Genomic DNA, 128,810 nt, shown 5'->3' on the forward strand with positions numbered 1-128,810 from the left:
ATTGAGTTCGGACAAGGTCTCCAGTTCAAACCTGGATGTGATCATTCTTTTTGCTGCTTGCTATGTGCAAAGATCATCAGCACTCCTCATAGTGATGCAAGCCCTGCTCATCCTGATTGCCTCAAATGAGGTGTTCAGTGCACTTGTCTGGCCAGCAAGAGTTTGCTTTTTGGAATACTGGTCTGTGGAGCAACTGATAGGGAATTCAGAAGTTCATGCAGAGGAGCTTGCAAGGACATCCAGTCTCTGAACTGCCCCCTTTTGGCGGAAGAATAGCACTCCAGAGCATCTGAATCAAATTCTTTGTCAGGGAACTCTAGGCCCAAAGGACAAGGATGGCAAGCTAAAAGAATCCAGGCAAAGGGGCAGGAATAAAGGGGAAGACAGGGATCTGCTGGCAGAGGCCAAGGGATGTCAAAATCAAGGACAAAGACGAACGTGCCGTCAAGGACAAAACACGAGGTCAAGCGCAACAAAGTCAAAGACAGATTCGAAGTTGTACAGAAAGAAAGCAACAAACACAGACCATTCATACATTCATGGAGGGGACAGAAGCCAGACAGATAATCAAGTCGACGCAACAACAAGAGACAAACCAGACAAGGAGGAAGCCAGGTTGAGTCAATGGCCATTGAGAGTTTGGAAAAGGCAGTGGGCAAAATGGCAGACAAATCAGGAGCAAAGACTCACAAATCCAAGATCCATGAATGCATGTGCCGCGCGCATGACAAGCGCTGGTTGAACACGTGAACCTGAAAAACCCAATAGTTTGATCTGAGGGCTGGGATGCGGAAGATGTGTGAAATAGGGGGGGTTGACTTGCGTTTGTTGCGACCCCAACTTGCCCCTCTGGCAACGAGCTCTATCCCACGGAACCGCAAGGAACATAAGGCGCCATGAGAATTGTATGCAAGCCCGCTACGCCCTCGCTCATTGACCAACAACCCAGTGTGCAGGTCACCGCGAATTTGCAGCAAGATTCACTGACTGGCCACTAGGCAACCAGTCTGGCCTGGGGAGTTCAGCCTGGCTTCGTACGTACAGTCAAATCGCACCGTGAAGCCTTCAGAAGCAATTCAGTGTGATTACGCTCTGAAATGATTGTACAGAACCAAGCTTGAAAACCTCCCTGCAAGGTTTGCACCACCCACGAACAAAGCCCTGACCCACTCGTCCTCGCTCGCCTGACGCCTTTATCGACTATGTCCGAGTCCCAAACTCACGGAGACCAAGTTGCCGACCTCAAGGCGCAAGTCAACGACTATCGCCAGCAACTGGATGAACTCCGTCAGCAACTCGCCACCCTCCAAGCCAATCCTGTGGAGGAGAGCAAGATCACGCCCCCGCATGCGATTCAAGGTGAGATTGGCTTGGAGGGTGGCGAGTTGCTGACGGAGTTCATCCAGTTGCTGGCAATAGTCGTTGACTTGAGCAGTGAGTTCGGCAACTTGCGCTTCGGGAGTTTGAGATTCGGACATGGTCGATAACGGCGTCAGGCGAGCGAGGATGAGTGGGTCGGAGGCGGCAATAGAGCGGCGAGGTGACGAAGTTGCGGTCAGGAAGGACTGACGATCGGAGGCGTCGCAAGTCGAAACGGGACGATAGGACCGGAGGGTCAAAAGACGGTGGCGGTTGAAAGAAGAAGAGGAGGACGAGTTGGTTGAGGAGAGCGAAGTGAGAGTAGAGTCGGTCGAGGTAGATTCTACTTCAACCTCGTCGGGGTCGTTCGACGAAAGAGTGGGGGAAGGAGGAGCGGTAATGGTGATGGAGCTGCTGGGTGACAAACTCAGACTAGGGGCGCTCAAGAGGGGGGGAGGGGCCCAAAAGAGGAAAAACTTGCTCGACTGTTATGATAAAAAAGTGCAAGGCGCGCCAAGATCCGCTGGTGGTAGGCGAGGATCGATTGGGCGACTAGCGATAAGGCGATGGGGAGACTCGTCAGGGACACCAAGCCGTGAACAGTGATCCGAGACTTGCATTCCGAGAGTCCTGAAGCAGAGAAACCTCGAGAGAGATTCTTCCTTCGATGGACTTACATACGAAAAGCGAGAACGGAGATAATCGGAGATGACCAAATAATGCTTGAGAACATGCAGGGGTTTGAACCTCAGACCTTGTCTATCATGCAATCAGTGCAAGGTTTGCACCACTCATGAACAAAGCCCTGACTCATTGTACCAAAAGGAACCAGTTTGAACTCCCTCCGCGCTAGTTTCTCCCAAGCCTACCATCACCCTCGACAGCGGAGCAAGCCATGCCATGTGCGGCGACCGGTCGCTCCTCTCCGATTTTCGATCCTGCTCGCCTTCGACCGTGGGGGGAATCACGAGCAAAACCGGCCTCAGGGTCACAGGCGTGGGATCGCTCACCATTCGGCTCAAGAGCGGAGAAACTGTGCGGGTCAACAAGGTACTCTTCGTCCCTGGGATTTCGAGAAACCTCCTCTCAACCTCCCAACTCTTTGATCTTCACTCGATCACAACGAAGTTTGAGGATTCGGCGACCCTTACTCGCAACGGGACAGTCATCGCCACCGGCTCCAGAGTTGAAAACAACCTTTACCAACCGATGGGGTGCTTATTCCTCCCATCTCAGGTGCGTCTGCTCTCTCCATCTTCGAGCCCCTGAATGTCGACCAACTTGGACATCGCCCTCAGCGACCTGATGGAGAGGTGCGCAAGACGGCGGTGCCAGGTGGTCAACCCAGGTTTGGAAATGCTCGAAGCGAGGAGAGCAGACGCATCTGAGATGGGAGGAATGAGCACCCCATCGAGTTGGTACAGGTTGTTTTCAACTCTGGAGCCGGTGGCGATGACTGTCCCGTTGCGAGTAAGGGTCGCCGAATCCTCAAACTTCGTTGTGATCGAGTGAAGATCAAAGAGTTGGGAGGTTGAGAGGAGGTTTCTCGAAATCCCAGGGACGAAGAGTACCTTGTTGACCCGCACAGTTTCTCCGCTCTTGAGCCGAATGGTGAGCGATCCCACGCCTGTGACCCTGAGGCCGGTTTTGCTCGTGATTCCCCCCACGGTCGAAGGCGAGCAGGATCGAAAATCGGAGAGGAGCGACCGGTCGCCGCACATGGCATGTATCAAACAGGAGTTTATATGTGTGATATTGTGATCGGATAAGATGCGCACTGGCGATGGATTAACAACAGCCCGACTTGGAGGGCATGCAAGGACAACTGTGGGAAGTCTGAATCCTTGCACTCCCTCTGTTTCCTGCAGGCAAGCCCAAAAGTACTGCTTCTGGAAAAGATGAAGACATACCTGGATAGTAGAACCAGAGTAGACAAGAGCGACCAAGCAGGAAAGCTGTCTTCTGCCAGGGGTACATGACTTCGGCTATGATAGGGGTACCTTGTCTGCTGTCGGGCATTTCTTGCCTCCTTTTCATAGTATTGCGCTCTCTTCCTCGCTTGTCGTCTGAACAGTGTCCCAATGCAAACACCCGCCAGCTCACTGTTTTCGTTTTGGCCGTAGCAAGACAAGGTGTGAGTTTTGCTCAGATAAGGTGCACTTTCCATCAGGCCACAGCTCAAGCCTAGTTCTTTTAGAGTAGGAGGTAGAGGATCCAGTCTGAGGGATATCTGTCTGAAGTAAGATGCGGCATGGAAGAGAGTATTGAGAAAGAGCGCAATATTGTATTGTAGATAAACAAAAGGCATCTTTGGCCACCAAGCAGCAGATCTTTCTACTTTGCGTAGTTGTTGCCGTAGACAGCTGCTGCACCCCCCATTGCGGTTGCCGCTGACTGCTCACCAAGGCTTCTGGCTGACGGCGGAACCAAATGACCAGGAAGAGAGACAGACCACACTGCACTGACACACTGCATTTGGCAAAAAGGGGGCACCTAGCCCTGGACATATCCGACAAGGATGCGAAGTCGTACAGAAGAGGGAAGCTCGAGGGGCATGATACGACGAGAGAGCGTCCGAGCGTAACCTCAGAGTTTTCTCTGAGCGTGTCGGTATGAGGGCACGGCAGTGACGATTATATTGCTATGTTTTGATCGATAGACATACAAGCTCGGTTGATCTAGTTGGTTATGATGCAGACCTAATACTCTCACAAGTTCAGTCTGATGTCGGCGGTTCGATCCCGCCACTGAGCAGTTCATCTTTTGCAACTTTTTGCGTCGTTGCCGTCCTGTCTGCCGGCAGATTCCTCAACCAGCGCTTGTTTTCACCTCGACCGTGGTACTCTGAGAAAGCGCGAGCACGTCCAAGGAGCGTGTCGATCTTTTCAGGATGTCATCGCCCTCAAATAGACGTCTGATGTCGCCCGATGTTACCGCTGCCCGCGCTGCTCTATTTTAGCTGCAAGCAGTTCTCGACGCCGTGAGGACGAAGGAGGATGTCGAAAAAGAAAAGGGTTGTCCTTGTCCTGCTGCAAAAAGATGATCACATCCAGGTTTGAACTGGAGACCTTGTCCGAACTCGATGTTAAGGACACGTGATGACCAACTACACCATGCGACCGTGCTTCATGTCGGCACAGCTAAAAATGCAATACATAGCCAAAAAGGCTAAGCTTTCGCCCCGAATCGCTGTGGATTTCCCAGCCGATCTCGCATCTTGATGAGATCCGTATGCCCAGCTGGAGACAGCTCACATTAGCTCACAGTAGGATACTTGGCGGGACCATAGCCTCATGGCCTTGGGAAGCACAGGAAGATCCCGGTTAGAATACCCGGCACTCTGTCACACCTGAAGATAGTCGGGTGCACGATCTGGCTCTGCCTCATTCGACCTTACGGCTGAGACTGACACAAAACGTGGTAACCAGGCTTCGACAAAAAGAGAGATCTGCCCCCACACAGGATCGAACTATGGACCTTTCGCTTACTAGGCGAACGCTCTGCCACTGAGCCATAGGGGCTGATGCACGGGCCTTGCCATATTAACAAATATGATCCACTTTGTCGGCTAGCCGACCATCCATCGGGTTCAGCTCATCACTCTGAGCGCAGCCATGGTCTAGATTCTCGAAAGAACGTATGCTTACCGCAAAAAGGAGAGCGAATGGTTGACCTGTGAACACCGCCAGGGGTAGCGGAGAAAGAGAGCAAAAATCTGACCCGCGGTCATCGAAGAAGAACGACCGGCACTCACAGGCTCTGCCACGCGCGTGACCGCACGTCATGATCAACATGCGATTCAGTGCCAAAAAGGTAACGACCAGAGCAGGATTTGAACCTGCGCTCTGAAACAGAAACAGATGAGAAGCGTCGAGATTCTAGTCTGTCGCCTTAACCGCTCGGCCATCTGGTCAAGAAAAGCATGTCTACAATGGGCAAATTGGGGAATAGATAAAGACAACACAAGCTAGCCACATTCCAATCCTTCTTGTCCGACGCTCGCCCTCCGCGGGTGCGGCTTATTGATGCTCCTGAGAGCCGACGATCTTGGCAGAGAACAGCTGGTGCTGGGCAAGCGGGATCTGAAGACCTTCGGATCGCGTCTTGCGATATCGCTCCGGTAGATTCACTTGTTATAAATACCTGCACCAATCCCCCTTGCCTCCAACTCCTCCACCGCGACAAGTCTTGACAACACGCTCGCCACAATGCCTAACCCCGCCATTACCAACCTTATGGTCTCCCTCGGCGCGATGCAGGTACGATTGTTCCGTGGCATTCTCGACCGATTCAGCCACATTCGGACCGGTCCACACGCACGCCCGGTCCCTCACGCTTCGGCGCTGTTGAGCGTATTGACATACGGAACGCTGCAGCATCTGGCACAGGCGACCTGTGTATCGCCAAGAAGGCAGGCAGCTTGCGCGTTCGATGTGAATGTAGGAAGATTGCTGAAGACGTGGACATGAGGATTCGTGCACATGCTGTCTCAGCCTGACCCGGCGGCCGAGCGTATTTGCATTGTCGTACACCACCTTTCACCCGAGCAGAGAACATACGAGACTGACGATGTGGTGTTACCTTTGCTTCTCGCATGTTCCCCTCGTGTTCCACCCCGCCATAACGCCGATATTACGCTACTCCTGACCGGCCCATCCACCTACATCATCGTCTGCCAACGATGCTGTTCATCAATTAGATCGCGCGCAAGATCGATTTCGAGGATCCTCAAGTGCTCATCTACGTCCGATGCCTCTACGTCGGCGCGCAGCTTCTCTCGCTCGGAGTCTACTACTACGCCACTCTCAAAGTGAGTAAGAATGTGTCAATACGGCGAGAGTCCCCGCGTTCTGACGCGAAAATGCGCCTCGGCCAACAGATTAAACAGAAGAATGACCTCAAGGTCCTCAAGTACACCGAGCCCGCGAAGCCGATGGTCAGTACTCACTGTTCTGCCCTCCCTTGCATCTCCGAGGAGTATAGCTGATCATTTTGTATACTTGGAGTGATAGTCTGGAGATGGACCGACCACCGTCACTACGACTGTCCGCGACTACGACTTGTCCCAGGCCTCGTCGGCCGTTCGATCCGTCCTTGTCGGTTGTGCATTCGTGAGTCAAGTATTGACTGGATCTTCTTCACAAGTTACGAGTCGATTGAGGATATCTTGATGGGACAAATAGATGGCGTTCATGCATCTCTACATGAAGTACACTCAGCCGCTCTTCATCCAGGGCATCATGCCTCTCAAGTCCCTCTTTGATGCCAAGGTACGCTCGCGTCTCGTTCTTCTGCTAGTCTCGTTGAGCCTCGACTGACTCACACGATTTACGTTGCGCAGATCCTCAAAATCCACCTTTTCGGCCAGGAAGCGACTGGCGACCTCAAGCGTCCCTTCGAGGCACCTGCAGGAATGTTCGGAACCCCCGCCGCTTCCACCGCGGAGACTGAGACGCCCGCAGTTGAGGCCAAGAAGGAGGCCAAGAAAGACAAGTAGACCCGCCAGAATTCAAGCGATCCCATGCATTTGTAGCACTCGTGACATCCTGTGCTCAACAAATCGCATGGTTTATGGAAATGCATCTCAGGGTAGTCTCGACGCAATCACCTGTGTCGCTCTCGGTCTCAAAGCTTGCAGACAAAGTTGTCCTTGCTCTGCCGCCGAAGCTGTCGACTGCCTACTCGCTTTCGTATTCGAAGCCATACTCATCGTCTCCGCCCTCTCCTACCTCTTCAACCTCGCCTCCATTCTCTGGATCCTCCACTGCCACGGTCATTGTTTCGTCGTTCGCCTGGCTTTTTGTCTCGGTAAACCGCACGGGATCCGACCCACGGTCAGAATGCTTTGTGGGCCTGTCTGCCTCTATGCGGTTGTCTTCCTGTGCAGTTGGCGCAATTGCCTCCTCGATCATCGGTCTGTTCTCGTATTGGTTTTCTTCGGCTTCCTCCTCCTCGCTGTCCACGTCAAGCACCAGGTTTTGCTTTGCCCTGAGGGCGCTCGCTCGTGTCGGCCGGGGATTCCTCGCCGGCACGCCCGACTTGATTGTTGGGCCGATAACGCGCAAAGTCGCTCGTTGGCTTGAGTCGGAATGTTCCTCTAGAGCAGCGGCATGGTCATCGATTGCGGAAGGGCGCGTTATTCGACTCTGTCTCGAAATACGGGCACTGCGTTTGCGAGGTGGTGGGCGATCATCGTCACCGTCAGGTAATTCCGAAGATAGCTGCGATGAAGAGTCTGTTGACGTTCGACGCAAAGCTCGCTTGTGGGTCTTCGTACGAGCAATTTTGGGTTTCTCGGAACTGTTGATTGTCGTAGTAGGCGAATGAGAAGCAGAAGCGTTCGCTCGAGGCTACACCCCACAGTTCTCGTGTCAGCCTATCTCACCTTTTCGTTTGTAGTCGCAAAAGAGACTTACGGTTCCAACTGCACTCGCAGTTGTACTCGTGCCCGTCGCTCCTTCTCCTACGATGCCGCTCTCAACATCCTTGAATTGTCCTTGTAGCCTCTGACGAATCCTCAAACCGATAATGAGCTTCTTCCAGCGTTTCATGACCCTGTCTTGCTGCTGCGCTAGAGATTTCTCCAGAGCCTGCTCTTCTAGGTTCGAGATTGCCTGCGATAGTGAATTCACTCAGGGGTCAATGCGATGCGCGATGGAGACGAAACGTGAAAGGCTGCACACCTGACGGAGCGTCTCCGCATGTTCGGCAGCGACGACGATACCGCTCATCGTCGGGTTGGCGCGTCTCTGCCTAAACTCGAAGCCGATCTGTCCATATCGCGCAAGGCATGAGTGAAGCGCTCGTCCTCAGAGAGCATAAAAATGGCGGTGAACTGACGATGGCTTCGGCAAAGTCTATCTGTAGCATTTTGGCGCATCTGACTGCAAGCTTTGAGGGTAGATGAACTGCACCTTCTGGCAGCATGGAAGGAACGAAGAGGTCTATGTTGCCGAACGAATTTTTAGGGACCTTGCCCTGTAGCAAGCAGGAGAATATGGGGTCAGCGCAGGCATTAGGAGAACAAGTAGAGCCTTTGCCAAACTTGCATCAACGACAGGTTCAGGTAGGTAAATCTCAGTCTGATCTTCACTGAAGAGAGGTTGATCATCCACTTCGCCGCCGTCAAGTTTGATTAGCTCCTCTCTCCGTTTCGAGTTGATGGTCACGGCGCGCCCTTTGACAAACTTGCGGGGGATCGCCCCTTCCACGATGCTTCTTCCGATGCGATACCAATTCTCAGTGGACTTTACGACCAGAACGGCGGAGCGAGCAAAGACGGGCGTGGTCGACTTGAACAGTCCGAGCGGTTTCGTCCCCGGAATCAAAGCTTCATCTCGATGCAGATGTTGTTCGAGAACATAGCTAGCCAAGACAGGAGAGGTAGATCAGTTTCGAGATCGTCTGAACGACTGTAGTCTGATCGACTGCTCACTTGGGATGGTTCTTGAAACCGCCGAACGACGTCGGGAACGGCTCGTTCCTCGAACGATTCCACAGCTCTTCCTCCTCGACCTTGTCGCGGTTCTGGTGATAGGGGATGACCGTGTAAGCTGTTGATATTGTTAGAGCTTCTTTCATCCGCGCACTCACGAGCTGATATTTTCGCTGCCAAGGCTCGAGAACTGTACCAAACCAGTCTTTGCCACCGTTGTCCTTCTTGGCTTTCGTACTGGTAGGGACGCGCAATTTAACTGTCGAATTGTTGTAGGACTTTGCGTAGCGCGGAGTTACATCGTGAGCAGATCCATCTGCAGACATCGAGGCCAACGGTCAATCTGCAGTGCGCGAAATCCGTCACAGAGGAGAGAGCGAGTGCGCACCTTCCTCAAACCCTACCACGTAGACGAGCGCGTTTCCGGCTCCCTTGGCCTTGCCCACGGGTTCCATTTTGGTCTTGCACCGCACAAGCTTCCTCGTCGGGTCGAGCGGGATCCATTCTTTCAGATAGCGGGAGTACGCCTCTGGCCATTGCGTTGGTGGAGAGAGCAGATCTTCTGGTTCTGGAAGGCGGTGACGATGATCAGACCATGAGCCGGCGCGAACTTCTCGGATGCAGATACGTACCCGGCGAAGGAGACTTCATGAGCATCCTCTCCTTCTTCCATCCGGCGAGATTCTTCTGATTCGACGAGTTTTTGCGCAAGTTGGGCTTTGGGATCTTGTAGTTGAGCTTCCCTCGACCATCCTGCCATCCGCTGTCATCGCTGTCTGATTCGCTCGAGGTTGTAGACCCCACCTCGATCGTCTCGATCGGGATCCCCTTGCCTTTCCTCGATGTCCCATTCGTGTTCCTCTTCCCCTTTGCCCTCAATCCCGTCGTATTTCTCGCAATTTTACCGGCGGCTTCGGCCTTGCTGAGTCCCGAAGCGCTGTCGCTCCTCCACTCCATTCCTTGAAGGCTGACGACCAGCCTTGCGGGAATATCGAGGCCTCTCAGTAGGGCGACAAACAGTTGAGCGGAGAGATCCTTCGAGCCTCTCAAGTCGGCTGCGGCCGTATACAGCGAGGCGATCGAGCTGACTGGCTCCCAACTTGCGGAAGAAGATTGGAAGGGTCGAAATAGACGCGCCGAGGTCTTTTGCGATGTCTTTCTCGATTGAGACGCGAGTCGTTTCTTCCTTTGCTCGGGAGTGAGTTGCTCCTCCTCTTCCCATGGGAACCGAGAGAATGCCGAGAGCCCTCCAGTGTCTTTCGCTTTCCCTTTCGCTTCTCTTCTCCGCAGAGCGTCCAGTTCTCTGTCCCAACTCTTGAGCTCGGTCTCGACATCCTGGATCGCTTTGCGCTTGAGCTCGCGACCTGCTGCAACGTCGAACTCCTGGTACCACCAGGATACGAGGTCTTTGAGGCATGCTTCAAACAGCCTCGAGCGGTCTCGCGGGTTGGGGTATTTCTCTCGAGTGATCGATACGAGTGACGCATGGAGGTGTGGTGGGAGCTGAGAGACGAGACGCGCCTGTGTGCGACCAAGGAGAGTTAGAATCGAGCGCTTTCGTGCCGAGGCGAAAGCGCTTAATTACCTGGAGCTCGCTGTCATTGAGCCAGTTGTTCCTGACCATGCCCATCGCTAGCAGCGTCATGACATGGACCTTGTGTCGCTCCTGTCGTAGCTGCCGCTCCTGAGGAGTCAGAGCAGTCGAAGCCCTGACAGAGATTCGACGCGGTCAACGGTTGACATCGCGTGCGCTCGACTCGAATTTGCAAAAGCTCACTTTTTCTTGCCTGGACCGGTGTGCTTGTCTCCAACCCTGCCTATCACGATCTCGAGGGCCTTGTGCGACCCGGCTGTCGTCGAGGGGTCGCCGTCGGTGGCTTCGACCCGGTGCCCCTGTTGCTCGTCTTGGTTCTGCGGGATGTCTACCTCGTCCCAAGCCTCTTCCTCTTCCGAATCATCTCCAGCAGCTCCTTCTCGACCGTTCGAATCGACCGAGCCCGTCCTGTGGTGCCTGTCATGCTTGTGCTTGTCTTCGAACGGGAGTTGGAATCGCGGCGTCGAATTAAGCTGCTGGATCGCTGGCGAAGGCGGCCCGAGTCGTGACACAAAGTCAGAATCTTCTGAAGCCGACGCGGTCGAGTAGCGGGGCATGTGCGTGCATAGATTGGAGAGAAAGGATCAGGCGCGCTTTCAACTCGCTGACATCACTCGAGGCTTCATCTGCTCCGCACTTCGCGTCCTTCGCTCCGCGGCATGAGCACGCATGGCAGGACATCGCCTTTCGAACGCAGCTCGATATCGTCACGCGCATCGGTGTCGCGTCCCCGAACGCCTTCGCTCGAACGCATCGCTCAGTTGAACGCGCCGAGAATCACGAGGCAACCTTCATCCGCGTCGTCCCTCCCTCAAGAGCAGGTAGCGGAGGCATCCGAAGCAGACGACCGACGCGCGGTCTCTCCACTCCCGTCGTTCCCGCTCACGCGTCCGACTTCGAGCTTGTCCCTCTTGAATCACTACGCGTCTCCGCTGCCATCCGCGACCAGAGCAGGCGACAATGGTCCGGTCATCACCCGCGTTCAGTCAATCATGGGAGAGCCGCCCGTACTCGGTCCTCGCGCGGAACGACCCGTTTCCCCGCCAACAACTACAGGCGCGCGGCCGAGCGTAATGGCGCGACAGGCCAGTCAATCCTCTCGCAGGCGGTACGACAGCGACTCGGACGCAGAGGAGATCGTCAGATCCCGCAGAGCGCCCTCTCCCGCTCACATGCGAGAACCTACGAGCGAGTCGACCACCGCGTCGTCGTTCAGGACGCACAACTCGACCGCCTGGAACGGCGGCTTCACTCCGAAAGCGAGTCAGGATCCCTTGATCGTCCATGCGCAGCGCCCGGAACTGCCTGCCGTCAACCGGATCGAGCCCGTCAATCCCTCACCCATCGCCACATCGACAATGTTGCCATCCACAGGCGCAGCTGCAGTCGCTCACCAGCCTGAGCAATCGCAGTCGACCGTGATACCCATCGCGACTCCATTCACAAAGATCCCAGGGACCCCGATCCGCGCGCCAAACTCGAACAAGCCGCTCAAGCGATACTCCCTACACGCGGGCTCGAATCGCTTCTGTCTCGACGGTCTCTGCCTCACCTCGGGCGACAATCTCTTGCCGTTTCTCGCGAGTACCTGCGTCGCCGTCGTCCTCCCCGCTTTGTGGCTCGCCTTTGTCGGGCAGGCCCTGTGGACCAACGAGCACGGCGGTCTCGGGAACGGCGGGAAAGGCGTCGTGATCGTGTTTGCGTACCTGATTCTCGTCATGTGGTCGAGTATGGTATGTCGTCGACATTCTGGTTCCCCTCGCTCGCTCATTCCCCCCACGTTTAGCTAACATGTGCCACCTCAGTTGAAAGCCTCGTTATCGGACCCCGGGATCCTGCCCCGCAACTTGGATCCCACACCGCAGCGTAAGTACGTCGAATCGGATGTCGTCGATCCGGTGACAGGCGAGAAGAGCGCGGGCAAGTTCGTTGCCGAACTCAAGTACCTGAGGGTTGGAGCTGGGGTTGTCGGTTCGAAATGTGAGGGGTTTCCTCCTTGCTCGACTTCCAACTAAGCCATCAAGCTGAGACACGGCGACGTGTTCAGGGTGCGAGACGTGCGAGATTTACCGACCACCTAGAACGAGCCACTGCCGTTTGTGCGACAACTGCGTCGAGTTGACGGATCATCATGTAAGCCTTGTTCGTGTTCTCTGCGAGTGAGGGATTGAACTAATATCTCCTGATGCGCAACAGTGCGCTTTTCTCAACAATGCGAGTCTACAGTTGCTGGCTGTCGACTTCGGTACCTACTGACGATGCGCTTTTGGAGAAACAGTGCATCGGTCGACGCAACTATTTCCCATTCTTGTGCTTCCTCGCGTCGGCAAACATCCTGCTCGTCTACTCGATCGCGTTCACGGCGTACTACATCTCGCTCACTCGGTCGTCCGCGACCCGCTGGGACTCGATCGGAGCGTACATTCTACTCGCGCTGCTCGTCGGATTCGCAGTCCCCGTTGCAGGACTGGGCTTGTACCACGCGAGACTGGTGTGGAAGAACCGCACTACCATTGAAATGGTGAGTCCACTCTGCTCTCCCCACGTGGAAAGACTCGTGTCGCGTATCTGATCAAGCCGTACAACCGGGATCTAAATCAGTTGCGACCGAAATCGTCACGAGGAGGTCTCAATCCCTCGAACGGAGAGGCTCTATCGAACTTGTTTGAGCTGTCCTCGCCTTCGAAGAACTGCCTCAACATCTGGTGTAGGCCGGGACTTGAAGTCGGCGGCAGAGCAGGTTGGAGGCAGCTCGCGCAGAGAGATGCGAGATCCGGAGCCGAGATTAGGGTCGATGCGGACGAGCTCGACCCGCGGAAGCACGAGAGTCGCTCCCACCGCTGAACTGTGATTATACCCATGAGCATACACTTGATACCTGTTATTCTTTGCTAGTATACCCCTCAGTACTATTTGCTGCCATGTCCTGCATTTCGAGTTTTCTTGCAAGTGTATTCAATCGAGAAATCTATCTAAATAGGTCATATCAGTATTCTTGAAGCCCCACGTCCAGCATACCGCTTCCGTTCTCACAAGGTCGCTCTCCCACGCTCCGACTGCATGCCTCTCCCTCAAGCACTATCGTCCATATTCCTCCCTTCGAATTCGATCTACGCTTCCATTGACCAAGACGCGCGAACCGGTTCATCGCGACTCGGAGGAACGTCGGGGTTCGGCACGGAGCACACCTCGCCCGGCAGTCCCAACGAGACCGAGTTCGCGCCTGATTCGCAAACAGCGATCAATCCTTTCGTCTCTGCGACCCCTGTCGTCCGAGATTCGACGCGACTCCCCAGTGAGAATGCAGACTCGCTCGACTCTCGCTCACCTCCTCTTCTCGATGCGGTTCCTCCCACGACCCACGAACGACTCGATACCGATCAAGACGATAGCAACCCGTTTCATGAACAGCATGCCGAGAGATCGTCAGAAGGTCGGGGATCTACGACTCGAGCAGGTCGCTCAACGAGACCCCTTTCGCCCGAGCATCACAGCCTGATGGGTCTGCTAGGAGGCACAGCATATCATCCTCGGAGTATTGCCGCGGATCCGATGACAGATCAACCTTTGACAACCCGTACCGACTCCCAACAGAGGGGAAACGTGCACAGTCAGGACGAGGCGGGACACGGTTTCGGGATTCACAGGCAAGAGTCGTAAGCGAACAAAACCTCCGATTTGACTTGGGGAACTCTGAAGCTGATCCCAATTCCGGGCCCAGTCTGGTCGATTCAGCTTTACGAGACTCTCTGCCTCTCTCGCCATCAGTCTTTTCGCCAAATCTTGCGACTTTTGACAGTCGCGCGGATCAGAAACATGAGGTGAATGATCTCGAGGATGGATCGGAAGGAGAGGGAGACGAGGAAGAAGAGGAAGAAGAGGATGACGATGCAGCCCCTCCCGACTTCACGACCCGCATGCCACTACTCTCTTCAACTCTGCGGTCACCGCAACCAGCACCAACACGGCGAGTGAGGCCTTTGCGTCCGGCGGCATCGGCCTCAATCTCGCCCAGCTCAGGTACCAGGCGTAATCCTTCGAACGGAGGCATTTTGGGCCATTCCCCTTCGCCGCGAGGACGCAATCAGATGTACTCGATGTCGGCACGCGAGAGGGCTCTGTGGAGGTGGGTCAACGTCGAAGACCTCGACAAGTTCCTCGAGGAAGCGTACCGTTACTACCTTGGCAAAGGCGTATGGACGATCGGGCTCGAACGGGTTTTGAACCTGTTGACGGTCGGGTGGGTGATAGGCTTCTCGACCTTCCTGATCGGCTGCGTCGATTATCCAAAACTATGGCGTGCAGATCGGCTGTCAGATGCAGTCGTGCCCAAGTGTGTCAGTCGGTGAGTTCGACATGACTCCCTCTTCTCAACTTTCAAGTGTATGTCCTGATTTACGTGCATTGTGTTTACAGGCTTTCTGGGTTCACATCGCTACTCTTCATCCTGTTTGTCGGTTTTTATGCATGGAGGGTGGCCGAATTTGGCCTTGAAGTTCGGAGCCTGTGGCAGATGCACGAGTTCTACACAGAATTGCTCGAGATTCCCGAGGTGAGTTAAAATGGTCTCCTTTAGAAACTTTGGCGTGTATGAAGCTGAAAGCCTTGCAATCTCGCAGGACGACATCCAGACGATTCCGTGGCACGCAATTGTGACGCGCCTGGCTCATCTACGCGAATCGCATCCTTCCTCGCTTTCGTCTCGGCAACAGTCTCGGGACGAGCCCTTGGACGCCCACTCGGTCGCAAATCGGATCATGCGTTCTCAGAACTACCTGATTGCCCTTCTGAACGCTCCGTCTGTCCTCAACTTCTCCCTGCCCTTGCCCAACATCAAGCTCGTCAAACGCTTCATTGGTCAAGATGGAAGGTTCGGGCAAGGCTGGTTGACGAAAGCCCTCGAATGGAACCTGAATTGGACCGTGCTCGGCTTTGTCTTTGACGAGCGGGGGATCGTCAGAGAAGCTCTTCTGAGCGAGAGGAAGCGGGCAGAACTTGCTCAAGCGTGAGTGCTCAAAACAGTTCTCATGTCAAGAGCTATCTGACGTGGGCTGTGTTCTCTCGTTAGACTCAAGAATCGTTTCATCCTCGTCGGCTTGCTCAATGCCCTCTTTGCACCCTTCATCGTCGTCTACCTACTCATCTACTCCTTCTTCCGCTATTTCGAGGTATGCGACGATTATGCTGGCAAAATCACCTTGAGCTGAATCTTTGTCTCCCGTTGTCAGGAATACCACAAGAATCCCTCGACGATCTCGTCCCGCCAATTTACTCCACTCGCAATTTACAAATTCCGCTCTTTCAACGAGCTCGAGCACGAGTTCTCACTGCGACTCTCGACAGTACGACCTCTAGCAAATCTGTACCTCTCGTCGTATCCTCGCGCCAAGACTGCGCTTGTCTCGCGCTTTGTCGCGTTTCTTGCGGGATCGTTCGCTGCGGTACTCATCCTCTTCTCGATCATCGATCCCGACGCTTTCCTGCACTTCGAGGTCACGCCGGGCAGAACCGTCCTTTTCTGGATCGGTATTCTCGGAGGTGTCGTTGCCGTTGCACGCGGAATGACTCCAGCTCAGGATGGAGAGGCAGTCAGGGCAAGGCTCGACCCAGGCGAGATCATGGCAGAAATCGTCGAACTGTCGCGCTATTGTCCGGAAGAATGGCAAGGCAGACTCCATGCCTACGCTGTCAGTGTTGCATCATACGGATAGAAACTCATTGAAGCAAAGCTGAGCATGCTCGATTTCAACAGGTTCACCAATCTTTCGCTCCGTTGTTCCCGCCGAAACCTGTGCTGTTCGCCCAGGAACTCCTCTCGGTTCTCCTTACTCCCCTCGTTCTACTCTTCACCCTTCCCAATTGTGCGACCGATATCGTCGATTTCTTTCGCGAGTTCACAGTCGAGGTCGAAGGACTTGGCAGAGTGTGCAGTTTTGCTGTCAGTTCTTCCCCGTCTACCTCGCAAAATGATCATGTCGTTGAGCTTGGCCCTCACTCGTATTCGCAGTTGTTTGATTTCAAGAGCCATGGAGCCCGCAAGGTAAGATTCCGTAACGCCGTTGGCTCCAACGAAATTTTCACGAGAAGGCTGACCTAGCTTGAATATCCCCACAGGCTACAAGCACGAATACTGCTCCCCCGAAAGGCGCGACACACGTCCGTCAAACTTCTGCAAGGTCAGCCACGGCCAAGTTGCGCAATATGGAGAGCAAGATGGAAAAGAGTTTTTTGAACTTTGCAGCAGTGAGTATCTGGGCTCAATTCGTGATGGTGGCTACTCAGACAGCTGAATCCGCTCCTATGTACCTCGTCAGTCGAATCCAGAGTGGCAGCCTCGCGATGAAGCGCAGTCGTTATATCTCTCGCAGATGCTGTCGGAGCAACCTCTGACATCCGCAATCCATCTCCCGCATCAGCAACACGCAACTTCGTCAACACATCACCTCCACCTGCGGTCACCGCCACCGTCGCGCGCGCAGTCTCAGGCGAGATCGAATCGTCTCCCGCGATTCTCGATGCTCAACTCGATTGGCCCGATGGCAGATGATGGGTCATCTGCACTCGCGGTTCGGCATCGCCGGGCTGCCGAAAAGGCGGAGCTGTACGATCGAGCATTCCAACGTAGCGCGCTCCTCGCGTCGTCCAACCTGTCAGGATACAGGAGACGCAACGGCAACCGGGTAGGAGGTCGGGAAGGGATTTCGGAGCAAGACGAGGTCGGAGGGATCCTCGAGGAAGAATCCAAGCTCGATGGAGAATCGTTCGTCGCTCCAACAGAGGAATTGCCATACGGCAATCTCGCCGCGTCAGAACCCGACGCCAGCGCTGGCCGAAACCAGCCCGTGCCGACTAGCAATCTTGCAGCTCTCGTCGGCGAATTGTACAGACGCTGAATTACCTTGTTGCCGTATCAAACAATTTACGAGCTTGTGCATTTGAGCGAGAGCGATCGCGCAGGCTCGAACATGTTACGAAGAAAAGAAAAAAAGTTGAACGATGTCGTAACGAGGTGTGCGATGTTTGCATGCTCGCAAGGGGATCGCTGAGCTACGCAGGTGACAACAGCATATTAGAAGGAACTGTATATCTTGAAAATGGAGATGACGGTAATAGTCAGACGACAAAGAGATTCGAGATGAGCCAGACGTTGCCTGACTACGTCTCTAGTCAAACATCCCGAACGGCACGCTACGATCCTTCTCTGAGCGATGGAGCAACTTCCCGCTCAGATTACTCAGGCGATCTCGTTCGCGCTGAACCCGGATCCGTCGATTCCTCAAGAACAGCGACATCAGGCATACTCGTTCTTGCAGCAGGTCAAAGACGCCAGCGGTGAGACCTGGCAAGCATGTTGGCAACTCTTCCTCAATGGGCGAGATCAGGGCCAGGTAGGAGGCAATGGGTTGGGCAAAGAAGAGCGGATGTTTGCGGTGCAGGTCGTTGCCGAAGCGTGAGTCTCGCTGCTTCCCTTCGACATGCTTACTAGAGACGGCACATTCCTGCACACACCGGAAAGAGCGCGAGTGGAGAAACTGGTCCTACGGTGTATTGGCAGTGATCTCGACGCGAGAAGAGTTCAGCGAACGAGACTCAGTCCATCGTGGGAAACCGCTGCGCCAATTTCGCTGCCCAGCAACGTCAACCCATGTACTACATAAGGTCGAGGCAGTCAAAGGAACGGGCGGAAGGAGACGAGACTAGACGGAAATGATGCATTCAAAAGGCTTTGCTTCATTGTACTGATTCGCTCAAGCTCGATGTGACACAGATTGCCCTCCATGTCTCCAGAAGCACTCGCAATGCTGCAAGAATCCCTCTTCGACTATTTCCGGAGCGAATACGTTGCAGGACCTGCAGAAAATGGCGTAGCATGTAAGTTTTTTGCGAATCCTTCTTCAGCTCTACCGATGGCTCGCTGACGCTGGATTCTTACCTTTCAGTCCTCAAGAACGCGACCGCCAATCTCGCGGCACAAATCTTCGTCTACACCTACCCTGTGATCGCACCGACATTCCTTTCTGAACTTCTTTCCCTCTTGCGCACATATGCCCCTTCCGTTTCGACTCCGTCACCTCTCTCGCTCAATCCACAAACGACCGATCTCCTACTACGACTCTTGCACGAAATCTCGCTCGAGATTGGAGACGCGCAACTCCGGCTGAACAAGGCACCGGCTCGCCTCGCGAAGGACACAGAATTGCGAGACGCAATCCGGGAGCGGGACGCGGCAGCAGTTGCAGGAACGGTTTGGGAAGTCATTTCAGAAGCTCTCGAGGGAGTCGAGCGGGATCAGCAAGGAGATGGCTCGATCGGACTGTCTGGCAAGACTGCCCGCGATGTTGGCGAGATGGCGGTTCGCGTTGCAGGCGACTATGTTTGTCAGTCTATTCGTCCTCTCCTCATTGTACCAGTCCTTGGGCTAACACGGATTTTGGTTCACAATCACAGCCTGGATCGATATCAACCTGATGGTCACTCCGGAAACCATCTCGCTGCTACTTCGCGCGCTTAACCTTCAATCGCCTTCGTGCCTGTCAATTCGAACAGCGACAGCCGACACCCTCATCGAGACGGTCCTGAAAGGAATGCCAGCTCCGGACAAGTTGAAACTGTTCGAAGTTCTCGACGTCGCCACAGTACTGCACGCTCTCAAAGATGCTGGGCGAGAAGGCGGCCGAACAGAGGCGACTGAGGAGGAGGAGATGTTCCGTGAGAAGCTTGCGAAACTGTTGAACGGTGTGGGGACTGAACTCTGCAAGATGCTCGACGAGGTGAGTCAACCCTTTACATAGGCAGTCGTTCGCCGGGCTGACCTTTCTTCGGCCTCATTTGCAGTCTTCCACCCCCGATGATGCCAAAGCGCTCGCGACGGCTTCCTTGACCCCTCTACTACCGCTCCTGATTCTGTTCTTGTCTGACGCCCACACCGCCACCTCACTCAATTTGCATCCATTCGCATCGCAACTTCTCTCGCTCTACAAGAAGCAAAAACGTGTGGCAGGCGCAGGGCAGAACATGGCCGATCCGACAATGACAACCGAAAAGCGAGCCTTCCTGGAAGAGCTTCTCAAGAGTGCAGTGAGCAAAATGGCCTACGAGGCCGACACTGAGTGGGAGATGGCAATTGTGGGAGAAGAAGACGAGGATCAGCTATTGTTTGAAGAGCTGAGAAAGGTACGTCTCTCTCAGTTTTCCTAGCGCATCGTCTCGCCGCTTACTCTCGTTCACGCTCGAGCAGTCACTGCGAACAATCGGTGATGGCATCGCTTGGATCGACCCGGAATTGTATGCTTCAGCCGTTCGATCGATTGTTGGAGAAACCCTGGACGCGTTCGAGGCATCGTCTGCGAATGTTCCTTGGCAGCGGGTCGAATTGGCGCTCGCGCTCCTCTACGGGTTCGGTCAGTAAACTTGGTATCCTCTCCCACCGAATGCACACTGATGGCGGGCAGAGATTGTTCAGGTCAAGCGATTTCTGGTCAAGGCACCGCATCCTTCGTGATTGTGCCTCAAGAAGAACTTGCGCGGGCAAAACGGGAAACCGGATACACCGTTCAATTCAACCAGTTCCCGCTCTCACCCCTCGGCGAGCTCATGCTCAGGGCCTGCCGATCAAAAGTCATGACACACGATCATCCGGCAGTCAACTTGATGTTCTTCGAAATCGCGGTCAGGTATTCCGAATTCTTCAAGCTATGTCCAGAGTTCATTCCCGAGATTCTTCCAAACTTCCTCGACCAACAGTGAGTTGCTCAAGCCTGAACATGATACCAGGACATGCGACTGACTCCAAGAGGCACCCACAGCGGCCTGCATCAATCCGATGCCGCGGTCCAGGCACGGATGTGCTACCTGTTCAGTCGTTTCATTTACCAAGCCAGGACGATTCTTCAGAGTCAGGTGTCTGGAGACTTGATCAGAAACATCTTGTCAGGCATGCAGGTGAGCCCCGTGGATTTCCGTCTTGCACATGCCTCGAAGTACTGACCCGGTTCGAATCAGGATCTTCTCGCCATCACCGCCGAACTTCCCGACTCTGAACCTCCTTCGGAAGCCGTTCTCACCAAAGCTGCCGCTAGTTCTGGTCTTTTTGAATCTCAACTCTATGTGTTCGAGACGGTCGGTATCCTCATTTCGATCCTCAACCAAGTCCCGCGCGAGCAAGTGGTTTTGCTCGATGCTGTTCTCGACCCTCTTCTGTCCCAATTGGAGCAGTCGGTTCGGCCCTCGGCCAGCTCGCCGGAGGATCTCAACGCCGTACTCAAGGCGCATCACCTGATCATGGCGATTGGCAACGTGGCGAAAGGTTTCCCTGATCTGAGCGCCCGACAACCTACAGCGCAGGGCGATTGGGTTCAGGGCTTCAGGAAGGCGACCGAGGCTGTTTTGGCGAGTGCCAAGATCATGGCTGGCTTTGTTGCCATCCGAGATGCTGTCAGCCCGTCTCTTCCATATCGCATCGCAATTTTCCAGAAAGACTGACAGCAAGTGCGTTCCTCCTCACAGGCTCGATTCGCCTTCAACCGCATTGTCGCAACCACCGGACAAGCCGTCCTTGATCTGATCCCGACTCTCATTGACTGCTTGATCGGCCAGATCACCTTTCCGGAATTGGCAGAGCTGCTGTCTTTCCTCGGCTTGCTCGTGGCCAAGTACAAAGTAAGGAACTTCTCTTGTGCGCCTTTCACTAACTCTGTGACTCACATTCATACATGCTTCAGAGTCACTTCACCACGATCCTCGACACTCTCCTTCTGCCTGTCTTCAATCGTGTCTTCCACTTCCTTCAGCTACCGATTGCCGGCACGGATGACCAAGTGCAACAATCGACGCTGAAGCGAGCTTATTTCAACTTTATCATCGTCATCTGCGGCGCCAACTTGCAGGAAGTATTCTACTCTGAGAGTACGTCGTTCGCGATGCTGTTAATATTTGTTGATTGCTGTCATCTTACGCTCCAGTCTCTTTTGTGTGTCGCAGAGAACCAACCTCACCTTCAATCTGTGCTGCAGTCGATTGCGCACTACATCTCGACCAACTCTCTCGCCCAAGATCAGCGCTACGGTTTCGGAGTTCTCGTCAAACTTGTCCAGCTCTGGGTTGACCCGCTGCCGCTTCCAGTAAACCCAAAAGTTCCAATCGTGCCGAGTCCGGTACCTGGCTTCGAAAGGTTCATCTACGAGAACGTCGTCGGAATGTGCTTCGAGATCCCCCTCAGACCAGAGTTTGATTTCTCGGACGCACAATCCTTCCAGGTCTGTCATCGCTTTTCCCTTGTGTGCTCTGATGGATCACGACTGAGCCGAGGCTGCGTGAATGAACAGGTTGTGGCAGAAATCGCGGTGCTGCTCAAAGCGCTGCAACAGAAGCGACCCGCTGAATTCCAATCCTTCCTCGAAACTTCATTCTTCCCGAGTATCAATTGCCCACCTGAAAAGTCTCAGCCCTTGGTGACGGCGATAAGGGAAGCTCCCGAGTACGTTGCGCTTCCTCGCTCTTCGCTGCTGCTTAAAGGAAACTGACCGAGGCGTCTGTGCTACAGCGGCAAGCAGCTGAAAAAGTATCTCGGCGACTGGCTCAAAAACTCTCGGGGCTGATCGATCGGCTTTGACCGCTTCCTTGTTTTCCTACCCTCGCACTACCCACTCGTACAACGCTATCTGAAGCCGACCTTCTTGCTACATTGCACATTATCATTCCCCCTCTCGCATTCGACGCATCTTGACCCCCTGTGGACCACGAAAACGCCCCGACGCTTACCCAGACGGGGCCAGATAAACCACCTTACGAATACCACCCTCCTTCACTCTCTGCTGTTTTCTGGACGCGAATAGTAGCCCTGTCACAGCAATCTAAAATTGCATGCCGGATCCTGTGCGTCCATGTCGGTACTTGAGAATTTGTGATATCCGCGCAAGCGCTCCAAGATGGATTCCTTCGGTTCTGCGTTCCAGGAACCGAGGTCTACGACGCAATGGATGGCTAGTAAAGAAGAAAATCGTTGCGTGCGAAAACGCTGAGTAAAGGAAGCAATGTAAGCGGCAATAAGCGGAAAGAGTTGATTACTGAGTCTGCGCGCCATTGAATATTCTCGGTATCATCTTCCAGGTACCACGCGTCTGCGTCTGTCTCGATCCAGTCCACAAACCATCACCATGTCGTCCGGTCCATACCTGTCGCACTTGCTCGATCGCCTAACGGGCGACCTCGAGTTCCTCTCTGCGCAGCAGCTGCTTTCAACTGCGGACTTGCAGCTCATCCGGGCCAAACTCGATGCGATTCCTCGCGGTCAAGCAGCAGACCCATCCAGCAGTGTCGTGAATGGTATGCAGGCGCTCCAACTGCAGCAGCCACAGTCGCACAATGCGAACGGGGTTCCGAACTCGTCAGGGGGGCAGTGTAAAGCTATCTGGGCTTACCAGAAGAGTCAAGTAAGTTGCGATCGTCTTGACACACGTGCAGCAGCTCGGATCTTTGCGAGGAATTAGAAGCGTCGCGCGGCGCGCAACGGGCAGCCCAAATGGAGCGACGCATAGCATGCACCGCCCTCGCATGCGCATACAGCACTCAAGGTGCCTTTTCCAAGTGACGGGGAAGCTCAGTATCGTCAGTCTCGATTGGCTTCAGTCGGAATAGTATTCGACTTGTAGCACACCGGGCCCTGCGCTTGCTACAGCCTCACGTCCAGCAGAAGTGGTATTGACCTCTGCTCTGCTCTGCCTCGACCTCAGCCGGACGATCTCAGTTTCCAACCGGGCGACATCATCGAGATAGTCGAGGAAGTCAACGCAGATTGGTGGAAAGGCTCGCTCAGTAAGTTACCCACATCCTGACGGCGCAGCTCGTCTCGCTTGGACCTGGAACTGACCCATGTTGTTTGTTGATGATTAGATGGACAGACTGGATTGTTCCCTGCAAACGTGAGCTTTCTTTGCCTCATCGAACGTAGTCCAGGATTGACCTGACTGTTGGCGTAATCAGCATGTTGAGCGGATTCAGGAGGGCCATGCTGCTCGGGCGCCTCCGCCTCCTCCACCTTCAGCTCATCCGCAGAACGGTTCACCCTACTCTGTCGGATACCCTCACTCCCATTCGGTGAGTTCGTCATGGTTCACGCTGCCTGGCGCTTTCCCTAGCTTGACGCAGTTTTTTCGCCTTGGGATCTCGCTATACTTGATGTGGATGTAGGGATCCACGTTCACTCCGCCTCCACCGCCATCTCATTATGGTGCGCCTCCGCCGCACCAACCTCAGTACGCGTATCAACAACCGCAGTACTATGCGCAGAACCCGGGAGAGAAGCAACCGTACCAACCGTACACCCCGGTTCCAGGACCGGTCGTCTCGTCAGCCCCGCCTGTCACCGAGGAAGAGAAGAAGAAGAAATTTCCAGGAGGCAAATTTGGCAAACAGATGGGCACCGCCGTTGCAGGCGGTATGGGTTTCGGAATCGGCTCGGCAGTTACCGTACGTTTGACGATTCTAGATTTCGAGTTTTCTCGCGGCATTCCAAGCTGACCTGTCTTAACGGCTCTCGACAGTCGAACGCAATCAATGCCATCTTCTAAGGCTCATCATATCTCATGAAACTTTTTCTCTTTGGTTAGACAGGCAGTGGCTGGTCGGAGGGTTCATGTCATTTCTATTTCGCACATTGCTTTTTTGGGTTCTGTTTTTTCCTTGCAAGAGAAAAGAAATCTATTTTCTTACTTGTCCTTCTTGCCGAGCTTGTTTCCAACTTTGCTTCGCACATGGTGATCCGGGATCCAATCCTGATCCAAAAGCTTGTCCCCGTCTTTGACCGCTTCGGCTGAATCCCGAATCTCGTCGTCTTTCGCGACCACGTTCGGTCTCGGTGGTCGTTGAGATTTCCCTTGCTTGTTCTTCTTCGAAGGAACAACTGGGCCGAGGAGGTACGATTTGTAGACGAGGTATCCAATCGAACCGAAGAAGACGGACAGGATCAGGTAGAGCGAGATGCTGCCCAAGCGGGAATCAAGGTCAATGGCCTGAAAACCATTTTCAGGAATGGAAGAGAGAGAGAAGGATTGAGCCCTCACAGCTCGAGATCGAACCAAGAACCGGGGATTTCAATGACATCTACAGTACCTTCGTACGCGAGGTAGGTCCACTTTTTGCGCCCCTGTTAGGATCACAAAAGTCGTCAGTTTCAGTAGAAGAATTTGGGGATTACAGGGAAGCTTACCGCATCGAGTACGTCCACGTAGACGCGAAGACCGACTTCTCCGATCCTGTTCTCTGAATGGAATCGGTACGGGATGAGCGGGGATTTCGCACGCGGGGGTAGGTCGACCGCGAGCGGGAAATTGGTCGTCTGAAACCAGGACCGACAAGTATCAGTTTCTCCTCATGTCGCGAGTTTTACCAAAGTGTAGGCTTGAGGGCATACCTGTCGCAAAGGACGTTCTTTGCCTGAAGCTTCGTAGTATTGGCCATGAACCGAGACGATTTTGACGGGGTCGGAAGAGTGCGAAGTGACGCGGAGGTTCAACAAGTTGTTCGAGACACCGTTCGTGACCCCTACCCCAATGCAAGTGATCTCGAATCAGCCAAACAGGCAAACAAACGAGTAGACGTTTGTCGCATGTCGTCGCCGCTTTCGCGATGTCATGCAAAAGAGATTACTCACGTCCAAAGGGGTTCTTTTCTGGGAACTTGGCTACGACATCGAGATCTGGTTTGCCCAGGACTGGAGCTGCGAACGCGGTCGAGATCGCAAAGGTTGAAGCGAGCAGAACATCTGGCCATCCTCCCACCACGCGTCGATTAGCTGATGCGTACCCATGCCGACTCGGAAAGAAAGTCAAGTACTCAGTAGAGAGAATCGCATGGTGTGCAGCACTGCAAGCTGACTGGCAATCGAGGTGGAGGAGCGCAACACGCGCTGCACGTGTCGACTTGTCGTTATGTTTCCGCTCGCTCTCTCTCTCTCTCTCTTCGCATAGCCTAGCCCCGATATTTCGCATCGCATCAGACCCAGTGTATCTCGGACCCGTCTCTGAGAGGTCAGGCATGAATCCACGGCGCTGTCCTGAAAACCGCAGCAGTGCAGTTTTGAAGCGTGATCACGGCGAGGCTTGCATAGCAGGCTACGATGGGTGTAGACCGCGTCGTGCACACAGGGGACAGTCCAGCAATATCGGACGTGGGAGCGAAAGGGAGTAGACGTTCAAAGTGTAGAGAGAGGCGGTGAATCGAACCTCGTTCTCTCGCTCACTTCAACCACCTTCGCAAACATGTCGGGAGCTGCTGCAGCTGGAGCATACTCGAATGCGGGCAAGCGCAAGCCGCTCGACTCGCGCATCCCGTCCCTCATCTCCAAGTGAGTCGTCGCCTTGATCTCGAGACTTTTTTCTACATCGCTGCACGCCGGCTCTCGGCACCCGCCACTCGTGCACTATGCTGAATCTCTTGTTACACGCTGCAGCTCGCTACTGACCGGACACCGATCGTTCTTCCTGATGGTGGGAGACCGAGCGAAAAGTCACGCTCAAATCGTCAATTTGCACTTCCTGCTGAGCCAATCGATCGCTGGTCTCGCAAACCCTACCGATGGTGAGATTATACCCTCCCTCGAGGCGTACCTTGCCGCGCTGGCGACGCCTGGTTGAGCCATTGGCTGATGGTTCAAGGACGGTCGCTTGCGAAACAGCCCAGAAGAAGAACCCGCGGCCGAACGTGCTGTGGTGCTACAAGAAGGACTTGGGATTCACTTCGAACCGAAAGAAGCGAGAGAGCAAAGTCAAGAAGGAAGTCAAACGCGGAGATCGAGATGTCGGAGAAATGGATCCGTTCGAGCTGTTTGTCAGTGTCACCGATGTCCGATACACGTAAGTGACCTCGTCCATACTTTCCATACCTTCAAGGAGATCCTGTACTGAAAATCACGCGCTGCCCCAATCGCAGGTACTACAAGGACACCCACAAGATTCTCGGACAAACGTTCAACATGCTCATTTTGCAAGATTTCGAAGCCATCACGCCCAACTTGTTGGCGAGGACGATCGAAACGGTCGAAGGAGGTGGAATCGTCGTGTGCTTGTTGCAGGGAATGAAGAGTCTGCGCGATCTCTACGGAATGACGATGGCAAGTCTATCTATCGCCTGTTCTCGATCTCTGTCAACCCGGTGCACAACTCGTCTCTAACCTGACACTGCTCCTCACAGGACGTCCACTCGCGATACCGATCTTCTGTGGCCGCCGATATTGCCCCCGTCGCCCGCTTCAACGAGCGATTCCTCCTGTCTCTCGGCTCGAACCCGTCCTGCCTGGTGGTCGACGACGAGCTCAACGTCCTGCCGATCTCTGCCGGCAAGGACATCGTACCGATCGATCCTGACCTTGGAGTTGGAGTCGCCAAGTCGTCGGGCAAGGGCAAGCGGAGGGAGCTCGAGGGAGAAGCAGAGCTGAAAGCGCTCAAGGATTCGCTCAAGGACACGAAGGGTATTGGCGAAGTCGTCGCGGAGGCGCGCACGCTCGATCAAGCCAAGTCGATTTTGACCTTCACGGATGCGATCACTTCAAAGTCGCTTTCGCAAACGGTCTCGCTCACCGCCGGACGTGGACGTGGAAAGTCGGCAGCACTCGGTCTCTCGATCGCCCTGGCCGTCCTTCATTCGTACTCGAACATCTTTGTCACCTCGCCTTCGCCCGAGAACTTGAAGACCCTCTTCGAATTCATCTTCAAGGGTTTCGACAAGCTCGGCTGGGAGGAACACTTGGACTATGACATTGTGCAGAGTACAAACCCAGAGTGGAAAGGCGCCGTCGTTCGGGTCAATATCTTCCGCCAACATCGCCAAACTATTCAGGTGAGTCGTACATGCTCGCTGTTGCAAACTCAGACTGATCCGAAGAACCCGTGATCAGTACATTCAACCTCAAGACTACCACGTCCTCGGTCAAGCCGAGTTGGTTGTCATCGATGAAGCCGCTGCAATCCCTCTCCCCCTCGTCCGATCTCTCCTCGGCCCTTACCTCGTCTTCATGGCATCGACGATCAACGGTTACGAGGGTACTGGTCGGTCTCTCTCGCTCAAGCTCCTGCAGCAACTTCGAGAGATGTCGCGACCTTCTTCCGCGCTCGCCGTCAACAACACCAACGCTGGGGACGGTGAGGGCAACAAAGCATCGGGCGGATCTTCCTCGTCTCTCGCTGTCGTGCGATCGCTCAAGGAGATCAAGCTGTCGACCCCGATTCGATACGCGCCGGGCGATCAGATTGAGAAATGGCTCAATTCTCTCCTCTGCCTCGACGCGACCCTGGCGGTCCCGTCAAAGAAGACTCTGCAGGGTTGTCCCCACCCTTCCAACTGCGAACTGTTCTATGTCAACCGCGACACTCTCTTCAGCTACCACCCAGCTTCCGAGGTCTTCCTGCAGAGGATGATGAGTCTCTACGTTGCCAGTCACTACAAGAACTCGCCCAACGACCTTCAGTTGATGAGTGATGCACCTGGTCACCATCTCTTTGTCTTGTTGCCTCCCTTGAAAGAGGGCGACAATACCCTTCCGGACCCTCTCGTTGTTCTTCAGGTAAGCGGTCCAGGGTCTCGCTTGATTCCTCCCGTCCTACAAATGATCTGATCAAGCTCTCCTCGCAAAACAGGTTGCTCTCGAGGGAAACATTTCGAAGCAATCCGTACTTGACAATCTGTCGCGAGGGAAGATGGCCGGTGGCGACTTGATCCCTTGGACCATCTCGCAGCAGTACCAGGACGATGACTTTGCTTCGCTTTCGGGCGCGAGGATTGTCCGGGTCGCCGTTCACCCGGATTACGCAAAGGTAAAGCTGCTTCCTTCTCGTCGGAAAGTTTACCATTCGCTTACCAAGATTTGCGAAACTCTAGATGGGTTACGGTAGTCGAGCTATCTCGGCGCTCAACGAGTTTTACTCGGGAGAATTGCTCAACCTCGACGAGGTCGCCGCCGAGCTCGAAGTCGAGACTTTTGAGGATGTTGCAAAAACTGAAAAGGTGAGTCGAGTTCACCTTTTCCGGCCACAACTGATTCCAACGCTGACATGCATGGTGTACTCCGCAAGAATGCTTCGCTTTCTACCGACCGAATCGGAATTCGTGATGCATCCAAAATGCCTCCTCTCCTGCAACGGCTCTCTGAGCGTGCGCCTGAGAAGCTCGACTACTTGGGAGTCTCGTACGGAGTCACTCCTCAGCTCTTCAAGTTCTGGAAGCGGGGCGGCTTCGTACCCCTCTACATGCGCCAAACGACGAACGACTTGACCGGAGAACACTCGTGCGTCATGATTCGTGGACTCAACAAGAACATGGAGGAGACGAGGCGCTGGTTGGGTGATTTCGCAGTCGGTAAGGATACCCACGTTGCTCCTATCTCTGCGCCGAACCTAGTCGAGCTCATCGTCTTGAACCGATTCGTCAGATTTCCGAAAACGCTTCATCTCTCTGCTTTCCTTCAAGTTCCGCGAGTTTGGCTCGATTGCTGCTCTCACAATGCTCGAGGCAGCGAACGCAGGCGAGGGTGCTGGAAAGTCGCGAGGTGAGCATTCCAGACCAGACGAGATCGGGCGCCTCAACAGATGAGAGACTTATGGTTTTTGGTTTCCTGCTTTGTCAGAGCTCGTCTCGACCGACGTTCGAGACCTCTTCTCGCCTTTCGACCTCAAGCGTCTCGACTCGTATGCGAACAACATGCTCGACTACCACGTCATTCTCGACTTGCTGCCCACTCTCGCCGCACTCTACTTTGCCAAACGGTTCCCGGCGGACATCAAGCTCTCGGGAGTACAAAGTTCGATCTTGCTCGCGCTTGGTCTCCAACGCAAGTCGGTCGAAGATATCGAGGTACGCATATGCTCGTCTAGAAAGACTCGTGCACGATCTGTCCTCTCTTTCGATGAAGCTAACCTGTCCTTCTTGCTCCAAACCAGTCTGAACTGCAACTGCCAGTCGCACAGACGCTCGCTCTGTTCGTCAAGACGATCCGCAAGCTTACCAAATCGATCCAAGAGATCCTCAAGGCCGACGTCGGCAGGACTCTTCCGACCGAAGCTCAGGTTTCGGCTTCGCGTCTCCTGACCAACGCTGCGAACGACTTGAACGACGCGGGTGCAAGTGGTGTCGCCACGAAGGCCACGAGTCGGGATGCGATCGCGAAGGAACTCGAGCAAGAGGGTAACGAAGTTTTGAAGCAATTGAGGGAAGAGCAAAGGGAAGTGTTGGATAGCTTGGACCTCAAGCAGTGAGTGAGACTCCACCCTCCTTTTCCCCCTTTGCCTTGAATTGGGTTCTTTCCACTTCGGGACCTTGATGACTGAAACTGTTTGTACTGTGGCTTCGGCAGATATGCAGTCGGAGGATCGAAAGATGAATGGGCAGCGGCAGAGGCCCAGGTCGCGTCCAAAATGAACGGTGGCAAGGCCGGCGCTTCTTCAGTAGTCAGTGTCAAGAACCCAAATTCGACCAAAGGCAACAAACGCAAAGGACCGATCGCCGAGGACGAAGGAGCAAAGGGGAAGAAAGACAAGAAGGACAAGAAGCGTAGGAAGAACTGAGTTACGGGGGGAATTAGGAGCATTGGTTTTCTGATCTTGTTGTCAATGTAATCTCGCTTCATGTTTACATTTCCCTGTCTCTCCAGATCGGGCGAAACGACGATCAGAGAGACGCGCAGCGTTGCAAAAATGTGTGGTAAGAAGATTTGCCGAGATAGTATAAAGTGGAAGCAAGGTTGGAACCATCGACCAGGATGGTAAGAGACATGGTCTCAAGCAGACGCGTACGAAGCTCCGAGGGGTAAGAGACTCCCTTGGTCAGTCACAAAGGTGTTGACGAAATCGCCTACAATTTGCAACATTTCACCTGATTCAGCTCAAAATTCTCCTTCGAATCGTGGGGAAGAGGAGAAATGGGAACGAGACGAACCGAATGCTGCGTATCTCTCGATCCAAGGTTGGGCGTTCATCCAAGGCTGTTGACCGAAATCATTCTGTCAATAGTCTCTTCCTTTCAGGGAACGATAGAGCATGCAAAGTTTTGGAACTCACGACCATTTCGGCATGAAACGCTTCTTTCTGTTGGTCAGTTCCCGAATTGAACCCGTACTCGGTGAGCCAGATTGGGAGTCCAAATTGGTTGTGCGCGTCCGTGAGATAGTTTTTGAAGTAAGCAGTGTTGGTCGGCTTTGTCACGAGGGTCATACAATACGTCAACCTTATCAGGATACCTCGATGTGAACATGCGACGTCTAACTCACCGAGTCATACCTACAGAGCATGCGATACGATCAACTTGAGGGATCAGCGAGAGATCGGGTTGAAAGAGACTGACCAGTGTAGAGCGATTGCATCCACCGTGAGCTGCTGCGCTTTGACCCCAGCCATGAAGTTTGCCAAGTACGTGAGCCCCATAGGAGCGCCTGCAAAACATGTCCAAAGCTGATTGCAGCAGACGTCAAAAGCCCGACCAAGGTAAAGGAGTTATCTCACCTCCATTCGTGACGGCCGGTGAGACGAGTTTGAGCGGTTGGGACCCGTGTGCGAGCGGTTCCATGTGATCTTTCCAGCCTTGAATACAGGTCGTGATGTTGATGTCTGCTTGTCCTGGCAAGTCAGGTTCATTGAACCTGTCGCATACGCTCTGCGTCAGCTCGGTTCGGCAAAGGGTAATAAGGAAATTTCGGTACCCAAGAACATGGGTCAATTTTCCTGGTTGATTGCGCCAAGAGTCGACGTCCTTGATCCAAGGTCCAACGTGTTCTGGGTCCGGCTTCCACAACATGGGTACGAATTGGACACCATTGGGCATCTTTGGGGAATCGCTCGCAGGTTCAAACAGGTGCGAGTTCCAGTTGTACGCCCAGGTGACATTCGAGGTAGTTGAAGGAGCGAATGGCTTGAGGTCGACGAGATGTTCAAACCCGAGTCCTTTCCTTTGAGACGACCGGGACGAAGCGGAAAAAGTCGGTTTGGGAGTCGCGACAGCGGTAGAAGATTTGATCAAAACAGGCGACACAGTCGAGGACTTGCTTCCCAAACTTGTTGTCTTGGCGACGGTCGTCGATGAAGGACGAGTTCTCGTACGAAACAATTGTCGTTCGAGATGTTCAACCTCAGACTTGTACTTGTGTTCCCTCTTTTCAAACACCTTGCGTTTCTCGGTTCTGCCGAACTTTTTCGCACGTACGACCATTCGATGAGTTTTGGCGAGAAGCCATTCAGTATGTGACAGTTGTTGAGCCAAGTCTGATGAGGAAGAATCGGAACCCGAGGTCGCGTAGGATGGAAGAGGTAGAGACGCGAGGGTGAGCACGAACGTGACCAGTGATACGAGTTGCATCGTTGTTCACACTCTGTGACCGAGTAGTGTGTGTATGATTTGGGGGGAAACGAGGGTTCGTGCCGAATGAAAAAGTGGGGGAAAGGAAACGAAGGTGAATGCGACGAGGAAGCCAGTTCCTGTATGTCGACCGAGAGCTGCGCGTCGAACCTGGTGAAACGAACGCGGCAATTACGAGGGAAGAGAGAACCGCAGAGAGAGTGAGAGTGAGAGAGACAGAGAAACAAACAAGCGACGGACAGACGCATGCGCAGCACGAACGGGACGGACGCTCAGATTCGGGCTTCAGGAGCCCGCTCGTCTGTCCGAATGTGCGGCTCAGATCGACGCCTGTACACCATGTACAAGGTTACCTCGTGGACCAGCGTGGAGAAAGAGAGCTTCCAAAACAGTTCTCTCGGGGTTTCTGCGCGCGCAAGATGGTTCCTAGCGATAACGACGTCGACTCGTTGCAACAAGAGTATCTGAACCGAAAACCCCCGAAACTTCGAGACCAACAAGGTATTTCCCGAACCGCTTTGACCAAGGTCTTTTTTGTTTGTTTAGGCGATGAGGGTCGAGGCGGTGGCCGAGTCGTACTTGAACGAAGGAGGAAGTTGCGACTTGGTCTTGTAGTAACGCGCGAGACGGTGGATCCTCGACTCGATGAGAATCATGCGGAACTTGGAGTCCTTGTCGTGACGGTTGCGCTCGAGGTGCTTGCGGACCTGGATAGCCTTCTTGACTGTGAAATAGGTAGAGCCGAGGTCAGTATCGAGAGCGCTCGTTCAGAATGTGCGTTGCACTCACTCAAGCAGTAAAGGTCCTCTTGAGACGTGCAATAGATCAGGAGGTCAGCTACTGTCGCTAATGAATTCGCGGTATGAGATGGAGGCAAACGGACCAGGGATCTGGGGAGCGAGACCGTTGGTCTTGAGGATCCTGAGGATCTTGTTACCGGTGACCGACTTGACTTGGGCAACACCGTGCGAGTCACGGAGGACGACACCGATCTGCGAAGGGGTCAAACCCTTGCGAGCGAGCTTGAAGATGTGCTCCTTGACCTCCTCGGGGGAGACCTTGAGCCATCTGGGAGCAGATCGCTTGTAGGGGAGAGCCGAACCGGCAATACCCTTGTGGGGGTTGTGCATGCGTCCCATCTTGAATTGAAAGGTTGTCGGGGGATGCTGTGAACAGGGGAGCAAGTTACAGAAAGGATGGCACAGCTCGGTCAATTGTCTGGGTAGGCAGAGCGGCAAGTGAGAAAGAGAAGACTTACAGCCTGTAAGAGATGCAGTTGCAGTGATAGGCAAGGGGCAGCCGTCAGCACGAGAACCAATGCGACTCCCTTCAACCTCGAAGAAGCCCATCGGACGGGCGCTGCTGTGGAAAGAACAGAGACATGCCTTGAAGAAAGAGGACGAGTTGGCGGCTAGGTACTGTTTCGACAAGGGGAGAGGTCAGGCTACGAGGCAGGGAGAGAGAGGTTGATCGACGAGATCTCGGAGAAGAGAGACGAACAACCTGTGAGAGAGGCGCGCGAACAGGAGGGCGGCAAGTCAGCACGAGTTGAGCAGCAGCAGCGCGAGAAGATTGTGCGGGCTCGACTTACCGGGGTCTTTGCTGCACGAGAGGAAAGAACGCGGGAAAAAGAAGAGGGAGCGAGGCGGCAACGGTGCAAAACTCGCCTCGCAAGTCGAAAAAAGCTGGGACACGCTCGCCCAGGCGAGGCGCGCCTTCTCTCTCCTCTTTTTTCCCTCGTCTCAGTCGTCGCGTAAGTCTCTCAGGCCTACCCGTCCACCCCGCCAACCTACAGCGTACGCCCTCCGACTCGCGCCCCGTCTGCTCGCCCCCGGCCACCCCCGATCGAGGGTCGACAAAGTTTCGGGCAACTTCCACACCCGCTAAAAACCACCACCACCACCTCGGGCGAGCGGGAACAGGGTGCACAGAGACACAGAATGGGGTCAAAGCAGGCATGGGCTAGGCAGCGCGGGGGCTAGATGGGCAGGACGAGCGAGAACGCGAGCGACTGAGATTCGCCCGTTAAATTCAACGCCTGTGAGCCAAACCCGCCGTGACTGACCCCGCTCGCTCGTTCATCCCTGCAGCATGAAATTGTGCTTTGCCAACCCTGCCACCGGGCAGCAAAAGACCATTGAGATCGATGACGAGCGCAAGACGTGAGTCTCTTCACTAAGTCGCACCTCTCGCGCGACCCAGTCCCGCTGACCCCGAGGTTGCACGCGACAGTCGCATCTTCTACGAGAAGCGTATGGCTCAGGAGGTTGCCGCCGACGCTCTCGGAGACGAGTTCAAGGGCTACGTCTTGAGGATCACTGGTGGTAACGACGTTCGTCCATCCTGCCTCGCTCGCTGTCGCGCATCGAGCACGCGCTGACCCCGCTCGTTGTTCATCTCTCTCGCTCCGCCCGCTGTCGACACCCTGTACTCGACGCCGCGATGTGCATCTTCGACGCCTCTCCACCTGCTCTCGTCCTTTCGCGACTACAATCGATTCGCCCCCTTCAACAGAAGCAAGGTTTCCCTCTCAAGCAGGGTGTCCTTGTTCCCCACCGTGTCAAGCTCCTCCTCTCCAAGGGCCACTCTTGCTACCGCCCTCGCCGCACCGGTGAGCGCAAGCGCAAGTCGGTCCGCGGTTGCATTGTCGGTTCCGATGTCCGCGCCCTCCACCTTGTTGTCGTCAAGCAGGGAGAGAACGACATCCCCGGCTTGACCGACGAGGTCCTCCCCAAGCGCCTCGGTCCCAAGCGTGCGACCAAGATCCGCCGCTTCTTCAACCTCGACAAGTCTGACGACGTTCGCAAGTTCGTCATCCGTCGCGAGGTCGTCCCCAAGAAGGAGGGAGCCAAGCCCTACACCAAGGCGTAAGCGAAAGCCATTCTCTCTCTCTTGTCCTTTTTGCTCATGACTACGTTTGCTCTCTCGGGGAAACAGTCCCAAGATCCAGCGCCTCGTCACCCCCGAGCGTCTCCAACGCCGCCGCCACCTCCGCTCGCTCAAGCGCAGAAAGACTGAGCAACAGAAGGTCCAGATTGAGGAGTACAAGGGTGTCGTTGCTAAGCGTCTCGCCGAGAAGAAGGAGGTTGTCAAGGCTGCCAAGGCCAAGAAGACGTAAGTTTTTGCCTGCCGTTTCATTGTACTCGAAGCGATGATTTTGCTCACGCGAGGGTTTTCTTTTCTCATCTACAGCGCCGCTCGCAAGGCTTCCGCTTAAAATGTCTCTTTCGGGATCTTTTGTTCACGGACAAGTAGGACTTTCAATGGCAATGACGATTTGATGTTGAAAGTTGTACGCGACGAACATGCGAGTTAGTGACAACTCCTTCAATAGCTGGAGCGCGTTCAAAGGCAAAGAGACAGACGGGAGCAGTCTGTTGCATCGCTCAATGATATTGCGAGGCTGCAAAATCGCACGAAAGCTCCGGAACTGCGGCGAAGTGAACCGCACGCGCCCCCTCTCCCGGCATTTGACCGCGGTGGGCGTATGCTTGTCAGTCAACATCTTGTACGAATCTTTGTACCATCATGCCGCCTGATCGACCTCGGAGGTCAAGTTATGCATCGGTCGGAAGCTATTCGAGCTTCTTCCGTCGTTCGAGCGCGAGCGTCAGTAGTGCATCTCCCTCGACCTCGTCCTCCTCCTCCCTTTCGTCTGCTGCTCCTTCTCCGCCTGCATCGTTCAATCCGGCAGTCCAGCGACCAGTGTTGACGACTTCCGAACGCGAACAACCAGTGACTCGAGCTGTTGACGATGCTGAAGCGTCCGCTCGTGTTGAAGAATCGCTCGAAGCCCTCTACTTGTCAGCCGCAAACGTTGGTTCAAACTCGTTGCGTTCAGTCTCGATCGAAGCAAGACTTCGGATCCAAGCCGAGATCCGCAGGATTGGGTTCACGCCTTCACTCAGGTTGTGGTGGCTCGAACGGTCAGCTCGCGACAAAGACTTTACCCTATCCGCTCCGCCGTTTTTTCTTCTTCTCTTTCTTGAAGCGCTGAGTACAGTGTTTGTGTTCTTTTCTTGCTCAGCCAGAGGGCAGACAAGAAACGAAACCGCCTTGGAACCGAATTCACCTCGAACAATTTGCAGTCCTCGGTCAATCCCGTCTTTGTGCACTCTGCGAAATTGACGACGGAGCCCGCACAGCACGCGTCTCCGACCCGTGCTAGCACGATCGAGAGCTGCTCCGTTTTCAACTCGAGCACAGATGAACCCGATTACTTGGCTACCTCTAATTTGCCACCTTCAACTTTCCCGCCCGAATACCCTCTTTCGCTCGGAAACACCAACACGATTCGGCGCTACACACGCGATATTGCTGATTCCGGAACGTCTCGCTTTCTCTTCTCAAACGAGATCGAGCGAGCGTCGCTCGAGCCTCCGACGATTGAATTGCCCGCTTTGACCCTTGTTGTAGCCGACTGGGCACGACGCAAATGCGTGGACCCTACTCAGCTTACATGCGCCTATTCACCTGCTTCCGACTGTATCACTTTCACTACTCAACATCTTGATGTAAGTATAGGGAATCTGCTTCGTAATTCTCTCTCTCGCAGAGTCTGAACTTTCTTTCGGTCGAAAGTCATTGTACACTATTCATCTTCCAGTCGACTCGATCCACACTGTCGTCCTGTTTCATTCACTGGGTCAATCTCGCAGCGTCCTACTCTTGATCCGAGATCCATTTCGCGACGATCCTCCAAATTTCACTCGTTCGAATTCAACTACACCTCTAGAATCTGAATCGATCTTTGATTTCACTCCAAACCGAGTCGCTTCGACCTCTCCCAGTTTTACAATCGAACTCGATGGAACTTCTCTCATTCCTCCTCTACTTGACAAGATCGACAAACTTTCACCTACGCTCTCTCTCGAAACGAAGTTCTTTGTTGGACCTTTCGATCCTCTTCAAATACGTTTGGAAGACCTTGCGACCAAACTCGTTCTACAACAACCACAACAACAACAACATTCGAAACTGGATTCTCGAATGGATGTTCAAGCTCAAGCTGCTTGTATGAGGAAGGAACTTCGATTCAAAATCGCTAGGCAAAAAACGGTATTGTGGGCGAGACAATGGTGTACATGATTTGTGTTCTTCACAAGTCCGTACAAAGCTTGAGTTCCTTTCTGCGTAGATACAGAGCCGCTTGATGTAGACATCCCATTCATTGCACAAAAAAAGAGAGTCATTTGTCGGTTGTCTTTTCACGGTTTGATTACCCCTCGAAGAGCTTCTCGCTTAATTGAAAGAACAGTCTAATGAGAGATTCTGGTTGATTGTATATAGGTTGCAAAGGATCTATTCAAAAGAGAAGTACATGATTTTCTTCTCCGAACCCGAGGAAGGAGCACAACCCAAAATGAGAAAACAAACGAGAAGGACGCAAAGAAAACCAGATTAAAATGAATGAGAGTGTTCTCCAACGTGGGAGAGTATGGTGAGTGTAGAGGAGAGAAATGCGAAACAAGAAACACAGGAGAGAGAGAAGCGCCAAGAACGCTCGAGCAAGTATGTGGAGATGCGGGATCAAGCCTCGTTAGCACGCTTTTGCTCCTGGACAGACTCGTCGTCCATAGCTCGACCAGCAACGTCTTCTCCCTCGACGGCGTTGTGAGCCTTGGTACTATTGCGGGAAAGAGCAAATGCGTCAGTTAATCATGCAGCGACATGCATCCCACGGCATGGACAGAATGACGTACAGCTGAATGTTGTGGATACCGAGAGCGAGGAGAGGGGGAATGACAGCGATGGCAGTCGCCGCAATCAAGAGGATCTGGAGAAGCGATGCCAAGCCATTAGCATATACGAGTGAGGATGGCTAGCTCGAACAAGGCTCGCTTACCTTCATGACGTAGTCGTACGCTCCAATCACACCTTCGTAGATGGGCGAACCCTTGGGGTAGGACGCCGCGGTGGTCTGTGAAGAAATAGCGACAAGTCAGAAGCAACCCTTGAATGTGATTGAGACTGCAACTTACGATCGAGCCAAAGATCAAGGTGATGTTGGCTTCGGGGAGAAGACCGACGAGGCGCTTGTTGAGCTCCTCGGGCATGTGTTGCTTCCAAATTGCCGAAGCGATGGCAGTGCCGACAGCGTTACCGATTTCGGCCAACAGGAGGATGAAAGCCGTCACGGTCGCGACGGTCGAGTGAGGCACACTCGCTTGGGCCTGTCACGATTCATCAAGGGGTACCAAGTCAGTCTCGCGCATGTACCACAATCTGACGGCGGGAAAGGACGCACGAGAAGTTGACTGGAACCGGCAGCGATACCACCTCCAAGTCCCTGGAAGACTTGGCAGAGGACGAGTCCGGCAGTCGATCCGTGCGCACCCTTGGTCTTGATCATGGCTCCGAGCGCGATCAAACGAACGCAGAGACCGCAGACGAGGAGCCACTGGAGACATCGCGGTATTATCAGCGTTTTGAACCATGTGACACGATAGCGTGCGTGAACAAACCTTGGTGCGGTGGAAGTAGAGTTGGTAGAAACCAGCGAGAATGGCTCCGAGGGTGAGAGCGAGCGTTTGCGTGTCTGACGAGGGCGTACGAATGTCAGTAAAGCATACGCCACAAGAACCAGAAAGGTTTTCAGCTCACAAGCAAAGTATCCTTGGTCGGCAACTGACCATCCACGGGTGACTGGTTTTCGTTTGTTTCCCTCTCTAGTCAGCATCGGCAGACGACGAAATGCAGGTACGCAGGAGACATACCATTGATGAAACTGTACTGGTAGGTGTACTGCAAGTCTGCAGATCATGAATCCGAATCGAGTCAGTCGTGCGAGCGAAACGGAGCCTGCAACGGACAGAACGTACAGAACGAGACAAAGTCGAAGAAGCCGATGAGACCGCAAGCCAAGATGGTCCACGACTTGAAGAATTGGAAGGGGAAGAGAGGCTTCTTGGCCGCGAAGCGCTCGTACGCGATGAACGAGAGCAGGATCACTCCACCGAACACGAACAAGATGATGACCTTGTAACTGTTCCAGTCGAGCGTCGATCGGTTGACGAGGGTGAGCGGCAGGAGGAGACACGCCCAGCCGGCACCGAAGAGGATGAGTCCGAGGGCATCAAAGTCGACGAGGTGGTCGCGAGTTCGCTCGAGGAACGAGCGACCATCAAGAGAGTTGCCGCGCGCGGCAGTTCCACCGTTCTTCTCGACGAGGTCAGTCGAGTCGAGTCCGAGCTTGCTGGCACGGTGCTGGGCCCAGAAGAGGGTGCCGACGATCGGCGAAAGCACGACCGGGATGAGGATGATGAACTGTGCCAAACGCCAACAGTAAGCCCGTCAGGTCCCAAGGTGTACGTAGCGAATGCATTCAATTTTTACCATTCCGTAACCCCAGTGCCAGTTGGAAGTTTCGAGAACACCCTGAGCGATGTTGGACGAGACAAAGGCACTGTCGAAGCGAAGCATTGATCAGCGAGGGATATCATTTTGACCAAGGTCAAGGACAGAACAAACTTGATGAAGAACCAGATGCTGGTCAACGACGAGATGAGTCCACGCCATCGGAGGTTGGTGCAATCGGCAATGACCTGCGCGGTACGAGATGGTCAGGGTCTCTGAGCGAGCATATAGGTCTGCTGGGAAGACTCACGATCTGGATGAGAATCTGGAGCGAGGCGTAACCAAAGTAGTAGATGATGGCACCGGCAGCGTAGGTGTGGATGTTCTTGCAAGCGGCGATGATGATGAAACCGAGGCAGTAGAAGAAGGCCGAAGCGCAGAAGGCCTCGGCACGACCCACGACGTCGGCGAACTTGGCAGCGAACGGCTTGGTCACGGCGAGGATGATAGCCTGGGCCGTACCTGGAAATGGGTACAATGCTCAGGACCATGATCCACCAGCAAGGGGTCGCGGGCAAGGAGGGACCCACCAATAGCTCCGATAAGACTATGTGCCGAGAAGTCCGAGGTGGCATACGATTGATACTGATAAGTCGTAGTACCTTCGAGAGACTGTTTCGACAGCTGAATATGAGCTTGCTGTCACTGGAACCCACACGAGGGAATCAAGCTCACGTAGATGTAGGAAGCAAGTGCGACTCCAACAAAAAGCGCAATCTTTGAGTTGCGGCCCCTGAATATCGAGGCGAACAAGCCCAGTCAGCGGCGGCGCACGCATCCTCAAGCGGGCAGGACTCACCAGACGCGTTGAGCGTTCTCAACTTTGAGGGTACCGGGAGTGTATCGAGGAGGTGGAGCATCGATCTCGGACTGCCAGTTTAGCCGGAACAAGCCGAGTCGGCGAGAGAGATACGACGCAGACGGTGACGAGCAGAAGCGCAGACAGGAAGAGGACAGATAAGAGCCGAGGAGGAGGTCAGCTATCGCACACGAAGAGTGACTAGTGCCAACAGATAGCACTAGCGCGAGCGAGAGTTTGCCAAGCGGGTGAGGGGCAAAAATCGGAAGAATGCGAAAACCCACATGGCGCTGCGTCTCACGCGGTGTAGACTCGAAGTCCTCCGATGTCTTGTACTCTTGCGATGAGCTTGACATGCTGAGCGACGATGATCAACAGCAGCGAGGGCGCAGGAGAGGTGTGCGAGGCAGAAACAGAAGAGAGAAAAAAATCGATGGATTAGATGCGGGCGCCCTCGAATCGAATCTGATTCTGATCGGCTGCGTCGCCGTCCCTCCCCGGCTTCCAAGACTCTCGGCATCTGATTCTTGACCCCTTCCCCGAGCTCGATCACTTTCTCTGCTCGGCTCGAATCGCAATCAATTGACTTCGTCCCTGCTTGACTCTGTAAGTAGTACGACTTCACGCTTGACGATCATGGGAGATCCTCTTGCGGGCAAGCTGTCTGTCTGCATCAACCAGCGAGCACATTTCCGAAAAAATCCACCTCGACCGACGTAAATATGGAACGTCTATTACCGTCGCTGGGCAAACAGCAGCGTTCAACCTCTAGGATGTCGCACAACCAGTCGAGCGTGCAGTATACCGGTCCGCACCGGCACCATTGCCAGTCGCATTTACAGCTGGCTCTTGCCAAACCGGTGCACGTTCATGCATGAGCTGAGTCTACAACCGTCCAACTCAGAGTCGCAGACAGTACAGTACAGCACAGTACAAATCGAGAGTCGAAACGAAGTGGCGTGCGGGGCCTCGAATGAGTCGTCGGGACAAGATTTCCGTCAATAGGACTCGGGTCGGAGATCCCGAAGCGACCTTGCCGTGTTGACAACTTGAGGGGTACGGGACTCGCGAGACTCGAGAGGGTCTGAACTATGTTTAGGATGCGAGCATACTCGGCTCCCGAGCTCGAGAATGCGGGTTTCTACACTGCAGGTGATCGCAGTGGCGGGATACGACTTCGGAAACACAGCACCAATGCCTGAGTCTTGCAATGATGTAGAAACTTAGTCGTCTTTTAGCAGAGGCTCAGCAGTCTCGACGTGCAAGCTGGATTCCGGGCATGTTGTATCCCCGATGGCGCTCTTCCCTTCACTCTGTCTTTGTTCAGGTATAGTCTACCTCCCGCTGTTCTAGCGATCGCCTGTATTCGGAAACAATTCGCTAGAGCGAGCACAATGAGAACCCCGATGGACACGAACGAGCCAAGTCCAACTTGAAACCTAGCTAGCCTTGACGATTTGGATCAAAGTTGCAGTCTCGAGCGCTTGTTGTAGGAAGAAGCAGATCGTGAGCCGGATGAGCTATTGAATCGGTAGTACTAGTGTCGTCAGGTCGTGAGGTGTAGAAACTGATTCATCGCATTGACAATTGTCAAGCGGGAGGGCGATAGCGGATCCCAGAACAAGCGCCTCTTATTCGGAAGCAGTATATGTCATAGTTACGGCTGTTCCTTGGTGGGAGAGCAATATCGCCGGAGATAGAGAAGAGTGAAGAAGGGAGAATGATCGATATCGACTTCATCGCTTGACCTCATCATCTGCTCGGTCTCGTCTGATCATGGCATTCAAGTACCCTGGGTCGTCAGCTAGGAAGCCTATTGTGCCGCCCCCGATCCCTCCATCGAAGCTGCCGCAAAACATCGCGCCGACTCCACTCTCGAAAGGCATCCAGTTCACCGCCTTCACGCTCGCTGCTGGTGAGCACAGTCTGTCTGCTACTGTGCATTGAGCGAGCTCTCACTGATTGGAACCTCCGCTGGAACAGGATTGACGGCCTACGCCGTGTTGCTGTACGACTTTGGCGAGCGAGAGCATGTCTTTATGCCTGTACGACCTATCTCATCCTCGCATTGAGAGTAAGAAACCCGATCAAAGCTCGATGACTGACTTGTAGTTGGAATGCGCGCTCATTCGACAGGTGCGGCGGTGGTTTGATGCCAACACTCGTTCGTTCTTTACCCTGTCTGAGCGCGAGCGGCAAGTCCTCAACCCGACCCAAAAGACTGCCGTACCCGATCGACGTACTCCGATCGAGTTCTTCAAGGAGAACCCTCCAGCACTCGGTACGAAAGAAGTCGTCGACGAGAAAAAGGTTTGAGGCTGCATACGGCAGCCAGAATCAACAGCGTGCATCCTCGAGATTGCGCGCGACGATGTTTCACCAGAAGGTGCGAGCTTGAGCCCATTGCAACCATCTCCTGAAATCCTATCGTAGCTGACTCGCGCTATTCTGCTATTATCCTTTTTTTTCTTTTCTATCTCGCCTTCCCCTCATCCTTGAACCGTCGCTGCGCATCAGGCTTGGCAGTGTATCGTCGAGATGTGGCGCTATTCACACATCGCTTGTTGTATTGTACTGCTTGGCAAAATATCAATCGCACCTTTTCGCAAATCGAAATCCGTCTCGATCACGTGTGCCTGACCGCCCTGAGAAGATGCGACTTTTCCGGTCTTCACTTCGCGGTAGGGATACTGGCGATTGCAATAAAGCCAGAGATCATTGCTCTGATCAGGTTAACAAGCCTCGTAGAAGAAATATGGGCTCGAGAAAGTTGAGACATGCGCAACCGCTCAGCCGTACCCCGGAAACGTGAGATCGGTGGAAGACTTTTCTCGCTGTCTCTCCACAAATTCGTTCGTTCGTTCATTCGTCTTCCGACAGATAACGAGAAGCCATGTGAGTGGCAATCGGACCGTAGAAGCCATGCGCAAGCGGTACAAGAGACTGACGTTGAACGCTGTGCGCTTGTCCCTATTGCCGGTGATTGTTTGTTGCGATCGACACGAGTAGCAGCAAGGGTTCCGCTCGCATTCAGTCCACTCCCGACAACCGATACGGTCCACTCGAACTCCTCGTACCCAAAGGCAACCATGACGACGGGCGAGAAAGATTACTCGCGATCAACTTCGCTCGAGAAGGACTCGGCGCCATCTCCACCGCTCGAGAGTAGCACCGCGGAGGATGGATCGAGCCTCGCCAACAGCGATGATGCGATCTTGGCACGCATGGGATACAAGCAAGAGTTCAAACGCGAGTTCACCAACCTGTCGGTGAGTCTCGGCTGCCAACCCTCGTTCCTTTCGGGCAAAATGTGGGAACAGTGGGACCCGCTCCACCGCGTTCGGCTTGAATCAGCAATGACTCGCACGCTCGCCTGCACGCTCCCGAGGCAAGATGCACGTAACTGACATACTTGTACTCGTCGGATCCGATGAGACAGACCATCTCGTTCGCATTCAGTATCATGGGAGGCAAGCCAACAATGCGTTTCTCCCGCACCAGACCCGCGATACTGACTCAGACTCACTCCTTCAGTCGCATCGTCCGTCGTGACGACATTCAGCACGCCCTTCTCCCTCGGCGGTCCTGCTTCAGTCGTCTGGTGTTGGTTCCTGGTCAGTTCTTCTGCGTTCTTTGATCGAGACTTTACCCTAAGCAAATATTAAAACTGTCCGTAGGGAACATTCATGTGCTTCTGCCTGGGCACTTCGATTGCCGGTGAGTCGCTGCACACCCACATGTTTCGCATTACGAGTGGCTGACCCTCTTCCTGAGCAGAAATCGTTTCCGTTGGTCATTACTCCCTCGGGTCAACACAATAAGCTTCTCAAAATTGACACTTGCTTTACTTAGGCATACCCTACGAACGGAGGTCTCTACTCGGCGTCCGCTTACCTGGTGCCGAAAAAATACCGAGCGATTACGGGCTGGTACGATCCAAGCGCCGTATCAGACTACCGCGCTCTCCACTGAATATTGTTTGCGCTTGCAGGTCTGTCGGCTGGCTGAATCTCATGGGTCAGGTCGCTGGTGTCGCTTCGACTGCATTCGGTTTGGCCCAGATGATCCTCGCTGCCGTATGTCTCCCAGTCTCGCTGCCACTCTCAACTGCTCAATTGCTGAATTTGTATCGGGGTAAACAGGTCTCACTCTCAACCGAGACTCACGCTGAACCGTTTGTCGCAAACGCTTGGCAAACTTACCTCGTCTTCCTCGGCATCTTGCTCATTCAGGGTGTCCTCAACGTGAGCACTGACTCCTCTTTACCCAGAGATCGAAAAGATCGCTAACGACCTATCGAGAGAACAGTCTTTGGGCACCAAGTACTTGGCCAAGATCACACAGACTTTCGTTTTCTTCAACCTCGGAACCGTCCTTGCCGTTATCATCACCCTCTTGGTCAAGACCGATGTCAAGAACTCGGCCTCGTACACGTTCACAAAGAACATCAACGGTTCTGGCTGGAACTCGCAGGGCTTGACGTTCCTGCTCGGTCTCCTCTCTGTCGTGAGTCTGCTTTCTCTCGATAGGGAAACGTTTCAAACGCACGCAGCTGAACCGACTGCTTTGGTCAATCAGCAATGGACCATGACCGACTACGATGCGACTGCCCACATCAGTGAAGAGGTCAAGCGTGCACAAATCGCTGCTCCGACCGCCATCTTCGTCGCAGTCATCGGCACTGGAATCGTTGGATGGTGAGATCCAGTCTACATTCCAAGCTCCCCAACACCTGCTGATACAGTCATTTGCTGTGTCGAACAGGGTCTACAACATTGTCTACGTTTTGTGCTCGGGAGACATGGCCGAAACTAAAAACTTCGGTGTTTCGGGTTACCCTCCCGCTCAAATCATTTGGCAGGTACGACTCGTTGCCTATCAGCTCTCTGTGTCTCTTGCATTTCTGCTCACACCTCACGTACAGAATGTCGGTCCTACGGGCTTCTACATCCTCTGGGCATTCATCTGCTTCGTTGCGTTCCAAGTCGTCACGACCGCCACCCAGGCCAACGCACGTTCGTTCCACGCTTTCTCTCGCGACCACGGACTGCCCGACCGAGGATTCTTCACCCGAATGAGCAAGAACAAGATCCCCGTCAACGCAGTCTGGCTTGTCATCTTCATCTCGGGTGAGCACAAGACTCGACCCTATTCCCAAGCAAGGGGTGTTTCGCTGACCATCTGCACATTCTCCGTCAGCTCTCATGGGTCTCCTTGTCTTTGCTTCAATTGTCGCCGTCTATGCAATCTTCGCCCTCGCCGCAATGGGAATGGACTCGTCTTACATCATCCCTATCGCTTGCAAGATGATCTATCAAGACCACCCTGGTCCGTCTAGTCTCGTACTCCCGGCGCGATCACATACGAGTTTGCTGATTTTGAACTTGCCTGTCCTCGATTTGTACAGAGGTTCAATTCAAGCCTGGACCTTTCCACCTCGGCCGTGGACCTCTCAGTTGGATCGTCAACGGAATTGCCGTATCATGGACCACTTTCGTCGTCATCATTCTCGCACTGCCTACGATCCGACCCGTCGATGCCGAAAACATGAACTGTCAGCCCCCTTTCTTCTCCGCTCGACGCTGTTCATACTCACAAAGTTGCTGACTTTTCTTTCTCGCTCGGGTTGTAGACGCATCGGCGGTGACCGGTGGAATCATGCTTCTTTCCTTTATCTGGTTCTTTGCCGGAGGTCGCAAACACTACACTGGACCTCGCAACGTGCTGCACGACGAGCAGGTTCAGAAAATCGCTGCGACTGGTGACGAGCTTGTCGATTCCGGCAAGGACTAAAAAGCAAAAACAACAACAAACAACCCTGTTGGTTGCATGCTTTCTCAGAACTTGCTTTGTTTTTCAACAAACTTTCCCCATCTTTGGCTTTTTTTTCTCGAGAGCTTTTCAACCCGTTCCTTTTCCTTAGGACCTTGTTTCAATGTGCTGTTACTTTATCATATCATTCGTCGTCGTAGTTAGTTGCTCGTCGTTTCTAGGAGCTGTACAACCACCCCCACACACAAAAACATGTTTATAAAATCTATCCACTCTTGCTCTACTCTCGCGAATCTTGCGACTTTCGAACCGAAACCTTGAGATTGAGACAGGAGCAGAATTTCAGGTGTTTGGGTACAGCTTCTCTAGTCGGGTTCCGCAAAAAAACGTATGAGGATCGACAGGGGAGAAGAAGAGGGAAAAAAGAATCAAGAGGTTTATTCGTGTATCGGGGTATCAGTGCGAATGCCGTTTATGAGGGTATCATAGGGAAAGGTATAGAGGATAGGATAGAGTTGAATAGAGAGGAAAAGAGGTTAAAGGGAGGGAGTAACCCCGTGCGACCGCGAGGTGAAAAACGAATTATTCTACATCGATTCGCGCTCGCAGAACGGGGAGGACTTCGTTCCCTTTATCCTGTTGACTAGCCTTCGACGTTTGTGGTCGTGGGAGGTCTAGGGTTTTGGGTGAGACAAGAGGCACGAGTAGGACTCGTCGGGGGGTTGGAACGACTGTCAGGGTGGCGGGATGGGCATGCCAGCCGAGGAGGCGGGCGAGTGTTCAGGTTTGGTGGCGTCTTGTGACTGATCAAATTCGTCGATGAGAGCTTGTCCTGCAGCAGGTTCAACCTCGGTTCCTGTTTCGAGTGAACCGTCCAATTGAGTCAAAAAGGAGAATTGCAGAAGAAGCATGAACAAGCGAGTATGACTGACCATCGCGGCTGACTTTGATCTCCCGATTGCCGTTGAAGCTATTGCGGATGTGTCGAGTTCGCACAAAGGGCAGTCGGGTGCTGTAGCAGGTTTACCAGTGTCAGAATTTGCGGAATCTCTGACGACATCAGACTGCAAGCTTACACCTTGATCCATTCGACCGCGAAGGGAGTTCCCCAAGTCGAACTCGATCCTGATCGAGCGGGCTTACGGCTGTCAATCAGGCGGACACTGGTCAGCTCGGTCGCATAGGAGCAAGAAGGGTAGTTGCTGATTTACCCATCATCGTGATCCGTTCTGACGACTTCTTCTTCGCCTGTCAGCGTGTCGATGCGCCTGATGGCGTCTCGGAGAGTGCCCGGTGGTACTTCCTCATTCGCGGCGCGGTTTTTCTTGGCTGCCGTACCAGAATCGTACGTCGCAGCTTTACGTGCTGCTTCGGCGACTTCGGGCGGCAGGTGCAGGTTCCTCGCCGTGACGAACGCCATGAGCTCCTGTTCGAGGGCCATTTCTTGTCGAGCCTCGGCATTGATCTCACTGGGTAATTTGATCGGATAGGAACCTCCATGACGATGTTCGGCCTCCCGATTCGATAGAGGCGCGGTTGAAGGGGACAGACTCGCAGGCGAAGCTTGTGTGAGGCGATGTTCGGAAGGCGTCAAGAGGATGGTTCCGGAAGACGGGAACGAGTTAGGCTCAGCGTCCTCGGCGTCCTCTTGTATCGTCTGCGACGGGATCGAAAGCGACGTCGACGAGACTGACGAGTCTCCGGCCGAGATCGGTCCCGAAGAGCCCCATGACGGACGGGAACCTTTGCCCGACGCGACCGAGGCGATAGGACCGCTCATTCGCGCGTATCCGTACCACTCGCCACTGCCGTTCGCGCTGAAGACGAGGTAGACATCTTTGGCAGTGCGGAAAGCTTGCTGAAGCACAGGCTGATTGGGTTCGTGGTAACATTAGCTTCGGGCACTTTTGCCGAGTAGCGTCGAAAAAATTGCCCACCTCGTTGTGAGGCTGTGTCGCCCACAATCCGCTCTCAACGGACAGTTTCAGATCAGCTTCGTCGTGACTCCTGTTCGGTACAGAAGTAGACCAGAGTCAGTCCTGTCTTGCACGATATGGCCAGATCCTGATTACGCACTTCATGATGAACCAGCGCTTCTCGAAATGCTTGGCGAAGAAGCTACTGTTGGTACTGGTAGTGCCGGCGGATACGCTGCTCGAACTTTCCCGACGTTTCTCGAAAGCTTTCGTAGCAGAAGATTTGGGCTCGGAACCTTGCTCGTCGATCTTGAGCCGAAGGATCTGTTCGGCTTCGTTCATACGTTCGCGCTGCAACTTGACGAAAGCTTTGTGAATGCCGCCAACGCGCTGCGCACCAACACCGGTTTTCGATTCGTCCTCCTCTTTGCGAACTCGGCAGAGTAAGGTCTTGCAGCGAGGATCGTTCGGGCGAAGAGACAAGCCGTTCGCAACCGTGATAGCGTGACGAAGGTGTATTTCCGAGACGTAATTCACAAAAGCACCTGTGAACGAGATAGCGCAGCGAAACCAAAGCGAGCAAGCAGGCAGTCAGCGGCTTGTAGGTCCCAAGCGCGCAACAGAGCCACCGGAAAGAGCAGAAGCATACAGTTTGATCGAGCAATGAGATGAATCGATTCGACGCCGGGTGTGTCGAGATCAATGTTGTCAGACGAGATGATCCCCATTGCGTGTGGCGAGGGCCTTGTCACGAAGAACTGCCAGAGTTCAGAATGCGAAGCATCGGAAGGCACGTTACCGACCCTATTGGGGCAGATTTAGGGCGGTCAGCGATCAGCTCGAAGTGACAACACGAGGGGGAAGACGCACCAGAGTGCGAAAGGTGAATGGGCTGGAGGTTTCGGGAGGTTGCCCTTCTTGGGTGCTACTCGACCCTTTGGATCCCGCGTAGCCCGCGCGGGCTTTGCTCCTTGTGCACGTGCAGCTTCGCGGAGGCGAGTCGAGGCTAGCATTCCGCGAGACACTTCCTTCGGCGGCGAGTATACCTTTGGGATTGACGTGCTCTGCGGAGATACTGTTTTCGGAGGGAGCGGAACACTGGCACCAGGCCGAGGCGGAATGGCGGGAGGGGGCCGGAAAGGTCGATAAGCATTCGGAGTGAATTGCGCCACGTGATTGCTGCCAGAGTTGTGCGTCTGTAATCCCGACTGATTCACTGGCTGTGGTCGGCGATTGTCGCGCGTGTGTTGTTGCGACGCCGGCCACGCTTGTGGATACGGGGTGTAGGGCTGATAAGGATAACTGGGGACGAGGGTCTGTTGCGAAGCTTGCCGCCAGCTGGGCTCTTCATGCCGAGCAATGTAGCTCATTTGGTTTGCACCAACGTGCTCTGCTGTATGCCCAATATGCGCCAGCACCGGAGCAGATGAGATCGGGTATGCTATCTGATTCTGGTGCCGTCCCACGCCCGAGTACCCTGGAACGTCCGTGTATGCGTTCGAAGGTGCTTGTGCGTTTGGTAGTGGAGCGTAGTGGCTACGTTGGGCAGGTGCCGCGAAGTAGACTGGCTGGTAAGGATGTGGAGGCGACGCCGGATGGCTCAGAGGCTCATTGTAATGTTGCGCAGCAGGGTAAGGCGGCGCGTCATGCACATAACCAGAGAGCATACCCTGAGGGCTGCCAACATCGGGGCAAGCTTCAGGCGAGGTGTCATTCGCGAATGGAATGCCACCTTCGAGCGGACCTGGATAGCTCGAGGGTGTCGTCACAGCACTGGCGTATTGCTGGTACCAGAGCGAGGACGACGAGGAGTATGGTGAACCGGTCGAGTACCCTGCCGACTGGTCCGAGATCTGCGAGACCTGCGAGATCTGAGAAGGGTGTCGCGGTTGTCCGGCAAGAAACGGCGGCTTCGCCGTAGGGTGTTCGGGCCCTGATCGGCCATGCCCGGTTCCTCCGCCTTGCGGCGAGCTATACGGGTATGTCGGATGATACCCCTGACGCAACGAGTTGAGGCTCAGCGGATAGTTTGTCCCGTCCGAGGAGGCCGTGGGCGAGATAGAGTGCCATCCCTGGGGCGGAGTGATGCGATGATGTTGGTGACTTGGCTGCGTGGGATTGTATGGACGAGAGGAGGGGCGTCGAGTAATTGGCGGTTCGTGCGACCGAGGCGGTTCCGAGGACTGATTCACCGAAAGTCAGCCCACGGACGCCAGGACCTGGAGCAGAAGCGAGACTTACGAGCGAATTGTTCCTGCTCACAGACGGTTGCGACGAGCTGTCTCCCCGCTGAGAAGCTGCAGACTCGGTAGGCGAGGTCCGGATCCGCTCGACCGCGGTTAGATCGGTCGACGCCCTGGAATGCGTCCCTGTGATACCGGTTCCGAAGAGTCAGCTCTGCCACTCTAGACAGTCTCAGTTGAGAACAATGCACTTGCCTGGAGTCCGTTCACCCTCTCTCGCCTCGGCGGGTTCACCGCCATCCTTGAGCGTGAGAGCCTTCTGCAAGAGCTCGGCGACCCCGTTGCTGGACAGTGGCGGCGGAGACGGCTTCGCGGTAGACAGGCCTTCGTCGAGCGGTGGGGTCGAGCCTTTCTCGTCGGGAGCAGATGCGACCAGGTCCACCACAGATCGGACGATCGAGGTCGACATCTGGTCTTTCGGCGCGGGCAACACGGCTAGAGGGGCCTCGAGAGGCCCGGTAGCGCTCATGCGAGATCGCACGAGGCGCCGAGGCGGAGAAGTCGTGCGCGCGGCGGAGGGCGAGGCTGTCGAGCGGTCACGACCGAGATCAAGTCAGTTCGGTCTCTGGCGCGAAGTAGCCACCAGCACCTGGCATGCCAGCGAAAGGCGAGGCGTACCCCGCAGTTGAGAAGGCGAGCAGGCCCAGGCGAGTCGGCAGCGACGTGCGGGTTCGAACAGGGGAGAAAAAGTTCCTGCGGGCGGAGAACGGCCGGTGTGAGGCGAAAACTTTTGGCTATTCGCTACGATGCTGTCAGTCTCGAGCGAGGAGACCAGGACGTGCAGCCGCTTGTGCGGACGGGCGCAAGATGATCGCAGCGCTCCTGCCGAGACCGCCTGCGGAGAGTCTGCTTGAACATCCTTCTCGAAGCAGGCGATCGTCATTGATGTCGTCACTCGCGCTTGTCCCTCCGCCTGTTCGATGTGCTTTGCGCTGCAGATCCCGGACGTCGACGCACCTTCTCCGCACTCCCGTCGATCGCTCTTCGCTCGCATGCGCGCCGAAAAATCGGCACGCATTTCAGCTTCGTCTACTTTTGTCGGCTTCCACTCCTCCAATCGCTACACTGTGGTGTCGCAGTGAACCGTCTCCAAGGCAGACATCCTAGAGCTAGCTGTACTTTCCAAAATCACACCCTCTGGTAGTCTTTGCCCATCCCGACGTCGCAAAGGGCGAAGAATGTCGAATCTAGATTCTGTAAGAGCGAGCCGGGTCCCTGCGCACCTATGAGTTCTTTTCAGTTCGCTGGGCTCGCCCGAAGATCGGCGTAGTCGCAATGAAATCTTATTGTCTGCCCGACCCAGCATTTCTGATCAAACTTGGAGCGTCCCGGATTTTTCTCCAACCCGGAAGCCGAAGCGAATAAAGCATGACACGCACATATCGGCATCACTTTTGTATCCGAATGGATCTGCAATCCAGTTCTGCGCGCCCAAAGTGACGACACCGAGAGAGATCCAGACTGCTTTCCAGCTCCGAGGAGCGCGCTTGGACGTCAGTCTCAAGCGTCACAATCCGCCAGAAGGAGTTGTCGTCAGCTTTCTCTTGAGCGCTATCGTGGGTGTGCCACACGCCTAGAATACTGCGGTCACTTCTCAATTTCATCTCTATTCGATTGCAGATACGACATCAGGGATATGGATGAGGCCCTCCTCGACCGAAAAATATATTGTATACATATTGAGGCGTCCGAACCAGCGTCCAGCACTGCTTCGGATCGTCTCCGACAGTGATAACATGTCTATGTGTTGTTCCAAGGAGCGACCATGCCTTGAGCTTCGTAATATTGGTGCAAGATCCCCGCGGTGTAACCCGAATAAGTAGATTGGGGCGTCCCGATAGTTTCGACTCCCCTGGCTGCAATCTACACGTGAAAGTCCTCGACATCGAGATTAGTGGCATTGCTCAGAAAGTGTGAACGAGTCAAAAGGCAACGAACCTCGGCTTCGAGGAAGGGGTACAGGAACTTGGCCATCTCGGATCGGTCAAAGTCACTGATCCATTCCGCCTCTGTGCCCGCCGCCAACCGCGCCAGCGCCGGTACAGCACTGTCACTGACTCCAGGAGTTGCCTCCGTAAAGTCGGACAAGACGAATGCACAGGGGAACCAATCGAAAAAGAGTCGGAGCGAAGGTTCGGTAGTAGGAGATCGAGCATCGGTTGCTATGTACAGGGGAGTGTTGAGTCGAGAGAGCACTTTGTCATTCGCGGGCCACAGCGCTTTGCGACAGTGGAGTGAGGTCGAAAGCGGTTGCGAAGGTTGACCCTTACGAGCTCGAGGCTCGAGCTGGCGGCGAGAGAAGCCTTGTATCGGGTTAACGATCTCGATGAACGACTCCTCGACGTCGTCTTGCCAGAGTGCGGGGGTTGTGGCGGATGTAGGGTTGCGGCGAACGGTCCTAGCGTTCTTGTCCGCCGATTCGGCGATCATGCGATCAATCTCCCTCGCTTTGATACCGAGCACGTTGTGGGTGAGCTTGCGGAAGATTGACACCATGTTCTGGCGCGCATTTTTCTGTAGAGCGGGCGAGAGGGAAAGGAGTCAGTACTTGCGTTCGCGGATCGAGTTTGGCGCAAAGAACAACTCGCATAAAATATGCTGGCTCTCTCTTGACTTCCTGTTCGTGCGTGCACGGCGACATAACTTCCAAGACGCTCCTTGACCGCATCACTGATTGCATCGAGCCCTTCGTTTTCAATCACGACACCATTGAAAGTCTTCTCGTAATCGCGCTGGTTCTCCTCGTTGGCGAGGTTGAGCCTCGAGCCACTGAAGAGACTTCCGAACTGCAAGAGGCGTTTCTGCGCGATCGGGCCTTCGAGGAGGTCGTCGAGGTCGATTCGAGACTGAAACAGTCCCAGCTGAGTTGGCGTTTGTCTCGAATCGTAGATCTGGTAGGATCGACGCTCCTCGTCGGCAAAAACATGAACATCCTCTGGCGAGAGTCCGAGTCCGCCGTGTTCGAGCTCGAGTTGGAACCAGCTGTGAGACGAGTTCCACCTATCGACGAGTTGGCGATCTTTGAACAGTTGGGGATTGATCAACCAGCTCCAACCGACATAGGTCCACTTGTGCGGGTCATCGCATTCTTTCCGTTCGGCAATCAGATGCGAGTTGGTCGAGCGCGCGACTGGCAGGTCTGGGTGTTGACCGGCTTTGCATTCCTCCGAGAATACGACTTTGTCTGTGAGGTCTGTGCCAGCGCCCCACGGAATAGCATTGCCGAGTCGAGCCGGCGGGAGGAGCAACGTGCGGTTGAGCAATTTGGCAAGCACGAGCGCGTTGACCAGGGATTTTCGCTCTGCAATTTCGTGATCCATCAGTTTGATGGTACTCTGTGGTCCAGGAATCATTGACTCACGATTATGGAAACCAGAATGATTCTCAAACGAGAGGTACTTTATACTGGGATCTCTGGATGGAGGCCTATCAAACGGTCGTACGTTCATGGTCTGTACCGACGTACTCTGTTGTACTGCATCTTGCTCGATAGTCTCCGCTGGCTTTGCATCTGCGAATGGTATCCGTTCTCCTTGCGCTGGTTCCTCTGCAATATCGAGATTGTCTTTGGTCGATTCTGGACGGTCGACAGGCACGATGTCTTCTTCATCTGTGCCGTTCCAACCCCATCCGAGATGCATTTTCGTGACGCCAAGACTCTGCCGCTGAGCCCATTCTCTCCATTCGAGTAGACGCGAGTTTCGGGTCCCGTCTTGACTGTCGATTTCGGCAGTTTCGTGGTCCCAGAATCCTACAGAGAGGATCACGATCCCCACGAGTGCCAAACAAATCGAGAGGTGCGTCCTTCTCCGCTTCGTTGTAGACGACGAGAACGACTTGCTGCGAGTTGACGAGGCACGAATCGCTGTATTCGCTGATTCGTACGCGTGGGATTGCGGTAGTAGTGGTTGTGCAGCGGGTTCGAGGATCTGACTTGAGGATCTGGTATCCGTGCGGGCTTGGACGCGCGACGAGGTAGGTGGTGACATCTCGGATTCGATTGTAAGGAAAGCGAGCGACGAGTCGGAGGTGAGATCTCACCACCCCTCGGAAGGGGGGAAACAAGACAAGAGTCGGATGATGGTGAGAGGTTGCGAGTGAGGCGTAAAGAGAGCAGACAATGCATGCATAATTGAACATAATGTTTTTGATCAAACGTTGAGAGACGCGTCAACGACGCGTCTGATCGCGACGGTTTCGACCACAACCACGCAGACGCTTCAGCTTGACACCAATGATTCCAACTGCTGAAGACCTGCGTGCATTCGCCATAGCCGTGCCGCTCGCGCCTCGAGAAGATAAGAGAACCGTGCGAAGAACGCGCTGCGCATGCGGCTGCGGAGTCTTCTCGCTCTTTTTCTGGAAGATACCGCAACGGCGAGGATCACAGATAACCCCGAACCATCCAACGCAGAAGGAAGCACGCGAATGGGCATTGAAAACTCGATGATTTTCTTGGTAATTGCACAAGTGTAGTTCGGACAGTGGAGGCGAATACAGGGTGGCCTTGAGAGTAAGACTTGTCGAGGACTGAAGTTTGTGGTTCGGGAAAGGCGAAAAAACGGAGAGACGTAACCATGCGAAAGGAAGCGAGTGTCTACTTAAGTGGCGGCAGAGAACTTTTTGCGAAGTTTGGGGATCACGTAACGGAGCGAACGGAGGATACCGGCTGAAAGGATCCCTTTCAGAGACTGGTTGAAGGTCGGACGAGCGACGATCTGACCGATGCCTGGCAGGACCGGAGGTGGTGCATGAGCGGGAACTTGATCTCGAGATCAGACGTCGAGAGGGAACTCACTCTTCGAGACTATCGCTTGGAATTCTTCATCTGCAACGATGCGCTCCCACAGTTTCTGCTGGTCGAGGTCGATCCGACCTTCCTCGTCTTTCGCCGCGTAAGCTTCGGCCGTCTTGTCCGGGCTGCCGACCAACTTGGCCTTGCTCAACGCAATCGCTCCTTCGAGGTTCCATTTCCGTTCGTAGTGACCGAGCAGCTTGTCCCGGAGTCCCTTCGGTAGCCGACTGGCCGTGCTCGCCCGCACGCTGTTGCTCAGGTCCTGCCGTATCAACTTGACCCCTTCCCCATCTTCTCCAATCGTGTGGACGCTCTTCCAGAAACTCTTGAGCAGACCTCCGTACAAAGACCGGAACGCTGGCAGTTGGGCTGCGACAATGTTGCGCACTTTGTGGGGGTTCTCGCCGACCTTCATGCGGAAGTCGCCCTGGTACGACAAGCCGGCGATCGTCTCGAACAGTTGAACCTCGGTAAAGGATTCCGGCAGGAGGAGGAGCGAGGTTCTCAGTGCCGAAGCGAGGTTGACCTGGTTCGCGAGTCGTACTCGAGCGTCGTCTGACAAGATTTTGACCTGTTTTCCCTCGTCATGGTCTGGCTCAGTCTACCGGACCTTTGTTACAACGAAGACGTCCACGTACAGGTTTCTGAGTCCTACCACTGATGTAGAGAGTCTCCCAGTCGAGCATGTCTCGACACAGCGCGTCGACCGAGATGCAGCCGTACTTGACCGTCTATTCGATACAACGTACCAAGTCAGGGCAGAGCGATCTGAGGTCAAGGTTGGAAAGAGCGCACCTTGCCATTGACATCCACCTCGACATTGAACCAGACTTCGGCACCCAACCCTTTCTCTTGCAGCCACGACACGACATTCGATCCGAGCAGTCGCATCAGTCCAGAGTAGTGTTCCGGATGTTGCTGCATGTTGATTGCGTGCCAATGCGAAGGATGCGAGACGGCAAACACGAAATCAAGCAGCGGTTTGTCCTAACCGTAACAACGTGATTGGAACTCGTCAGCTTCCTTCCGACTCGTACAATGCAATTGACCGTTGTGTAGGTTGGCAACTCACATCGGCGGCGTACCCTTTCTGTCGAAAGACGCCCGAGCCGTACGCGAATGCGAACCGGACGGGTGCTTTGAACGCGTGCAGCACGTCTTGGAGGTCTCGTTGAACCTCTGACGGTACTTCGATGATCTGGTTCCTGCCAAACGAAGGGGGCAACTCGGTGACCGACGTGATGCGCCGTTTCGTGACCCGGGCTTGATCAGGTGGGGGTGAGATCGGGTTCGGGCCGGGTGTACGAGACGGGGTCGACGATGAAAAGTCGGAAGCTGGTTCGAGCCGTCTGCGAGCGGCCGGGGTCAGGTTGTGCGGCGGAGGGTCGGATGCAGAAGGCTGCGAGGAACGAGGTTCCGCCTCGAGCAGCGCAAAGCGAGTCGAGTGAAACGAAGCGGCTTGCCGGGCCGAGAATGGAGAAAACGCCGCCGGAATGCGGCTGGTGGAAGTCGAGGCTAGTCGCAGCATTGCGTGTCGAGACGGATCTGGCAAAAGGTCGGTTCAGGGAGAGGCAGGCTGGAGGAAGTTTGCGGCGGATGCACCAGCAGAATTGCGTCAGTTGGGTACAGCTTTCTCCGAGGACACGCCATGCCATCGAGATCCGCCTCCTGATCGCGATGCACCTCGCCGGCTCGTCAAGCGGGTGCGACTGCGCGCCGGGAATTCGGGGGTCCGAAATGTTCGAAGGAGGGGGAACAGACACCGGTCCCACCATCCATGGTTTGGTCTGGAACTCACTGAGGATCTAGTCGAGCTTGGTTGGAGTGTCTGTGTGCTGGTGAACGATTCGTAGACGTGGACTGAGAGGCAGCAGAGAGTCCGACTAGAAGGCGGTGAATCATCCGGCTCGACTTCTGGCTGACGCTCAAAAGTGCTTTGCATTTCGCTGTAGACCTTCTGATAGCAACTTGAACGTATAGGCTCTACAGATGAAAATCAGTTTCAAAGTTCTTTCTTTCTCCGCGGTGAAAGTCTGAAATCCGAGCAGGACGAGGTGTAGGTCGAGGCCTCCCCTGAGCCGCCCAGCCACTTTCCTGATCCGGGTCGGCTCCTCTTGTCTCGCTCCGTTCTTTCAAAGTCTCTCCCCGCCCCTTCGTCAGCGCTTGTTCTCGGCTCAGAATTCGCTCATTGCTTGCTCCTGCGTTTCTTTTCGCTCTACTTCCGCGCTTCCTGCTGCTCGCCGGTTCGACCCACATACTGCTTGCGTCAATCTCTGCTTCTGTGTGTCCAGCCGGAGCTGCCTGAGATTTCTAGACTGTACGTTGTCGATGCCCCGATCCTAGCAACCCAATATGAGGCTTACATACCCTGACTGTAGATTGCGCACAGCATGAGTAGTGGACTTCATCGTCGCACGTCGTCCGCGGCTCTGCACTACTCGAGCCTTCCCGGGAACGAAGGCCAGGACATCTCGCTGTTCACGTCGTCCAACTCTCGACAACCACCGCGAGCTGCGAGCGTTTCTCACCATTCGGCCGTACCCGTTACCGGTTCAGGAGAGGATGAGCTCGAAGAGAAGGACGGACTGTTGGCGTCAGGTCCGCGTCGTGCTTCGCATGCCTCGACTCGAACAAAGACTCGGGAACGCTCGAAATGCAGGATCCTGTTCCTGTTCATGGTTGTGAGCAGTACAGCGTTGATCCTGTATGCCGTCGTAGCGGGATGGGTACAGAAACGGGACGTCGAGCGCGTTTGGGGCGACTGGAAAACCTGGACTTCGAAGCAAGAAGAGACCTGGGCTGGTTCAACCAACAAGAACACGAGCGAGATCGCGTCTCTGTCGAAATTGAACTCGTCAGCCTCGAACAGCATCGAGAGTCTCCTCTCTGCGAAAGCCCGGCCGCTCGCATCTTCCGTTTCCTCGCTCGCGAGTCGCCCGTCACTCTCGTCATCTTCGAAACTTCGTCCTTCCACTTTGCACCGCAACATGACGTACGGATCGTTCTCTCCCTCCCGCATGAAGGCCATTACCGAACTCGCGGATGCTGGCAATCTCTCCTCGTACCGCTGGCACGACACGCTTCCATCTTTGAAAACCAAATCGTCCTATTTCTCGCAGTCTAAACAGAATGGTCGGCTGATCGTCGTCGGTAAGTCGCCAGGATACGTCTCCTCCGTTGTCAGGCGAAACACCTAGCTGATCCGCTTGGGACAGGTGATTTGCATGGAACTCACCGTTCGCTGTTCCGCTTGCTGTATCGCATCTCGTACACTCCGTCGCATGACACTCTTGTCCACACGGGTGACATTCTTTCGAAATCGACACTCGACAACTCGCTCACGACGATCGCACTATTGCGCAAACTTGGCGCGAAAGGAGTTCGAGGCAATCACGATCAGAAAGTTCTCGAATGGAGGAACTGGATGAACGAACTTGGACCGCTCAATCAAACCGCTGCCGCGCCTGCAGACGATCTTGACGAGTCCGCTACTTATGGCGGTGCAGCCAAAGGCAAGACTGCGAAGCTACTGCAAGCACCTGTTGGCGATTACAGGAGCAAACGAGGATCCTGGGATACCCAGCGGGATGCGAGGAGCGCTAAACTCCGGGCACCTCAGCCGAGAAAAGAAAAACGGGATTGGCTGCACGACTGGCTGTCTTCGAATGCAGAATCGCCAGAAGCAAACGACGATAATCTAGAAGAACTCGAAGACTATGAAGACAACGCTGAAACTACTGCACCTGCCTACGAAGAAGATGATTACTTTTCGACTACATCATCGGCAACAACTTCCAGTGCACGAGTCAAGGCTACCGATCGGAGAAGACCTTTCGGACAGCGCCCTCAGGCATCCTCGTCAGACTCGTTCTCGGCTGCCTCGACACGGGTCGCTTCTGCAGTCCCGTCTGGATACCCGTCCAAGTCAAAACTCTCGTCCTCCACGAACACGACTCTGCTCGGTCCGCTTTATGGTCACCTTGATCCGAATCTCGGACATGCCCAACGTAGTCGACTCGGGATCAAGGTTCCAACGGGCTGGGAATGGGGCTCGGAGCATTTCGAAATTGCGCGACACTTGCAAGCGGAGGACGTCGCATACCTCGAGAGTCTGCCTCTGACCCTCTGGATTGAAGAACTCAACAGCTTTGTCGTTCACGCTGGAATGGGTGAGTGTCCTAATCGTAGGCAGTTTTTTGTCGCCCTGTACTGATCGGTTTCGACTTTGGACAGTTCCTTGGACCGACACACCCGAATCCTCCTTCTCGTCCCTTTCCTCCTCTCTCGCCCGATCGACGCTTGAATCGACTTCTTCGTCCCTTTTCGTGCCCGCCGCTTCGACCGCCAAGTCGCTTGAATCGACTTTGCGAGGCTCGCTCCTATTGAACCCGCAGAACACGGATCCTTTCACCCTTTTGAACTTGCGCACGCTCTCGCTCGTACATCCCGCTTCACACTCGGGACAACATTCGAACGTGAAAGGCCCAGCGACGGAATGGCAAGTGAGCAGCAAATCTCGCAAAGCTGGCAAAAATAGTCAACCCTGGTGGAGCGTGTGGGAGAACGGCATGCAAGAATTCGAACAAGGTGTTGCCGAACCGGGACAAACGGTCGGAATCGTGTACGGACACTGGGCGAGTCAAGGGTTGCAAGTTCAGAACCATTCGATCGGACTCGACTCGGGATGCGTGTACGGTCGTCAACTGTCGGCACTCGTACTCGAGCTCTCGTCAAACTCGTCTCCTCTTTCTCCACTCGCGAGCGCAACTTCAGTCGCGTCCAAAGATCGCAAGGTTACTCCGTCATCGTTGTCACGATCCCCCCAAGCGACCGGTTCTGTTGCAGTGACGAACGTTCGACCGAGCCTCCTTGCGGGTCAGAATCGACTGGACCGCATCACAAAAGGCGCTGCGAGCCCGCGCACCTCGACTTTAACTGCCTCGACCTCGACTGCTACAGGATCTTCAAAATCTAGTGACTATGAGGAGGAAGAAGACGATGAGGCAGAGACGAAGCCTTGGTGGAAACCGTGGAAACGATCGGGAGAAGAAGATTCCGAAGGAGACGAGGAAGCCGATTTCCAGAACAATGAAGACAGCGGCGTCGAATTGGAGAAACGAGCACCACCGCAGTTCAGACCACTTGGAGGACTCGACGAGTCGAGGTTGCGTTCGGCGGCACTTGCGGACGAGGACGAGGATGAACTCAAAGACAGTTCCCAAGCTTCAATTACGTCGTCTTCTTCGTCGTCGTCGGCGACGACCGTTGCAAGGAATCGCAAACAGTATGGCCACAAAATGACGACAGCTTCCTCAGCCGCTTCATCTTCTGCCTCGTCTCTCAATTCTACTGCGCATTCGCTTCCTACGTCGAGACCCTCGAAACTCCGTCCTGAATCGTTCTCGGGAATCAAGAACGATCAAGTACAAGATCAAGATGACGAGCAAGATATCAACGAACTGCCAATCTTGGAAGAAGAAGCACAAAACGAAGCCGCCGACGATGACGAGGAGAAGGATCCGGAAGATTTGTTCTCTGCGAAAGAGTTTACGTACGAACCTCTCGGTCAGGAACGTAACAAGGTTTGGATCGTCAGTGTCGACTGCGCGGTCGAGGTCGAAATGGATACCGAATGAAACCCGTTCTCCTCTATCTCTATATACCCGCTTTCCCTTGGAAAGTTGCCCCATCGCCTCGTCGTTCTTCGCTACTTGTACTCTTCCTAGTACATAATCAGCATGTATAAGGATCGATGCTCGGCGCTTGTATCCCTCTCATTTTAGATTTGTAGCATACTTTGTTTATCCCCGTCGTCTATTGGAAGCCCTCATTCACTCTATGAGACGAGCGATTTCTCGAGTCTGCGAATAAGGAACACCATCTCAAGTCTAGATTCTCCTCTACTTGCGAAAACGACGATTTGAATGCAGTGTTGCGGGGGTTTTTTTTTTCTGCATCAAGGTTTCCCCCTCTACGCAAGTCATCTATAGGACAGAGTATTCTTTCCTGGCGCGAAGCAAAAAGTCTTTTCCCGCGAGGTTCTCTATCTCAGATCAGATCCTCACTGTGACGACTTGGTTCTTGCGTTCCAACTGATTGCGTTTGTCGAGATTGACCAAATCTTGTTCTGCTCCCGGAAAAAGATTGTTAGAGATATATATTGAATCTTTTTCGCCCTTCGTCTGAGAGACTGACCGATTGACCAAACGTGAGCTTTCAAATTGATGAGATCCAAATGTTGAGTTTCAGTCAACCGTTTGTACTCTTCTCTCATTGACTTTAATTCCTTCTTGTCGACCATTTTGGGTTCTAGACGTTGTATCCGATCTTCGAGTTGATTGATCTTGTCCAACTGACTCGTAACCTAAAGATACACAAAAAAGAATGTTTCGAGATCGTGTCCTATTTGAAAGTAGGAAGAAAACGTACGATTCGAGTCGATTCTTGTAGTTCCTGAACCGAGAGGAGGAGTTGTTGGGAAGCTTTCGAATAGTCGGACAAGAGCGAGTAGTACCCATAAGTACCAACGGCGGTCAATCCCAACAAGAACCCGATCAGCCTGCATAAGTTTTGCCTATAATTCAGCAACAAGCAAGTACGGACTAGAAAGGGAAAGAAGTTCAGCTTTACCCTCCTCGGAATGCACCGACGGGTTGTTGAATCGATTGTTGAGACCTGACAGAACTCGCTTCGGGTAGAGCTGCTGGAAGTGGAGGAGGTACCTCAAGTTCAGGTACAGTATCCAAGGGAGTCGAAGGGTTGGAAGGAGTCGAAGGAGCTGCGAGCGGGGCGGTCGGAGATGATGGTCGAGTCGCTGCAACCGTCGTCAACCTGGCCCGAGCAAAGTACGTTCGCGGTATCAGGGTAGATCTAGTCGTCGCAAACATGGTGTCGAAGTTCAAAAAGTGTCGAATGCGAAACAGTAGCAACGCCAACGCGCGCTGCGAACGTTGTTCACCGACGTCGTTTGATCTACTGCTCTCTCCACCTCCAATCCGACTAGCGTCTTTACGTAGACGACGCGTAGCTTGTCTTCGCAAGGATGGTCGCTCCAATCCGACTCCCTTCAGATCGAACTCGCTCGTCCGCAGTCGGACTCGAATCATCCAACCCGTTCTCCCAGTTCCTGGCTCGACTACGACGGGTTCGAGGGTTCACCGATGCAAAACGAGTGTGCATGTTCTCGGTCAGACTTGCACAACTACCCCTTCGCATTCGACCTGTACGATCTGGTCTCTCTCTCTCACCTGGTTTCCTCTCGTCAGGGGGTACAGCAAGCTGAAAGACATACGCCTTGGCAACAGTTCTTCCTGTTGACTACATTTGTCGCACTCTCCATCTTGTCGGTCCTCGGGTTTCATCCTACACTCGCTACCCATCTCGCGCCGCCTTCGGTTCCATTCTCGGACAAGGTGTTGCACTTTGTGTGTTTCTTGTTCGCGACGACAACGTTCTATCACATTTGGGTCGTTGAAGATCATGCGAGAAAAGTGTTTGTCGGTTGGAGGTGGTTCAACGAAATACTCACGTTTGCAGTCTGTTGTATCGGTACGTTCATACCTCTTGTTCTGTGTCTATCCGTCGAAATTAATCCAGCTCGAGTCCTGACGATATTTTCTTCTGAAACAGTTGGAGGGATCTGCAGCGAGTTTGTTCAATCCTTGTTGCCGTACAAGACGTTTCAATTCGGAGACGTGTTTGCCAACTTGTTCGGGTCTGGACTCGGGTTGTGGTCGAGTTGGAAACGTGCGAGGGACGCCAGGAGGGACAAGGAATTGAGACGCTTGTACGTACGCATGGGTCAATTCGATCAAGAAGAAGATGACGATTCCGACCATTCCGACCACGACCACGACCGAGACGAATACGACAATAGTGACAGACTCGAGAGAGGGTTGTTACCGTCTCGGGAATCCAACGGAGAACCGAGAGGGGGAAGAAATGGTCCAGCCAGTACCTCGAGGAGAGATTCAAACCCGTGGGACGATCAAGATGACGATCAAGAATCGAGGCACGAGGGAGACATCTTTGATCTTGGGGCCGAGGAAGATGAAGTAGAGGACGAGGTCGATCAGCAGAGAAGTCGAAGATGAATACTCGGGAACGGACTTTTTTTGATCTCTTTTGTAATTCTATTCTCGCATTCCCGGTAATCCATTGTTCTTCCGCATTACGAGGTGAATAGGTAGGATGCATCGTCGGACCGATAATTGCGCGAGCAGTATTTCCGATAGAAAAGGGACATTGATGACCACGAGAACCTTCACAAGCTATCGGTCTCTCCTCGTCCCATTGCCGTCACCGCAGCAGTCATGTCGGCCTCAGAGGCTGATCAGCCTATAGCAAAACAACCTGGCGACGCTCGCAGCTCAAACGCCGAGCAACTTCGCATGCCGTCATCGACAACATCGTCGTTGAAAGGTTCCGAACCGACCCTCGCGTACATCCTCATTCGATGGCTGTTCAGGTTCGTGTTGAGAGTGTTCTACTCGAGTGTCGTCGTTGAAGGCGTAGAAAACATTCCTCCTGACGGAGTCCCCACGTCGGTCCTGTCTCCCTCTCTGTCTCGCTTTCTTGCCTTCTGACCCGTTTGGACCTGTACAGGATGTTGTGTGCGAATCATTCCAATTCGCTCACAGATGCTCTTCTGCTGGTTACGAGCGTTCCTCCTTCGGCAAGTCGACTTTCTTCCCTTCTGCGTCTTCGCTGTTCATACCGTGTCGAATCTTTAATCAGAAAAGTCTCCGCATTCCTCCGTGCTCGAGGCCTAATCCCGACTTTCTTCCCCATTTGTGCAGAAGAGGAAACTGTTGAGGTTGACGGCGAAAGCGACTCAGTTTGGCCGGGGCACGTTCTCATCATTCTTGATCGAGAACGCCGGAACTCTCCCGATTCAACGACCAAAAGATTATAAAGGAGTCAAGGTGGACAATTCCGTTGTGTTTGAAACTCTAATCAAAGCGCTCGAAGAGAAAGGAGACATGATTGTCAGTCTACCTCTCACTTGTTCTGCTAAGCTCTTTCTTTCTTCGGACTCAAAAAAATTCTATACGTGACAGTGCATGTTCCCGGAAGGGTTATCGAGGTTTCACCCATCCATGTCCCCACTCAAACAAGGCGTTTCAAGGATCGTAGCCGACACTCTGACGAAGCGATACCATAAAGGCGACGCTCGGTTTCAATTAGCGATTCAGACCGTGTCCATGTCGTACCCTCAACGCAACTCGTTTAGGTCCGACGTTCTCATCACGTTCAACCCCCCAATCTACGTCTCTGCCGAAACCCATCCAAACTTGATCCTCTCGAATTCGAACCCAAACGTCGTTTCGAATGACTCGGCTCACAAGGACGAGCACGAAGAATCGATTCGATCATTGACGGACACGATTGGCAAATCGATCCGTTCAGGAATTCTCGATGCGCCATGTTGGTCACATCTGCGAGCTGCAAACACGGCGAGGAGGTTGTATGCTCCATTGGGAACTCGATTGACTCTTGGGGATCACGTACGGTTGACTCAGAGGTTTGTCGATGCGCTCGCGGGCAAACAAGCCGAACGCAATTGGGACGAGTTGGACCAACTCTCGAATGCGCAAGTTGATGACCATGAATCGAACGACGTTCGACGCAGCAGCAGCGACAAGCAAGTTGGGTCTGGGAGGGGCGGCCTTGCAGTTGGAGGACAGGGTTTGAAGACTCGTGAAATCTGGAGAACGCCAATGAGGGAAAAGGATAGCAAGGATGGATACTTTGCGATCGCAGCTCCCGATCCTGCAACCGCAAAAGATGGTGATGGTGAAACAGAGAACGAGGTGAAACAATTATTGCAAGATCTCAAGGTTAGTTCGGATTCTCGGTTCCCGTCTAGTCGATATGGAGAGACGACGCGCTGATCGCATTGTCCGTTACACTTCTTCAGACTTATCAGGTTTGTATGACGTTTGCCTACGTTGTGGTTTGAGGTACTGGTCTCCTTGACTGATCATGAACTGGTCGCACAGGATCTTTTGTACTTGCACGGGATCAAAGGTCAGTGGGGGTTTCCCAAGTTGCACGCGTTTTCCGGGTTCCATACTGATGATGACTTGCCGAATGCAACACTAACAACAACCAGATGATCGAGTTCGGAATCCCAGACTGATCCGGCGTCACGTCGTGCTCAAGCGGTTGCTGATCCGGCTCGCAACCTCGGCTGTACTGCTCGCAGCGGCTTTGCCCGGCAGTATTCTGTGGGCTCCAATCTTGTTCGTGACGAGGTACGAGACTAAAAAGATGATCAAGAAGGGACCCGCTTGGGAGTGAGTCCTATCTTCTCCCCAACGTTCGAGACGATCCATGTAGGGCTGACTAGAAAACAATTCAAAGCACGTATGACGAGGTGAAGCTCGTTTCTGTTTTTGAGGTTGTCGGAATGCCTTCATGGGCTTATACGTGAAACTAACTGAGCGCGATCAATAATTTGCAGATTGCTCAAACGAAACTCGTGTACGGGGTCGGATCGGGAGTGTTGGTCCTCGCCGTGTGCACGTTGTTCACGTGGCCATTCACGCCTCTCAACCTCGTCTTCTTCCCCATCTTCATGTGGCTCACGCTCCGGTTCCTCGAAGACCTCACTTCGTCCCTCCGAGCGGTACTCGCGTTGTTCCGACTTCTCCTTTTGGGCAAACGACAGTTGCTCCTGTTACGACAGATGAGATCGGAATTGAGGGAACGAGTGGAACGGTTGGCAGTCGATCACGCAGGGTTGCCACGAGATGCGACCGTGTTTGTCAACACGCGCGAGAAGAAGTGGAGACGCAAAGTCGGACTCGGGAGGTTCGAAACGGTCGAGGGTGGAGGTATTGTCGAATGGATTGGATTCTTCGACCCGAGGAGGAGAAGGAAAAAAGGTAAGAAAATTGTCCTTGCATCCTCTCGAGTATTTCGCAGGACTGATTTCTCTCTCAACGCGACATGAACAGATTGGAACGAGAGGTGAGTCGAACGTTGAAATCCGTCGAGCGAACTTTGCACAACTGACTGGATATCGATTTCTTTGACAGTCTCAAAATGTTTGATCAGACGGAATTCGCCGAGGACGAGGAAGGACCTCCAAACTGAATAATATTCATTTCAAAGTGCAAGGTGTATGTTTATCTATGTCGCGATCAAAAGTAGCGAACAAGCCATCGAGAAACGATTTCATGGATAGCCGCGGCGTGAATTATGCGGGGGAGTGACGGATCGATTTCAGCGAGGGAAATCTGCAGTGACTCTCTACACTCAGTCTCGGCTACTGCTGTACACGCATCTCTCTCTCTCCATCCCTTCCTGCCTTCCTATCACCTCTCCCAAGCATGCTTCGCCTCGCGAGACCGATCCTCTCGAACAGCGTACGAAGCTCGGCTGTACTCCTGACGGCATCCTCGACAGTTCTCGCACCTCGCCTCGCGACCGCGTCTTCGAACCTGAACGCGACTCGTAGCTTTGACCGACAGCAAATGTTTGGACAAAAGCGATGGGCGAGTACGATGGAGCCAGGTGGTGAGTGGAAACAATGTTTGTGGCGGAGGAAGCGATGCAAAAGATAAGGACCGAGAATCAGGGGGAAGATAGGGTTGGACTCGTGGGAGAGGGATGGCGCTGGCAAGGCGGACGAGACGGGACGAGATGACACGAAACTCGAACCAGAGTGAGACTGGCGGTGCAAGCAATGGGAGAGCCAGAGCCGGAACGATCCGCTCCGAACGGCGTGTTTCTTCTTTTCGGAGACGAATAGCGATTGCGCTCTACTCTCGTCCGCACTTGTCGACTCGAACTCGCGCCTGACTCTCACCCGCCTCGCCTGCAGCCATGTCGATCCCCCAAGAGCAACGCATCAAGGTCGAGAACCCCATCGTCGAGGTGAGTCGCCTGTGCCCGCGTTCTCCACTTTCCGCGTGTCCCGACTCTATCGCCCGCGTCCTTTCGCCTGCGCCTCCTGATGCTGACCCTTCTGCGCCCGACTAGATGGACGGTGACGAGATGACCCGTATCATGTGAGTACCCGGGTTTCCTCTCGAGCGGCCGCCGCGCAGTTTCCGGGCGAGTTTGTCCGCGAAATTCCACCCCTCTTTCGGAACAACTGGTTCCGACTTGCCCGAATCCGCCGCGCCGGCTTTAAATTTTTGGTCGCTTGATATTCTCGGCAAAACTCTGACCCTGCGCCTCGCCGTGTGTGCTTGCTTTCCGTAGCTGGCACAAGATCAAGGCTGAACTCATCCTGCCCTTCCTCGACGTCGACATCAAGTACTACGATCTCGGACTCGAGTACCGTGACGAGACGGACGACAAGGTTACGGTCGATGCTGCCGAAGCGATCCTCAAGTACGGTGTCGGTGTCAAAGTGAGCGCGCACAATCCCTCTCCCTTTGCCGCGTCGAGACTGAACCTTTCGTCGTCATCGTCGCTGTTTTTCTTTGACAGTGCGCTACCATCACTCCTGATGAGGCTCGTGTCGAAGAGTTCAAACTGAAGAAAATGTGGAGGGTCAGTCCTCGCCGACGACGTTGTTGTTTCCCGGGATCTCGACTGACAGAAAGACTCTCGCTCTTCTCCAGTCGCCAAACGGTACCATTCGCAACATTCTCGGTGGAACCGTCTTCCGAGAGCCGATCATTGTCGAAAAGGTGCCCAAGGCCGTGCCGGGCTGGACCAAACCCATCATCGTCGGTCGACACGCTCACGGTGATCAATACCGCGCGACCGACATTGTCGTACCTGGACCGGGCAAGCTCGAGTTGATCTACACTCCCGATGACAAGGCGCAAAAGGTCGTCAACCAAGAGGTGTACCACTTCAAGGGCCCTGGTGTTGGTTTGGCCATGTACAACACGAAACAAGTGCGTATATCTCTCTTGCTCTCTCTCTATCCTTTTTGGTCTGCTATATCAGACAAGCTGACACGATCACTGCTACAGTCGATCGTTGACTTTGCCCAATCTTCGTTCAAACTCGCGATCGAGAAGAAATTGCCTCTCGTATGCAACCTACTCCTCTATCGCTCAGGAAACAAGACGGGAAACCTGATTTCAAAGTCCTGCAGTACATGTCGACCAAGAACACGATCCTGAAAGGGTACGACGGTCAATGGAAGGATATTTTCCAAGAGATCTACGACACTCAATACGCCAAGAAATTCGAGGAGCTCGGTATCTGGTACGAGCACCGCTTGATTGACGACGTGAGTTTTGATCCGATCATCTGTGGCAAGAAAGCTCGACAGCTCATTTCGCATTCCATGATGGGGTTGCTAGATGGTCGCACAAATGATCAAGAGTTCGGGAGGATACATTATGGCGCTCAAGAACTACGACGGTGACGTTCAATCCGACATTGTCGCGTGCGTTCCCCTTTCGTTTGTCTCGTTTCGATTCAGCGCAGCATCCTGATGTATGCGAATTTTTCTGCCCCGTTTATCAGGCAAGGTTTCGGTTCCCTCGGGCTCATGTCGTCCGAACTCGTGACTCCTGACGGCAAAGTGATCGAGTCGGAAGCGGCTCACGGTACTGTCACTCGTCACTACCGCGAACACCAGAAGGGTAACGAAACGTCAACCAACTCGATCGCTTCAATCTTTGCCTGGACTCGTGGGTTGATCTTCATGGGCAAACGTGACAACAACGAGCGATTGGTCAAGTTTGGAAAGGACCTCGAGGCGTGCTGTGTCGAGGCAGTCGATGTCGATGGCGTCATGACAAAGGATCTTGCCCTCTCAATCCACGGCAGGAAGTGAGTCTACATTCGTCATCTCTCGCTCAAACATCGTAAGCTCGAGTACTGACCGAATCGTCTCACTAGTATGAAACGCGAGCACTATGTGACCACTGCCGGATTCCTGGATCACATTCGGGAATCGCTTATCAAAAAGTTCAACGCTACCCAAAACAACAAGCTGTAAAAAATTCCCTAAAACTCGCATCTGGTTCTCTCTTTCTCGCTATTTGATATTCGCCGCCGTCAGCAACATCTTGAATCCCACCGTGCATTGTCTTTTTCCACCTACCTCCCTTTCTTTTCCCTTTCTTGCCGATGTTTTTTTTTTGCCGTGTCTCTTTTTCGAATGATGTCGTTTTCGTGCGGTTCTACTCCGTGTTGACGGGTTTCCTTTTGTCATCACGATCCCTCCTTGCAACTGGATTTAGCAACTCCTCGATAGCCTCACACGACATTTTTTAGCGAGCGAGATTGACGGATGATCATGAGCGTGCGCAAGCGCCTCTCCAGCTGTCTTCTCTCTTCTCCACCTTTCCTCCCCCGTTCCATCTTGCTCGACATTGCGCTTCGCATCCATCTGGCTACCATTCCACGCCTCAAGATCTGCTCTAAACGGGCCCGTCAGTGTGAGAAGCGATCGCACCCTGAATGAACAAACCAACTCGACACATGAGACCCAATCGGACCAAGGACTCGAGTGAGTCTGCTCAAAGCTCCGAGACGTTCGAGGAACCTCCACGACACCGTCCTCAAGCGAAAGCGAAACTCGACATGATGGAACGTCATCATGGTCATTTGAATCAATCTCACGCCCGAGATGTACATTCTACTCCAACCAGCTTGAGGTCTTCTTTCGCTTCGTACGAGACTGCCAGAGTTCAACTCGATGATCGTGCTCCTTCGTCACACGTTCAATTCGAAACATTGTCGCACGCACCCTTTGCTTCAACTCCAAGCAGGGCGTCTTTACCTTCTGCAAGGACGAGGACGATTTGGAGGGCTGAAGCTCCTTGGGACATCAATCCCGATACTCTCGATGACGAACAAGTACAAGTTCTCGGTGCCTTGTTGCCCGTTCAATCGACCTCGGGTGACGAAACCATCATTGAACCAACTCGTACCAAGCTTGTCCCTCGAGCTGAATCGACCAAGAGTACCAACTACTTGAATTTCAATCGTCTGGGGCTTCAGAACGAGACTCGATCGAATGCTGGTGGTCCCAAGCTCGATTCGTTGAACCGAAAGCAACCGGTCACGTTCTCAGTTCCTCCTCCGTTCATCCCTACCCCACCCCTCGACATCTCGTCTCTCCCAAAGGAAGAGTCAAGCAGTCGAAGATCAACCCGAGCACTTCGATCGCCCAATAGCTTGTCGAGTCCAAGATTTAAGAGCTCAGAATCGATTCCAAGCGATTCAACCCGAATTCTATCAAGACACTCGAGAACAAAAAATGATACGCCTGTACCGACTGCTCTCGATACATCGCAACAATCGTCGTTGACGCCTCCGAGGGTGTTGAGACATACGAGGACGGTCGAATCGTTGTACTCGTACTCGATTGGAACGCTCGTTCCGCCACCCGTTCCTACGACAGCCCCTTTGACGCCATTACCAAAACTTCCTCACACACGCAAATCAGATGGAATTTGAAAACCTGCGTGTCGAGTTACTTTGCTTTTTCCTCTTCAAAGGCCCTAAAACGTTGGAAGGAGTGATCCGTCGATCGAGCATTTGCCATGTAATGGGTAAAGAGATTGAATTTGATTCGTACACACGAGTCTCACAAGACAAATATACAAGTGATACACAACCCTTGGGGGTCAATTGCAATGAAATGACACAGTCACAGTGATTTGCGGAGCTTGAGGCAATTGCTCTCTAGGTTCCACCGATTGTTCCGTGACTGGTTGGACTCGCTATGACATTACCCCCGCTATCTGAGAAAGACGTCCATAATATCTTGCGCTCATCGTTCGATCACGACCTCCCGCATGAACTCGAAGTGTCTGCAGTATGAGTGATTCTGGTTGACGACCGGGATCTTGCGGGTGTTGTATTATCTGAAGGCGCACACTCAGACTTCCCAGTCACCCGTCACTCGTAGCACTCCTGCAAGTGACCACCTTGGCAACGTCAAAAAAAAATGTGAGGCGCGATAGTTGATAGCTCTACCGATAACTGTCGCGTCTCACATTTTTTTTTGCCGTTGACAAGGTGGCCACTTGCAGGAGTGCTGCAGTACGATTGACGGTGCTGGGAAGTCTAAGGAGAAAGAGAGAGAGGGAGGAGCGGACCGGCTTCGCTAGTCGAAACGGTGGTCCTGTACAGGGGTCAACCAGTGGTTGCCCGCCTGACAAGGAGCGTGCTTTCGACACGCATCGACACGGCGGTGTTGGCGGTCAGGGTGACCCCGAGGCTTCAGTCATCAGCATAGTTGGGAGTTCTTCTTGACGTTGAAAGGAGTTATATCGAGCGGGGACGGGGAAAGTCGATAAGTGGTGTAAACGGAAGAGAAGAGAGCGGGTGAATACGGGAGCGAGTTTGTTGGCGAGCGAGGGGGTATGTGAGAGTGTGCGTGCTGAAAGACGTTCTGTGAGAGAGGGGGTCGAGAGAAGGAGAGCCGAGCGGAGAAAAGAATTACAATCGAAGAGGAGCGCGTGCCCTTTCGTTTCTCTTTGTTCATCCGGTCCCCCTTCTGCTAACAATTACTTGTTCTTGCTCGCCTAGCCCGTGCGCTCTGTTGCGAGGCGGGAGCGGAGGGCTTGGAAGGGTACCTGCGTTGAAATTCGGCGACGAGGTCCGGCCGCAAAGATTCGTCCAACGCGGGGACAACGCTCCGATCACTCGATGTCGAGGTGGATGATAAGCTCGTTAAATCTGCCATGTTGCCTCGACACGACCAAGTGCAAGCTATGGCGTGGATCGCGGCTAACGTGTATCAGCTGGAGCGCGGCAAAAGTCCCTGAAACCGATTCCAGTGTTGCAGGGCGAGGACGAGGGTTCTCGGGACGCACAAACTCCTGAGCAGCCCCGAACCAGCCTCGAGGAGAGCGAGCGACGGTCAGTGGAAAGAAGCAACGGTGAACCGGAGGAATCAATCGCGGGCTGAAATCGATTTGCGACGCCGCCCGGCGTCCGCTCCGACTGGAATTCCTCCTCCTCTCCCTCCACTCCCACCTCGCCCACGATGTTTGCCCGCTCTGCCGTCAAGAACACTGCCCGCTCCTTCTCGACCTCGGCTCGCTCCGAGGTCAAGACCGTCGTGCTCGGCGCTGCGGGCAAGTCTCTCGGCGTTTCGACTTGTTCCGGTTGATCGCGTTCAACTCGGCGACTGCCTTGTCGTCGGGTGCCCGCGAGGGTATGAATAGTTGTACTGACTCGCGTCATTGTGTCAACTCGCTACAGGAGGAATCGGACAGCCCATGTCGCTGCTCCTCAAGCAGAACCGTCTCGTCACCCGGTTAGTTTCCCTCGCCTTTTGCGATCGCGCGCGTGAGTTCCTGACCCGGTACATCTTTGAATCTCGTACCCAGTCTCTCGCTTTACGACATCCGTGGCGCGCCCGGTGTTGCCGCTGATGTCGCTCACGTCAACACTCCTTCCGAGGTCAGTTGATTCCCTCCCCTCCCCCACCTGCTGTAGACGGTCTCAAGCATCGTAGATGCGACGTGTGCGATCTCCTTACTGAACTCGTTCTTCACTGCAGTGCGTTGGCTTTGCTCCCGAGAACAACGGTCTCGAAAAGGCTCTCGAGGGTGCCGAGCTTGTCATCATCCCCGCTGGTATGCCCCGCAAGCCCGGAATGACCCGTGATGACCTCTTCAACGCGAGTCTCTTTCGCTGCGTGATCCTGTCCGAGATTCAGCCGTCCTAACGCGCATTTGAAAACAGTCGAACGCTTCCATCGTCCGAGACCTCGCCCAAGCTGTTGCCAAGGTTGCCCCCAAGGCTCGCATCGGTGTCATTGCCAACCCGGTCAACTCGACCGTCCCCATCGTCGCCGAGACCTTCAAGAAGGCCGGTGTCTACGACCCTACCCGTCTCTTCGGTGTCACCACCCTCGACATTGTCCGTGCCTCGGCCTTCGTTTCCGGTATCGCTGGTGCCGACCCCGCTCACATCGACGTTCCCGTCGTCGGTGGTCACTCGGGCCCGACCATCGTTCCCCTCCTCTCGCAAATCCCTGAGGGCAAGAAGATCGTCGAGGCCGGTGGAGAGACTCTCGCTGCTCTCGTCAAGCGCATTCAATTCGGTGGTGACGAGGTCGTCAAGGCCAAGGACGGAGCTGGATCCGCCACCCTCTCGATGGCTTACGGTCAGTGTGCTCTCTCGCTGATTGTATTTCAGGATTCGTCACTTACTCGGTACCATGATTCGACTCTGTAGCCGGTGCCGACTGGGCCGACTCGATCCTCCGCGCCATGAACGGAGAGAAGAACGTCAAGCTCTGCACTTACGGTCCGTGGATCTCTTATCAGTTCTCAAGTCGACCTGCCGTGCCCGCAAACTGACTCGTCGTTTTCCCGCTCCTACACAGTCGAGTCCCCTCTCTACGCTGACAAGGGCGTCACCTACTTCTCGTCCCCTGTCACCCTCTCGGTCAGTCCCATCTGTCTTGACTTTTTTTGGATCGAGCGTTTCAATTGACCTTCGCTTCTGTGTTCACTTTTTTTCTCCTCTTTTATTTAGTCCGAGGGAACTGTTGCCGAGATCCACCCCATCGGAGACATTCACCCCACTGAGCAAACTCTCCTCGAGGCTGCTCTTCCTGGTACGTTTTCCCCTTCTCCCCTATCTACTTTCCTTCCGGTATCGTCCAACCCAAGAAAACTAACGTGTTCCTCCTGTTTGACGAATTCGTTTTTCTCTCAGACTTGAAGAAGAACATCCAAGCTGGAGAGGCGTTCACCAAGGCTTAAAAAAACCAGTACATAAAACGACTTTGGTGTTTAACCTTGAATTCTGAAAATAAAACAAAAGAAAATTGAATTGACCATACATGGCAACGTATCATCTATTCCCAAGAGCTGAGAGCAGAACAATAGCAAAACTACGAGATGTTTCCCGAGTCCACTACGAGAGAGGGTTTTTTTTTGACTTTTGTTTCCTGTTTCTTTTTCTTTTTCGACTTGGGGAATCGCCTTTCGTTGCAAGAGAAAGAGAACTCGCTTGTGCAGACTATCATGACCTTCTGTCATGTCTAACCAGAATCAGCGGTTGATCGAGAACTTTGATGGCAAGATCGGGATCGAGTTCTTTTTCTTCCAGACGTGTCTGAATCAGCAAAGCGACCTTTTCTATGCACTTGTCAGAAAAACGGGTCTTTCACACGCGCGAGGGCAAAGAATTCGCGAAACAGCATTTTTGAAGCAAACGAAACAATCGTTTTATTGCATTTGCACTTGGTTTTTTTACTTTTTCAACAGCATGGCACGGAAATCGTCTTGTCCACGTGAATCACTTGCGGTCGCATCGTTCGAACCCGTCGTCGTCGTCGTCGTCGTCGTCGAGGTTGTAGATCCTGAAGCAGTAGTGCCTCCCCGGGGTGCCGATACGAATGCTGCTGCTCCTCTCCCTCCCCTTCCTCTCCCACCTGCGAGTCCCACTCGTCCTCTTCCTCTAGAAGCTTGACGAGGCATCAACGGTACGTCGGTCGATGAACTCGAAATGTTCTTCGTCTTGTCGGTGGTGGTGGTGGTAACGGGTTTCTTGCCCTGAGCGGTACGCACTTGTCGTCCGTCGGCAAACACTTCGACGGGAGTGTCATCAACCGTGATCGAATCGCGCTGCATGAGGACTTTGCCGACATCCTACAATTCTCAATCAAAAACAGAATGATGGAATGGAGACGGGAATATCAGGAAATCATGCCTTGAAGAAGAAGCGGGAGAGAGAGAGATCATAGAAGACATACGGCAGCGTTCTCAAACATGACGACCGCTTCAGTCGATCCCACTTCAAACACGACTTTCTCGACCGTTGCGAATTTCTCAAACGTCTGTTGAATGATCGCTTCTTCCGTTCCTGGTGCCAGTCCTCGAACCCGAATCGATCGATTCTCGTTTTCGAGCTTGCCTCCGGTCGGAGCGTTGTTCCTAAGCAGAAACGATGCGTCAACACGGGTGAAAGACTCCTATGTATTCACAAAGAAAGCGACTTACTTGGCAGTGCCATGAGCTCGACTTTGAGCGATCGTAACGGCCATGCGACGCTTCCTCAATTCGTGGTTGTTGAGCGCCAATGCCGCTTGTGCCGACGCCTGAATCATCGCCATCCTGATGAGCGCGGTAAAAAGGAAATCTGGCAAATGATTCCTTCTCACCTCGTCTTCATACTCGACGAATGCGAAACCTTTGCAATCACCTTTGTCGTCCGTGACGATCCTGATTCCTTTCAGCGCACCGTACTGTTCTCGACAGACGAGCGCATGAGCATCACCCCATGATGAGGACACTTTGAAGATGAAAGAGAATCGCTCGAAGGACGCACCGGTTCAAACACCTTGCGCAGCTCGTCTTCTTTGACAAACTTTGCCAAAGACGAGACATACAGTTCTCGATTGTTCGCTCCGGAATCAGTCCGACTCTTCTTGCGCGCAGGGTCGGAGACAAAAACTCCGAGCTTGTGACCCGGTTCGAGTTCAGTTCCATTGAGCTCGAGAGCAGCTTGAGCGTGGGACTGTGTTAGCAGTAGGCCAAGAGCGAAGTCAGCTTGCTGGGGCCATGGTCCGAATTAGGTCCTGTTAGCGACTTACGGGGACCGCAAATTGAACATAACAGAAGCGCCGGGTGTTTTTGAACCGTTTACTCGGCCAGCGAGTATCAAAGATGACGCCGTACTACAAACAAAATCGAGGCTCCGATCAGCTCAGAAGCGACTGTGGCAGAAGTAGTTCTTACCTTTTCAAACAGTTTCTCGACTGCAGGCTTGTCGAAAGACTCGGGGAAATTCGTGACGTATAGACAGGATTGCCATGCAATGTAGACTTCGACTTCGGCTTCATGGATGCGTTTCTTGTCTTTGGTTTGAGCAGCAAGCACGCTCTTCTGTGTCCATATCCAAGTGTCCCGATCAGTTTCTACCCTTGTACAACGGCATCGCCAGGCAGAGGGGAGAGACAGTACTTTTTCCATAAACTCGAGCATGGCGTACGTGCGCCCATCAATTTCCTTGACCTTGCTCTCTCGAATCGCTCCACACTGTGAGAGACCATCGCATCTGGATTCAGTAGAACTTCGATGACTGACATGGATGTAGAATACGAAGCGTCTCACGTCTTTGAACAGGTTATGCACGTCTTCCTCGGACATGCTTCCTGAACTAATCGCAAACACGGTCGAATGTTCGCGATCACTGTGCATATCAAAGCGTAGGATGTGCTCAGCTTGACAAGGTGGTAGAGAAGCATGTACAGCCTCACCGTTTCGGTTCCGCAGGGCCCGAAGACGAAGGCACGGGAGGTTCAAACCTGGCTTTCTTGACGGTCTGAGTAGCACCATCTGCTCCTTCGGCAGCAGGACTCCGCTCTCGTTTCTTGTTTGGGTCATCAGATGACGATGCCGTTTCGACTGCAGAAGCGATGAACGAGTCGGCATCACCGGTCGACGCGGAAGGTACGGCGCTAGTTTGAGCCGCGTATCCAGCGGCGGCAGCAGCAGCAGCAGCTTGTTCAGCCTCCTGATTCCAGCAGCGATCGTGTCCAAACCCTAAAGTCAGCTTTCCATCCGTCCCAAAGAGATAACCTCAAGGTCGACTACTCCTAGGAAGTCAACATCGGGGAAAAAGAAACTCACTCTTGCACGCCTCCGTTCGAGGTTCTTCCTAGATCGCTTGACTTTGACGATCGCGTATTGCAGATCTTCGGCAGTGCCGCACTCGCGTTCGAAATTCAACCACACTTCGAGCAGGTACTCGGGGTAATCGACTCCTCGTGCCGAACACGCCCCGACGTACACTTTGTGAGCCTTGTCGTATCGACCTGCTCGACTGTCCAATTGAAAACGAATGCCCAATTGTCCGACAATGGTTTGTATCATCGGAATCAGGACGCGCCAAAAAGAGCATGGATAGGGCTGGAGGAGAGAAACAAGAAAAGGTACTCACGTTTCGAAATCGGCTCGACCGTACCAAGCGGCGTAACTCCAAGGTTCGGCTTTGGTCAGATCTTGCCACACTTGTCCTGCTTCGTCAAACATTTGGAATCTCTCGTACTGTCACCACACCGAGAAAAAGAGTAATAGATCAGCATTCCTGGTCCGCAAGCGAGAGGGGACGTGAAAACGGACAATCCGGATCATGAACTTTTCAAGTCGATGTTGTTTGTCTCCTTTCTTGTGCACTGCGGGATATCCAACCAGCAAACTTGTTCGTTAGCTTGCAGAATAACAGACAGGTGATCCTCTTCTGGAGTCAGTACCTTGTTTCGTCTTGGCGATGCCTTCCTGCAAGATCCCCAATGCAGTCCCGACAAGCTCGATGTCGGGTCCGTCTGGCCCGAGGTCGATCAATCTCGCATGAGCTGCCGCACGCGCATGGTACAGCGTCACAACCGCATCCATGTCTTGTTCGAACAATCGAGTGGCGATCGCACGAGCGAATACCCCTTCCACATCTGAAATTTGACCCATCTTTTCCTGTTCCATCGGGAGACAGTCGGAGAGAGATCAAATCATTCGTTGTTTCGTGACACATGTGCAATTAAACTGCCTGATGTAGCGAGAGAGAGAGCTTACGGCGATCCGCATGTAGTTTGCCCACAGGAGCGCATTCCCCGGGTTGAACCGTATCGACTTTTCACCAACTTGTTGCAACTCGAGATCCTTCTCGACCAATCTCCACTTATGTCGACCAAAGAGAAAAGATCGGCCAAGAATGGAATGTCAATTCTTACGATCCAAAGGAGATCGTAGGAGAAACGGGCACCACTCCTCACCTCGAACTCGATCCAAGTTTCCCAAATTTCGAGTTCGGATGAATGGTCTTTGATGGCGCGTTCAAAGAGCGCTTTGACGAGTCGAGTATCGGGTCGTTTCGGTTGTCGTTCCCATTCAATGTAATCGAGGTAAGCTTGCGCAGAAAAATTTGCCGATTTCTGTTTCGAAAAAAAAATCGGAGTTCAAATGTTTTGGTGCGCGTCAAGACCTGAACTTTTTCTTTTTCGGAGGACAGTCCAAGAGGGTGGTACTGACCAATTTCGCTTCCTCGCTCTCTCGTTCGTTCGAAATTTCGGACGAGACACTGTAAATCTTGCTCGCGGCAGGTAACGATTGATCGTAGTTGTCGTTGTCAAACTTGGTCACGAACGACGAGTATTCGTCAAAGGTCTGCTTGATGTCTTGGTACGTAAAAAAGACAAAAACACCGGGGCGCGGTCAGACGACGAGTTTCTAATGTACGTATTATTTGCGGGATATGACAGGGCTTACTGAGATGTGGAATAGCGAGACGGTTCGTGTAGAGTTCCTCGACGACGATGAGCTGATCAGGACTAGCATACTCGAAGATCGAGAGTCAGTACTTCATCTTGGGAACGTGGTGGAGGACGGCGCGCATACGTCTTTTCGAGCTGTGTGTAAAGGATGTTTGAGCTGAATGAGAAAGTGTTTCTTTACGCAAACAGAAAGTGAAAAGACGCTTACAATCAACAAGTCGGTCTCGAAATCTCTCCAGATGGTCCACAATGTAGAGCTCTGGAAGAAAGAGGAGGCAACTCGAGGTGAGACGTTGATGCTTCTGGACTTGCTAAAAAAAGAAGAAGAAGGAAGTCTTACCTCGGCGAGATGTTTCCCACCCATGTTCAACACTTCGGTACAGATATCTCTCACGGTTTCGAGTGAAAATACGACTTGGAGCAGGGGGTCGGGTTGTCCGGTCTTGCGATCAGAGGGTTGCATCTGTTCATCGTCATCCTGTTCGAGAGCAGGCAGAGGTCTCGAGATCCCTTGCGCGGTGTAGTAACAATCGATTGTCCAATTTGAGAAGCTCCGCAATAGTGGAATCGCTAAATCAGAGGAGAGCGAGAGATGAGCGCCCAAATTGGATCAGGAAGGAACTCTTGCGATACTAACAGAGGTAATCGCGGTTCGCTCGTTGGTACAGCGCGATCAAGTTCATGTAGGGTTCGACATCCTCGACCGGACTTGAAGGCAGGAGGGCTTGCTTGGATTGAATCCATTCACTCCATTCCGCTGCACCAGGGTTCCCGGAAAATCAGAAACCATTCGGAAAAGACACGCGTTATTCCCTGTGAATGTAAGGGGTACCTTCCGAGAGGACCAAATGGTCGGCATAGTCGTTCCGTCCGGCTTCGATCTCGTCTTCGAGGCCCAACCGAGTTGCCAACTCGATTCGTTCAACGTACGTCTCGCGCTTGAACGGGGACTGGGCGAGCTGTTCGAGGGTTGCGCTGTAGCGTTGCAACAGCTCGTCCGGATTGGCTTCGTCTGCCATGATTTGTGGTCGCGAGTCGACGGAATCCGATGAGGTGTAAAGAGATCAAGGCGATGCACTTTCAAGTACTGCCGGCTATACCCTTCGCCTGCTATCCTGCCATTATCGCACAGTTCTAGTCGACAACAGGCTATTGCGCACCATTCCAGCAAGAGCACCCGTTCAACCCTCCTATCTATCGCTCGTCTCTGAATCACTTCGTCATCTTTCTCACCTGGGTGGCTCTGCTCGCCAGCGATCCCATAACACATTTGCAGCTCGTTGTGCATGTACAAAAGTTCTTCAAGACGCATTGATTCGACCCGAGAGGTTCCATAGCGCGGAAGTCATTGTATCCTGACGATATCCCCTAAACTCGTGATCTACTCTATGTCCCATCTCAACAAATATGTTTCGAGGTCGCTCGGATCTAGAGCTCGCCCGCTTTAAACATATTCTTCCAACTCTCTGATTCTTGTTAGCTCGCTCGCTCGAAATTTGAAAACCCTGATTCCCTAGTTGACAAGCTCTCTCGTTCCTCTGATTGTCCTCTTTTCGAATCAGACCCCCGAATTTCGAAACTTGATGGAATGTACAATTTGCAGCGGCAACAGGGGGGAAGCAGGGGGGCAGAGATCTCACTCGTACTCTAGGGCACAGGGGTAGACGGACGACATTTGGGGGTTTCGATTGTCGGGTGTAGGGGGAGAGGGAGGGGGTTTTCCGGTTCGTTCTTTTATTGTCTTGCACCTCCTCGAAGGGACAAGACCAAGTGTAGGGTCGAACCTCCTTCGACCTTGTGTTCGCATGCAGTTTTCTCATCGGTCCTGAAAACGGGCCCAAAGATCAATCAAACCCTTGAAACGTTTTGGACTCGAGGGGACGAGTAGGCAGAAGAAAGAGAGCTTGTGTCGGGAATGAGGCGAGAGAGGGTGGAACGTACATGGCTTTCCCGAGGTAAATCAATCGTTGTTGAGCTGGAGGAATTCCTTCCTTCTCTTCAAGTCTCTCCTTGATCTTGGCAACCTGTGTACCATCAATTCACACGACGATATCAAATAAGGGTTTCAGCTTCCAGTCTCATGAAGGAGCTGCAAACGCTTCACGGGGTTCGTCCCACCCGAAGTCTCTGCGTGATACGTGAGAGAGGTAAATGATGAACGTTTCAGACTCACAGTGTAGTCAGGTTCAATGTCGAGTTCGATCTAGCAACGAGCCCGTTTGCCGTGGGATCAACCAACAATTCCCCCCTCTCAAAAAGAAACGTAGATCGAGAACGACGTACTTCTTTGCCAGTCAGAGTCTGCGAGGTAGAAGGAAAGATTACTTGTCAACAGGGTTCAGTTTCGAGGCGAGAGAGGAGGGATTGCCGATGATGATGATGATGAATGATGAGCAACTCGATGCGACGATGCCACGAGTTGGGCAACCTCACAAGCGGATGAAGACAGAGGAGCGTACCTTGATCTTGATCTGCATGATGTACAGCGAGAAGAAGTTGTTGAAAGAGGATCGCGAACGATACTTGGCGGCGCGCACACGCGTGCGGCGGCGTTACTCTAACCGGATCGTCGGATCTCGCGTTTCTTCTTATTCATCTACAGGACGATCTTCCTTGCAGCTGTCAAACTCTCACACGCTCAACTAACTCTCTACGAGCGACGAGCTTTGAGAGGGAAAGGAAAGAACGAGATGGAATGACAAGCTCGAAATCCTCGCACTGGAATGACAAGCTCGGAAACCTCGCATCTACTCGAGATGATCCAGGATCTCTAGACAGACAGGTCTCAAGTAGATCTCGATGTCGGTTCAACGAGTTCAATCTCTTGAAGGGTTTTGAGAGGATTGCGAATGTTGTCCCTCATATTCTGTCAAATCCGTGGCCAAAAAGTCAGTCTCTCTGCTTTTTTTTAACGCCTCGAGTTGTCGAGAGTCGACTCACGAGAGCAATCTCTTTGACATGTTCCAACAAACTCTCTTCGATTTGAGCTGCGAGCAGTTCTTCGTGTACGGCTTTGAGACCACAGTCGTAGTACTGCTGATCGAGTTCCAACACTTGCAACAAGTTGGTCGCGAATGCCCTGAACCCCGAACAAAGAGAGACACGCTCAGCGCTCTTCCTGGATCATGAAGAGAGAGAGAGAGAACAGAAGAAAACTGACGGGTTCAAGGCGCGTTCAATCTCGCGTTGTTGTTCGAGCGAGACCTGTTGCAACCCTTGCAACCTCTGTTGCTCTCGCAACTCTTGCAACAACCTCCTCTCTCGATCTCGATCTCGAGGAGGTTCATGTACCGCCAAATCGGGTCGTACGTCGCCGTGTGAATCCCCTTCTTGATGATCCAGATCATCGTCTCGTTCCAGTCGATCGTGTTCCTCGTGACTTGACAAGTGGTGCACTTCGTCTCGTTGGTCAGGGTTTAGTCGGAACAACGTGGGGACAATTGGAGGGTCGATCAGGTGTTTCTTCCTGAGTCGTTTCTTCTTTGTTTTCGAGCGCACTTGCTTGTCTCCGTCTCCAATTGAAGGTAACCCCGTAGGGGTAGCTTTTCTATCTTCCTCCTCTTCCTCGTCCTCGTCCTCTTCCTCGACGTCGTCCGGTTCTGGTTCTTGCGCCTCTTGTTCTTCGACTTGATTTCGCTCACTCCGAGATTCTCCAACGCCATTCGCTTGAGCTTGGTATCCAGAAGGTGGAGGAAGAGGTCGAGGAGAGACGGTAGGTTCTGGTCCAGTCGTTACTGGTGGTTCTGCTGACACGGGATGTTTCCTGGGTCGACCCCGTTTCCGTTTCGGGACGTTTGGATCGGGTTCAGGTTTCGTTCGAGGTCTCCCTCGTTTCCGTTTGACCACCGGAGGTACATCCTCAATTCGGGTCGACGATTTGAGAGGTACAGGTGGAGGAGTCGGAAGTCCTGGCGGTACAGAACCGAGGCCGGTCGTCGAGAGGGCGGGAAACATGTTTGAAGTTGGAGGAATGGGTAGGTCGAATGGATCAGGGTGATGAAAAGTCGCACTCCGGTTCGCCAACGATTGGGGTCCAGGTCCAGCTTGTGCAGTAGCGTGACTGTCGTGATCATGATCGTTGAGAAACGAAAAGTCGACAGGCGATTCAGATCTCGTCGTAGGACGATCCAGATACTGTTGAGTAATGTTTCGAGTAGCTGCTACGGCCGAACTCCGTTTCGGGCGCGTGGAAGTACCGGTAGAGGAAGACGTTGGGATCGAGTTGAACGCGGAAGAGAAATTGACGGGTCGCGAGATGAGAGCGGGAGTTGCAATTGGGGCAGCACGACTGGAGCCATTGGCGTCTCTGGATCCAACAGGGTCGAGCTGAGACTGGGATTGAGACGAGGACGAGGACGAAGCGGCAGCGTTCCCAGGAAACGGCGCGGTTGTAGGCGAGGTTGGCCCTCCCGTCAACAGCGCCATCAGTTGATCGGCTTCACTCGTCATGATCCAACTCTAGTATTCCACGCGAGGCCGCTGCGGCGGGTAGGCGAGGAAAGCCAAGTCGCCAAATGAATTGTCTCGCGACGCTCGTTTCGCTACGATGCACGCTTGTGGCGAGACGTATCTCCGCACCCGGGATCGAGTAGCGGTCGCGTAAGGCAAGGTGCGAGAGAAGATGAGATTGTTGGAAGAAGAGACGACCGCTGATCGGAGCTCCTTTCTCTTACAACTTTCTCTTCTCCACCTTCCAATGAACCTGATTGCTTCACCGTTGCATCGTATTCCAACCCTGTGGTCACTGTATCGGCCTCTGCTACGTGCAGCACGCCAATGCCCGATTTCAGCGCAGGACCGCTTCGTATTGCTGCACCACATTCGTCAAGAGTTCAAACGTTCGAAACGACTCGCGAATCCAAACCGGATCAGGATCGAATGGACTCGAGCTGAACACCTCCTCGATCAACTCGAACGATCCCATCATTCGACTAGACACTTGTCCGAAACCCTCGCGCTCACGACTCACCTGTCCCACATCGATGCTGAACCTGGAACGGACGGTGCTAGACCTCCTCGACGTCGAACGGCGAAAACCCAGGGTCGTACACCTATTCGAGTCTCGGTTCGACCTACAATCATTCATTCGACGTTGTACAACCCTCCGATGTTGAGGTTGCGTCCCCAACCCCTCTCGACTTCAATGATGTTTCGCAACCGTAGAATCGATTCGCAACGTCGGTACGATCGACTCGCGATCGCGAGAGAGTACCTAGAGTACGCTCGAGATGAACAAGCGTTTGAACGAGATTCGAATGGACGTTGGGGTACAGAATGGACTGAATGGATCAAACTCGCTCGAGCTCGTGAGAAACGTGAACAGGCTCGTAATAATGTGAGTTGAAAAGGAGAACCAAAGGAGCAACGAAACCCCCCTCTAATCCTTTTTGTTTCTTAGTTGACGATTCCAGACAAGATGCAAGCGAGAGCGAGACGGATCAATCTGAATCGCGAATCGTACCGGAAACGGACCCATCTATCGAAACCCCTTGAACCTGCGTCCAAGTCTTGACCTTTACTCTGGGAACAACTTTGTTCTTCCGCACAAACACGACATCGCAACGGGCACGGTACAATCGTTTTGCGAGAGAAAAGGTACGGCAACACAAAAAGCACATCCGATAAAATATCTATCCCAAGCACGAGACACGGCCGGTGGTAACCGCTTCAGAGGAAGCTGGAGGTAGAGGAGGAAGAGTCGAGAGGGTCAAAGGCGCCGCTGTGCTAGACCTGGTCAAACCTGGTCTTCGAGGTTTCTGCACACCCTCGGCAGAATTCCGAAGGGCAAGATTCAGGTATGTGTAACTAGGTGTCGACGGAGGAGGCTGTTCCGGGAGGGAGAGATCGATCATTTGCCCCGTCATGGTGAAAACACATCCTGCTCCTCCTGTTTCACGAGCCGAGAAATCGTCGTCATGCGATGCAGTATAGCAGTTCGAACCGAGCTGTGCATCATCCTCGCCGGCTGTCGATAACGACGACGAGAAAAAGTCACACTCGTCTTGTGTCACGTGTTCGTACGGTAGTTGGTCCGAATTCGATTCGAGTTGCATCGTTTCGAGCCTCCAGGCATTCCACAAAACCCATCTAAGCGGCGAGAGAATCAAGAGAACGGGAAAATCAGATTCCCATCTCTCTCTCGAGATCACACGAGCGGAAAGCGGAGTAGGCACTGACTTTCGGAAACTGAGGGCGGCAGCGCCCGTCGTGGCTGGGGTCCCTTGATCACTCCATCTCTGCCTCAAATTTGCGAGCAACAGCTTTTTGAGCGCAGGCCCCGAGACTGACTCTTCCTCCTCGGGTTCCCAATGTTCTTCTTCCACAACGTCAAGGTTCGGAGCCGGTGCTGTTTGTTGAGCAAATATGACGCTCGATCTGACTTTGTCGCTAGACTGATAATGAGCGTCCGCGACCCAAGCTTGTTCTTCGGGGCCGAACCTCGTCGGTTGCGCTTCTCCGCTGCACCTCGAAACCGAAGCCCACCATCTAGGTATTCGGTTTGTTGCAACAGAGGGTACGGTGCATGTTGCCGAGGACCGACTCGCAGTAGCATTGGCAAAGGAGGACAGGGGTAGTGTCGTGCACCGAAAATGAGAGTGTAGCAGTTTGCGCTTTTTGAGTCTTGTCAATGATGCAGCAGGACGGAAAGTCGAGAGCATTGTCTTTGCTGTGGAATGGCCTTGATCGGTAGTGATTGTCGGTAGCGGGAGCAAGAGATCAGCCGAAAGCTGGGCCAAGTCGAGGGATTTGGCGCATGATTCAGGCGAGTCTAGCGCAAAAGTCGTATCAATAGACAAGTGATCAAGCAAGTTTGGCAAGACAGTTTCGAGCAGTGTGGGCGACGTCGGTGGAGGGAGGTCTGAACATGGATAATGGCGCCATAATCTGATTAGCAAGCCCCTCGCGAGGTGAAGAACGACACATTCTTTGGGATTGGGGCCATGGAGAGCGTCGAGATGGACAGACTTACGTGATAAGGATAGAGAGTGCACCGCCTGGGCATGTTGATCAACGCGAACCTGCCCCGCTTCGACTCGTCGCTGCGCACTGCGTTCGACGCTTGCCAAAGCCCCGCGGTCTCCTCGACGTCGAGAACTTTGATCGGTGAGCTCACAAGACAGCCACACCTCTAGGCTAGGTGGAGCCTTGGACGGCAGCGTGCATGCGAAATAGGAAGGCGAGGCGGAGCCGGATACGGATCGATCAGGGATAGGCTCGACGATAGCGGGGCGGTCACGTTCTCGGATCTTGCGCTTGCGACTCGAGCGTCGAAGGCCTGGCGCCAAAGCCCCGTCCATGCAGCGTACTCGGCGTAGGGAAAATTAGGGGGAAGGAGCGAGGAAGAGGCACGAGATTCGAGATTAGCCACCGACGGCCGCCGCCGCCGCCCGCCCGCACCCCGCTCAGCCCTCACCCGCACCGCTCTGGCCCCTCCAAACCCTTCTCAAATTTTCAAAAGAGGGTCCTCGCACGAAATCTATGTTCTCATCCGGTCAAGTTGACCGTCCAAAAAATATCGGGCCGGCTACGAGGGTTGCACGCTACAGTATTCCGATTGACCAATTACAAGTACCCATAAGTGACTGGAGGTTTGCCTGCAATGTTTAAACCCATACAGCTGAACGGAACGATCGTCTCGCCTACTTCCAACCTCTTCGACATGGGCCCGGAGATTGGATCAGCAAAATGCGTCCGTCTTGGAGAGAGCGACACTTCAACCGCGGTCGAATGTCCAGCATGAACGGGTGCTGCATGACCGTCATGGGAGGGAACGAGGGGATCTGGGTCTTCAGCGAGGAACTCGCCGTAATCGCTGACACTCAGTCCTGCGCTCGATGTTCGAGCAAATGCCGGTTTCGGGGGGGCGAGCCCGGTGTTCTGATTGATCAGGTTGTGGGTCGGCATTGGTGGAACATCGCGTACGCTCTCTTGTCTCTTGATGGTAGGAACAGCTTGTATGGTCTGCAAATCATCTTGGAGCTCAGCTCGACTCCTCATTCAAGGCAAGGAGATGAAAAGGTGGAAGCTCAACTCGTCTAAGCCAGCCGGGAGATTCGGGATCGTTGTTCGAATACAAGTTGGCGATGGGTGTGTTGCCGTTCTTTTGCATGGTCGCGGTCTGGGGACTACCGATTTTACTGACTGTCACGACTTTGCGTTCCGGCGTCGTTGGTTTTCCTTTGAACATGTCGCTCAGAGACTGAGGACCAGGAAAAAACGGTTAGATCTTTAGGATTGAAGTCAGTTGTATCGGTTTCGAGAGGATGCGTACGGAATTGTGCTTGGTGTAATCAACCGTCAAGCGGGTCATTTCGGCAGCGTCTATTCCACTCCAGCCAAGTCCTTCAGCAATACGAAATCGTCCGGTCATAAGGCTCAGAGGGGACTCACGGGTGTGCGAAGCAAGGAGCGAAAGGACATAGATTTTCGGGAGCACAAGCGCAAAAGCCTTGACGAGGTCTTACTTGGTCAACCAACAAAGTACCGTGACGTTGAGAGTTTTGAGAGGTTCGACAAACCATCCATATCCCGCTCGGTCGGCCTTGATTGTTGTAAGCGAGCATGAATGACAGCGATAGAATCGAACAGATCGCTCCCAAGGCGTTGGTCTATCGATATCCGAGGATCAGTAACAAGTCATCGCGAAGAGCAAGGACATGAACTGTACCTCGATGACAAGTCTCGTAAACACTTCGACAAACGATTCGGATCGAACTGCGAATTTGGGGGATCTGGCATCGACGATACTCGCACCAAACACGAGCACGTCGCACAACACTCCAAACACCAGATACGACAGCGTCTGCCATCCAATCTCGCTGTCAATGCGGATTGCGAATAGAGGGATGGATACATGTCGGATCGCATTGTAAGCTGCGACAATGCCGAATGCTGGTCACTCTGGCAGATGGATCAGCCGAATTGATCGACAACAAGACCTAGCGAAGTATCGTACCTAGCTGTACAGCGGCACAGATGATCAAGCCGATGACTAAACCATTTCGTACCCTGCCTCGATAAAGAGTTGAAAGCCTGAATGCGTGATACAAGCGCGCGACCTAGGATCGCTGTTTTCGTCAAGTCGGTACAGAGATGGAGAGTATGAACTACGGCAGCTTACAAGAGCAATCGTGACCAGGAAAAGAACGTGAGCAGAGAACGCCCTAAAATACAGGACGTATTCAGAGTCTGCGCAAAGCGAAAGGAAGGAACCTGCGCACCACGTTGATTCAGACATAGTTGCTTCATCGGAGAAGTTCAGAATGAGATGCTTGTACGCCGCCCAACAGAGGATGCCAGTATGACAAGTCGATGCGAAACTCAGCAGCGAAACCTGGATACTCTTCGTCAACGCAATCCGGATCCAACGAATGGGATTCACGCCGGATACAAAGGAAAGATACTCACAGCACCTTGCCACTTCCAAGAATCGTGCGTTGTGCGGACGTAATACAAATTCCAGTGAAAGCATGATGCAGAGATCCAAATTGCGACAAAAAGCGAGACCAGGACGGGACCGAATCTGTAGCCAATTCCCGTTCGAAAGCTGTCAGCCAAAATCGCCCTTGCCCCGAGCCGCTACCACGAGAGAAGAGGGTTGATGCAAGCGAAATCGTGCTTACGTCGATTCAGCAGAGACGTCCATGGTTCACCTTCAAGCGACACTCGGTACGAAGTTGCTCGTGAGGTATACGCAGATGGCAAACCGGATGAAAGAGAGAAACGTCGGGTTCCAACCAGAGTTCGCGTTTGCGCTCAGACCCTGATCGCAGCAAGAGGTGTCTGCTTGACGAACGCGAATAAGAGGTAGGAGTTTGTTCAAGTGTACCCATCCTGGGGGCTTCGTAACTTGGGCCTCTGTCGCAATGGGCGACGGATTTGACCGCGAGGCACGAGCACAGAGCCCATTCTGAATGCACGAACGCAAGCGGCAGAAAAGCTTCGAGTGTCCGAATCTCCGGCTAGCGAGCTTTTTTCGCACTGACTTGCCACTTCGCCGCTCGCTACCAGCAACGGTTTGTATATCTTTGGGGTGATCGAGCTGCTACAAAAGAGATTTCGCGAAAAGACTGTCAAGACCGGGTACCGCAAGAAGCCTTCGGAACGAAACAATCTTGAATCACAATCTAACGTCTAACCTATTCAATGTAATTTTGTAAGGTTTCCGGGCACATTTTGGTATCGGCCCGTCTCTGCTTCACCTTGATGATTTTCTGATCCATGATGACGTCGTCCTGTCAGTGCGCTCTTCGAGATTTCAGGTCGAATGGTAAGGCAAGCTCAGCTAGATTCGCGGGTTTTGTGAGACAAGTGCTTTTTCGACCATTTCACGGCCCAGCCCAGCTCTCGCTCTCCGAGAGTCTTCGCTCGACGGGTGCGCGCTTGTAATGTACTCTTCCACCCTCTCGCGTATCCTTCGCACAGCTCAGACATGAAATTGCAATCGAGAGGAAAAGGAGAATCAAAGGACACGATCAGGATAACGCTTGCACTGACGCGGAGTGAGCCTGAGCTTGCCCAAAGACTGATGCTCGTTCGCGCTTGGCTGGAAAAGGAGCGTTGGATCGACGAACTCGTGAGGGGGATCCTTGTGAGGCACGAGTCTTCGCAAGATAGCGTCAATGTGCGAGAGAGCCGGGTCTTGACCAGGAACAAAGCTGTCCTGCGCTCCGGAAGATTCATCGGCCCTAGTTGAAGGAGCGGGTCTTGAACGCTCGGCATGACGAGATGATCTGCGTGAGCGAGCAGGGGATGATGTGTGCGAGCGGGCTGGGCTTTGACCAGCAACAAAGCTGTCCTGCGCTCTGGGAGATTGGTGGGCACTATTCAAAGGAGCTGATTCTGAAGGCTCGGCGTGATGGGACGATGCGCGAGAGTGAGGATGGAACCGTGGATCAAGTTGTGGCGGCCCAAAGTCTTGGTGAGGTTCCTGGAATGGCGGGGCTGCGTCAAGAAACAGAGATCAGAACAACGCTTGCACGGGCGCGGAGTTGGCCTGAGCTTGCCCGGAAACTGATGCTCGTAAGCGCTCAAACGCTGTGAGCCGATCGATCCCAGAGGGTTAGGACCCGAAGGATAAATTTCTTGATGGCTGCTGTTCAGACTCGAGGGACCTTGGGTTGGACCAGGAACAACACTGTCATACGATCGGAGCGTATGATCGGCGCTATTCCAGAGATCTGATCCGTGAGGCACGGCGTGAAAAGGCCACGCGCCCGAGTGAGGATGAGATTGTGGGTCATTCTGTAGCGGCCCAAAGTCTTGGTGAGATTCCTGGAATGGCAGAGCTGCGCCAGAAAGAAAGATCAGGATAACGCTTGCGCTGGCGGGGAGTGAGCCTGAGCTTGCCCAGAGACTGATCAGTCTGCTCGTAAGCGCTTGGATTGACAAAGGGCTGTGAATCCATCCATCCCAAAGGGGGAGGACCCAGAGGATAACTGTCTTGATGGCTGCTGTTCATATGCAAGCGAGCTTGGCTTGAACCAAGAACAACACTTGAGTTCGGTCCGAGCATATGGTTGGCGGGCTCCCCAAAATTTGATCCGGGAGGCTCAGTGTGAGGAGGCGATACCCCCGCGTGAGGACGGAATCGTGTATCAAGTTGTGGCCGCCCAAAGATTTGGCGAGATCCCTGGAATGACAGGGCTGCGCCAAGAAAAAAAAGAAAAGATCAGGATGACGCTGGCACTGATGCGGACTGAGCCTGAGCTTACCCAAATTGGGACCCGGCGGCCGTTAGTCTCGATGAGGCTCCGGTAATGGCAAGGCTGCGCTTTTGGGTACATTGTGGGACGCTTGCGTGCCGGGCTGCTCCTGTGGAACCTCGATCGGGACGCCTGTCCTTCCCTGATTCAACTGAAGCCGTGAACATGACGCTTTTGAAGGCTTCTGTTTGGGTTATCGCGGGACTCACTTGTTTGCTGTCTTCTTCTAGGTGCTTTAAGCGGTAGTGCTCATAGAAGTTCTGCCAACACGCGGACATCCGGAATAACGGTCACATAGATGTTTGGCTTTATATAAAAGATGCTCGATAAGCTCACCGATCGTCTCCCGAAATCGCGCCCACATCGTGTGCATTGATACCTCCTAGGGTTTCCGTGAGACACGCATTGATCCTTGAGCTCAATACCGCCTTCCACCGGAGGAGGTCTTCTGGGGTTCTTGAACCGTACTCGAGTGGAACTTCTCGGAGCTGCCCCTCCGGGCACGTTCTGAGACGCTTCCGTGCCGGCTTGCTCCTGCGGAACCTCGATCGGGTCGCCCGTCTTTCCCTGGTTCAACTGGAGCTGTGAGTAAGACGCTACTGACGGCTTCTGTCTGGGTTTTCGCGGGACTAACTGCTTCGATGTCTTCCTTCAGATGCACTTCGCGGTAGTGCCGATAGAAGTTCTGCGAACATGCGTACATCCGGAATAATGGTCACATAGATGTTTGGCTTTATATAGAAGATGCTCGATAAGCTCACCGATGGTGTCCCGAACTCCCTCCAGCATCGTTTGCATTCATATTCCCTAGTGTCTCCGTGATACACACATTCATCGTTGAGCTCAACACTGCCTTCCACTGGAGGACGTCTACCACGGGGCATCGTGTACGCGTTCGAGTGGCGAGAGGTAGAAAGAGGAAAGGCAAGGGAGAAAATTTGCCGTCCGTCACACCTACGCACGGGACCGCGCACGAGATCCGAGCCCTAAAACCGTTTCCGGCGTTCGTCCGCGGATATCACAGGCCCGAGGCCGAGGCGCATCCGGGGTCAACTCCGGGGAGCACGGAGTTTGCTCCTTTGCGCACGGGTTTCGGACATCTCGAAGAACCGTGCGACTCGTTCTGGCTCCGAACGTTTCGATTCGATATGTTTTCGAGAAGCTAGATGCGCCTGTCGCTGATCGAACTCTATCCTTGCGAAGCAACACTCCTTCACACCAGCGGTCATCTCGCAAATTTCGCAATGTTGTGTGAGGAAGACGAAGCGAGACTACGCTTGTAGCTGCATCGAACTCGAAAGAAGATATTCAGTGTGTTTATGACAGATTCTGACATGATTGTACGAAAGAGAAGAGCAGCTAGGAGAACACTGAGCAAGGCCAGAACACAACCCGAGAAAGGCAAAAAAGGAAATTGGAGAAGAGAAGGGGGAAAGAAGAAGAAGAGGCGAGGAGTGTCATGAACGAGGTGTTCCGTTATTGAACAACAAGGACAGGAGATTGAGCGGGCGAGCGAATGGTTACGAAAAAAAAAGAAGAGAAAGGGCGATTCGTTGTCCATCTTTTCAGTTCCTTCCCAAGGAGTATCCTCCGCCAGGTTGTCCGTAGTTTTGTTGTTGAGGAGGTTGTTGAGATTGAGGAGCGTACATGTTGGCGTACGGAGGTTGTTGTGTTTGCTGAGGCTGATACGTCCCGGCAGCACCCGACACGGGCAACCCGGTCTGGAACCCAAACGTGCCCCCCGTGCTGGCACTTCCGTACGGGGACGTTGAAGCGTTGACTCCGTTCGCGTACGAGTAGGGAGGGTATCGGTTCTGTTGGGCGGCGGCAGCAGCGGTCGCGATCGAATGCATCTGCTGTCCTTGTTGAGGTTGCAACGATGACGAACTCGCACCTCCTCCAACCTGGATATCTCCCAACCCTCCCGCACCGTTCAAGTTTTGACTTGCCAAGGCCGAAGTCATCGGGATCGCAGGTCGTTTGTATGCCGGTTCCCTCTGTCCCAGCTGACTTTTCGCTTGTTGTTGTTGGTATTGCTGTTGTTGATCTTTGGCAGTTTGAACAGTCGCTTGGGCAGCTTCTCGTGCTTCCCGTTCCCCTTGCAACCTCTTGCTCGCGGCAGTCCTCGCGCCTCCCGCCGGGTTCTCCCCAACCTCGAACGTGATGGGCGTGCCGGCTTCCGAGTTGGTCTCAGTTCCAGGAGTGTCGATACCGATCGTTTGAGCCGCGATCGCAGCAGCTGCGAGCGCTTCCGCTTCCTCTTCGAGTTTTCGTTCACGTTCGAGTTCGGCAGCTTTCCTCGCTTCCTTTTCCGATTCGAGTAGACCTGCGAGGTCTTTCGGCCAGATCGCGAGTCCGTCTTCTCCGTTACCGTATTCTTTTTTTCGTCAAGGGTGTGAGCTATTTTGGGTTTTCTCCAGAACAAAGAAAAGAGAGCGGGAGAGACGTACTCTTTTCAACCGAGAGAATGTATCCAACCAGAGTCGTGGTGGGTAGACTGAACAACCATTCCTTCTTGAGCGCTTCAGAGTACGGTTTCGCCTTTTCAACTTCGGGATCGACCGGAACTGCCGGTTCCCTGTCGGTTTGTCCATCGACGCTCTCGGCAGTCGGGTTGACCGCCATGTCGCCTTCGGTTGTCGTTGGCGGGGGCACCGGAAGATCGTTCGTGAGTGCCGGGTCGAGCACAGAGATCGGTCCTTTGTCCTCGCCCTTGCCATCGGTCCATTCTCCTTCCAACACGGTCACTTGTTTCTTCATCTCGCTCACTTTGACGTCACAACTCGAACAGTAGAACGGCAAGTCGCTCGCGATGATTTCGGCCGAGATCATCGGGATGTGACACAGTTGATGCCACCCTTTCGAACACGCGTCACAAATCACGAGGGCATTGCCCGGAGGCGAGTGACCGAGATGACAAGTTTGACACATGAGGTTGACTTCGAGGGGTGCCATCGATTGTCGTTTCTTGCGCGTAACTGGAACGCGGCACAAACAAGACTGTATCAGTCACACTGCTCGGGACCGACCGTCATTTGCAATGAAGGTAGAACGCACTCGTAGGTTTGTTCGTCGGGACGAAAGATTTGGGTTTTGAAATCTTGCGTCCAAACTTGGTCGTCGCACCGACTTTGCCCTCGGGTCCAAACTATTACAGAGAGCGAGAGAGGTTCAGGTTGTAGCAAGACGAGCTGGGGAAACTGACAGTCAGGAAAACTCACGTCGTCATCAACTTCCTCGTTCAGGTCGACGTCTTTCTCCTTCTTCCTCTCATCTTCGGAACTGTCGTCGACGCTGATCAAGTCTTCGTCGTCGTCGTCAGAACTGAGGCGAGCGCGTTTCTGTCTCGCCTTCATGCCACTCCCGCGTGGCCGCCCTCGACCCCTCGTACCCCGACTGCCCTTGGGTCTCCCCCGTCCGGCGGTCGTGCCTCCTGCAGGAGGGCGAGAATCGACTCCGGGGATCTTGCGGGGACGACCTCGGGGACGTTTGACAGGTAGTTGTTGCACGGTACCATCGGGCCCGATCACCTGTTGCGGCTGCAACGGAGGCAAAGACTGTGGAGGTTGGTTCGGAGGGATCCCCGGTGCGGGACTGAAGTGGTGAGGAGTCGGTGCGGGTGCCAACACGGACGGGTACACGGCGAGGTTGTTTGTCTGTTGTCCAAACTGAGTCTGTTGCGATCCTGCCGACGACTGCTGGGGGCGAGCATCTTGAGGTGGAGGCTGTTGTTGTTGTTGTGCCGCTGCGAGCACTTCCTGGGGAATGTCTTTCAAGTTCTCGTCGAAACTGAGTGCGCCTCCGAGACTCGAAGCACCTCCGGTACTTGACTGGTTCGAAGGGTAGCTACCCTGCGGAGGTCCATCTGCGCGACGACCCGAGCCGAGAGATGCGTGAGATTGGTGATGAAACAGGTGTTGGAAAAAAAAAACACGCGTCGGATGTGATGGGACGAGTAGTTCAGGAACAGCGTGACGTACCGACGGGGATACTATCCATGATTTTGTGAAGATGTGTACACGCGATGTAGTCACGGGTGGGATTCAAGGGTGGAGGGGACGAATTAATCTCGTCGCGAATCGCAGCAAGCGAACTTCTCCAGCGCCACTCCATCCCTCACCCGCTTTCCTCCCCTCGGCCCGTTCGCTCGACTTGCACAATGAGGTCGACTCCAGCATGTCTCCTCAAGCTGTTCGCGCTGCCCCTCGGTCGATCGACCACCGAGACGCCCTTGTTCCTGCTGCATGCGAGTCGGACGCGGTCCACCTTGCCGCAAACACCCCAAGCTGGTCAAGGCGACCATCCCAAAGTGGACCTGTTGACGAAAGCAACCGACAAGGCGGCCGACATGTGGTCTGGACTCGGACGAGCCGATGCAGGTACTTGGAAGAAACGCAGTTACGACTTTGGAGAGAAGATGATGGACAAGATTGAATTCGAAGAGTGGGCACTCAAAGCGATCGACACGAACCTCGCGCCGAAACCGTTCGAGTCGACTGCCGCTTCTGCTTCCAAGATGCACGAACCCGTCGAATTGATCTTTCCTCCGAGTTTGCTCGACTCGACCAAGTTGATCGAACAACTGCAGTCTCAGTTGCGGCATCGAGAACCTCATCACAGGCGTGCCATGTACAAGTGTCTCGCCCTTTCGCCCGCCACGATCCCGTTCGGATTGTTGCCGATCGTGCCCAAGTAAGCGGTCCTTGCCATTCCGCGATTTCTACGATGCTCTGCTGAACACGACTCTCGCGGCGTTATCACTTTTAGCTTTCCATTGTTCTACGTCATGTGGAGAGCTTGGTCTCACTGGCGAGGTAAGATTAGAATACAGTCTTCTTTGATCGAACCATGCGAGGGAAATTGATCGCCTATTTTGTTTCAACAGCTCACAAAGCTTCGTCGTACCTACTTTCGCTGCTCGCTGCCCCCGACTCGAACATCTCGCTCTCGCCTTCTTCGAAACTTGACGCGATCTATTCGAACGTCGAGAACAGTACGACCGATTCAGTATTGTTGACACCCGAAATGGCCAACGAGCTGTCATCCCAGTTTGGTTTCAGCATCGAAGAACAGAAAGAACTTGCGCGTGCGGTTGGACAAGCGAAAGAACGTTTGCAACAAGTGATCACTGAGCAACAGGATGAAGGAGTGGTTGCAAAGGAGAAAAAGATCGTTCAGGACACGATCACCCACGAGATCAAGAAGTAATGCACCGACAACGAGGCTGCTACGCATTTGCACTCGTGGCTATCACCCTATAGAACTTTATTGTATGACTATCACTTGATACAGCGCCTATCTCACTACTCGACAAGTAGAATTTAGATTTTCCACTTTGGTCTCCCTCCTGTAGCACTAGCCCTTTTTTCCTTTGCAGTCGCATCACTCTACTGTTCCTACAACAGGTCTATTCGTAATCTCGTCTTGCAACACGAGAGATGTTGTAATTATCGCATCGGTCTCTCCACTCACTCTCGTTGCGAATAAGTCACTTTGTCGCTTCTCGCGCGCCGCTCTGTACTCTGTTGGCTAGGCTGCACAGCCTGCCCAGGGAACAGAAGTACCGCTCGAGCACAGCTCCCGAACGCAAGTCACTTTCGCGAACCGAGGCGCTTTCCTCTGATCGACCAAGTGCGCGGATCCCTTCAACCTGTTAGCGCATGCTAGACGACGAACCGATCCGTACGACCGCCACAACACGACCCGAATCGCCAACTACAGGCTCAAGATCACGAGGAACACGTTTCAACGCGCCGACTGCCGATCAGGTAACTTGCGACTCTCCCGTCCCTCGTCTTGCGATTTGATCCTTGTTTCCAAGGTGAACGCGTTTTTGAATAGCTGACAAAGGTGTTTGTTCTCGTCTTGTGCAGCCGGAACGAGATATCTTGGACTTGACCCTCGAATCGACTCCCCCTCCTCCTGCGCACGTCTCTCCCAGACCCGCTAGTCGAACCTTGGCAGTATCGGCTACTACAACAAACTCTAATTTGCGACTCGACGTGCAATTCCTGACAACTCGAGATCGGAACTTGCTCAATCAACCAACCGCGGACCGAAGAGTGGCTCGACCGGTCGTTCCATACAAATCGTTTGTTTCAAGGAACGATCCTGTACAATCTTCATCATCTGGAAGTGGACTCTCGAGTTTGAGGATCAAGCAAAACGTTCAACATCATTACTCTTCGGTTCCTGGATCCGGTAGTCCTACTTCAGCAATCAAGGCGTGGACGGTTCAAGACCAGTACGCTTCGAGTGTCGAACAACGTCAACAAGGAGCTAGGTCCTCGACGAATCGACCATCCCCACTTCCTGCTCCTCCTCGATCATCCGCTACAAACTCGAATCCACCTTTTGTACCCCCCTTTCGTTCGAACCCGGTCCCTCTCACTTTCGACCCTGTCGAAACACCCGAGATCTGTTTTACAGACTCGTTCAACCTCCCGTTACCTCTTCCTCTCCCCGTCGCTTCTCGCCATTCGACCCAGATCCGAAACGATCAAGTCGAATCGAAGAATCGGTTACAGCATCAACACCAACTAAATCCGACTCTCACCACAGGTACAACAGCCGAATACAACATCCGCAACAAAGAAGAGGAAGAAGAAGAAGTTGTCATTGTCAACGACCGTGAAATGGCGCCAGTGTTGATTCAACCTTCAGATCCTTCGAAGAGGCAGCAACATCAGTCACAACCACAGTTGAGCTCACAGGAACAGTTGTACCAGAGGAACATGTCTCTGCGACATCAACATCATGCTCAGAGTCAGGGTTCGAGCTCGAGCAACTGGTTCCAACAAGGGAATCAAGATCGAAACGCTGCGATCGCCGCTGGTGCCACGAGACAAAAGCATGGATCGATGAGTTCAGGTAGGAAGAGCAAGAAAACCGTAGGAGCTTCAGGAGGGGGTGGCAAATATGGGGGTATGTACGATGAGGATGACGAAGAGGACAATCAGCAAGACGTCAAGGGGAAAGGGAAAGCCAAGGCGAAACCTTCGAGAGGACCGGCGTATGCGTTCCAACATGCGATCGGATCTGCGACGAGTGACAAGAATGGGAAACCCAATTCAAGGCCTTCTTCCACTTTGAAACGTAAATCCCCTCTACCTTCTGGGTTTTGCGTTTGGTTTGCTCACGTTACATGCGGTTCTAGAACCTGAGATCATGTATGCGAACGCGCCAGCCACGAACATGGAGAAAGCGGGAAGAATGGTAATGGATTCATTGGAGAAGCTCGGTCAATACGCTACTGGTCAACCCTTTCGAATCGGAATCCACCAACCACCAGCAATATCGAAGGAAACTTTCTTCGCGATCAAAGGCAAAGGTTCGAAAGGGAAACGGACCATGCCGGTTGAGGAGATGACGATATCGAGTGATGACGAAACTGGGACGGTTCGGGAACGAGGCGACTCTGATCCCATCGAAGACGACTCGCAAACTGGGGACTTGGAGGAGAATGACGAGATTCAGATGACCGGCACCACTTCCGCAACGAACCCTGCCCGACCTCGGAACCCGATTCGGCAGACCCGAGATCGTGGAAGTACTGTGCTCGGGGCAGTCCCAGTCGATGAACCTGGTTCAGATCCCCTCTCCATGACGATGGAATCGACCTCGTCGGTATCGACGAGACCGAACGGACCTGTTCAAACCAAGATCAACCAGTTCGAGGCTCTTGCACAAGCAACACGAAGATACGGAAATTCCGAGCAGTCGCCGAGGGTTTCCGTCGTCGGTAACCTTCAACCTCGAGTAAGTCACTCTCCTCCGCCTTCGAACATATTACGAGCGAATGGGATATTCTCGTATTGAAGGCGCACGTTTTTGATTAGAAATCGAATCGACCTCCACCTTCTCTCGACGGCGCTGGAATTTCCCAAGGCATCGACAACTACAAACCCCTCCCCACGACGAAACTTGCCATCACAACGACGACCAAGTCAGTGCCAGTTGATCGCAAGCAGAACAAGCGTTCCGATGGCTCCGTCGCCCTCGATAGCGTGCTCGATCTCGCGATCAAACCGTTTATGCTTACTCGATCGTTCGTATCACCTCACGACGTAGGAGATGGGATCGAACATCGACTCAAATTGACGACGACTGGGAAAATTAAATCTCAGAAAATCACCATCACGAGGAAAGCGCCAGGAGGGGAACAGGAAGACTTGACGAGTTTTAGGTGTGAGGATGTGTACTCGATTCACTGGCAAGCCCTGCCGGAATTCGATCGTCGCATTGCGTTCGCGATCAGGTTGCATTCGAAGGGCGAGCGAGTCTTGAACGAGCTCTGTCCAGACTACGATGACTGTCAGTCCTATTTCTCTCTCTGCTGGTTTTTCCTGCTTCTCGCTGACGAATAAATGTCTTCAACAGCGCATGTTGGCATCAAGAACGAGGTGGTCATCATTAGCGAAGATCAATTGATCGAGAGCGATCAATGGCAACAACATCCAGTTACGATTCTCGAAAAGATCCTGTACTGCTTCCACAGGTGGGGCAAGAATGACATCAAGGTCCAAGAAGGCGGGTTCGTCCACATTTTTTTACTCTCTTCTTGCGCTTTTCAAAGCCACTGGACTCGACTGAGATCTTGCTTTGAACCCATAATCTAGCGAATCGTTGGGTGTCGTTCATCCACTGTATGTCGAGCATGTCAGATCGGCAAAGGAACTCGCGTCGAAACTGCTTGTGGGAGGCAAGAGACCTCGAGCTTCGACGACCACGATCAACAAGTCCAGTTCGAAACCAAAAGACACGACCAATTCTTTGCAAATGCAACTCTCGTAAGTCGGAACAGAGACAAATGGCCTTGCTTCTGCTTCTTGCCTGTGTGAAAAAGACTCACCATCGACCTTCTCCTTTGGCGTCACGATCGAAATAGCTTCGCAAATCAAGGAACAATCCCAAAGAACAACTTTTACAATGGTGGAGGCATGCGAGATGCTCAAGGAGACTACGTCCTCGAAACGGGAAATACATCCGCTGCGGGCACGCCATCAGTTCGTCGTTCATCTCGGCAATCGACCTCTCTGTACAAAGAAGCGGCACCTCGAAGATCACTCCCTGCTCCGGCAGCTGACCTGTTCCCTCCTGAGCACGTGTAAGTACTCTGGCTTTGTGGGATCGTCGCCGGGACGAGCCTGATTAGCGTTCCAAACAGGATACTCGAGTACCCAATCAACGAGCCGGGAGCGATGTCCGTCACGTATGGAGACAAGAAACGCCTGAACGACGAAGAATTCCTGAACGATACCCTGATTGAATTTGGGCTCAAGTCGGTCTCTCGTTTTTCTTGCCCAAAAATTTTAGGCTTTTATAGACTGATCCTCTGCTGATTAATGACCTGTATAGGAAAGCGATCGTAGAAGTCAAGCGAGCTGACGAGCAGCGATCAGATCCTGACAAGGTCGCCCCTCTCGTTCACGTGTTCAATTCGTTCTTCTACAAGAAACTCTCTTCCGGCAAACAAGTCGCAGAGGACAAGGCGAAAGGCATTTTGTAAGTGCACCTTCGAGTGTCTGGGACGCTTGCCTCACGCCCTTAACTGAATTCCTGTTCTCTAACCCAGCACTCCGTATTACCTCGTTGAGAAATGGACAAAGAAGTTCAACCTCTTTGACAAAAAGTACATTGTCATCCCGATTAACGAACAGTGAGTCCAATCTCGCGCTTCCTTGTCTGAGCTCGATAACTCAGACATCATGCCTGGACAGTCTCCATTGGTATCTCGCCGTGATCGTCAACCCACGGTGGATCATCGATGCTGCCTCTTTGTACCCTGAGGTTGACAAGTCTGAACGAGCGCCTTCGACCCGAGGACGAACCTCTACCGCCAATGATGGGACATTCACAGTCTCTCCTGAGCCTGGTACACCTATTGCTGGCACCGCCGACTCAGACCAAGCCGTTATCGTGGAGGAGGAAGAGCGCAAGAGCAAGTACTTTGCAGGGAAATCTACTGTCGCTTCACCGGCATCGCCTGTCCAGGAAGACACGGAAGTCGAGATTGAAGCGAAACATACAGAGCAGGAAAACTCGATCGCAGCCAAGATCGGAGAATTGGCGGCCAAGACAACCATGGGCGGCGAAGAGTCCATTCCTTCTCCCATCATCGACGAAGACAGCGATGTCGAGATGGTCGATCCGACCGTTGAGGGAGGAGGAGGTGTACCCAGGACTGAGACCGAGACGCTCAGTCTCGACGATGATTCGATTGAAGAGACGCAACAATCGCCAGCTACGACTGTTGAGCCTACCGCGCCCGAACCCATTCCTCGAGGAGTTCCAATCGGTCGTCCGACGGCTCCGCCGAAAGGCGCTTCGAGCCCTGTGCCTGTACCTGAAACGGTCGAGCTCATGGACATCGACGAGCTCGACTCTGCCAATGACTTGGCCCGGCAGCTTGGTGCAGATGCGTCCCTATCTGATCGGCAAGTTCTCCAAATGTTTCGCTCCGCATGCGACGCCCTGATCTGATAAAAATGCTTGCGGATCAGGTGCTGGGTCTTCACGTTCGACTCGCTTGGAGGCAAACACGACGCCGTGGTCGAAAAGCTCAAGAAGTATCTGGACATGGAAGCCAAGACGAAACTCGGATCTGACTGGACTGCCGCTCACAAGGTCCAAGGTATCTCGGTCAAAGTTTGTTCTCGTCCTTTCCTTCGGCAGCGTTGTCCTTCCATTGTTGACGCTATGATCCTGCAGGTACCTCAACAACAAAATTACTGCGATTGTGGACTCTACATCCTCCACTTCGTCGAAAGGTTCCTTGCTGACCCGCTTCGAATGACGAGACACATCGTTGTACGTTTGGTTCTTTACGCTCGTTTCAGCTCCATGAACGGCGATGTGCTAACCTGAAAATTTGCAATGAAAACAGGGTCGTGAGATCCGGCCAGAGCCGATCAAGGGAAACAATGAGGACGCGAAGCGTCGACGCGCCGAGCTCGCTGCGAAGAAACGTCGGTTCGAAACTGCCGTCAATCGCGAGAACATCTGGAACGAGCAAGTCGCGAAGGACAAGCGCAAGACGATGCGAGCCGAAGTCGAGACTCTGATGCAAGAATTCAAACCGATTCAAGAAGCGAGGTACCGAAAGGAAGCAGAGGAGCGCAAAGCGAAGGAGAAGAAGAAGGAAGAGAAAGACGCGAAAGAGGCAGCGAAACGGGCAGCCCAGATCGAGATTGGCGATGCCGCTGCCGAAGCGGAGGAGGCCAGGAAGAGGGCAGAAAAGGAGAAGAAACGTCAAGAACAGGAGCAAGAGCTCGCTGCTGCCGCCGCTGCCGCTGCCGCCGCAAAGAAAGGTGGTCGTCGAGGCAAGAAAGAAGCGGAAACGATCACCCTTGCCGACTCTTCCGACGATGAAACCGACTCGATCGCCGGATCACCGCGGAAGCCACCTCCTGCCAGTCCTCCTCCGCCTTCCGTAGACCCATCCGCCCGCAAAGTCATCTCACAACCTACGAACGACGACTTCCTGCCCCCGTCTTCTGCTCCGTCTCTGAACGGCCACGGCCGTCACACGACTTTCGCCTCGCCCGATCCCGAAAACGACGAGTCCGGGGACCTTGGCAACACTCAGGAACATGAGCTTGTCGCTCCCCCAGCAGCTCAACGAACTCGGCGCTTGAGCGTTACAGAAGGTCAATCTCCCCCCTCGAAGAAGCGGAAGCGACCCGTTCCTCCTGATCCTTCTCCACCGGCTCCGGCTCTTTCATCAATTGCTGTCGAAACAAGGCCAGACTCTTCCAACGAGGTTCAACCTCGAATCACTCCCGAGTTTGAGCAGCCGCCCCCAGCGAATCAACAACAACTCGCTTCTTCCACGGCAACCAAGAAAGCGAGTGTCGATCTCCACTCACGCGACACTGGTTCAGCCGAGACTATGATTCTCGATGACTGAATGTCGACCCCCCATCTCGTCCCATCTTTTCGTTTGCTTCTGATGCTCTTCACATTGTTGTTTTTGCTCGCTCATTTTCCCGCTTCTCTCCGTTGTGCTGTATGTTGTGTCTCTACGATTGAATGCAGTTTCTCCTACTACTGAAGCACTCGGTCTTGGAGAGCAAAACCCAATTTTGCGCTGGGAGAAAAAAGCCCACCGCTATCTACTCGAAATGAATCATGCTTTACACTGCGAATCTGGTAAAAAAGTACAGCGTACTGTGCTATGCTTGGACAGAAGCCAAAAAGAAAAGTTTAATCGACCAGAGCAGGATTTGAACCTGCGCAGGCAAAGCCTAATAGATAGCGAGTTGAGGCAATTCGAGTCTATCCCCTTAACCGCTCGGGCATCTGGCCAGAAATTCGGATGAAGGGAGGTCTTTTTTAACATATATAAAGGGCTGTGTTCTACATATTTTCGCTTGACCCAGGGGAGGTCTGCAAACCTCCGACGGTCAGGGGCGAGGATGATCCTGAGCGACTTCTTCGGTTCATCATACTAGTCAACGCGACTCTAACCGCCCACAACGATGAATGGGGACACACCTGGGCCATCACTCGTACCGCGAGCAGTCAAGCGCCGACCCATTGCAGCCGGTACAAAGCCAGCACTCTCGACTCGCCCGCTCGTATCGGCTCCAACTACGACTACCACCAGCCCAGTGATCCCAAGCGTGCGGCCATCACGCGAGATCCAGACACTCGAGCAGCTCTTGACTGTCATAGAGAGCTCATTCTCCGACCATGGCCTAACTTCGCACCGATCATCAACCTTGCTCGACAAGCTTCAACAAGGCTCACATGAATGGATCCATCTGTCACAAGTGCTCAACCTGCCTCCAGTGCGTGCTCTGACCAGCAAACTCGTCGATCTTAAAGACGCAGTCAGTTTGAGGCCTTCGCGTATCATCAAAGTCGGTCCCTCTCTCCTCTCTTCCGCAGCGAATGTAGGTGCTCATCACTTTGCCAACAGGTCGACGAAACAGGATATCAGATTGGGAGGCAAGACCCGATCCCTCCTTCGCTAGAACACTTTGATCTAGCAGACTGGCACGACTTGTCAATCTACCTTGTACGATTTTCCTCTGCCTTCTCTCGCTAACTACGATACTGACTCGCTTGGATCACTATCTACAGGAGAACATTCCATTCAACACGTCCCTAAATTCGATCGCTCCCGATGACCCCTCGACATTCTCACTCGTATCGTTCCTGTCCGAGGCCTTGTCGACCCCAATACAGAAACTCGTCCTTCCGGCTCTGTACGACCCCCAGAACCCGCCGGCTCTCGATGAAGACTCGTCCGACCCAGACTCACAACACGATCACAACGATAGCCAAGCAGCCGCGTTCCAGGCTTCTCTCAGGGCGCAGCAGGGACTCGACGGGTCAAACAATGGCGGTAAAAAGCACGTGAAAGGGTTGCCGAAAGGAGGAGGCAAGTTCAAAGGGTTCGCGTTTATCGTCTTGCAGAACCGTGACGAAGTCGAGAGGATCCTGGAAGATTGGTCAAGGGTCGATTCTCAGGGAGATTTGCGAAAGGATCAATCTCAAGTCGAAAAGAGCGACCAGGGCAAAGAATCCATGTGTCGGGATCGAGCAAAGAAGGCAGGGATGCATGCCATGACCTAGTGAGTTGAGATTTTGCTCAAATCCTGCACTTACTCGCACGTGAACTGACTCTAGCGGTTCGTTCCCAGCTCGCGATGGCTCGAGCGCAAGAAAGAATATCTCGCCTACCGCCGATCTCTCGCTATCCTACTCGAAGCGCAATCTGATGGAAGACTCGATGAATTGAGAAACCCGCCTCAACCGAAAGATCACCCTCCACACCTTCGACAACCTGCCTCGAGCACAGTAGGACCAGAGCTGACGGAAACGCACAGCACACCTGCGGTAACGAGACGACACAAAAGACAATCTTCTCCTGTGACTGATTCTGCGCAATCGAAACGTCACAAACGAGCTTCTTCACCTTCTGCGACTCCTACCACTCGCCACACTCGCAAACTTCGAACTCCATCGCCTCTCCCTACTGGACCCGAACCTCTCGACTTGTCTTCCGATGTCGCGCTCTCGATTCAAGGGGCGTACCCTCAGGGTTGCGTGTTGTGGGTTCGAAACGTTCACGAGAAGAGTTCGAAAACGAGTTTGAAAACCCTGTTTGGCAAACTGTTGGACCAGTTGCAAGAAGGAAGTGGGAAAGGAGTCGAATTTGTCGATTACGAGAAAGGGTTGGACACTGTAAGTTTGACTCTCGAGATCTCGCCCTCCTTTGGCTTCCAAATTGTTGCAGAGCTGAATGTAGATATTTGGCGCAGTGTTATGTTCGATATTCTTCGGGACCTTTGGCTTCCCTCACGTGCTCCCATTTCGCCTCGACTCCAACTTACCATCTCACCCAACCCGACTTTTCTCCCGTCTCGTCCTTGACCTCTGAAGCCCTCTCGAAAGCTCAGAACGAAGAACATCGAAGACCGTTGATGGTGGAATTGTTGCAAGGAGAACGTGAGAGACAGTACTGGGCGAGTTTACCTGAAAGTACGAGGAAATCTGCGAGGATGAGCGCGGGAGGAGTTGTCGGGTTGGTCAAAGAACCTCGTGGTTACAACAAAGGAACGACTCGATTGAATGCAGAACCAGGTCAAGGTGGGGCTGTTGACGGTCAGCATCAAACAGTGAACGAAGTCGGGACTGCGACGGCTGGAATGGATTCGAGTAGGAAACGCAAGAAGCCTAGTAGGATGTAATTAGCAAGATCAACCGAAAGATCGTCTCGCTTGCTTCGCGTCGTGAGAGCTCGCGATCGTAGACAGACTAGCATAGCGTCACGTTGACGCGATTGACAAGGATATCAAGAGCAGTATGCTTTGCAAAAACAATGGAAAACGTAAGAAGAGTTGAAAAACGAATGTATGATGAAAGGCTCTGGCTACTTGGTCAGGGAACTCCTCTCCCTGTTCCCCGCGAAACCAGATCGGATCAACACGTGTACCAGTACGACGATAGTGGAGAGGAAAAATTTGGCTCACAGCTTGCTGAGCAGACTCTTCAAGCTCTTGCCATTCTTGTTGCAATTGGCCGCGAGCCATGCCTCCATTTCGTTGCGAACGGCTCTCAATTCGTCCGTGATCGGTACCGTTCCCTTCACCTGACGCGGGTTGAGCAACATGTCGAACAATTTTGTCCACAAGTCGACTTGGTGGTATCGACGGAACGCCTGTTTCGGCATTCGCTTCGACAACCCTCCAGCCGAAGAAGCTTGAGTCGCCTCGGTCTCCATGTAGTGACCGAATAACAAACAGTACGCGATCGACGCGACTCCATGGTAGTCGGGTTCGAATGTCCACGGTCTCGATTCGCGCATCTCGATGCAATCAAAGTGGTCCGTTTTGAGATTGCTCGAGAACTGTTGACCAGGTTCGTACATGGCCAAGTCGATTGTTCGTCCATAATCGATCACCTTGAGTCCCTTTTGTCCCCATCCGTGCGCGCCACTCGGATCGTAGCCCGATTGCCATGCTGGTCCTCCACCTTCGACATCTTCGAACCGAAGCAGGCAGTTGTCGATCTTGAGGTCTCCATGAATGAATCCTGCAGTGTGGAATGCCTCGAGCGTTCTCAACAGTTCGATCACGAAGAACATGGCGAGTAGTTCGTCGACCCCGGTGGTCGAAGCACCGGGCGGGGCGATCCGGTATTCCTGAGCCTTGTTGACTGCGTTGAGGAGACTGCCGCGGTCGCAGAGGTCGAGCAACAAGTACGACTCGTCCGCGTAGGCGTACAGGCGGTGAGGTGCAACAATCGAAGCGATGGTACGGTCATCGAGACGAGCTTGCATTTGATCGAGGACGTAGAACTCCCAAAAATTGGTCGGTCGCTCGACTTTGACCGCGAGGAACAACTCAGTACCGTCCATGTCGAACGAAGCGTCCGAGTCCTGTCCGTCATTGTTGTCATCGTCTGAAGAGAACGCAATTCGGAACACGGCTCCGAACGATCCTTCGCCGAGTTTCTCTCGAACCGAAAACACTTCTCCATCGAGTTCGAGCTCCCACGCGTCGTCGAATGTTCCCGTGCGGTCCTTGGTTTTGCTATTGGCGCGTTTCTTGGCCGTCTTCTGAAGTTCGGCTAGTTTGCCAGCGGTGTGAGTCGAGAGGTTGACGACGTTCTCATGCTGGGTGATCGGCGTCGAGAGCTGCGCGAGCTGAGACCGCAACAGATCGAGATTGTAAGGATCGACAGGTCGAATCGTCACGTCCGTAACGACCATTCCAGTGGTCATCCCGCTCTGGTTCCCGTTGATGGTGAAACCTTCCGGGAGGGAAGAATTGGGCGAGACATCGAAAGAGTTCTGTGGGCCTAGGGACAGCCTGGCCAAGTCGTGTTGGACAGGGGAAAGCATTTGTGGTTGAGGTTGCTGCAGCAAATCAACTCCGCCTACGTCTCCTTCCTCGTCCGACGAATCACTCGAACTGTCGCTGCTGCTATCGTCGTCGTCTTGCTGGGATGGATCGACTCCGTCTGTAGCGTAGCTCGCAACGAACGCTTGATCGCCAATGTCTGGTTCATCTTCGTCGTCGTCGTCTTCTTCCGTGCTCGGTTCGTCGTCCTCGACGACAGGAGCTGCGTATGCGCTCGACCTCCTCGTCGAAGCTGTCGAGGATCGTTGAGAAGATGAGAGTGGATTCATCGCTGTAGTGATCTCGAACGTTCGTTCCGTGATCGGAGTCATGTTGTCGACAAAAGGAGCGTAGCGATTCGGAATGCCGGGTTCTCGTCGACCCATCGCGTACCCGTCCGACAAATCCGCATGCCTCGATTCTTCTGGCTCTTCGTCTTCGTCTTGTGCTTCGTAAATCTGTTCTCGAGACACGTCTTGGAACACGGAGAATGCCGGAGCTGGTCGAGGTGCAGGAGCCGGGGTGCCTCCGACGGGTTTCGCACCCAAAGGAGCTCGAGCCGATTTCGTTACCGGTCTGAACCCTCCCGAAGTCGGCATCGAGTCTGTCGAGGTAGTTGAGTCTCTGAACAGTTGCATGCGGGTCACGCGCGGTTCTGAATTCTCATCGTTTTCGTCGTCATCTTCCTCTTCTTCGTTGAGGGCGAGCAGGCCTTGTCCGTAAGGTTGTACAGGTGCGTAGCTACTCGATCCGGCAGGTTGTTCTTGCGATCCAAAGAACGAACTGTCGTCTCCCATCATGCTTCCAGTCTGACTGAACGGTACGAACGGTTCGTCACCGACGCTACTCGCTTGACTCGCTTGTTGAGTCGAGAATTGACTGCCGGCAGCGAGTAGTCCTCCTGGGTAATCACCACCGTTCTCGTCATCGTCTTCGTCAGAATCGTCATCGGTCGACGGTTCTTCCTGAGCATCATTCGCACCAGAGGGATCGTCACGAGGGTTGAATCGCGTAAAGTCAAGAGTTTTGGCAAACAGGTCGTCAATCATGGCGTTCGCAGCTCGAGTGTTCATCGTTGGCGAAGGTGGACGATGTGGATCAAGAGGAGGGTAAGCCGATTCATCCGCTCCCTGCTCAGACCGAGGCGAAGCAGGCGCTTGTTGTTGTGGTTCCTCGCTGGGCTCGGGTACAGGTCTCAGGAAATCGTAGAGTGGGGCTGTCGAGAACGGATCAGTTTTGAAGCAGTTTAGAATCGAACCTAGGAAAGCTCTCACCTCCATCTCGGTCCTGAACAACTGGCCATCCAGTCTCTTGATCGATGATGTACGTGGTCTCTGCAAGAACCCCTCGAGCAAGATGCCCTCTGAGTCAGCTCTGTCCCTCTTGATCCTGGACAAAGTGCCACTACTCACGACCTGTCGATTTCACCTCTTGCTCCCACTTTTCCCTCCATTCCCAGCCGTTCCACGTGTCGACATCTTGCACGATATACTTGGCTCTCCTGCGATGGACTCGCTCCTCTTCGAACGAGATCCATTGGTCTGGATGTTGCGGATCTCTTAACCTCTCCAACTTGAACGAGATCTGTTGAGGTTTCGGTTCCGTCGAGGCACTTGCCTTGTCAGCAGCAGCGGCAGAGGTTGTCGAAGACGATGAAGAGGAGGTCTTGGATCTCGAAGAAGTCTTTTTCTTGTCGCCCGTGGAAGACGAAGAACTACTTTTCTTTGTAGACGATTTCTTGACTGTCGAGGTCGAGGGTGGGAGGACTTCGAGACCTTCGAGGGGATCGCGAGTCAAGAGGTCGACATCGGCGGCAGAGTAGTTCTTGAACGGGTTCTGTCTCAGCTGTTCCGCTTCAGAAGGTGTTCGGTTCGATCGAGCTGCGAACGCTTCCGTCGTTGGATGATGATGTTCGAGGAGAGAATTTGGATTCGGAGTCGACGTCGCAGTCTGGGATCAACCAAGAGATACTTTCAATGCCCCGTCAAAAACTCGGTGAAAAAAAAAAAAAGCGAGACTGACCTCGTCACGGTACACCTCGAGTTTGAACCCTCCGAGTGCTGGTGCAATTGCAGAAGGTTGTTGCGAGAGAGTTTCGCCACTCCATTCTTTCTTGTCCTGGTCGTTCTCTCGTTTGCGACTCTTGACCGTTCCAAAATCGTCCCATTCTGCTCTCGTCCCCTCTTCCTGCTGTGCAAGCGTTTGAGCTGCCGCCGAATCATCTTTGAAGACTGCAAACATGGATCCATTGCCCTTGGGTCCGACTCCCGTACCGCCCGACACAGGACGTGCAGAGGACGCAGCAAGAATCGGTCGAACAGCTGCGGCTCGATCTTGAGGTTCTCGGGGAGGAGAAGGTGGAAGAGGAGGGGCAACGAGCATGCGAGCTTGAAAGTCGAGGTACGACCGTTTGAGCCGATCGAGCGGGGTCACTTTGCGATTGATCCCCAATTGGTACACCTGATCTGCTTGCTGTCTCCTACGTACGCAGAGAACAAATCTCGTCAATACTTTGGACGATACGCGAAACGAGCGGTGAGGAAACAAGAAATATGGGCTTACTTGCCAACGGTTTCGAGAACTTTGGCAAACTCTTCATACAACGCAGCGAGTTTCTCCCCGACTCCTTTCGCAAACAGGAAACGGTAACACTCGATCGGGGACTCCATGTTTTTGGCATAGTGAGCCCACAATCGAAAATACCGGGGATCGTTCGTGTACCGCTCGTCTCCCAAGAACCTCCGAGTCGTTTCCTCGAGAACGGGTACGAGCTTGTTCTGCGCGTTTGCTCCGGACGGGTAATTCGCGATGATGAACCGCACGTACTGGTGAGAGATGTCGAGTGGGTCTTCGGCGAGTTGGGCGACTTGGTCGAGGGTCAAACCGTCTTGTCCATCGGTCCAGTGTCCGGTTTGTTCATACGACTGAACTGCTGCAATCTGAGTGCGGAAGCGAGAGTGTTCTTGGTCGAGTTTGAGTCCGAGTCCGGACCGAGTCGAAGTCGAAGTCGAACCCAAGACGGAAGCGAGTTGGGAAGCACTCCTGCCCGAATTGAGTGGGACAATGTTCTCCTTTGCAGCTTCGATAGTCTCAATGTCGACTGCGACTGCGCTGCCAGTCGAGGTCGAAGGAGGAGAGGCCATAGAGTCGAAACGCGAGTGTTGAATGAATGAAAGAAGGCGAGTAGAGGTCGAGTCGCTCGTACAGCTGTGAGGTGAGTCGGTACACGCGTGACTCCTGCTAGCACGGCATGCAGCACTCGCTGTTGGGAGAGAGGCAGGCCGAGCGAAGCGAGGCGACGCCAAACAAACCGGTTGAACGCTCGACGCGTGCGAATTGTCGCGCCCGTCGATTTTTACGTGTTTCCTCCCATAGCGTTTTCCCGCCTCTTGGTTTCCCCGATAGCCATATTATACAATAGCAAGTTAGCGGAAAATGAAACGTCTCCAAGTTTGCTGAGGCGAAGAAAAGGGTCTGAGGTGTCACTTTCATCGCAAGCATCTGAACTTCGACATCACCCCGACCTCTCGAGTGCCTCACAGATGGCGACATCCTCGACGTACGAGATTGCAGCAGACGTCTCGTCAGACGAGGAAGACCTCGTCGCGACTTCGGCGCAAGGATTGCTCCCCACTCACACCGTCCCGGCCTCGTCCCAGAGCAAAGGCAAGGCGCGAGCAGCCCCGTCAGGCGCTTCAAACTATGGCAAGAACAAACTGCGGTCCGGTTCGACGGCAGGACTCGAAGGCAGGATCGGAAGTGGTGCGGCTGGAACTCCCGTCGGGGAACGAACGCAGCGTACGACGACGTTTGGTGGGATCAAGACTGAAACGAGGTACACGGGATCAGATACCCTCGATGAACCCGTGTCGGAAACGATCGTCCGTTTTGGGCTCTCGCTTCGTATCAATGTTCGGACGAGTTTGACCCGGTTGCTCGCTGTACGCAGATGCGAGACTTGCGCGCAATCGGAAACAAGGTCGTTCAAGTACTGTATCCTCAGGCAGACAATGCCGTCCTGAGAGATTGGGATCTCTGGGGTCCTCTTCTCGTGAGTCCCTCACATGGGCCTCTTGTGCGTTTCTGCCTCTGCTCTCTGTGCTGACTTTTCTCCAATGCACAGTTCTGTTTAACTCTTGCGATTCTCTTGTCGACCAACGGTGAGATCCTCTCGTCTCTGGTCCCGGACATGGTCAAGTGACTGATGAGGTATCGAAATCATGCGCTGGTCGACCCTTGACAGCTCCGGCCGAACAATCGCTACAGATTTTTACAGGCGTGTTTGTCATCGTGTGGCTCGGATCAGTCGTCGTCACTCTCAACGCCAAACTCCTCGGAGGAAAAGTGTTGGTTCTCTTTAACCTCGAAACCGACTTGTTGTACCTGACTCGATTTGACCCGCCGGTTCACCTACAGGTCATTCTTCCAATCGTTGTGCGTACTGGGATACTGTATCTTTCCTCTCGATCTCGCAGCACTCGTGAGCGTGTTTATCAAAATGTTGTGGATTCGACTTCCGATCTGCGCCGCAACTTTCGCTTGGTCTGTTTGGGGTGAGCAACAATTTCTCGAACGCTCCAACTTGTCCAAAGAAAAGAGTCTGACTCTGATTCTCGTACATGAAATCGAAAAAAAGCTGCGGTGAATTTCTTGGGAGGAACCAGGTTGGAAAAGGATCGAGCAGTGTTGGCAGTGTTTCCATTGTTCATGCTCTTCTTCCTACTCGCATGGATGACCATGCTCTCTTAGATTTTGCTCCTCCTCTTTCGCTCTCTTTGCTTCTCTGTTTTCTTTTTCAAAAAGATGTCAAGCGTTCTTCAAATCAACGTGCGCGAGAGAAGCTTTTCGGAACTCTCAATCCTGTTCGCTGCGAGTTGTTACATTTACAGATCATCCTTTTCGAATCTGCATGCCAAGGACATTCTTCAAAAAAGGGAAAGGATCAATACAATTTCTTAGATCCAGAGGTCCCTTTCCCTTTCTTAGCACTGATCAAATAAAACCTCAATCTCTGCTTCCCTCCTCCAATCCCACTGTACCATCTCACAACTGATGCATACATGTTCAAGCCCTTCCACGCAGATCCCAGCACAGGTCCAAGTTCACGTTCTCTTCGTTCGACAAACCTCAAGAACCCAGGCCACACGTGTTCGGAAATGTCGAGCATCTCGATGGAAGATTCTTCGAATCCTGCTTCGACGAGTGATTGGGCGTACGAAGTTCGAGTTTGTAAGTTTTCGAAGGGGAGTTTGGCGAGGAGACAGATCGTTCGAAGGAACAGGGAATCGAGGAGAGAGAGTCGAGTCGAGGGAAGGAGAAGGTCTGTCAAGGCGATTCGACCTTCAGGTTGCAACGTCGTTGCAGCATCGACAAAGAATGCCTGGCGAGGATTGAAACTATTTTTCGAACCGATGCGAGTGCTTCAGTATCTGGACCAGCATCGCTGGATGAAGAATATGAACCCTACTGGAATGCGCAGTCGACTGCAATGACTGCATCGAGCGATTCAGGCGCGAGACCCTGTAGCGCTGTGGCGGCATCTCCTTGCCTCACATCAATATTGTCAGATGCAAATCCTTGCATGCGTTGACCTGTTGTTTCGAAAGTAGTCAGCTCTGTAATTTCCTCTCGGTGAGTAGGGAGGACAGACGGACTGGCGATCTTGTGTTGAGCTGCGAGGCTCGTAAACCCGATGTAGGTTTTAGGAGAAAACTCGCGCTGGAGCAACAAAGTCGAATCTCCCGAGCCATATCCTACTTCCTGTTATCCTTTGCAAGCCGATCAGCAAAAATCTCCTCGTACCCCCTGTAGGTTCGAGAAGTGTGTCCAACACAAATCCGTTGGTTCGAGTCGAGCCCCGCAGCCAGGGCTACCTTTCGACACAGAGCTGCAGCCGCTTCGTGGAAATCTTCTTCCTTCGCCCTGATGGTCTCGAGGCATCAGCTCGACCGTGATCGGACCAAGACGTTGAGCCGACTCACTCTTGCGACCACCAGCCCATGTTGAACCACAACGAGTTACCGCGCGTCAAGTTGAGAGTGACCGCATCAGCTTGATCGTACAGCTCGGCTTTGCCATCTCGGTGCAATTTGGACACGACATATCGAGCGAGACTCGGTAGTGCGAGTCCGGTGACAAAGCAAATCAGATAGAGGTACATGTTGAACGAAAGAGAGAGATCGGCTATCAGCGCGCATGAACCGGCAACAACCCTAACTCTTTGCCTTTCACTCTTCCCGGCCATCCTGTCAGCTCGTACGCGATCAGGCGCTCGTCCGTGCGAGCACGCTTCGCGAAGGAACCCGGTGCCGCGTGTCGGAGAATACTTCGCGCGCGATGTCTCATCTCGCCCACCTCCCGTACCACGTACAAGTTCTCGGTCTGCTAGACTGATTCTGTGTCCAGGTTCTTGGTGTATGAAGAGTCAAGCGCTTGATCGACCATTTTTGCGGCCATCAGTCCAGCTCTCGCTCTCCTAGAGCCTTCGCTCGGGGCGCGCAATTGCAGTGTACTTGTCCATCCTCTCGGGCGTCTTTGGCACAGCTCAGACATGAAATTGCAATCGAGAGGAAAAGGAGAATCAAAGGCAACGATCAGGATAACGCTTGCGTTGGCGGGGAGTGAGCATGAGCTTGCCCAGAGAGTGAAGCCCGTGCGCGCTGTTCTGCGATTCGGGAGGAGGCCCGACGGGAGGGAACGGTGCGTGCGGGTCAAAATAGAATGTTTCGTTCGAGATATTTGTGTGATGCCCGAGAAAAGAGTTGCTCTGCGGTCCGGGAGGAGGCCCGACGGGAGGGAACGGTGCGTGCGGGTCAAAATAGAATGTTTCGTTCGAGATATTTGGGTGATGCCCGAGAAAAGAGCTGCTCTGCGGTCCGGATGCAAGCCCGGCGTGAGGGAACGGTGAGTGCGGGTCAAAATGGAATGTTTCGTTTGGTGGATTTAGGTGTTGGTCGCCAAGGCCAAGAGGAAAGCTGTTCTGCCATCCGGATGGAAGCCCGGCGTGAGGGAACGGTGAGTGCGGGTCAAAATGGAATGTTGTATTCGAGGTATCTCGGTAATGACCAGAAATCAAGCTGTTCTCCGAATCGACAGAAGGCCCGGCATAAGAGGACAGTGCCTGCGGGTGGGAGAGTGTCGTGTTCGAGGTAGCTAGGTGGTGATGACCAGGAAGTGGATCAAGCCGAAGTCGTGGCGACCTAGACTCTTGATGAGGCTCTGGCGACCGCCGTGCTGCACTTGGGTGTACATATTCGGACGCTTCCGGATTGTCTGGTTCCGGCGGCACCGTGATCCATTTCCACTTTGTGATGATATCGCCCGAATCTCCCTAATCAACGAGAGCTGTGAGAATTGTGCTGCTGAACACTGCTGTTTGGTTACTTGCGAAACTAGACCGACCTGGAACTTTTTGAGTTGAGAATTCCATCCACGCTCGCATTGGTTGAACGGGCGATCGTCTCGGCCTCCACATCGTTCACGACAATGTTCGAGAAAGTCGCTACGTTGGACAACCGCGCGAATGAATAACAATGCGTATCAGAATGACGAGCTCGGACTCACCTCTCCTTCACAAAATAAGAATTGCATCTGTCACAAGGATGCTCGTGCTTGCGCTCTTTATCGTGAACTTCACTATGATCTTTCTGTTTGCGCAAAGTATTTAGCTCGTAGGTTACACCCTCAATTCCAAAGAGTCGCACCCAGTTCAGGCATGCGAGATCGCATGATGGGCACAGTCGCCTGCGACCATCGTGCACCGTCCTCTTGTGGCTCGAGAGAGTCTAATTGAAGTGTACACAAGTGATTTACCATTAGTACGGCTTTGCAATCTACTGATCATGATTGCACTTACCGACCTTGAGTGGAAAGACTTTTCGCAAAGGCGGCATGGGAGCTTCTTGGGGCGAGGGTTTGACTGCCACGTAGAAACGTAGGCAACGGGCATGTTGCAACGCAATCGACTTGGCAATGTGATGTGTGCCAGGGAAGCAAGAGAGTGAAAGGACAAGCAGGATTCGTACGGAAGCACCTCTCTTGGACACATACCGCTCTCCGCGGTAGATATCGGACGTCGGACAGTCGGGTAGAGATCCGTCCGAACATTCGGAAGGCACAAAAATTCGATCGGTCTCTCATGTTACGTCTCCTCGATTTCGCGATGAGTACGACATGAGATTTTTGACCAAACATTACATCCTGAGACCCAAGACTCGTACAGATCAGAAAAGCATGTATCCTTTTGCGAGCGCAACTTTGGTTGCTGGAGGAACAGTACAATGTACACCATTCGCTTCGACCTGAAACGTTCGAACCATGAGTTTTCTGCAAGACGACGTCGAAGCAAGAAGGAGGAGAAAGAGGAATAAGGAGCTGTTGATGGACGTACCCTGTAGTTTTCTGGATCGACCTTGATCTTGGGCAACGCCGTGTTGTTCTTGTGTGAGCTCTTGCCAATGTTGCGACAGTTCTTGACGGCTTCAACTCGTTTGTCGAGACCGTAAGATGCGATCTAACCTGATCCATTCGCATTGAACGCACGTAGCTCGTCAGGATGTGGACAAGAGGAAAGAATGTTTGGATGGAAGGAAGGAGAGGGACTGACCCGAGTCGATCGAGAGTTGCGAGACAAAGAGCATCGAGTTGAGGGGAGCAGCTCTTGGATGGATTGCCCACATCGCTCGGCCCACGACAGGCTCAATCGTAGGAATAGACTGTAAGATGAAGCTTTTAGCTAAAGTGTGGTCCAGAAAAAACGAGAGAGCCACGTACAGCGTTGGCATCTCCCATCTGATCAAGCGGAAACGAGTCAGTCCGATCCGAGACATAACGTATGAATCGAGAAGAGAGTTACTCACATTGGCCCAGGCCACAACACCTCCCTTGATGATCATCTCTGGTCTGACACCGAACTGGACCGGAGTCCACAGTACGAGGTCTGCGAGTTTGCCCGGAGCGATGTCTCCAACAAGGTGAGAAATATTATGAGTGATTGCTGGATTGATCGTGTACTTGGCAATGTATCTCTGTGAAAAGTTGAATTTCTCTCGCTTTGAGTTGCGGAATTAGAACACAGTCTTCGTGAGATTTGCAATACTGACCTTGATTCGCTCGTTGTCAGCTCCATTTCTCGTTTCCTGCTTGAGCCTCGATCGAGGGTTCTTCAAATCCTGCCTCGAAGAGCGATCGCGCGTACGAAGTTCGAGTTTGAAGGTTCTCGAAGGGGAGTTTGGTGAGGAGACAAATGGTTTTCAGTAAGAGGGAATCGAGGAGAGAGAGTCTGGTCGAGGGCCGGAGAAGGTCCGTCAAGGCGATTCGACCTTCAGGTTGTAACGTCGTTGCAGCATCGACAAAGAATGACTGGCGAGGATTGAAACTATTCCCAATGTGAGATTTTGCTTCAGTATTTTGACAATCATCGCTGTATGGAGGAATGTGAACCCAACTGGAATGCGCAGTCGACTGCAATGACTGCATCTAGAGATTCGGATGCGAGAGATTGTAAAGCCGTGGCGGCATCTCCTTGCCTCACATCGATGTTGTCAGATGCAAATCCTTGCATGCGTTGACCTGAAAATTTCTCAAGTATCAGCTCTTTAAGGATTCCTCTCGGTGAGTGGGAAGGACAGACGGACTGGCGATCTTGTGTTGAGCTGCGAGGCTCGTGAACCCAATGTAGGTTTTAGGAGAAAACTCGCGCTGGAGTAACAAAGTCGAATCTCCGGAGCCATATCCCACTTCCTGTAATCCTTAGCAAGCCGATGAGCGAAAATCTTCTCGTATCTCCTGTAGGTTCGGAAAGTGTGACCAACACATATCCGTTGATCCGAGTCGAGCCGCGCAGCCAGGGCTACCTTTCGACACCGAGCTGCAGCCGCTTCGTGGAAATCTTCTTCCTGCGCCCTGATGATCTCGAGGCATCAGCTCGACCGTGATCGGACCAAGACATTGAGCCGACTCACTCTTGCGACCACCAGCCCATGTTGAACCACAACGAGTTACCGCGCGTCAAGTTGAGAGTGACCGCATCAGCTTGATCGTACAGCTCGGCTTTGCTACCCCGGTTGATCTTGAACACGACATATCGAGCGAGACTCGGTAGCGCGAGTCCGGTGACAAAGCAAATCAGGTAGATGTACATGTTGAACGAAAGAGAGAGATCGGCTATCAGCATGAACCGGCAACAACCCTAAATCTTTGCCGTTCACTCTCCCCGACCAACCTTTCGGCTTGTACACGATTGAACGCTCGTCAGTACCAGCAGGCTTCGCGAAGAAAGCCCGTGCCGTTGGCCCAAGGAATACTTCGCGCGCAATGTCTCATCTCGCCCACCACGCACGAGGTCTCCCGGTATGCTAGACTCATACTGCGTGCAAGGTGTTATGAGGCAAGCGCTTGCTCGACCATGTTCATGGCCATCACTCTAACTGCTACTCTCCCAGAAACTCCGCTCGACGGGTGCGCGATTGCAATGTACCTGTCCATTCTCTCGGGCGTCTTTGGCACAGCTCAGTTATAAAATTACAATCGAGAGAAAAAAGGAGAATCAAAGGCACCGATCGGGATAACGCTTGCGCTGACGCGGAGTGAGCCAGAGCTTGCTCAAAGACTGACGCACAGGCGGATATTTGTCAAGTAGCCGTGGATCGATGAACTTGTCAAGGTCACGATCCGGAGACGCAAATTTTGGAAGGATGCTGTCAATGTCCGGCTTCTGAACTGAAGTGTTTTGCGATCCATGAAATCGATTTGCGCTGTCCGAAGGAGCTGATCCTGAAGGCCCGGCGTTCGGGAACGGTGCGTGCGGGAGAGAATGGGGTGTTGTGCTCGAGGATTTTGGGCCATGACCAGGAATGAAGCTGTTCTGCGATTCGCGCGATCGATGTCCGCCATCCGAAAGATCTGATCCTGGATGCCCGGCTTGAGGAGGGTGACGTCTATGTCGGCTGCTGTCCATGTGCGAGCGATTTCGGGGTTGACCAGGAACAAAGCTGTTCTGCGAGTCTCGGTGAATGTCATTCGAAAAATCGTATCCTTGAGGCCAAGCGTGAGGAAACGGTGCGAGCGAGTGTGAACGAAGTTGTGGGTCAAGCTCAAGTCGTGGCGACGCAGAGTCTTGGTGAGGTTCCGCGAATGTTAGAGCTGCGCAAAAGACATAGTCAGGATAACGCTTGCAATTGGAGGGGAGTGAGCCCGAGTTTGTCCAGAGACTGACGCGAGTACGTGCTCGAGCCATACGCAAGAAGCCATGGATCGGTATCTCCCGGAAGGGGATCCCCAGAAAAGGGATAGCTTTGCTGGCTGCTAGGGGCTTGGCTCGAACCATGTATAAAGCGGTTCTGCGATCCGAACAATGGATTGGCGACATCTCGAGAATCTGCGCCGTCAGGCCCGACGTGAGGGATCGGTGCGTCCGGGTCAGAATAGAATGTTGTATTCGGGATATCTGGGTGATGACCAGAAATAAAGCTGTTCTCCGATTCGGTAGAAGGCCCGGCATAAGAGGACAGTGCCTGCGGGTGAGAGAGTGTTGTGTTCGAGGTAGCTAGGTGGTGATGACCCGGAAGTGGATCAAGCCGAAGTCGTGGCGACCTAGACTCTTGATGAGGCTCTGGCGACCGCCGTGCTGCACTTGGGTGTACATGATCGGACGCTTCCGCGTCGGCTTGTTCCGGCGGCACCGTGATCATTTTCCACTCTGTGATGATATCGCCCAACTCTCCCTAATCAACGAGAGCTGTGAGGACTGTGCTGTTGACAACTGCTGTTTGGTTAATCGTGAAAATAGACTGACGTCTCGAGTGACCCCCTTGAACGCTTTGATCTCAGGAATCCATCGACGACCGTATTGGTTTAACGGGCGGTCGTCGCGACCTCCACATCGATTGTCATCACGATGTTCGTCAAGGTCGCTACGTAGGACGACCGCGCGAATGAGTAACGATGCGTACCAGAATGACGAGCTCGGACTCACCACTCCTTCACAAAATAAGAATTGCATTTGTCACAAGGATGCTTGTGCTTGCGCTCTTTATCGTGAACTTGACTATGATATTTCTGTTTGCGCAAAGTGTTCAGGTCGCACGTTACACCCTCAATTCCAAAGAGTCGCACCTGGTTCAGGCACACGAGATCGCATGATGGGCACAGCCGCCTGCGACCTTCGTGAACCGCGCTCTTGTGGTTCCAGCGAGCCTAATTGAAGTATACACAGGTGAGTTGCCGTTAGTACGGCTTTGCAATCTACTGATTGCACTTACCTTCCTTGACCCGAAAGACTTGTCGCAGAGGCCGCATGGGTACTTTTTGGGGAGAGGCCTGGACTGCCGGGTAGGAGCTCGAGCAGCGGACATGTTGCAACGCAATGGGCCAGCCGATGTGTTGTGTGTCAGGCGAACAAGCGAGCGAAAGGACAAGCAGGATTCGTACGGAAGCACCTACCTTGGACCTATACCGCTCTCCGCGGTGAATGTCGGACGTCGGACGGTCGGACAGGGGTCCATCCGAACATTCGGAAGGCACAAACGTCATTCGATCGGTCTCTCGTTCTACGAGAGCGGATGGACTCGGTCTCTTCAATTTTGCGAACGTGAGAGTCGGACATGACCGTTGCCAAACATTGCACCCTGGAACCCGAGACTCGTACAGATCAGAAAAGCATGTATCCTTTTGCCAGCGCAACTTTGGTCGCTGGAGGTACAGTACAATGTACTCCATCCGCTTCGACCTGAAACCGTTCGAACCATGAGTTTTTCTTCGAGACAACGTCGAGGCAACAAGAACCAGAAAGAAGAAACTGAAAGTCGTCGATGTACGTACCCTGTAGTTTTCTGGATCGACCTTGATCTTGGGCAACGCCGTGTTGTTTTTGTGTGAGCTCTTGCCAATGTTTCGACAGTTCTTGACGGCTTCAACTCGTTTGTCGAGACCGTAAGATGCGATCGTACCTGATCCATTCGCATTGGGCGCACGTAGCTCGTCAGGATGTGGACAAGAGGAAAGAATGTTTGGATGGAAGGAAGGAGAGGGACTAACCCGAATCAATCGAGAGTTGCGACACAAAGAGCATCGAGGTGAGGGGAGCAGCTCTTGGGTGGGTTGCCCACATCGGTCGGCCCACGACAGGTTCAATGGTAGGAATAGACTGTGAGACAAAGCTTTTAGCTAAAGGGTCGTTCATGAAAAATGAGCTAGAGAAACGTACGGCGTTTGCATCTCCCATCTGATCAAGCAGAACAAATCAGTACGATCCAAGTCAAATTCGTGAGTTGCAAAGACAGTTACTCACATTGGCCCAGGCCACGACACCTCCCTTGATGATCATTTCTGGTCTGACACCGAACTGAGCGGGAGTCCACAGTACGAGGTCTGCAAGTTTGCCCGAGGCGATGTCTCCAACAAGGTGAGAAATACCATGAGTGATTGCTGGATTGATCGTGTACTTGGCGATGTATCTCTGCAAAAAGTCCAATTTCTCTTGGCTTGAGTTGCGAAATTGAGACTTAGAGAATCGTGAGGTTTGTGAAACTGACCTTGACTCGCTCGTTGTCAGCTCCAAGTCTCGTTTCCTCTTTGAGCGGTCCAACACATTCTTTCATCTTGCTCGCAGTCCTCCAGGTCCTCGAAACAACTTCTCCGATTCGACCCATTGCTTGAGAATCAGACGATATCATCGAGATCGCTCCCATGTCTTGCAACACGTCTTCAGCCGCAACCGTCTCTCCTCGAATGCGCGATTCGGCGAAAGCGATATCTTCAGCTGCAAGCGTGTTCAAACCCGAAAAACGGCATGAGAAGTCTTGTCAAAAGATTGAGACTGGATCTGAGCGAGCGAAACTCACGGATCGATCGATCCAAGTGGTGACAGACCATCAACATCTGTGCGAGTAGACAAGGCGTCAAAACCGATTCATTCTGTCGAAAGATGGCGCAGCGCGAGAGCGCCATACATCAAGGTGCTCATCGAGCGTGTTGAGCGCGAAAGGTCGTGTCGGGTTCGTCGACGAAGGCAAGACATTTTCAAATCCGCAGACCGACACAATATCTGGTGCATGTCCTCCTCTGTGCAACACTTTCCCCAATGATGAGCAACCGTCCCCGAAGGACAGGAGTGGTTTTGACTGACCCGGCTCCTTCCGTGTGGTACGTGTGGATTGTCCTACCCTTGAACGCTTCAATCGTCGATTCGACGAATCCAGCCTCGTTCAGCGTGTCCGAGTGAATGTTGATCTGGACATCGCATTGGTCTGCAACTTGGAGAGCAGCGTCGATTGTAGCAGGCGTTGTGCCCCAGTCCTGTCACCATCCGAAAGAGAAACCAAAAAACCATCAGTACCAAGAGAGGCAGTTCCTTGACGCTCCGACGACGCATTTTTGGGCTTTGTAAAGGGACCCCGGCGTACCTCGTGTAACTTCAATCCAGCACAACCAAACTTGACTTGTTCGATCAACCCGAGTTGTTCACTGTCGTTCGCTTTGCCCGTGAACGCAAAGTTCATCGCGACCGTGTCTGTCGCCCTCATCATCGTTTTGATGTACGTTTGCGATGGCGTGCATGTCGTCGCTTTTGTCGACGCTGTAGGTCCGGTTCCTCCACCAATCAGAGTCGTCTTTTGGGCGATTTTCGTCCGAGGAGGAAACACGAAAGTCAGCGTAACCGGGATCATAGTAATGAGGGTCTGGGACTGTAAACTCACGATTCCACTAGCCATCGCTTCGTCACACAGTTGAGGACAGATGTAATGAACTGTTTCATAAGCGCAAACTAATCAGGTTATGTTTGAAAGCGGGGAAAAAGCCAGGAAAAGGAGCTAACCATGAGCATCGATAGCACCGGCGGTGACGATCAATTTCTCGCCCGCGACGACTTCGGTGTTGACTCCGACCAACAATTTGTCCGAGACGCCCTCCATGACATCCGGGTTTCCCGCTTTTCCAACTCCGACAATCATATGACTCTTGATACCAATGTCGGCCTGTTTGAGGAGATGGGGGATTTTCTAGTCAGGCCAGGGGGAACACCTCTGAAATCCGAGCAATCTCTGGAAAAAATACTTTGTAGATGCCGTTCCAATCGACAATGAGTGCGTTCGTGATGACCATATCGAGAGTATCAACGTCACTCGCTCCCGTCATCTGTCCCATTCCTTCGCGAACGGTTTTGCCACCTCCAAACTTGAGTTCGTCTCCATACGTCGTGTGATCGTGTTCGATCTCGATCCACAATTCGGTATCTCCCAATCGGATACGGTCTCCCGTCGTCGGTCCAAACATGGAAGCGTACGCTTCTCGAGAGAGCGAGTAGGGTTCGAGGACGCGAGGGTCGGTGGAAGCGAGTGCGAGAGGTTCCGGGACATGGAGGAACCCTCGATCGATCAAGTTGTGCATGATCTGACTCGTTGCGGTCGGAGTGATGAGTTTGGCAGCGGTGCTGAGGAGGTTGTTGCCACCTGTCAAGATTTCGATTCCGAGAGACACGAATCAATTCTCCGGATGAGCTCAGAACGATCAAGCCCGAACCATACCTGAGACATGCTGATTGCCCGCAATTTGAACGAGCGTTACCGTCTTGGTATCACCCGGTTCGAATCGGACTGCAGTACCCGCTGCAATGTCGAGTCGCTTGAAGAACGACTTTTCGCGATCAAACGAGAGTGCCTTGTTCGTTTCGACAAAGTGAAAATGCGAGCCGACCTGAGAGACGTCGATCGTCAGCAAGCCGTACGAGGTCAAGAAAAAGCAATTCAGAAATTACTTGGATCGGACGATCGCCAGTGTTGGTCACTCGCAGCTTGATACGTTCCCTGCCTTCGTTGATCTTGATGTCTTGTTTGAGACAGACGATTGCTCCAGGTACGTCTTCATCCTTGACGAGCTCTTCCTCTGCTTCGTTTTCCGGGAAGAGCCCCGCACGGGGGAGCGGGAGGAACGACGAATACAGCGCAAGTTCGAGCGAGGCGGGCGAGAACGAGCTGATCGGACTGTGCACGGTAACGAGAAAGACTCCGTCGGGGAAGGTCGCTTCGATCTGGATCTCGTGCAACAGGTACGGCACCGTCTGGAACCAGAGAGGGCCACGTCATCAGCCAAGTAACAATATGGGTCCGTTTGTTGAGAAGCATGCATACCGGCTGTACATGCGCTCGACCGAGGATCTTCTTGCCTGTACGATGACCACGAGCGAGTGTCAGCGCGCAACGAACGGCCCCACCTCGCACCCTTTCTGTACCTCCTCAGCTCGAGATCGATCGGAAGCAATTCAGGAAGATAGCTGAACCTTATCGTCGAGGATCAGATGCGTCGTCGGCGCGTTCGAGGATGATGCGGTCGCGCGATAGGCCGTAGCGACGTGGGGAAATGGGTCGGATCCAGAAGCAGCGCACGTCACGCAAGCAGGATACCGACAGGACGGACACTCACCGATAGCCATCAGCTCCGCGACCGAATGCGTACCATCTCGGGCGAGCTCTTGCAGGACGAGGGCGATGAGGGCCTTCGCTTCCGTCAAGTTGAGTCGCAAGCCTCGAGCGAGTCGCTTCTGAGCGAGGAACCCTGCTTGATGAAGCAGCAGGAGCTTGTCGATTTCACGAGGTAGCAGATTCATGTTGGGCTGCGGGGTCGAGAGTCGATCTGCGGATAACTTTTGGAGCGATGCGTTCATCGCAACTTGTTTCTCTTTTCGCCCATCTCAACTGGACTTGCCTCTGATGTTCCGGATACACCGCACTGTGCCGAGCTCGAGAGCTCACGCTGCTGCTGCGCGGTCCATCTGGACAACCACGACCCGCACTTGCTCCGATCCCGAAGCGCTGCTCGGTTCGATCGCTCCCCCTGCTGCGGCCTCCTCCACCTCGTCTGCACCCACATTCACCCTGTACACCGTCTCGAAACACTTTCCTCAAGCCCTCCTGCCAAAGTTGCAAGCCAAGATCGCACAGGTGTCTCCTTCGATCGGAACTCTCTCCGAACCAAATCCGCATTCGACTCGCGCTGCTGCTTCTTCTGATGTACCGCCATTCACCCTGTCCTTAGCACACTGGACTCGATCCTCTCCTACCGAATCAATCGTACCGTTCTCGACGTCGCTCACTGGTCGACCGAATGTCAGTTTGGGACGTGAACACAAACCTCGGGCCGGTGGGCGCGCGACGGAGGAAGAACTCGAGTTTGAGAACCGCCAGTTTGAAAAATTCTTGAACGGGGACAAGAACTGGGCGTTTGGAGATCAAGCCGGGATCGATTCGAACGCTTCGAATGCTTCCGCTTCGCCAACCGGCATCGACGAGCTCAAACATGTTCGGTGAGCCGTCAATTGCAACCTCCTTTTGCCACCTTAGTCGAAAAACGATGCTCATATCGAATGTTGCAGACCTCAAGATGTCAAGGAAATCGTCTGTTTCACGGCAGATCGGATTCAACCTTTCCTCTCTGCCCTGTCCCAGTTCCCGCATTCTTCTACCGTCAGTCGAAACTCTCTCTTACCCGTCTCGTTCATCAGCCTGATCTGCTCTCGCGACTGTTTCACAGCTCGGAATGACTTCGACCTCGACTCCTTTCCACTCGCCTCATAATCTCCCCTTCTCGCTCTTCCGTGACGACCGAGTCTCTTCGGCAGGAGCAGTTGGTGTCGCAGTTGTTGACACCTCGAAAGCGAGCAACACGCTCGAGAGTCGAGTCGCGATCGATTACGGGAACCTGACTCGGTTCGGTCCAATCACGACCGTTTCATCGTACGTTCCCTCTCTCTCCCCAAAGAAACCCCCACCCTGATTCCTTGACCTGGAGCAAAAGTAAAACTGACTCGATTCGAATATGGAATCAGATCGAGAGGCAACATTGTCCTATTGCTCTCGTCGAAAAACGCCGCTCAACTGTTGCTCAATTCTGTCCAATCCCTTCCTTCCTCCTCCACCTACCTTGGAGAATCGTACGATTCTTCATCTCCTTTCGAAGCATCCCTTTCAAATCCAAACGAACGTTCCACTCGACACATCAGCAAAGACAAGGATTTCTTCGCTGCGATTTTCGATCCAACAGATCTCCCCGATTCAACAACCCTCGACTCGGTTATTGATCTAGGTAAGAGTAAACTCGTGTGTAGGATCATGGCAGGAGATCCGAAACGAGGTGCGGTCAGTTTCGAAACTGAAGAAGAAATTCGAACCGGGGACAAAGTCGTCGTATGTTTTTATCTTTTCTTTGTCTCTGTTTGCCGGGAAGATGATCCTCGACTCGAAGAATTCTTTTTGAACTAGTTCTTACACCGACCCACCTCGTCTTCGCAAGCGGAAGAAGCACACCCCACATCATCCCAATCCCACGCGTTCCGATTCGAAACGATCCAACCTTCTTACGTATCCCCTATCGAATCTCACGACCCGGCAACCACCGAATCTTCAGGTCATGTCGAGATCAAATCTGGGTTTGAAGCGTTCACCGAAAACGGAATCATTGTTTCGAGGTTGTCCGATGCCGGCGAGAGAAGTGGGATCGAAGTGAGGTTGGCTAGTATTGAAGGAACTAGTGTCACTCTAAACCAGTAATCATATTCGACCAAGTTCAAACTGCTTCCCTCTTTTTCCTCTTCTAGCGATGGGGGGAGCAAAAGAAGGAAAGAAAAAAGGAAAACAGAAAAAGAGGCAAGAGAAAGATCAGTTGCTGAGAATATTCGCGAGCCCAAATTAGACTGTTTGCGACAACAGTGAAGGAAACTCTTTTCCGGGCGTTTGAAGCCTGTTTAAAACAGAGCAAGATTAGCTATTGAAAAGAAAGGAACAGGACGAGCATGTTGAGGAGTGTTTACCAATTCTTGTTGTCCCATTCACGCGAACCTTCGATGCAGTGGAACGTGTAGATGAATCGAGATTTGTCCGACAAATTTCGCTCGGATCGATGAATGACGGAACCATGAATCAAAACGAGATCTGGAAGTAAAAACGACCCTTTTCAACATTCGCTTCTTTTGACGATTGTAGAGGGAAAGCTGAAAGCTGAAATCTGAAGCGTACCTCCAGCATTGCATTCACCAGTCTTCCATTTGACGTTGGGATCGTTATCCCAATCGATCCCACAGGGTTCAACCCCTTCGATCGGTACAATCTCGGTTCCTCCCGAAGCAACTCGTACCAACCTCTTGTTGATCGTGTTGACCTTGTGCGACCCAGGTCTATCATGAGACTCTCGTCAAATCGAGATTAATCAGCAAATGAGCCGCAGTTGAACAGTGCAAGAATGAACAGGCCTCACACGAAGCTCAAGCACCCGTTTGTTGTTGTACACTTCTCGAGCGCGATCCAGAATCCCATGGCCGATAATGGATTCGTGTACAGGAATGTCGAATCGTCATGTGACGAAACTTGACCTCCTACTTGGGCATTCTTGCAGATGATCATGCTGAGGGGTTTTTGCTCAATTTGTTTCAGCAATCAAGATCCAGTCGCTCGAGAGTTTGATCTCGACTCACCTTTGCAGGACTAGATTTACACCGTTGTAGTCGAATGAAGCTCAGTACAACATAGCTAAAGCCGTCAGGTTGTGAGCTTAGTCCTCACCTCTTGGATCTTGGTGAAACTCGAGTTGTCGAGCGAGCTGTTTCATCTTGTCCGAGAACGTCGCTTCCCGAAAATCTTGATCGATCATCGCCAAACCATGTCCAATCTGTTTCACCCGATTCGGAGAAAACAACGATCAGGATTCTTCTGCAGTTGCGAAAAGAAAAGGAACCAGAATAATGATACAAACCTTGTTGACAGCTTTCTCTTTAGGTCGATTCAATTTGCCATCTTCGCCAAACGCGGCCGGCTCAAAGAAGAACCTGACTTTGTCTCCTGATTCGAGGAAATAGGTATCACCTACATGCTTGGCCTGTACATATAATCGAACATCAACCTGTGCGCTCAGAGAATCCCAGCACCACGAATTATCTTGGGATAACTTACTTTGCCAGTTTGAGCTTCTCCAGAACCAATAAACTGAGTCATGGGGTGATCCTCGAGTGAGAAGTCTTGCAACATCTGATGAGATTTCGCCAACAGTTTCTCGACTTGGTTGGAACTGAAGAACGATGGGATGATCAAGTATCCATCTTGTTCAAACTACCGATCCGTGTAGCAACTGCTCGTCAGCCTAGAAGGTCTCCCTCGACGGTTTCGATGGCCGAAGACTCGAAGTGGGGGTTTCGGAGTGGTGTGGACGACATGGCACGGGTTCAGGACGTACCTGAGCCTTCTGTTCACGAGTCAGTTCGAATGACATGATGTACAAATGAGGGCGAGAGTGAGCAGGAGGAAACGAGAAGTTGGGCAAGCCGCTATCGGACTACATACTCGCCCGGCTTATCCGGGAGACCCGATCTCACTTTGTGTCAGCCTCCCAAGAGACCAAAGGTTGTAGATTGACATTTAATGAACAACAACAAGCGAACAAGCTGGATCAGACCTATGAACGGACTAGGTAGTCCTCTCAATATTGCTTTGGATCCACTGGTTGTATTCTCGAGTAATCTGTGAAGGCAGAGCGTGTCCTCCTCCCTCAACAATCTTGAGCGTTGAACCCTGGATCAAACCCAACGCAGAGAAGAGTAAGAATCAGGGTTTTCCGAGCCCCTTAGCGAATTCTGATCCCAGCCAGAAACTCACAGGCAGACCATTGTGCAAATCTTTCGCTCGCTTGACATTGATGAGATTGTCTTCGGTACCGTGGATGATCGCGATTCGAGAAGTACTAGGCAATGAACGCGCTAGCTCCTTCAAGCGACTAGTCGAAACGTGATGCGACCTGTTCAAACAAGAACGAAAAAAGGGTGAGCTCGAGATAAAGTAACGTCAGACTAGCGATTGACGTACAGTACTGCAGCCATCTGACCGAGTCTACCCGTCAAGGTCTGACGCTTGCCCACGTTGTATCGATGAAGAAAGTCCTGGAAACAACCGGCAACGGTCAGCGCCATCGTTCCAAAGCTCGAATCTCTCCACGCTGGCGAAAAAAAGGAGCCAGCTTACAGCTTCGACCATCTCCCTCCTCGACTTGCCTTGCCATGCTCCTGCTTCTGTGACCTTGTCGTCGAGCCAACTTTTCGGATACAGCGTTTCGGCGACAAGCGCGACTTGAGCTTCGGGAGTCTTGACGAGCCCGCTGGTGAGAAGTCCAAACATGCGCACTGTGGCATACGAAGGTAGATCGGGCAGGGTTGATGAACCGGCTTTGGTCGAAGTGAGAAGGAGCGTGTGAATATTGTGCGGTATGAGCAGACTCTATTTTGTCGCCCCAAAAACGCAAGTCAGACGCTGGTTGTTTCTATACTCGAGAGAGATTGTGGGCTGTTGGACTTGCGAGTTCGAGCGAGATCATGCCGCCCATGCTCACACCGACCACGTTCAGTTTGGACGGGTTCAAAGTGGAACCGAGCCAGCCGACATGCTGCAACAGTTCCTCGACATCTTTCGCCATCTCGCTCGTCTTGTATGCACCGAGTGGAGAATCCGAATGGCCAACTCCTCGGTTGTCAAACACGAGGACCGAGTAGCCCGGTAGGGATGAGAAATAGTCGAGCTGATGCTGCCAAGCCTGTCAAGCCGAATGGCGATTCAGCTCCCGCGACATGCTGAATGTAGAACGAGCCTCACGAAGGAAGAATTGTTCAGCCCCATGATGAACAGGAGGCGAGTACTGTCGGGTTGGTCTTCGCCATGCAGTTCTACACAGAGCAAGTTCAGCCGCTGCTCTCGGAACAAACTCGTGAGAGCGTGACACTGACCATAGTAGAGCTCGTGGGGTTTGGCGGCGCGGGTGGGATCTGTGGCAACCGGGCACCAGCCGCGACGGACGAGCTTCTCGGGAGAGAAGATCGAGGTGGGGAGCGTTTTCTCCACCGCAAGTGCTTCGATAGCTGACATTGATGTTTGGGGATCCTCGAGATGTTTGTACTTGTGCTAGATCGAAGGAGACTCTGCCGCTGCTGTAGAGGAAGAACGACAAGAGCTCTTCGTCCTTCTCCATCAATCGATTCACGCTCGCTTCGTTCAAATCGCTTCGCGCTGTTGGTGAGCTTTGCCCGTGACAAGCTTGGAAACAAGGGACTGCCGACCCCGACTAAGAGGCCCCTGAGCCTGCCGAGCTAGCGACCGCTTCCGATCGACTCTACCGATATTCAGCCATGTCGCAGGAACCCCGAATGATTTCCCAGGTGGGCTCGGAAGTTGATCAATCCTCTGGGCCATCGCCAGATGACGTCCGAACTAAATGGCCGGCTGGGCTCAAACGGCGGATCTTGCACTTCACCCGTGCGTCATAGATGCTCGAGTCCGAAAGCCATTCAAACGCTGACTGCTACTGCTTGCGGTATGTGATGCAATGTAGCGAGTTGGTTCGCAGTCAAGTACGCACGCTAATTTTTCAAGACGAATCCGCTGGGACCCTCCCCACTGAAATCTACTCTCGTTGCAGCATGGGTACAGGCATTTCTTCAATCCTCCTACACAATTCGCCCTACACGTTCACGGGGTTGACCGAGATCGCTACCGCGATTTTTCTCATCAATGTCGTACTGTTTACCTTGTTTTTGCTGACGACAATGTGTGTTGAACTCTCGCCCAATTTCCCAGTTCCGTCTGTACTGGTTTCCGCTGATACTGATCAGTTTCCTCCTACTTTCCTATTGACCTTGTACAGCGCTCGGTACTGTTTATACCCGACCGTTTTGTCGACGATGCTGTTTCACCCGGTTCAGAGTCTCTTCCTCGGATGTCTTCCAATGGGTTTCGCAACGATCGTCAATATGACTGTATTCGTAGCAGCAGAGCCATGGGGAGGACGGTGAGTGAATTTCGAGATCGGTTAGTAAATTCTAAACTCCTGCTCACCGAGCTTGCGTGCGTCAAGATGGATTACATTCGCTTGGGCTTTATGGTGGATCGACGTTGCCCTATCAGTTACAGTCGCCATCGGAGTTCCGCGAGTCCACCCCCCATTGCACACTCGAGCAGAA

At 53.3% G+C, this 128,810-nt stretch overlaps 43 protein-coding genes across 43 annotated transcripts in view; 23 read left to right on the forward strand and 20 right to left on the reverse strand.

Annotated features, from left to right (window-relative positions):
* Positions 1-5,567: 5,567 nt before the first annotated feature.
* Positions 5,568-6,856, forward strand: SND3 (Snd3p; the record flags this gene model as incomplete). Its single annotated transcript, XM_076679532.1, has 6 exons — positions 5,568-5,618; positions 6,059-6,169; positions 6,239-6,295; positions 6,372-6,470; positions 6,543-6,629; positions 6,701-6,856. 6 exons carry the CDS (start codon positions 5,568-5,570, stop codon positions 6,854-6,856), a joined length of 561 nt encoding a protein of 186 aa, XP_076533254.1.
* Positions 6,857-7,037: 181 nt separating this feature from the next.
* Positions 7,038-10,945, reverse strand: JCM15063_005399 (uncharacterized protein; the record flags this gene model as incomplete). The annotated part of the gene is made up of 11 exons (XM_076679533.1): positions 7,038-7,709; positions 7,776-7,973; positions 8,043-8,129; positions 8,200-8,337; positions 8,409-8,724; positions 8,795-8,886; positions 8,953-9,110; positions 9,183-9,362; positions 9,427-10,315; positions 10,380-10,503; positions 10,572-10,945. The coding sequence occupies 11 exons, from the start codon at positions 10,943-10,945 to the stop codon at positions 7,038-7,040; spliced, it is 3,228 nt and encodes a 1,075-aa protein (XP_076533255.1).
* A 102-nt stretch (positions 10,946-11,047) lies between these two features.
* JCM15063_005400 (uncharacterized protein) lies at positions 11,048-13,232 on the forward strand (the record flags this gene model as incomplete). Its single annotated transcript, XM_076679534.1, has 5 exons — positions 11,048-12,121; positions 12,194-12,368; positions 12,436-12,521; positions 12,667-12,909; positions 12,990-13,232. 5 exons carry the CDS (start codon positions 11,048-11,050, stop codon positions 13,230-13,232), a joined length of 1,821 nt encoding a protein of 606 aa, XP_076533256.1.
* A 216-nt stretch (positions 13,233-13,448) lies between these two features.
* Positions 13,449-17,281, forward strand: ATG9 (autophagy protein ATG9; the record flags this gene model as incomplete). The annotated part of the gene is made up of 10 exons (XM_076679535.1): positions 13,449-14,044; positions 14,110-14,733; positions 14,805-14,940; positions 15,008-15,393; positions 15,457-15,556; positions 15,617-16,075; positions 16,141-16,326; positions 16,396-16,428; positions 16,503-16,631; positions 16,703-17,281. The coding sequence occupies 10 exons, from the start codon at positions 13,449-13,451 to the stop codon at positions 17,279-17,281; spliced, it is 3,228 nt and encodes a 1,075-aa protein (XP_076533257.1).
* A 315-nt stretch (positions 17,282-17,596) lies between these two features.
* LOS1 (Ran GTPase-binding protein LOS1) lies at positions 17,597-21,985 on the forward strand (the record flags this gene model as incomplete). The annotated part of the gene is made up of 14 exons (XM_076679536.1): positions 17,597-17,838; positions 18,157-18,260; positions 18,329-18,766; positions 18,837-19,159; positions 19,224-19,562; positions 19,627-19,789; positions 19,852-20,131; positions 20,195-20,330; positions 20,391-20,822; positions 20,895-21,047; positions 21,110-21,293; positions 21,369-21,643; positions 21,713-21,864; positions 21,931-21,985. The coding sequence occupies 14 exons, from the start codon at positions 17,597-17,599 to the stop codon at positions 21,983-21,985; spliced, it is 3,276 nt and encodes a 1,091-aa protein (XP_076533258.1).
* Positions 21,986-22,543: 558 nt separating this feature from the next.
* On the forward strand, positions 22,544-23,956 carry JCM15063_005403 (SH3 domain-containing protein; the record flags this gene model as incomplete). The annotated part of the gene is made up of 6 exons (XM_076679537.1): positions 22,544-22,819; positions 23,120-23,201; positions 23,280-23,308; positions 23,370-23,483; positions 23,577-23,855; positions 23,930-23,956. The coding sequence occupies 6 exons, from the start codon at positions 22,544-22,546 to the stop codon at positions 23,954-23,956; spliced, it is 807 nt and encodes a 268-aa protein (XP_076533259.1).
* Positions 23,957-24,094: 138 nt separating this feature from the next.
* On the reverse strand, positions 24,095-25,239 carry JCM15063_005404 (uncharacterized protein; the record flags this gene model as incomplete). Its single annotated transcript, XM_076679538.1, has 6 exons — positions 24,095-24,368; positions 24,449-24,531; positions 24,595-24,723; positions 24,799-24,929; positions 25,039-25,149; positions 25,221-25,239. The coding sequence occupies 6 exons, from the start codon at positions 25,237-25,239 to the stop codon at positions 24,095-24,097; spliced, it is 747 nt and encodes a 248-aa protein (XP_076533260.1).
* A 406-nt stretch (positions 25,240-25,645) lies between these two features.
* KRE33 (ribosome biosynthesis protein KRE33) lies at positions 25,646-29,941 on the forward strand (the record flags this gene model as incomplete). The annotated part of the gene is made up of 13 exons (XM_076679539.1): positions 25,646-25,731; positions 25,837-25,964; positions 26,062-26,239; positions 26,316-26,496; positions 26,577-27,221; positions 27,280-27,945; positions 28,019-28,195; positions 28,260-28,385; positions 28,454-28,736; positions 28,810-28,926; positions 29,005-29,231; positions 29,318-29,628; positions 29,731-29,941. The coding sequence occupies 13 exons, from the start codon at positions 25,646-25,648 to the stop codon at positions 29,939-29,941; spliced, it is 3,336 nt and encodes a 1,111-aa protein (XP_076533261.1).
* Positions 29,942-30,153: 212 nt separating this feature from the next.
* Positions 30,154-31,724, reverse strand: JCM15063_005406 (glycoside hydrolase family protein; the record flags this gene model as incomplete). Its single annotated transcript, XM_076679540.1, has 7 exons — positions 30,154-30,227; positions 30,312-30,357; positions 30,434-30,568; positions 30,643-30,652; positions 30,717-30,804; positions 30,875-31,011; positions 31,072-31,724. 7 exons carry the CDS (start codon positions 31,722-31,724, stop codon positions 30,154-30,156), a joined length of 1,143 nt encoding a protein of 380 aa, XP_076533262.1.
* Positions 31,725-32,266: 542 nt separating this feature from the next.
* Positions 32,267-32,863, reverse strand: RPS13 (40S ribosomal protein uS15 RPS13; the record flags this gene model as incomplete). Its single annotated transcript, XM_076679541.1, has 3 exons — positions 32,267-32,448; positions 32,514-32,531; positions 32,608-32,863. The coding sequence occupies 3 exons, from the start codon at positions 32,861-32,863 to the stop codon at positions 32,267-32,269; spliced, it is 456 nt and encodes a 151-aa protein (XP_076533263.1).
* A 952-nt stretch (positions 32,864-33,815) lies between these two features.
* JCM15063_005408 (uncharacterized protein) lies at positions 33,816-34,941 on the forward strand (the record flags this gene model as incomplete). Its single annotated transcript, XM_076679542.1, has 5 exons — positions 33,816-33,886; positions 33,957-34,056; positions 34,239-34,591; positions 34,662-34,838; positions 34,917-34,941. 5 exons carry the CDS (start codon positions 33,816-33,818, stop codon positions 34,939-34,941), a joined length of 726 nt encoding a protein of 241 aa, XP_076533264.1.
* Positions 34,942-35,252: 311 nt separating this feature from the next.
* Positions 35,253-36,812, forward strand: JCM15063_005409 (uncharacterized protein; the record flags this gene model as incomplete). The annotated part of the gene is made up of 3 exons (XM_076679543.1): positions 35,253-35,650; positions 35,752-36,238; positions 36,306-36,812. The coding sequence occupies 3 exons, from the start codon at positions 35,253-35,255 to the stop codon at positions 36,810-36,812; spliced, it is 1,392 nt and encodes a 463-aa protein (XP_076533265.1).
* A 441-nt stretch (positions 36,813-37,253) lies between these two features.
* Positions 37,254-40,235, reverse strand: JCM15063_005410 (uncharacterized protein; the record flags this gene model as incomplete). The annotated part of the gene is made up of 16 exons (XM_076679544.1): positions 37,254-37,350; positions 37,427-37,500; positions 37,570-37,644; positions 37,706-37,897; positions 37,972-38,124; positions 38,189-38,262; positions 38,328-38,369; positions 38,441-38,476; positions 38,546-38,990; positions 39,060-39,129; positions 39,195-39,268; positions 39,331-39,542; positions 39,611-39,692; positions 39,756-39,813; positions 39,880-39,950; positions 40,164-40,235. 16 exons carry the CDS (start codon positions 40,233-40,235, stop codon positions 37,254-37,256), a joined length of 1,827 nt encoding a protein of 608 aa, XP_076533266.1.
* A 1,420-nt stretch (positions 40,236-41,655) lies between these two features.
* Positions 41,656-42,195, forward strand: JCM15063_005411 (uncharacterized protein; the record flags this gene model as incomplete). The annotated part of the gene is made up of 3 exons (XM_076679545.1): positions 41,656-41,794; positions 41,863-41,924; positions 42,016-42,195. 3 exons carry the CDS (start codon positions 41,656-41,658, stop codon positions 42,193-42,195), a joined length of 381 nt encoding a protein of 126 aa, XP_076533267.1.
* Positions 42,196-42,968: 773 nt separating this feature from the next.
* On the forward strand, positions 42,969-45,672 carry JCM15063_005412 (uncharacterized protein; the record flags this gene model as incomplete). Its single annotated transcript, XM_076679546.1, has 15 exons — positions 42,969-43,148; positions 43,319-43,349; positions 43,414-43,493; positions 43,557-43,596; positions 43,657-43,667; positions 43,732-43,808; positions 43,871-43,955; positions 44,022-44,123; positions 44,188-44,385; positions 44,458-44,576; positions 44,644-44,740; positions 44,804-45,008; positions 45,079-45,207; positions 45,287-45,433; positions 45,512-45,672. 15 exons carry the CDS (start codon positions 42,969-42,971, stop codon positions 45,670-45,672), a joined length of 1,662 nt encoding a protein of 553 aa, XP_076533268.1.
* Positions 45,673-46,385: 713 nt separating this feature from the next.
* On the reverse strand, positions 46,386-50,279 carry JCM15063_005413 (uncharacterized protein; the record flags this gene model as incomplete). The annotated part of the gene is made up of 10 exons (XM_076679547.1): positions 46,386-46,507; positions 46,584-46,663; positions 46,728-46,796; positions 46,863-47,521; positions 47,589-47,658; positions 47,728-48,112; positions 48,217-48,371; positions 48,438-49,675; positions 49,809-49,923; positions 50,002-50,279. The coding sequence occupies 10 exons, from the start codon at positions 50,277-50,279 to the stop codon at positions 46,386-46,388; spliced, it is 3,171 nt and encodes a 1,056-aa protein (XP_076533269.1).
* A 1,271-nt stretch (positions 50,280-51,550) lies between these two features.
* On the reverse strand, positions 51,551-53,799 carry JCM15063_005414 (uncharacterized protein; the record flags this gene model as incomplete). Its single annotated transcript, XM_076679548.1, has 4 exons — positions 51,551-51,673; positions 51,749-52,324; positions 52,444-53,111; positions 53,172-53,799. 4 exons carry the CDS (start codon positions 53,797-53,799, stop codon positions 51,551-51,553), a joined length of 1,995 nt encoding a protein of 664 aa, XP_076533270.1.
* A 612-nt stretch (positions 53,800-54,411) lies between these two features.
* On the reverse strand, positions 54,412-56,133 carry TAM41 (putative phosphatidate cytidylyltransferase; the record flags this gene model as incomplete). Its single annotated transcript, XM_076679549.1, has 5 exons — positions 54,412-54,539; positions 54,609-55,176; positions 55,244-55,336; positions 55,401-55,592; positions 55,678-56,133. The coding sequence occupies 5 exons, from the start codon at positions 56,131-56,133 to the stop codon at positions 54,412-54,414; spliced, it is 1,437 nt and encodes a 478-aa protein (XP_076533271.1).
* Positions 56,134-56,995: 862 nt separating this feature from the next.
* On the forward strand, positions 56,996-60,241 carry JCM15063_005416 (uncharacterized protein; the record flags this gene model as incomplete). The annotated part of the gene is made up of 3 exons (XM_076679550.1): positions 56,996-57,755; positions 57,821-58,774; positions 58,839-60,241. 3 exons carry the CDS (start codon positions 56,996-56,998, stop codon positions 60,239-60,241), a joined length of 3,117 nt encoding a protein of 1,038 aa, XP_076533272.1.
* Positions 60,242-60,658: 417 nt separating this feature from the next.
* JCM15063_005417 (uncharacterized protein) lies at positions 60,659-61,492 on the reverse strand (the record flags this gene model as incomplete). Its single annotated transcript, XM_076679551.1, has 4 exons — positions 60,659-60,732; positions 60,801-60,969; positions 61,035-61,164; positions 61,236-61,492. 4 exons carry the CDS (start codon positions 61,490-61,492, stop codon positions 60,659-60,661), a joined length of 630 nt encoding a protein of 209 aa, XP_076533273.1.
* A 155-nt stretch (positions 61,493-61,647) lies between these two features.
* Positions 61,648-62,698, forward strand: JCM15063_005418 (uncharacterized protein; the record flags this gene model as incomplete). Its single annotated transcript, XM_076679552.1, has 3 exons — positions 61,648-61,827; positions 61,910-62,153; positions 62,235-62,698. The coding sequence occupies 3 exons, from the start codon at positions 61,648-61,650 to the stop codon at positions 62,696-62,698; spliced, it is 888 nt and encodes a 295-aa protein (XP_076533274.1).
* A 219-nt stretch (positions 62,699-62,917) lies between these two features.
* On the forward strand, positions 62,918-65,705 carry JCM15063_005419 (uncharacterized protein; the record flags this gene model as incomplete). The annotated part of the gene is made up of 11 exons (XM_076679553.1): positions 62,918-63,147; positions 63,210-63,279; positions 63,404-63,592; positions 63,665-64,444; positions 64,525-64,533; positions 64,607-64,634; positions 64,720-64,903; positions 64,971-64,983; positions 65,071-65,494; positions 65,567-65,579; positions 65,648-65,705. 11 exons carry the CDS (start codon positions 62,918-62,920, stop codon positions 65,703-65,705), a joined length of 1,998 nt encoding a protein of 665 aa, XP_076533275.1.
* Positions 65,706-65,941: 236 nt separating this feature from the next.
* JCM15063_005420 (NADP-dependent isocitrate dehydrogenase) lies at positions 65,942-68,523 on the forward strand (the record flags this gene model as incomplete). The annotated part of the gene is made up of 11 exons (XM_076679554.1): positions 65,942-66,128; positions 66,436-66,488; positions 66,594-66,622; positions 66,819-66,969; positions 67,050-67,112; positions 67,184-67,465; positions 67,544-67,603; positions 67,669-67,806; positions 67,880-67,965; positions 68,046-68,354; positions 68,424-68,523. 11 exons carry the CDS (start codon positions 65,942-65,944, stop codon positions 68,521-68,523), a joined length of 1,458 nt encoding a protein of 485 aa, XP_076533276.1.
* Positions 68,524-69,008: 485 nt separating this feature from the next.
* Positions 69,009-69,989, forward strand: JCM15063_005421 (uncharacterized protein; the record flags this gene model as incomplete). The annotated part of the gene is made up of 1 exon (XM_076679555.1): positions 69,009-69,989. One exon carries the CDS (start codon positions 69,009-69,011, stop codon positions 69,987-69,989), a length of 981 nt encoding a protein of 326 aa, XP_076533277.1.
* Positions 69,990-71,526: 1,537 nt separating this feature from the next.
* MDH1 (malate dehydrogenase MDH1) lies at positions 71,527-73,258 on the forward strand (the record flags this gene model as incomplete). The annotated part of the gene is made up of 9 exons (XM_076679556.1): positions 71,527-71,617; positions 71,745-71,799; positions 71,873-71,945; positions 72,046-72,165; positions 72,231-72,654; positions 72,726-72,797; positions 72,877-72,938; positions 73,029-73,110; positions 73,212-73,258. 9 exons carry the CDS (start codon positions 71,527-71,529, stop codon positions 73,256-73,258), a joined length of 1,026 nt encoding a protein of 341 aa, XP_076533278.1.
* Positions 73,259-73,750: 492 nt separating this feature from the next.
* On the reverse strand, positions 73,751-78,788 carry PRP24 (U6 snRNP complex subunit PRP24; the record flags this gene model as incomplete). The annotated part of the gene is made up of 23 exons (XM_076679557.1): positions 73,751-74,149; positions 74,254-74,434; positions 74,501-74,598; positions 74,662-74,745; positions 74,829-75,017; positions 75,094-75,177; positions 75,239-75,385; positions 75,464-75,538; positions 75,614-75,692; positions 75,760-76,016; positions 76,133-76,325; positions 76,443-76,549; positions 76,625-76,677; positions 76,756-76,972; positions 77,072-77,176; positions 77,272-77,430; positions 77,528-77,673; positions 77,765-77,826; positions 77,894-77,904; positions 77,978-78,028; positions 78,110-78,339; positions 78,407-78,526; positions 78,602-78,788. The coding sequence occupies 23 exons, from the start codon at positions 78,786-78,788 to the stop codon at positions 73,751-73,753; spliced, it is 3,234 nt and encodes a 1,077-aa protein (XP_076533279.1).
* A 1,766-nt stretch (positions 78,789-80,554) lies between these two features.
* JCM15063_005424 (uncharacterized protein) lies at positions 80,555-82,218 on the reverse strand (the record flags this gene model as incomplete). Its single annotated transcript, XM_076679558.1, has 3 exons — positions 80,555-80,635; positions 80,710-80,848; positions 80,930-82,218. The coding sequence occupies 3 exons, from the start codon at positions 82,216-82,218 to the stop codon at positions 80,555-80,557; spliced, it is 1,509 nt and encodes a 502-aa protein (XP_076533280.1).
* A 247-nt stretch (positions 82,219-82,465) lies between these two features.
* On the forward strand, positions 82,466-83,281 carry JCM15063_005425 (LYR motif-containing protein; the record flags this gene model as incomplete). The annotated part of the gene is made up of 2 exons (XM_076679559.1): positions 82,466-83,104; positions 83,168-83,281. 2 exons carry the CDS (start codon positions 82,466-82,468, stop codon positions 83,279-83,281), a joined length of 753 nt encoding a protein of 250 aa, XP_076533281.1.
* Positions 83,282-83,399: 118 nt separating this feature from the next.
* Positions 83,400-85,067, reverse strand: JCM15063_005426 (uncharacterized protein; the record flags this gene model as incomplete). Its single annotated transcript, XM_076679560.1, has 3 exons — positions 83,400-83,856; positions 83,947-84,115; positions 84,884-85,067. 3 exons carry the CDS (start codon positions 85,065-85,067, stop codon positions 83,400-83,402), a joined length of 810 nt encoding a protein of 269 aa, XP_076533282.1.
* Positions 85,068-85,332: 265 nt separating this feature from the next.
* Positions 85,333-87,415, reverse strand: JCM15063_005427 (DUF6534 domain-containing protein; the record flags this gene model as incomplete). The annotated part of the gene is made up of 7 exons (XM_076679561.1): positions 85,333-85,731; positions 85,802-85,969; positions 86,042-86,091; positions 86,161-86,218; positions 86,289-86,378; positions 86,438-86,588; positions 87,393-87,415. 7 exons carry the CDS (start codon positions 87,413-87,415, stop codon positions 85,333-85,335), a joined length of 939 nt encoding a protein of 312 aa, XP_076533283.1.
* Positions 87,416-91,039: 3,624 nt separating this feature from the next.
* Positions 91,040-93,473, reverse strand: JCM15063_005428 (phf1/phf2 family PHD finger domain-containing protein; the record flags this gene model as incomplete). The annotated part of the gene is made up of 5 exons (XM_076679562.1): positions 91,040-91,851; positions 91,925-92,452; positions 92,532-92,622; positions 92,696-93,339; positions 93,455-93,473. 5 exons carry the CDS (start codon positions 93,471-93,473, stop codon positions 91,040-91,042), a joined length of 2,094 nt encoding a protein of 697 aa, XP_076533284.1.
* A 160-nt stretch (positions 93,474-93,633) lies between these two features.
* On the forward strand, positions 93,634-94,682 carry MRX19 (Mrx19p; the record flags this gene model as incomplete). Its single annotated transcript, XM_076679563.1, has 3 exons — positions 93,634-94,166; positions 94,242-94,288; positions 94,360-94,682. The coding sequence occupies 3 exons, from the start codon at positions 93,634-93,636 to the stop codon at positions 94,680-94,682; spliced, it is 903 nt and encodes a 300-aa protein (XP_076533285.1).
* A 452-nt stretch (positions 94,683-95,134) lies between these two features.
* On the forward strand, positions 95,135-101,382 carry JCM15063_005430 (uncharacterized protein; the record flags this gene model as incomplete). Its single annotated transcript, XM_076679564.1, has 14 exons — positions 95,135-95,242; positions 95,348-96,569; positions 96,631-97,232; positions 97,313-97,787; positions 97,854-98,007; positions 98,093-98,263; positions 98,362-98,580; positions 98,641-98,754; positions 98,832-98,978; positions 99,049-99,132; positions 99,194-99,895; positions 99,977-100,121; positions 100,185-100,283; positions 100,360-101,382. The coding sequence occupies 14 exons, from the start codon at positions 95,135-95,137 to the stop codon at positions 101,380-101,382; spliced, it is 5,265 nt and encodes a 1,754-aa protein (XP_076533286.1).
* A 571-nt stretch (positions 101,383-101,953) lies between these two features.
* JCM15063_005431 (uncharacterized protein) lies at positions 101,954-104,173 on the forward strand (the record flags this gene model as incomplete). Its single annotated transcript, XM_076679565.1, has 5 exons — positions 101,954-102,337; positions 102,397-102,495; positions 102,561-103,054; positions 103,124-103,667; positions 103,745-104,173. 5 exons carry the CDS (start codon positions 101,954-101,956, stop codon positions 104,171-104,173), a joined length of 1,950 nt encoding a protein of 649 aa, XP_076533287.1.
* Positions 104,174-104,451: 278 nt separating this feature from the next.
* On the reverse strand, positions 104,452-108,969 carry JCM15063_005432 (uncharacterized protein; the record flags this gene model as incomplete). The annotated part of the gene is made up of 5 exons (XM_076679566.1): positions 104,452-107,042; positions 107,101-107,160; positions 107,239-107,776; positions 107,849-108,305; positions 108,389-108,969. 5 exons carry the CDS (start codon positions 108,967-108,969, stop codon positions 104,452-104,454), a joined length of 4,227 nt encoding a protein of 1,408 aa, XP_076533288.1.
* A 399-nt stretch (positions 108,970-109,368) lies between these two features.
* Positions 109,369-110,575, forward strand: YIP4 (Yip4p; the record flags this gene model as incomplete). Its single annotated transcript, XM_076679567.1, has 6 exons — positions 109,369-109,707; positions 109,776-109,877; positions 109,950-109,986; positions 110,070-110,172; positions 110,243-110,379; positions 110,463-110,575. The coding sequence occupies 6 exons, from the start codon at positions 109,369-109,371 to the stop codon at positions 110,573-110,575; spliced, it is 831 nt and encodes a 276-aa protein (XP_076533289.1).
* A 193-nt stretch (positions 110,576-110,768) lies between these two features.
* On the reverse strand, positions 110,769-111,986 carry JCM15063_005434 (class I SAM-dependent methyltransferase; the record flags this gene model as incomplete). The annotated part of the gene is made up of 5 exons (XM_076679568.1): positions 110,769-111,222; positions 111,294-111,417; positions 111,481-111,586; positions 111,658-111,748; positions 111,808-111,986. 5 exons carry the CDS (start codon positions 111,984-111,986, stop codon positions 110,769-110,771), a joined length of 954 nt encoding a protein of 317 aa, XP_076533290.1.
* A 2,062-nt stretch (positions 111,987-114,048) lies between these two features.
* JCM15063_005435 (uncharacterized protein) lies at positions 114,049-115,967 on the reverse strand (the record flags this gene model as incomplete). The annotated part of the gene is made up of 11 exons (XM_076679569.1): positions 114,049-114,126; positions 114,216-114,304; positions 114,432-114,540; positions 114,599-114,616; positions 114,685-114,852; positions 114,928-114,973; positions 115,023-115,202; positions 115,273-115,396; positions 115,462-115,567; positions 115,639-115,729; positions 115,789-115,967. 11 exons carry the CDS (start codon positions 115,965-115,967, stop codon positions 114,049-114,051), a joined length of 1,188 nt encoding a protein of 395 aa, XP_076533291.1.
* A 2,508-nt stretch (positions 115,968-118,475) lies between these two features.
* Positions 118,476-122,429, reverse strand: JCM15063_005436 (uncharacterized protein; the record flags this gene model as incomplete). The annotated part of the gene is made up of 17 exons (XM_076679570.1): positions 118,476-118,553; positions 118,646-118,773; positions 118,862-118,970; positions 119,031-119,048; positions 119,115-119,282; positions 119,359-119,585; positions 119,668-119,704; positions 119,776-119,887; positions 119,952-120,121; positions 120,229-120,435; positions 120,523-120,572; positions 120,642-120,801; positions 120,881-121,275; positions 121,351-121,519; positions 121,581-121,883; positions 121,954-121,988; positions 122,246-122,429. The coding sequence occupies 17 exons, from the start codon at positions 122,427-122,429 to the stop codon at positions 118,476-118,478; spliced, it is 2,550 nt and encodes an 849-aa protein (XP_076533292.1).
* A 103-nt stretch (positions 122,430-122,532) lies between these two features.
* JCM15063_005437 (uncharacterized protein) lies at positions 122,533-124,368 on the forward strand (the record flags this gene model as incomplete). Its single annotated transcript, XM_076679571.1, has 5 exons — positions 122,533-123,125; positions 123,195-123,285; positions 123,353-123,555; positions 123,648-124,005; positions 124,081-124,368. 5 exons carry the CDS (start codon positions 122,533-122,535, stop codon positions 124,366-124,368), a joined length of 1,533 nt encoding a protein of 510 aa, XP_076533293.1.
* Positions 124,369-124,506: 138 nt separating this feature from the next.
* JCM15063_005438 (phytanoyl-CoA dioxygenase family protein) lies at positions 124,507-126,079 on the reverse strand (the record flags this gene model as incomplete). Its single annotated transcript, XM_076679572.1, has 9 exons — positions 124,507-124,558; positions 124,629-124,749; positions 124,834-124,991; positions 125,072-125,218; positions 125,289-125,298; positions 125,377-125,482; positions 125,567-125,689; positions 125,764-125,919; positions 126,044-126,079. 9 exons carry the CDS (start codon positions 126,077-126,079, stop codon positions 124,507-124,509), a joined length of 909 nt encoding a protein of 302 aa, XP_076533294.1.
* A 194-nt stretch (positions 126,080-126,273) lies between these two features.
* JCM15063_005439 (alpha/beta fold hydrolase) lies at positions 126,274-127,719 on the reverse strand (the record flags this gene model as incomplete). The annotated part of the gene is made up of 7 exons (XM_076679573.1): positions 126,274-126,378; positions 126,463-126,601; positions 126,670-126,743; positions 126,826-127,077; positions 127,157-127,390; positions 127,450-127,520; positions 127,581-127,719. 7 exons carry the CDS (start codon positions 127,717-127,719, stop codon positions 126,274-126,276), a joined length of 1,014 nt encoding a protein of 337 aa, XP_076533295.1.
* A 260-nt stretch (positions 127,720-127,979) lies between these two features.
* Positions 127,980-128,810, forward strand: part of JCM15063_005440 (TDT family transporter) — a gene marked incomplete at both ends in the record, with an annotated part of 2,120 nt that continues 1,289 nt past the window's right edge. Inside the window, 5 exons of the mRNA XM_076679574.1 lie at positions 127,980-128,106; positions 128,183-128,201; positions 128,270-128,398; positions 128,495-128,638; positions 128,705-128,776. Coding sequence (XP_076533296.1) covers positions 127,980-128,106; positions 128,183-128,201; positions 128,270-128,398; positions 128,495-128,638; positions 128,705-128,776 — 491 coding nt within the window. The remainder of the gene's footprint in view (positions 128,107-128,182; positions 128,202-128,269; positions 128,399-128,494; positions 128,639-128,704; positions 128,777-128,810) is intronic.

The sequence above is a fragment of the Sporobolomyces koalae genome (assembly GCF_050403365.1).
Source record: "Sporobolomyces koalae JCM15063 DNA, S_koalae_JCM15063T_v1_ctg24, whole genome shotgun sequence".
Lineage (NCBI taxonomy): Eukaryota > Fungi > Basidiomycota > Microbotryomycetes > Sporidiobolales > Sporidiobolaceae > Sporobolomyces > Sporobolomyces koalae.